Source organism: Ursus arctos, unplaced genomic scaffold (assembly GCF_023065955.2).
Source record: "Ursus arctos isolate Adak ecotype North America unplaced genomic scaffold, UrsArc2.0 scaffold_2, whole genome shotgun sequence".
In the NCBI taxonomy this organism is placed as follows: domain Eukaryota; kingdom Metazoa; phylum Chordata; class Mammalia; order Carnivora; family Ursidae; genus Ursus; species Ursus arctos.
Genome location: NW_026622874.1, coordinates 94860778 through 95003716, shown reverse-complemented (window position 1 = coordinate 95003716; position 142939 = coordinate 94860778). Strand labels below are relative to the sequence as shown.

General features: G+C 46.3%; 4 protein-coding genes and 2 pseudogenes across 7 annotated transcripts; 3 read left to right on the top strand and 3 right to left on the bottom strand.

Annotated features, from left to right (window-relative positions):
• Nucleotides 1-23656: 23656 nt before the first annotated feature.
• Nucleotides 23657-26121, top strand: FZD9 (frizzled class receptor 9). Its single transcript, XM_026516017.4, has one exon. It carries the CDS (start codon nucleotides 23657-23659, stop codon nucleotides 25433-25435), a length of 1779 nt encoding a protein of 592 aa, XP_026371802.1. The 3' UTR covers nucleotides 25436-26121.
• A 3575-nt stretch (nucleotides 26122-29696) lies between these two features.
• BAZ1B (bromodomain adjacent to zinc finger domain 1B) lies at nucleotides 29697-93594 on the bottom strand. 2 transcript variants are annotated; one of them, XM_026516016.4, is made up of 20 exons: nucleotides 93103-93594; nucleotides 85162-85278; nucleotides 81565-81709; nucleotides 75599-75800; nucleotides 72554-72675; nucleotides 70683-70880; nucleotides 60859-62560; nucleotides 56930-57068; nucleotides 56296-56426; nucleotides 53728-53833; nucleotides 52912-53010; nucleotides 48964-49141; nucleotides 46406-46588; nucleotides 39041-39188; nucleotides 37844-37991; nucleotides 35955-36070; nucleotides 33519-33664; nucleotides 32277-32380; nucleotides 31591-31959; nucleotides 29697-31078 (listed from the first exon to the last, which is right to left on the bottom strand). In XM_026516016.4, the coding sequence occupies exons 1-19, from the start codon at nucleotides 93207-93209 to the stop codon at nucleotides 31602-31604; spliced, it is 4449 nt and encodes a 1482-aa protein (XP_026371801.1). In that variant the 5' UTR covers nucleotides 93210-93594; the 3' UTR covers nucleotides 29697-31078; nucleotides 31591-31601. The 2 variants fall into 2 exon arrangements, with proteins under 2 accessions (XP_026371801.1, XP_057170865.1); XM_057314882.1 differs by having other exon boundaries at nucleotides 29697-31959.
• On the top strand, nucleotides 83363-83563 carry LOC113268015 (U4 spliceosomal RNA; annotated as a pseudogene).
• A 7344-nt stretch (nucleotides 93595-100938) lies between the features above and the next one.
• On the bottom strand, nucleotides 100939-118930 carry BCL7B (BAF chromatin remodeling complex subunit BCL7B). Of its 3 annotated transcripts, none has more exons than XM_026516015.4 (6): nucleotides 118682-118930; nucleotides 115910-115985; nucleotides 105629-105725; nucleotides 103300-103470; nucleotides 102452-102531; nucleotides 100939-102193 (listed from the first exon to the last, which is right to left on the bottom strand). In XM_026516015.4, the coding sequence occupies exons 1-6, from the start codon at nucleotides 118771-118773 to the stop codon at nucleotides 102179-102181; spliced, it is 531 nt and encodes a 176-aa protein (XP_026371800.1). In that variant the 5' UTR covers nucleotides 118774-118930; the 3' UTR covers nucleotides 100939-102178. The 3 variants fall into 3 exon arrangements, with proteins under 3 accessions (XP_026371800.1, XP_026371797.1, XP_026371798.1); XM_026516012.4 differs by having other exon boundaries at nucleotides 100939-102178; XM_026516013.4 differs by lacking the exon at nucleotides 118682-118930 and adding an exon at nucleotides 118160-118474 and having other exon boundaries at nucleotides 100939-102178.
• Nucleotides 118772-123823, top strand: LOC130544238 (60S ribosomal protein L30-like; annotated as a pseudogene).
• An 8615-nt stretch (nucleotides 123824-132438) lies between these two features.
• On the bottom strand, nucleotides 132439-140271 carry TBL2 (transducin beta like 2). Its single transcript, XM_026516011.4, has 7 exons — nucleotides 140031-140271; nucleotides 138490-138620; nucleotides 138069-138253; nucleotides 137443-137594; nucleotides 136978-137104; nucleotides 136477-136629; nucleotides 132439-136244 (listed from the first exon to the last, which is right to left on the bottom strand). The coding sequence occupies exons 1-7, from the start codon at nucleotides 140158-140160 to the stop codon at nucleotides 135782-135784; spliced, it is 1341 nt and encodes a 446-aa protein (XP_026371796.1). The 5' UTR covers nucleotides 140161-140271; the 3' UTR covers nucleotides 132439-135781.
• Nucleotides 140272-142939: the final 2668 nt, after the last annotated feature.

Sequence of the window (142939 nt, the reverse complement as noted above, 5' to 3'; positions counted from 1 at the left end):
TCTTTTAGCACTGCTTATTGTTTTTGAAGATTTTATTCATTTATTTATTTGAGAGAGAAATTGAGAGCGCAAGCAGGGAGGGAGCGTCAGAGGGAGGGGGAGAAGCAGGATCCTCACTGAGCAGGGAGCCCAATGTGGGGCTTGATCCCAAGACCATGAGATCACAACCCAAGCCAAAGCCAGACGCTTAGCTGACTGAGCCACCCAGGCCTTTAGTACTGCTTATAAGGCAGGTCTGCTAGCAACCAATTGCCTCCATTTTTGTTTATTTGGGAAAGTCTTTTTTTGTTTTGTTTTGTTTTGATTTTTGAAAGATAACTTTGCTATTCTGAATATAAGCTTCTTGGCCGAGAGTTTTTTCTTTGAGAATTTTGAATATGTTACCCCAGCACCTTCTGGCCCCATGTTTTCAGATGAAAAGTCATCTATTACTCTTATTGATGTTCCCTTTTACGTGACAGGCTGTTCTCCACTTTCTCCTGTCTTTGACTTTCAGCATTTCTACTGTGATGTGTCTACGTATGAGTCTGCTTGTGTGTATACCATCTGGAGTTTGTTGAGATTCCTGGATGGGTAGATTAATGTTTTTTTTTTCAATTTAGGAAGATCTCAGCCATTATTTCTTTGAATATTTTTTCTGCTCATTTCTCTCTCCTCTTTTTTTTCTGGTACTCCCATTATACGTATGTTGGTGTGTCAAGTGATGTCCCACATTTCTCTGAGGAGGTGTTCATTTTTATTCCTTCTTTTTTAATCTCTGTTCTTCAAACAGCATACCCTCTATCAATCTATCTTGGATTTTACTGATTCTTTTTTCAACCAGTTCAAGTCTACTGTTCTGTCTCTTTAGGGAATTTTTTCATTTTAATTAGTATACTTTGTAACTCCAAAATTCCCGTTTGATTCCCTGTGTCATTTCTGTCTCTATTGATACGCTCTATTTGATGCAACTGTATCATCACATCTTCCTTTGCTTCTTTTGTCATGGTTTCCTTTAGTTTTGTGGATATATTTCTAATGGCTGCTTTGAGGGTTTCGTCTATTAGATCCAATACCTTTCTCATAAGCAGTTTCTGTTACCCAATTTTTTTTCCCTGATATGTGAGTCATGCTTTCCTCTTTCTTGAATGTCTCATATTTTTTTTCTTGGAGGCTGGATAATTGTAGATTATAGACATTAGATTTTAGATAATACACTGTCAGAACTCAGGATGGTCCCCCTCCCCTGGGGCTTGTTATTGTTATTTGCCTATGTATTTGTGCAGTGGCTGAATGGATTCTTTGTTCCGTCCTTTCTCATTCTCAGTGTATAGACTCTGATGTGGCTTCTAAGGGGCTGCAACCATGGGTATGCCCACAATCACCCTGGAAGGACAGTGGTTTTGGCGGGATTCTCTTTGACCGTCTCTTTCCCTGACTGCACCCATCTATTAAGCTCCACTGATTGCTGGCTAATTATTATTTTCCACAATGTGTTATGGCATAAATTGTTCCCAGACTGATCCAAACAAATTTGGGCTCATTCAAAGGGATAGTTCTGAGGTCAATGTTTGAGATTTGTTCTGACCCCAGAAGGGCTCTTTCCAGGTATCTCTTTCCCTGATTCTCTCTGACCAACTAGCCAGCCTACAGTTTAGCCTAACTACTAATTAGGGAATTACTAATTCCCTTTCAACTACATTTTACCACAACCTCCACTGTCTTTTAGAGCACTCTAGGCTTGAACTTCTTTATACTAAGTGAAGTCAGTTCCTTTGGGAAGAGATTGGCAGCCCTCTGTTCCACGGTCTGCCTCTTCCTCTAGGTAAAACCTCCGGGTCATGACTCTGGAGCCAGGGATAGGGACAGGGCGTGCTTCTCTCTGATAGATAGCTCTGCTTTAGGAGCTGAGTGCTTAGGAAAGAGGAAGGGCAGTAACCTCAGGTCTTCCTGGGTTTTCTCTCCCACGATGGAACCTCTGCCTTACAAGCCAAGGGAAGGGGATTGGGACCTAGAATTCTCAGTGGTATCCTGCTCATGGCAGAATGGGGGCTGGGCAGAAGGGAGCCCAAACCAATGCCTCAGCAACAGATAGCTGGAGGTGGGCTTAGAAATGCTGGTGTCCTGGCCCTTCTGGGAAGATAGCCCTCTCACTGGGAGCTGGAGGGAGAAGGACTTTGGTGTTCTGGGCTACACTGGTCTGGAGTGGAATTACCATCTTGATGAGCTGGAGGTGGGGGTGGGGTGGTCTAAGTTCAAACACCATAGGCTCTCACTGTCCTCACCAACTTTTAGGAGATTTTCTTGAATAAATATTTCTTCATTTGTTATATGCCTTTAGGACCATTTCCGTCCATTTGCTGTGATGAGTAAAGTCCCCCTCCCACTCCCAGTGGACAAGCAGTGTGTGAGGGAGAACTGTTCTTTTGCTGTTTTAAGCCCCTGAGAATAGGGAGTTTTGTTACCACAGCAGATCTAGCTTCATGGTTCTCAAACTTGAGCATACACTGGAATCACCCAGAAGGCTTACTAAAATAGAGTGTCTTACCTCCTGAGTTTCTGATTTAGCATATCCGGGTTGGTGACAGAGAATTCACATTTCTAATAAGTTCCCAGGTAAAGGTGACCCAGGACTCACACTTTAAGAGCTACTGCTCCAGCCATCCTTTCCAAAATGTGGGGGTAAATAATAGTACAGTGGTACTGACCTCGTTAGAGTATTGTAGGGATTATTGTCTTAACATCTGTAAGTCATTTAGAATAGTGTCTGGCACACAGGCAGCCTTAGTACTATTATTACTATGTCCCAAGGTTTTCTTAATAAAAAGATACTCTCAGGTGTTTAAATTTTAATACTCTTTGGCCTTTTACTGAAATAGCCCAGATGACTAGACTTCCCAGGATTTTCAGCTGTCTCTTTTTATTCCTTCTTGATCCACTCATAGCTCACACCGATCGCTAGGAAAGGCAGTCACCCCGGCAGGATTGTTAACTAGACAGCATAACCTTACCTACCTGCCGCGGTCGGCATGCTCACCCCTACAGCACTGAAAGCAGCCCCGTTCCTCACCATGCACAAAGGGGCTTAGGCTTTGTGACTGTGGTTCCCCTCTATTCCCATCAGGACGGGGCTCGGTGTTCTCCTTTTTGATGAACCCAGTACAAGAGCCCAAAGTGGTGCTGAGATTTTTTTCCTTGTGAACAGATTATGCAAAAAAGAAAGACAAGGGGCACCTGGGTGGCACACTCATTAAGCGTCTGCCTTCGGCTCAGGGTGTGATCCCAGCTTTCTGGGATTGAGCCCCACATCAGGCTTCTCCACTAGGAGCCCACGTCTTCCTCTCCTACTCCCCCTGCTTGTGTTCCCTCTCTCGCTGGCTGTCTCTCTCTGTCAAAAATAAAATAAATAAAATCTTTAAAAAAAAGAAAAGAAAAGAAAGACAAGAACTACGCTGTGTCAGGGAGAAGGGGGTGTACCTGGTTTCTGCTGTGCTTCTTCACCCTTCTTCCAGCTGCACGAGGCATCGGGAGGTTCACCTAGGAGGCTGTGGTCCAAGAGGAAAAGGCAAGAGCAGGTCCCTTTGAACTCCTAAGAGGGAAAGAATAAATGATGGCACTCTGTACTTTGATGCCCAATACTGGTCCTGTACCACTAACTCATTTCATCCTCCCAATGGCAAAGCCAGTAGCACTATTGCCCTCACTTTACAGTTCGGGGAACTAAAGCACAGAGAGGTTAGGTGTTTTGTCCAAGGCCACACAGCTAGTTAAGAGAGCCAAGATTCAAACCCAGATGGTTCTAGAGTCTCTGCCGTCAACCCTGCCACCGAATCCCTGGAATGTAAGCGCCATGCGGACAGGACTGTGGACAAGCACCCGTTCTGTCTTACCCACTGCTGTCGCCCCAGCCCCGGAGGGCTGCCTTACCTACAGGAGATACTTCATAAACATCTGTAGAATGAACGAGCAAATTCCCTGTTTGGAGCGGGTGAGCAGAGACTTTGAATATGTGCTCATCAAGTACTGTTTGGACAAAGAGGCTCAGAGAAGAGCGACTCTTCTGAGGTCTCGTAGGGCGTGGTGTGGGCAGAACCACTGCCCTGGTCTAATTAGATGAATTAAGTGCCTGCAAGTCTCTGCCAAAGCAAGAACCTGGGGCAGGGCGGGGTTCTGCCGGCCGGAGGCCGCCCCAGGGAGGCAGTGCCCGGCCAGGGTCGGGGGAGGGCGCCCTGCCTGCCCCTCTCCTCCTGGACATCATGAGAGACAAACACTGAAGGCAGCTCTGCAGTGATACTGAGCTTGGACATAAGGGAGGATGTGGGGTTTTCCACCATGACCTAGACCGTGGGCTGTGGCCAGACCCAGGTTCAAATCCCAGACCCAGGGATTCTGCTGTCTGGGAGAGTTCATTATTCAGACTGATGGATGTGTGAGTAGTTCAAGCAGGCCCTTAGCCCTGTGGGCTCCTCCCAGACCTGGCCCTAGGGCCTCAGCCCCCAGAAAGCTGCCTGTCCCCACCCCAGGCAGGAGCGGATTTCCCAGAGAGAGGCTGGGACGCTGGTAGGGTGTGATCTTGCCTCAAATAGGTCACTTTTCCAGCCGGTCACTTTTTCCCGCTGTTGCTGACCCAGAGACAGCTGGCAAACGGGCTTGCCCGAGGAGAGGAGGTGGAAGGGAGGGCAGCGAGCAGCCAGCCCCCCCCCCCCTGCCCTGCCTTCCACCTCCCAGTGGAAGGGATAGTTCTGAGTCCAGAACTCCTCCAGTCCTGTGCTGTGGTGGTCCCTGGGCTGCCGGCAGAGACAGAGGGCCCGAGTCCGTGGGGACCTTGCTTAAAATGCACTCCTGGCCCTGCTCCCGAGAGTCCAGGACCCGGCATCTCCATTGTGAGGAGCTCCCCAAATTACTCTGATGCAGGCCTCACACTGTTCTTTGGGGCACACTGGCCAAGGAATCTCACCCCAGCATCAAACCTGGTTCTGGGTCACCCTAAGTTCCTCCTTCCCATTCTTTTTCTCCATTTCAGGGGAGGCCCTGAGGGTATAGCAGGAGCTGACTCGGGATTTTCTGCTGACATACTGCACCCCCAGCCCTGACCTTTACTCCCCACCCACTACCCACCTCTGACTCTTTCCCCAACTTGACTTGGCCGAGGATTTGTACTCTCCCCTCTGCAGCTGGCCTGAGCCAGCCCAAAAGGCAGAAGTCTTGGCCTGGTGGACGGAGCTGCAGGGGACCCACCCAGCAGCTCCGTCTGGCACCCCCTGCCCCTCCCCCCCCCCCCCCCCGTGGAGATGAGGGGCAGGCAATGAGCCTGGTGCCCGGCAGGGAGGAGGAGGTGGAAACTTTGTCCTGATGGTCAAATGAGGCATGACCAGAGGGCGGGGCCTGGGGGTGGAGGGGTTGGCCGGGCCAGCTCTGTTCCATGCACAAGCATGTGCACGATGCCATGTGGCTATTTTTACTCCTGCCAAGGAAATAGCGTGATTTATGGGAGGCCTGGTCCCCTTCAGGGCTGTGTTATAAATACACCTGGCCCCACACTCTTGTTCACTTGGAGAGGAAGCTCAGGCCCTGTCCTGTGTGGCCTCTCTCCTGCCTCCCTCCCGGCCTCCCTGGGTCGTGTCCACACATGGCCTTCTTGGGGTATCCTCCCTCCCCCCCACCCCATGGTGGCTCAGCTCTCAGTCATCAGGGCCTCAGTATGAGTGCGTTTATCCAATGCTTTCAGGCATGAGAGCTGTCTGGAAGCTGGCTCTGATGGGCAGAAGAAGAGAGAGGCTTTGAATTTGGGGTTCACACTGCCGTCAAGGGCCAGTCCAGGTAATAGGAAGGAGAGAGAGGCCAGGCAGGAGGCAGGAAGGCCTAAGAAAAACTCTGCCCCTCCTCCAAAATGTACCCCTTTGACCAGAGCCCCTTCCCACAAAGTAGCGGGCAAGACAAAGAAGGTTCCTGGGGCGCCTGGGTGGCTCAGCCGTTAAGCGTCTGCCTTCAGCTCAGGTCATGATCCCAGGGTCCTGGGATCGAGCCCCTCATCGGGCTCCCTGCTCGGCGGGAAGCCTGCTTCTCCCTCTCACACTCCCCTTGCTTGTGTTCCCTCTCTCGCTGTCTCTGTCTGTCAAATAAATAAATAAAATCTTTAAAAAAAAAAATAAGACAGAGAAAGTTCCCGAATACCTGCACTGAGGGGCCTCCGTGGGCCTTGACTCGTCCCGGAAAGATCCCACCTCAGGAAGGCCAGCTGGGCTGTTCCACGTGTCAGCTACACGGGCCTGGGCAAGTCCCTCAATTTCTCTGACCCCCAAGTTTTTCTTCGGAAACGAGTGCATACGTCCTGGGTTGACATGTGCGAGATTCAGGCCAGGCCAGATGGACAGGGAGATAATCAGGGCAGGCAGCCGGGGTCTGGCATCATCGTCTTCCCCTGAGAAGCCCTGGCCACGGGGACATGGGAGCAGCACTGACCGGGGGATCGCACCTCCGCTCTGCCGGGGGGAAGGCAGGGCTCCTTCCCTGTGTGCACGGTTCCCTTGCTCCCGGGAGGACACCGTCCAGTCACTTCGGAGAAGTCCGTGTCCAAACCTGGCTGAGCAAGGGCGGCCTGGGTCCCATCACAGACACTAGGAGCTACAAGGGCCCCTGGGGTCACCTAAGAGTGCCAGTCAGCTGTTGCCACAACGGTGCTGCCCGACAAGCCACTGAAAACCCAGAAGCTCGAAGCCACGAACATTTCTCTCCTGCTCATCCTGCCGGGACGCTGCACTTGGCTCCAGCTTGGGTCCAGGACTGCTCCACGCATCTCTCACCCTCCGCGGACAGGTGCACCCACTGGGCCATGTGCTTCCCGTAGCCGGGTCAGCAGTCGGGGGCAGCCCGGTCACACAAGCCTGCTTCCGAGCTCTGCTCGCCTCCTCTCTGTATCCCATTGGCCACAGCCAGTCTTGGCCAAGGCCACCCTAAATGGGGTGGGAGGCTCACTCCTCCCGGGGACTAACTTTGCGATCTGCCCTGGATGAGGGGAGGGCATCCTGGACATACTCTGGGGCAAGCACAGGGAGAAGGGACAGATGTTGCAACCTCCCCGCGCCCCAGCTCCTTCCAGAGCCTTCGGGCTTCCGTCTTGAAGGTGGGAGGTGGAGGGAACTGCTTAGCTATTCCTGTGCTCTGCTCTTCTGCAGTTCTGAACCTTGTCCCGGGACAGGCCCTGCGAAGAGGAGAAGAAGACAGGAGGGGCTGTCAGACACCCAACCCTACAACTGTGCCATCTTGAAAAGGAATGAAGTTTAATGCCAGTACCTTCCACTGTCACTGACCAAGGTCCGGGCTTGGAGAATGACACTGGACTGTAGAGTTTCTGATGAGGAAAATAATCCAGACAAGAGGAAGGAGGGCCGGGGCTGGGGGGGGGGGTGGTCCTCCACTCCCTGTACCTGGGAATTGTGGGAAAGGAAGTGACTGCAGCCTGTGTCCCCACCTGGGCTTCCAGATAGATGGAGAGGGGCTCTCTCGCCCTGTTGCCCATTGGGACCACGAAGGAAACCCTTCGGGCCGAGCCACATCAAAGCGGACACAGTGGCCAGCGTGGTGAGGCAGGAGAAGCCTGGACACGGAGCTCTCCAAGGCCCTCCAAGTGGGTCCTGTGGCGAGTCCCGGGCTAGAAGCCAGCCGTCAGCTCCAGGGATGGCTGTGGTGGGCAAGGGCACGGCCCTGGGCAAGTAGGACCTGGACCCTTCACGCCTCGCTCCCTGTGTGTCCCGGCCGCCCTCTCTGAGAGCGGGGAGGCCTGTGGATACCCCCTGCCCATCCCCACACACTGCTACTACTGGCACCAACATCCCCCAGAAGAGGTCAGAGCAGTTCACTCTCTTGCTTAACGTTTGTGGCCTGCCCCTTACCCATGGGGCAGGAGTCCACTCCACGGCCTTCCCTGACTCTCTAGCCCCCTACGCCCACAGCTGGCTCCAGCCATGCCAAAGCTGGCAGAGACCTCAGGTTGTGCCTTGATATCCTTCCTCCCCTTTTTCCGTGGCATTTGAACCCCTGAGTTTTAGCTGGACATGTGGCCACCCAGAATAATCTCTTGGCTGTCCTTGTGGCTAGGATGGTTACAAACCAAATTCTGGCCAACAGGTTATAAACAGTGTCACCTGTCAGCTTCTGAAAGCCTTCCTTTAAAACACTGACGTGTGTATTTTCCCCCCTTCTTCTTCACCTCTTTCTCCATGCCATTGCCTGGAATGCGGGTGCAATGGCTGGGACTCTAACTGCCATTTTGGGCCAAGAGGTCAAAACCCACATTCCAGGAATGTGTGGTGAGCTGGCAAGAGCCTGGTCCCTGAAGAATTCATGGAGCCAAGCCACCATGTCAGCCCTGACTGCCTCCCTCCGGACTTTTCCATGAGAAGGGGGGCAGGGAGCGGGGCGAGAAGCTTCTATCTTGTTGAAGCCACTGCGTTTCTATCACTGTCGCTAACACATTGAACTTTTCACTGTTTCCAGAATGGGCCACATTCTTCCACACCTCCAGGTCTTTGTACCTGCTCATGTCTTTTCCCGCATTTTCCTGTCCCCCCTACCAGCCAACAGCCTGAGAAATTCCCATTTACCTTTAAAAACTCACCCCAGACATCATCTTCCCTATGACGAAATCTAAAACTACTCTGATTTTAGGTGACTAATGAGCCAATTCTTCTCTTTCTACTTGCATTTTATTCTTAAACTCTCACAAAGTTAGCTGCTCCCAGTTGTGGGTTCCCCCACCGGGCCCACCTCCGCCTCAGTGCCCTCCGTACACCTGTCTCTCCAGCCCAAAAGCACACTCCTCGGCAACTTAGACTTTTTGTCTTTACCCTCCTGGTCCTTCACGAAGCGTGATTCATCCGTGGGGTCTGGTGGGTGTCTGCAGGGCTGGGCTGATTCTGAGTCCCAATCCAGCCCTTTCTGTCATTCTGTCCCCCTCACACCCACCCCGGGCTGGCAAGAGGGTGACAAGATGGTGAGGGTCAGCCCAAGCCAAAGGCAGGCCAGGGGGCCACACACCTGGGCTGTGCCAGGAGCACTACTGGGCGGTGGGTGGTCCGCTCTGTGGCACAGAGGTGGGGGCTTCAGCCCAGGGCTGTGGGGATGGGCCCAGGGGTCAGTCAGGGCTGCGGAAGGGAGGAAAAGGGCGCGCCAGGGAAGTGTAGATCCCCCCACACTGCCCGGCCCTGGCAGACAGTCCAGACATTATCGCACCAGCCATGGAAGGACCTGAGACTAGCTCGCTTCTGCTCCCAGCTCTCTGGGACACTGACGTACAGGGGACCCTCTCTGGAGCCAGCCTCATTCCTCGCAGGGACGTTGTCAGAGTGCTGGGCCCCTCTTGGACGGAGCTCCCCTGCCTCCTCCTGTCCCTGTGCTCAAAGAGCCAGTGACCCCACTTGGAGGGACTGGTCCCTGCACCGAGGGGAGAGGAGGGCCAGGCCATGGATGGTGGACACCCTGCCCGGCCTCAGAGCCACACATCTTGAGAACAGACAGAGCCCCAACTCCAGACTGAACTCTGCTCTCTGACTGTGTCCGCATGGGACCATGCGGAAGTCGGGATGTCAGAGAAGATCTCTATCTGTCCCTAAAAGTTCTTTGTTGTCCGGTTCTTACAGAGAAAGGAGCTGGGCAGACAAACCACATCCAATAAGGGGGTGTGATTACCACGAACAGAATGATTCAGGATATTCCCTGGACTGGCCGATGAACTGGGCGGTGGCAAGCCAAGGTATGCCTGGGTTTCTAAGCACAAAGCCCCAGCAGATGTGATGTCACCCCCTACAGTGAGGACAGAGCAGAGGCAGCGGGCGGGGGTGGGGGGGGCAGACAGGAAGGAAGCCTGTTCCAGCCCCAGTTGGAGTGGTCACACAGGGGGATGCCAGAGCTCAGGGGGCAGGTCCTTGACGGGGAAAACAGTGCTGCCCTGTCTGCACTCGGAGAGTAACGGGGAAGTTGAGGCACACCCACAATGTGCAGGTCAAGGTCAGAGAACCAGATGCCTTTTCTGAGGGCTCTAGAATGTAAGCTCCACATGGGCAGGGACACTGTCACTTGTCTGTTTCCCCCACCTTGGCCCTCCTGGAGAGCCTCCCAGATGCCCCCAGGGGGAGCTGGCCATGCCTCCCCCACCCGTAAGTAACCCCCACCATGGCATCAGACATGTTTTGCCATTGGATATACTGCTTTTAAGAGAAGATACGTAAAGGAAGGCAGGTTTTGGGGCTGGAGGTGCTGGAGAAAATGCAAAGGATCCTGTCAGAACGGGCCCCTCCCTGCCGGCTGGGAAGTGGGTGCTGCCTGCCCGGCCTTCTCCACGGGGATCTTGCGGGAGCAGGCAGAAGACAGGGAGGGGACAAATGCCAGGGGCCACGTTGTGGCCCCCACTCACACCTGCAGGGCAGGGTGGGCTCAGCCTGACCCGGAGGGGGGATGGGGCCCTAGAGGATGTGGAGGGCCTTGCTCCCTCCCCTCACAGTATGGACAAAAGAACCAGGACAACTGGGGTGCAGGCCCAGAGTCTCCTACCCCCCCATGGAAGGAGCTGAAGGGACTTGTCCAGGTCAGGCAGACTGGCAAGGGGCATGAGGCCCTCCAGGCACCAGCCCCTCCTGAGCCCTTTCTGCAGCTGGAGGCCATTTCCTTCCCCAAGATCACAGCACCCTCCCCCCCAGGTGACACAGCTGGGACGGGAGCCCAGGGACTGCCATCCACCCCAGAACCTTTCCGCCCATCAGCTGCTGTGTCCCGTGCCTGGGAACCCCTGCCTGGGGTCCCTGGCTCCTTGCTTCCTCTCTGGGGGCAGCCCTGGGACCAGGGGGGCAAAGGGAGGGACTGGAGGCCCAAACCTTCTGTGGTTCCTCTTCTCTCATGGGCCAACAAAACTCGGGGTGGGGGGGGAGGCTCTGCCTTCCATTCGCCCCTGTAACCACACAGCAGCTATGGCCATGGGGTTGGGGTGGGGGGAAAAGAAAACCCCAACACCCCGCTTTCCACCCCAGGCCCCAACTTCTCTGTATTTGTTTATTTACCTTGGAAAAGGCCCCACGGCCCAGGCAGGAAATGGGCCAATTTCAGGAGGCTCGGCCGGACTGGGGAACAAGGAGCCACATTGTGCTCCATGCCCGGCTGCTCCCCACCCTGGGCCTGCCGCGGGAGCCCGGAGAGGGGGATCTGCGTGGGGGCCCGGCAGGAAGGAGGCGTGGGGCCGAGGGGCTGCCAGTGCTCTGAGCCAGCCGTCCATGAAAGGGCTTCTGTGCGGGGGCGGGACTGGGGGCTGCCGCGTCCCCACCCCTCCTGGGAGTGATGAGGCAAGGATGCAGGGCATGGGGAGGCCCCTCGCTACGGCCTAGGACCCTCCTGGCACCCACCTGCCAGCTCAGCTCGGAGGGGAGAAACCCAGGAGCTGCCTGGCCGTGGTCCCCACCCCCCATCTCTTCCTGGGCAGATGCCACCCTTCACTGGGGGGATGTCCTGCCCTCAGCCTCCCCACCCTGGTCCCAACTCCTGCCAGGCAGCTGGCCCAACCTCAGGTCTCCCTGTGGAGGAGACGGTGGGCCGGAGAGTCCTGTGGTCAGAGCCCTGCCCTGGCTGATGAGGGCCAAGCCGATGTGGAGCTTGATGTCACCACGGGGGCACTCAGGGAGGGCTGGCCCTTCCGCAACTCTGGACTCTTCCGTACCAGCAGGCTGTGTCCATACAGGCCATTCATTCATTCATTCATTCATTCATCTAACACGTGGCTCCCTGTCCGTAGCCGCATACTCCCTTCTCTATTCCTGCAGCCCTGACTGAGACAGTGGTCCCTCCCCAGGGTCCCAGAGAGCTACCAGGAGACACAGATCTGAGTGTGACACCCCATCTCTAGGGGTCTTCTTCAGAGACTTCCTACTACTTTCCCCACTGTGCTCAGGCCCCAGCACACCAATGATGGGGTGTGGGGGGCCATGGGGGGTCAGGGGTGAGATGGACTTCTCCTACCCAGCACTCAGGGCAGCTTTGGGATGGACATGTCCTTCCAGCTGGAAGAGAGTCTGAGGTGCCTCAGAATCGGGATGAAGACCTGGAACATGGGACGGCCCCTCCCACCCCCACTCAGGACTCTGAGGTGGCTCTGTGCCCCCACCCCTGCTGCCCTCACAGCCCCATGCCACCCGGTGTGTGTGTGTTTTTCTGCGTTCATCTCTGACTGGATCATCAGCCCCACCGGCCGGGACCAGGTCTGTCTCCACCGCGTGTCCGCAGAGGTGGGCCAGAGTAGGCGCTCAACAAACGTGCATGGGATGAAGGAAGCAGGAAGGGAAGGGAGGAACGAAGGAAATGACCAGAATATGAGGAGAGATCATCTGCCTCCAGAGGGGTGGGCTCGATATTGTAAAGGGGTCCATTTTCCCAAAATCAATCTAGAACTTCAATAAATGAATCTCTAAATCCAATAGGATTATTTATGGAAGTAGACGACAGGGTTTGTCTAGAAGACAAAACAAGGAAGAAGAGCCAAGACGATGATCCATAGAAAGAACAAAGACGAGGAACTGCCCTTCCAGCTATGAAAGCAAAGGCCACGTTCACAATCATGAAAACCAATGGGCCCCGCACATTCGCTGTGCTTGCAGCCGCCACTGGGGGCACAGCCATTTCCAGCTAAGGAAACTGAGGCACAAAGGAGTGAGGGCACTGGCTCAGGGCTCCCCCGGTGTGCCCCAGGCCCCGTTCTAAACGCTCAGATCTGATATTTTAGTCCTTATGACAATCCACGCAGCGGTACCGTTATCCGCACCGTGTGAAATGCTGGGCCGTGGTTACAAAGGAGGCCGACTGAGCTTTGAAAGGGTCCAAGACCCATCACGTGAGAAAAAGCTACAGAATGATACATTCTGTATCACTGAAAGGAGACACAGGAAATGCGTGTGAGGGATGTGAGCGCACGGAAGTTTCTGGAAACAAACAAAACGAGACCCAAGGTGTCATCTCTGCAGAGGGGAAAGGGATGGGGACTTTAGGATTTGACTTCCTATACTTCATGCACCCTTTTCCTTCTTAAGTGGTAAAATAAAACCCAGAGAAACGTGCATAAAATATAAGCGTCCCCACAGAAACTCGTTATCAAAAGAGCATCCGTGTGACAGCACCCAGGCAAGGGAGCGACGCGGTCAGACCCGCAGCAACCGCCTGCCCTTCCCAAACCTGACCAACTCCCGGTCCCCCCTGACTGCCACATCCTCCCAACCGACTAGGACATTAACCTCTTTACTTTTCAGTAACATTTATCATGAACAGCGATTTACTTTTGCCTGTTTCCAAGTTTTGTCTAAACAAGCGGTACGCATCCTGCTGGGCCGGGCTTCTTTCAGCCTTGTGATTAAAAGAGTCACCACGTCGGTGTGTGACGCTCATCTCTTTCATGGGGCGCCACCCTGGTGACCTGTCACCTGCCAACGGCCCCACGTCCTCATGCCATCCCCCTGGGGGGTGGATTTCCACCTAGGAATTTGGGGCGGGGGGGCGGGGACACAAACACTCTCTCTATAAGCAAGCCCCAAACTGGAGACAACCCAAATGTCCATGAACAGGAGAACACAGCGACTACGCCGGGTCCGTCCAACGGAGCCCCCCTCGGCAACAAGAGTGAACAAATCACAGAGCCTCACAGCCGCGCAGAGCCGTGGCGCAGACACCACGCCGAGCGCGAGCAGCCGGGCACAAAGAGCAAATACAGGACGGCTCCATTTATACACCGGTCGAGAGCAGGTGCGGCCAAGCGGGGAGGCTGGCAGTGAGAACGGCGACGCGTCCGGCTGCAGGGGGATGTGAGGCAGCCCTCGGGGGTAACAGGCCTGCTCCGTGTCGTGAGCCGGGTGGTGGTCACGTGGCCACATTCGCTTTGTTCCTAATTGGTCAAGCTGGACACACAAGACCTGTGCATTTTAACATAAATTCTATCGCAATAAGGAAAAAACTATCTGCATATGTATTACTCTAATTACAATGGGGCGCCTGGGCGGCTCTGTCGGTTGAGCTTCCTGACTCTTGATTTTGGCTGAGGCCGTGATCTTGGGGCGGTGGGATAGGCCCTGCTTGCCGCGGGCTCTGCGCTCAGCGGGGAGTCGCTGGAGAGTCTCCCTCTACCCCTCCTCCCATTTCCGTGCTCTCTCTCGTAAATGAATAAATCTTTAAGAAAAAGTACTATCAGTAAACAAAAGCAGCCTAATTTTATTCACTTGTAAGAAGGTCCCTGAGCCCACATCTCAGGTCTGGATGGACACACTGCCAGCTGCCCTCAGGGGACCCTCCAGGGAGGGGGAAGGGAGCACCTGAAGATTTTCACCTTCTTGTCAAAGTTTTTATCTATCTATCTATCTATCTATCTATCTATCTATCTATCTATCTATCTATCAGGAATGTCCACATCCAACGTGGGGCTCGAATTCATGACACCGAGATCAAGAGTCACACGCTCCAGGGCACCTGGGTGGCACAGCGGTTAAGCATCTGCCTTTGGCTCAGGGCGTGATCCTGGCGTTATGGGATCGAGCCCCACATCAGGCTCTTCCGCTATGAGCCTGCTTCTTCCTCTCCAACTCCCCCTGCTTGCGTTCCCTCTCTCGCTGGCTGTCTCTCTGTCGAATAAATAAATAAAATCTTAAAAAAAAAAAAAAAAGAGTCACACGCCCCACCCACAGACCGAGCCAGCCAGGCACCCCAGTCCACTTTTTATTATAAACTCATGTCTAAAATTTGCACAAAGCATAATGCTAGTTTTTTTTTAATGTGTATGATTATAAATTATGTATATTTCTTTCTCTTTAAAAAGAGTGAATCAGAAAGCAATAGTGACGAAGAGTCCACTGTCAGCAGAGGGATTGTCCTGAGCAAAGATGCAGCCCCAGCCCAGGGGTTGGGGTGAGTGTTTGGGGGCCCACCAGGGGCATGAGGGCTGGGACCCTGGGCTCCATGAATGGGAGGCAGGCTCCAGTTAGGAAGCTGAGCACTGAGCCCAGGGCAAGGCCTTGTTCACTAGGCTGGGCCTTTTGGGTCTCACCCTACAGAAAGTGGGAGCCAGTGAAGACGTGGGAGCAGAGTAGATGTGGTAGGTCACAAAGATCTAGTCTGTCCTTGAGGGAGGCCACTGGGGGTCAGGAGACAGGGGAGGGGCCCCCCCAGCGTGGGTGGACTCAGGGAGATTTCTCACCTGCAGGGGCCCGGGGAAGGCCTGCAGGGTTCTCCTGGGCAGACTCTCCCTCCTTCCCAGGAGAAAGTTCTCTTTGCCCAGGCACAAGAGAGAAAGAAGGGACTCCTTCCAGGCAGGGAGAGGCAGACAGAAGCTCCTGCCGGTGTGTATGGCCCCACCATGACGACCAGGGCAGCACGAAGCCGGGCCAGTCCACACCCAGGGCCACCTTACCCGTCAGGCCCCATGGGTGCCACGCACTTCTGAGGACCTTCCAACATGCTTTCTTTTAAAAACAGAACTGAAAAACCTTGCCGGTCAAAAAGTGTTTTCATACAGAATACTAATATATTCATCTTTCTACTAATGTAGCTGTCAAATATAATTTCTAATATTGTTTTTACTGGAGGAAGGGGCCCGGGAAGGCCAAAGCGTGTGTCACATGCAGCCGTGATGGCAACGGAGACAACACTTTGCAGCCCAGACTGTAACTGAGCTTGGCCCCGGGCTGTGCGCATGGGGGAGCCGTCCCAGCAGCCCCAGAGCACTGGCATGACTGCCCAGGGACGACGCACAGATTACCTAAGATGACAGCTGCCGGGCACAGTTTGGATCCAGGCCCCCAAATCCAGAAACTGTGTTCTGAACCGTCCTGCGACATGGCCACACGGGGCCTGGAGGCCTCAAAGATACCCTTGTGCTTTGCCCTGGGTTGGTGCCCGCACAGGCCCCAGGAGAAGACCTATGGGAAGGGGGGCGCCTATCCTTCACGTGGCATCACCCTCCCCTTTGCCTCTCCCCAGCACACACCGGGGAAGGGCCGGGACCGGGCAAGAGCCAGGGGGGACCGGGTGGAGGGACGTACTCCCTGCCTGCACTGCAGCCCTTCGTGGGAGTGACACGAGGACGGGGCCTGTCCGGTGGGTTGACCTAAGGCAGAGAGGTAAGGCTGGGCGCAGGCGAGTATAGGCCCGAGGCCCAGCTAAGCACTCAGCCTCAGTCCCCTCATCTGTCAAATGGGGCCAACAAGGTCATGGGTATGAAAGGGCCTCCCAGGACACAGGGAGTTTTGGGATCGTAATCCAAAAGCACTGGAGCCTGGAAGGGGAGGCGATCTGGGCCGTGAAGAGGTGGGGGCTGTGGGGGGGGCCTGGGGGTGATGTCCACACCTTTTCCTCCACACGTCCACCCCTGGCTGAGGGAGGACATGGTCTGGAGTGGCTAAAGGTCACGCCTCTGCATCTGACAGGCCTTGTTAGGCTTCTGCCCTCACAGCTAGTATGGCCTAGAGCCAGGCTCCTGCGTGGGCCGCAGGCCGGGCTGGGGCGGGGCAGGAGAAGGGCTCCAGAACATACTCGGGGACCATCCAGCCTGGAACCTCCCCAGGCAGGAGCCGCGGAGGGGGGAGGTGAGCCCTTGGCTGGGGCTCGATTGCCCAGCAGGCATGTGACTTGCCCCAGGAGAAGCCCCAGAGGGTCCCCCTCACCCGCCAGCAGACAGCAGCCTAGAGAGGCTGGGGAGTGTGAGGCCTGCCGCCTCCCGGACCCGAGACCCCTGGCTGCTTGGGACAGGGTGGCAGAGGCGGCAGGGGCCAGGCTGGGGCCTCCTTCCTCCCCGCTCGGCAGCTGAGGTTACTTTTTTCCCCTCCGCTGCTGCTGAATTTCCCTTCGAGTTGGATAAATACGCAGCAGGTTCCAACGTCAACGAAACAGGAGCTCAAGCTGCCGCACAAAAGCCGCTTTCAGTAGCAGCAGGCGCCTCCGGCCCCGTCCTGGCCGCAGGGCGGCTGCAGCAGCCCCAGCCCGGCGAGGGGCTGGACACGGGGGGGGGGGGGGGGGGGGGGCTCCCTGGAGGTAGGGCGCCCCTTTGCCGCCCCTCCACCGCACTCACAGATGCCATGCCCCTTCCCGGCAGCAACCCCAGAGTTGCTCACAGAAAGGGCCTGCTTCCTGCTGGTAGCTCTGCAACCCTCTGCCTCAAATACCTTCCTCCTTCCCTTGGCCTGGAGAAAGCGCCTCCCCCTTCAGCACTCACACGCGTGTCACCTCCTTGCCTCCTGGCCTGCCCCCAGCAGAGCCCACGCTTGTCCTTTGCCCCTGTAGCGCTCCGCACAGACCGAGTAATGCGCACCCTCCCCTAAAACCATCAGCCTCCCCATTGCCCGAGGGTAAATCGGGCTTTCCAGCCTCTGCTAGGACCCCAACCCCCCCCACACCCCGCAGGCTGCCTCCTTTTTCCCTCCGTAGTTTTTGCAAAGGCTGTGCCCTCTGTCTAGAACACCCTTCCTTCTCTTCTCCCTGGCCTCCCACTTGGCTTTGAGACCCAGTTCGAGCATCACCTTCCGACACCCACCCCGAGGCCTCCTGTAACCAGATGTCAGGGAGCGTTATTCTGTCCATGACTGACTCCCGCCTCCCATGAGAGCAGGTGCCCAGTCTGGCTCGTCCTGTGTCCCCAGCATCTGGCCCCGTCTGTGCTGTGTGCGCAAAGGAGGTGCTCAGTGAAGGTTTGCTACCAAAAATTCCTATGATCACGTTAACATTCCACTTATACAAACTAAATGCCAACTACACTCTATTGACCGCAGTCCAGCAGGGGGCGGGGGGGGGGAGAAGGTACAAGACAACTTTTGGGGGTGAAGAATATACTCACTAGTATTATTTTTCAATCCTGGCACTGTTGCTTGCCCTTAGGTCAGTAGCTGGAACTCTCTCTGGGCCCATTTCCTCACCTAAAAATTCAAATAAATAACTACCAGTTAGTAAGGTGTTAAGAGGACTACATACAATGTAAATTAATACTTAACAAATGATACCTATCTTTAAGCTCAGTTTGCACTATACTGGCCAGTTATTGTATATACCAGGTACGTATGTACCAGTTATTAATATTTTAATGTGTTATTTCCCAGTAAGACACTTGCATTTGAACCAGAAGATAGTCATTATCTGCACTGATTGTGGTGATGATTTCACAAGTATAGCCATATGTCAAAACTCATCAAATTGCACACTTTTTTTACTTTTTTTTTAAAGATTTTATTTATTCATTCGGCAGAGATAGAGACAGCCAGCGAGAGAGGGAACACAAGCAGGGGGAGTGGGAGAGGAAGAAGCAGGCTCATAGCGGAGGAGCCTGATGTGGGGCTCGATCCCAGAACACCGGGATCACGCCCTGAGCTGAAGGCAGATGCTTAACCGCTGTGCCACCCAGGCGCCCCAGCACGCTTTAAATATGTGAATCGTGCATCAATAATGTACCTCAGTGATGCTATTAAAAAATTCACACACCCATTGATCCATCAAGTTCTCAGACTCTGTGCTACAAAAATAAAAGCACGGGGGCGCCTGGGTGGCTCAGTCGTTAAGCATCTGCCTTCGGCTCAGGGCGTGATCCCGGCGTTCTGGGATCGAGCCCCGCATGAGGCTCCTCCGCTAGGAGCCTGCTTCTTCCTCTCCCACTCCCCCTGCTTGTGTTCCCTCTCTCGCTGGCTGTCTCTCTCTGTCAAATGAATAAATAAAATCTTTAAAAAACAAAAAATAAAAATAAAAGCACAAGTTATATTCAGGAGTTGACAAACATTTTCTGTGAAGAGCCAAATAGTAAAAGTTTTCCATTTTGTGGCCCATATAGTCTCGCTCACAGCTACTCACCTCTGTCTTTGTAGCTCAAAGACCATAGACTCCATGTCAACCAGCGAGCATGGTTTTGTTCCAATAAAACTTTATTTAGAAAAACAGGCAGCGGGCTAGATTTGGCCTGTGGACCACAGTTTGCAGACCCTGAACGTAAGACACATATACTCATGGATCTGTGTGGTAATAGACATCGTTAATAGAAACCACCTGAATGTCTATCTAAAGGGGAATAGCTGAATAACGTACAATAAGTCCACACGGTGGGAATCAGAGTGACAATTAAAAGAATGGGTTAGATCCTGTGTGTTGACATGGAAAGACATTCATGACAGATTTTTTGTTTCAACCATTTTATTATGAGAATTTAAAAATATATGGAAAAATATATATATGGAGATGTTGAACCAAATTTATAGTGAGTGCCTGAACACTCACCACACAGATGCTACCGTTAACATTTTGCTACTCTTATTTTGATCATCTAGCCATCCGTCTACCCATGATAGATTTTTAGGTGAGAGAAATGAAGTGTAAGATGTACAATATTGGGGTGCCTGGGTGGCTCAGTGAACTGAGTGCCTGACTCTTGATTTCGGCTCAGGTCATGATCTCAGGGTCGTGAGATGAAGCCTGCTGATGGGCTCTGCACTCGGGCGTGAAGCCCGCTTGAGATTCTCTTTCTCCCTCTACCCCTCCCCCCAACCCCGTTCTCCCATTCTTTCTCTCAAAAAAAAAAAAAAAAGTACAATATTAATTCCATTTTAGTAAAACAGAAAGCAGGAAAAGATTGTACTGTGTGTATGTTTGCTAAGTCTAGGAGAAAGTATCAAGACAGGTGCCTGAACTCTTTTTTTTAAAGATTTTTTTTTATCTAGCAGAGAGAGAGAGAGCACTCACGCGCGCACAAGCAGGGGGAGCAGCAGAGGGAGAGGGAGAAGCAGACTCCCCGCTGAGCAGGGAGCCTGATCCCCAGACTCTGGGATCAGGACCTGAGCGGATGGCAGACGTTAAGTGACTGAGCCTCCCAGGCGCCCAAGAGCTGCCTGAACTCAGTGCTGATTCCCTGAGGGCGGGGTTTGTAGGGGGAGGAGGACATAATCATCTTATTTCTCTCCTCACCTCTAATGCTGATTAGTTGTGAACATTGGAAATGCCCTAACAAGGAATTTTAAAAATTCTTCTTTAGTAAGAATGGAACAGTCTCATCCAGCCCTTGACAGCGCGGGCAAGGGAAATGGAGTGAGAACCAGGGTTCAAATTTTGGGGAGGTGAGCCCATTCCTGGAGGGCCCCCCACACCAGCACATCAGCCAGTCCTGCCCCGTGCACGAGGGGGGGGGGGTGGAGGGTACACACACAGGAACAACCAGGCCCCTGCATGTCCCTGCAGATGCTCAGTTACCTCGCCCCTGCCTCCCAGTCCCAGCACACCCACCTCCTCTGCCCAGACTGGTGTCGCTCCACACCTGCCCCGGCCGGAGCAGGTGCGCCCGTGTACCTGCCAGGTCGTCCCGCACCAGCGACAGCCCTCCTACAGGATGTCCTGGGCACCTGGAGAAGGTACGGGCTGAGCCTGCTTACCTCTGTGCTCCAGTGTCCAATCACTACCCTTCCTCATCCTCAGGCCCCCCTGGCATTCAGGCTCTTTCAGGAAGATCTACAGCCCCCTCCTCATCACAGCATGTTTTTCATTCAACAAACATTTATGGAAGCTTGCTCTAGGCCAGGCGCCCAAGACACCCAGGGGCTTCGAGGCTTGTGGGGAAGACAGGCACAGGTGTGGGGGCCATAGGGCACAGAGGCGAGCACCAAGGCCATCTGGAGGTGTGGGGGGGTCATCCTAGAGGAGGCAGTATCAGACCCAAGTGAGGGCAGGGCAGCAAGTGTCCAGTGGGGGTGACATGTGGCCATAGGGAGGATGTGGTAAGAAGGGCCTCTGGGAGTGCAAGCCAGGGAGACAAGAGGAGTGTGGGGGATGAGAGGGCGTGTGCAGGGCCCCCAGGAAGGGAGGCCTCTCCGGGGAGGAGCTGAGAGGGGGGACCTACTACCACCTCACCCCTGTCTCCGGCCCCTCTGCCCAGTGAAGCAGGAATGGGGGGTGGGCACTGATGGTAATCCCCCTCCTCCCGGTTCATCGTCTCCCTTTCAGAGAGCCCTGGGGTATTGTTCTGCCTTTGTAAAGACGGAGATCGAGTGACAAAGCCGGGTGGGTGGGCAGGCGGCCCAAGAGGCCTCCTCTCCAGGCAGCATCTGCATGGGGGAGGGGCCCTTCCACACCCCCCACCTCTGGCTTCCCAGGAGCAGCCGTTGCCATGGTGACAGGCCTGGCATCCCCCAGCTCCTGGGGCACCCTCCCCACCACCACTGACAGAGGAAGGGCCCCCAGACTCCTCTCCGCCCTGCTGGGGGGCAGGGGCACAAAAACCCTGGCTCCCGGGCCCAGTGGGGGTAGTGGGAAGCCTCCATTGCCTTCAGCCTCCGCACTGGCTGCCAGCAGCAGGGGCTCCTCTGGAGGCCCCACCTCCTACGGACACCATGACGTGTGGCCCCCGCTATGGTTCATGCACCTATGTGTCCACGGGGCCAGACGCACAGAGAAATAAACCGGCCCCATGGTCCATGAAAAGGCGGGCTGGGGTGCGTGGTGCGGGGACTGTCTGCGGTCCTTCCCAGGAGCCTGAGTTTCACCCTCGGCAATGGGAAGCTGACGCTGCCATTCTGGGAACTGTTATCCCTGACCAGGTGGTCAAGGGCGGGTCCTTTTTTGCAAGACACCCAACTGCCTGGGGAAGATCAGGATCTTGCAGCCATACCCCTCGCAGCTCAGGTGGGCCGAGTGTGGACAAGTGCCCGATCTTGCAGGGCCTCTCGGAGAGCGTGAGGCTGGGTGCCTGCCCACGGCAGAGCATGCCGCTTTCCTTCTCCCTTCCCTGCCTGGGGACGGAGGGTGGGGGGGGAGTGGGGGGAGAGCTGAGCGCAGCATCCTGAGTCCCCACCACGGGGCAGGTGCCCTTCCTCTGGTGGTGACGGGCAGCCTCATGCTGGGAAAGAGCCTAGAGTCCCACCCTGCCCCTGTCGAGCTGTGTAATCTGAGCAAATATCTTGAGTTTTCTGTGCCTCAGTCTCTCTTCTGGAAAATAATTACAGAATTCCTTTTGCAGAACTGTTATGAGGGTTGGAAAGGTCACGGAGGGAAGTGCCTGGCCCAGGGCCCCGTGGCTCATGGGAGGTTCTCGGTCCATCTCCTAAATCCCCTGCAGGGCTGGCCTCTCTCTCTCTCTCAGCCCCTCATGCTCTAAGCACCCTGAGCAGCCGCTAGGGCGTCTGGACCTGTGGAGTCTGGGTCTTCCAGGTGCCCCTTCCAGGGGTGAGGGCAGATGTGAGGAGGGTATGAGGTGGACTCCTAAAGTATCCGTGGGATGTCGCTGTGCACAGTGCCTGGGCTCTGCAGGCACAGGAAGGAGAATGGGGCTCTCCAGGGGCTGTTGGGGTGGTGGCTGCAGGCTCCCTGGCCAGAGAGGACTCCCCAGGGAAAGCCCTGCGCCCAGGGAGCTCAGGAGAGAGGAGGGGAGGGGCAGAGAGAGGGGGACACTGGGGTGTCAAAATGAAATCCTCCAAATATTGTATGATTTCACTTATATGTGGAATCTGAACACAAAACAAAACTCACAGATACAGAGGACAGATTGGGAGGGGCGGGCAAAATGGGTGAAGAGGGCCAAGAGATACAAACTTCCAGTGATAAGATAAATAAGTCCAGGGGACTCCGTGTACAATTGCTGGCTACAGTCAGTAATGCCGTATTGCACGCTTGAAAGTTGCTGAAAGAGTGAAACTTGAAAGTTCTCATCACAAATGAAAACAAATGTGTAGGGTGATAGACCGTGATGAGACTTACCTGGTGATTATTTCCCGGCGTAAACAAACACCGAATCACGCTGTACACCTGAAACTAATGTTAGATGTCAATGATACTTGTATTTAAAAAGCCGAGTCCTGGGGCACCTGGCTGGATCAATTGGTGGGGCCCGCAACTCTTGATCTGGGCGGTGGGAGTTCGAGACCCACCTTGAGATCACGTAAAAATAAAAAATATAAAAATCTTTCAAAATAAAGATAGATAGATAGATAGATAGATAGATAGATAGATAGATAGATAGATGATAGATAAAATGTCGGTTCTACAGGAAAGGAAACCGAGGTTGAGGGAGCATACAAAATCGCATACAACTGGTGAAGTCGCAGGCTGCACTTGAACTGGCACTGAGTAGGGGGCCGAGGCTTCTCAACGCCTCAGAAATGGAGGCCTCAGAAATGGTCTGCCGCCTGGGGTGAAGAGAGGCGACCCGGGATGAAGGGCAGGAGAAACTTCCGTCTCTCTTGTCGCGGGGAGAGTGGGGCAGCAGGGGAAGGGGAAGCACCGAGCGCGCGGGCCCCGGGCGCACCTGCACCCGGCACCGCCGGATCGTACCCACGCGGGTGCCGCGGTGCAACGGTGAGCCGCGGCGCCTTTAAAGCCCGGCGGGAGGGCGTGCCCGGCGCGCGGAGGGCCCGCCCCTGGGCGTATCCTCCCGGCGCCCCGCCCCGAGGTTTGTAGCGGCGGCCCCGGGAGGCGGCGCCCGCTCTGGCTCCGCGGCCGCTCGAGTGGCAGCGGTGTTGGCGGCTCGGCTGGCTCGGCGTCTCCTCTCCCTCGGGCGGCTTCCCAGCGCGCTGCCGGGGCGCCCGGACGCACGCGGGCGGCTCGGCGATGGCCCGCGCCCCGCGACGTGGCGGGCGGGCACGGGGGCGCCGGACGGCGCGGCCCCAGTGAGCCGGGGCCGCCCTCCAGCCCTCGGCCGGGGCCGCCCGGGATGGCCGTGCCGCCGCTCCGCCGCGCGCTGCTGCTGTGGCAGCTGCTGGCGGCGGGCGGCGCGGCGCTAGAGATCGGCCGTTTCGACCCGGAGCGAGGGCGCGGGCCGGCGCCCTGCCAGGCGGTGGAGATCCCCATGTGCCGCGGCATCGGCTACAACCTGACCCGCATGCCCAACCTGCTGGGCCACACGTCGCAGGGCGAGGCGGCCGCGGAGCTGGCCGAGTTCGCGCCGCTCGTGCAGTACGGCTGCCACAGCCACCTGCGCTTCTTCCTGTGCTCGCTGTACGCGCCCATGTGCACCGACCAGGTCTCGACGCCCATCCCTGCCTGCCGGCCCATGTGCGAACAGGCGCGCCTCCGCTGCGCGCCCATAATGGAGCAGTTCAACTTCGGCTGGCCGGACTCGCTGGACTGCGCCCGGCTGCCCACGCGCAACGACCCGCACGCGCTCTGCATGGAGGCGCCCGAGAACGCCACGGCCGGCCCCGCCGAGCCCCACAAGGGCCTGGGCATGCTGCCCGTGGCGCCCCGGCCCGCGCGGCCCCCCAGCGACCCCGCCTCGGGCCCGGGCGGCGTCGGCGGCACCTGCGAGAACCCGGAGAAGTTCCAGTACGTGGAGAAGAGCCGCTCGTGCGCGCCGCGCTGCGGGCCCGGCGTCGAGGTGTTCTGGTCGCGGCGCGACAAGGACTTCGCGCTTGTCTGGATGGCCGTGTGGTCGGCGCTGTGCTTCTTCTCCACGGCCTTCACCGTGCTCACCTTCCTGCTGGAGCCCCACCGCTTCCAGTACCCCGAGCGCCCCATCATCTTCCTGTCCATGTGCTACAACGTCTACTCACTGGCCTTCCTCATCCGCGCCGTGGCGGGCGCCCAGAGCGTGGCCTGCGACCAGGAGGCGGGCGCGCTCTACGTGATCCAGGAGGGGCTGGAGAACACGGGCTGCACCCTCGTCTTCCTGCTGCTCTACTACTTCGGCATGGCCAGCTCGCTGTGGTGGGTGGTGCTGACCCTCACCTGGTTCCTGGCAGCCGGCAAGAAGTGGGGCCACGAGGCCATCGAGGCCCATGGCAGCTACTTTCACATGGCGGCCTGGGGCCTACCCGCCCTCAAGACCATCGTCATCCTGACTTTGCGCAAGGTGGCCGGGGACGAGCTCACCGGGCTCTGCTACGTGGCCAGCATGGATGCGGCTGCGCTGACGGGCTTCGTGCTGGTGCCCCTCTCCTGCTACCTGGTGCTGGGCACCAGCTTCCTCCTGACCGGCTTCGTGGCCCTCTTCCACATCCGCAAGATCATGAAGACCGGCGGCACCAACACAGAGAAGCTGGAGAAGCTCATGGTCAAGATTGGGGTCTTCTCCATCCTCTACACGGTGCCTGCCACCTGCGTCATCGTGTGCTACGTCTATGAACGCCTCAACATGGACTTCTGGCGCCTTCGGGCAACAGAGCAGCCCTGCTCGGCAGCCACCATGCCCGGGGGCCGGAGGGACTGCTCGCTACCAGGGGGCTCGGTGCCCACCGTGGCTGTCTTTATGCTCAAAATCTTCATGTCGCTGGTGGTCGGCATCACCAGCGGAGTCTGGGTGTGGAGCTCCAAGACTTTCCAGACCTGGCAGAGCCTGTGCCACCGCAAGATGGCAGCTGGTCGGGCCCGGGCAAAGGCCTGCCGGGCTCCCGGGGGCTACGGCCGTGGCACGCACTGCCACTACAAGGCCCCCACCGTGGTCTTGCACATGACTAAGACGGACCCTTCTCTGGAGAACCCCACGCACCTCTAGGGACACAGGCCTGCGCGGGGCGGCTGTTGCCCCCTCCTGGCCCCCCCTCCGGAGGAGACAGCTGACTAGCAGCTGCCCAGCTGTCAAGGTCAGGCAAGTGAGTGCGAGGGGCCGAGGACCAGGGCGGGGAGACTCTCCTGCCACCCTAGATTGCCGGGACCCAGTGAGGCTCACTCCCCTGTGGCCTAGTGCAGGGGGTGGGCCTGGCCAGGTCCCCACGGGGACCTGGGAGAGCATGTGGCGAGGAGGAGGGGCAGAAGGGGGCGTGGTCCAGCAGGGAGTTTATTTAATGGTGTAATTTATTGTTGAGTTTCTCTGGAAGCTGTGACTGGAATAAACCCCCCGTGTGGCACCACTGAGTCCTCTGTGGGCCGGGAAGGGGAAGGTAGGAGGGTGAGGGCCCTGCGGGAGTCTCCGTGGTGGGCAGAGCTGGGTGGGTGCTGGCCTCATGCGCCAGGCCCCGTTCTGTGGCTCCCCAACCGGTCAGGAGGGCGTCCCTGTGGAGCACCTGTTTCTGCAGAAGTCCCCACGCACACGCGTGCGTGTGTGTGTGTGTGTGTGTGTGTTTTTCCCCTCTCGCCTGTCTTTGCTCCTTTGCCTGAATCCTGAGTTCCTGCTTCGCAAAGTGTGCCTGGGATGCCTGCCGGGCCACTCTGGGAATCCCCTGGGAGGACACCTGTGGCCTTGGGGACTCTAGCCTGCCGGGGGGGGGGGGGTGTTGTGGATAGGGCTGCTTTCTTCACTCTTGTGGGAAATTAGGGCATCCACCTGTCTCCAAGTTCCCCTCGGAGGCTCAGAACCTGGTCTCAGGTAGGCGTGTCCCACTGTCCCTTCCCCGGGGCCTGAGGGCTGAGGCTGCAGTGACTGTCCTCGTTGCCTGCCAGGATTGCTGGTGTGCACCTCACTCCCTGGGGTCCTAGTCAGGGCACCCCAGCCCCTCCCCTCATCTCTCTGGGTGGAGTGGAGATGGGGCCGGAGTGGTATGTGGGCATCTTGGCAGTGCAGACGGGAGATGGGGAGCCCTGGAGTCTAGTGGGCACTGGGCCCCCAGTTCCGAAGGCTGCGGAAAGATTTGAGGTGCAGAGAGCTGCTGTGAGAAATGGGGCAGGTGCAGGGGAGCGCGCATGGCTGCTCCAGGGCACATTGCACACTCGTGTGTCAGGGGACAGGAAAAGGTATGTGTCTATCTGTGTGCCGGGGAAGCCCAAGGCCGCAGGACCCTGCGCCATCTCGGCCCACTGTAAGGAGTGCGTGGCCATCCCACGGGGACCCCCATCAGCTTGGGGCGGAGGGGGGTCAGACCCCAGAGCCCCATCTTGGCGTCTGCTTTGGCCGCTGTGACTTCAGCCAGGTGAGGGTCTTCGTCACTGTCCCTGGGCGCATGAGACAGAGCCAGCACTCAGTGTCACTGCCAGGAGGCCCCAAGGGTCCAGGCTCACCTGCAAGGACGACTGCTTCCTGTCAGGAGTAGGGCTGAGTTCCCAAAGCCAGGGCTCTCAGGCTGGAGCTCTTCACCCTGCACCAACCACCAGTCTCAGCGGGGCAAGACAGACACCAACTGAAGATCAAACAGGCGGTGTCAAATTCCCATCGGGAGTTGAGGAGAGTTAAGGGCTGTCCCTCCCTGCAAGGACTGGCCCTGACCCCCAGGGGAACCCTGCAGCCTCGGCACCTGTGCTTATGCATTTCCTGCACAGCCCTTCCCCCACCACCCCATACCTAAAGACTTCCCCCTCACGGAGCACACAGGAAGGCCTCCGGCCTTTTTTAATCAGTGAAGCCAAGTGACCCTGACACCTTGGTGAGGGTCCTTGCCTGAGAGACAGATTACGCTCATTGAAGGTGACAGGGGCCCAGGTTGGAAGAGGGAGGGTGGTAATAGTGGCTGCATTGAGCTGGGCTTGCTGGCCGGGTCTGCGGGGAGCCAAGCTGAAGCTGCTGAGGACCTGCACCAGGGCAGGGGCGGCGGGAGCAAAAGGAGAGGATTCTGGAGACCAGGGAAGAGAAAGGCAGGTGACATGTGTATGGGCAGAGGGCGGAGGAGACGCTGAGCATCAGGACTGGCACAAGTCCACCGCTGTCCCTTGTCAGTCAGTGGCCAGGAGGGGTGGCACTCAGCTAGGTCCAGCCCAGCAGAAACAAGATTTGGGCTTCCAGAACAACAGGGAGGAGGGAAGGGACAGGTGGGCAGTGAGGGGCTCTGCCAGCCGCTTCTCAGCACTGGGGGACAGCAGAAAAAGTCCCAGACCCTGAAGGAGAAGGAAGAAGGAAACATCTATTAGAGAACTTTTATAGCGGCTTCCGTTTGATTCTTCTCCCCATTTTACAGACAGGGGAAGTGCGGAGAGCTTGGCTGGCTGGATATCACGCGGCCAGGCAGGCCGTCTGCGGCCTCCGGAGCCTCTGTGACTCCCACCACACCACGGATTCCATCCCAATGGCAGGTGTTTAGAACCTAGGGCGGTTTTGTCCAGAGAAACCCCTCCCACAGTGGGGCCTCCCCCGCCCTCAGCCCCCAAAAGGAAATTCCAGAACCCAGGGGAAGTGCCTCAGAAACCAACACCTGCTGGCCTGTGCACGGGGTGCCCCGGGCCCCTCCCAGCCACAGCCCTGGCAGCACAATCTGTGTGCACACGTCCTCAGGGCTATGCCCATCCAGCCGGCTGAGCTTGTGTGGCACGTCCTAGGTAAGGGGACTTAGCCCTGAGCTCGGTATTCGTTCCAAGGAAAACAGTTCAAAGTTCACAGGAGTCAGCAGCGGTGATCTTGACTGGGGTCAGACTGAGGAGGTCCCGGGGGGGTCAGTAGCTGCTCTCCCCACCTCTCAGCCGCACCCCAGTGTTAGGGGTCTGGCACGGGGAGCCATGGAATGCGTACACTCTCTTCCTGCCCGGCTTGAGTTTCTCAGTGTCCTGCTTGAGGATGCCCTGGCTCCCTGGCAATCCAGACCCCACCTCACTGCCACCCCTGACAAATTTCCACAGCCTCCCCAGAGACATGGTCTAAGAAGGCAGCACAGGCAGGATGAGGGGGAGAGGTCCGTTGAATCCCAGGAGAAGAGCCTCAGACCCCTGTCCTCAGGAAAGTTTTTTGGTTTGTTTGGTTTTTTTTAAGGATTATTTATTTATTTGACAGAGAGACAGCCAACAAGAGAGGGAACAGAAGCAGGGGGAGTGGGAGAGAAAGAAGCAGGCTCTCAGCAGAGGAGCCTGATGCGGGGCTCGATCCCAGAACGCCGGGATCACGCCCTGAGCTGAAGGCAGACTCTTAACGACTGAGCCACCCAGGCGCCCCAGGAGTCAGCCAAAGTCAGGTAGCTCCCCGAAGGTCACACCCTTGGCAGGGAGCAATGGGCTGATGGTTTAACAGGACCAGGATGCATGCCCTAGATGAGAAGACATGGCCCCACGGGCACCATCCTCAGGTACCCTGAGACCCACTGGGGAACGACTTCACAGAGGTGGCCGGGCCTGTGTCTGGCTGTGACTGCGTAGGAAATGCTCGAAGGTCACACAGCTCCCTTTCCCAGAGCCAGAGTGCTGGCCACCCTGGAGCTGACCTTGGGGCAGGCAGCCTCCCCCCCGCCCCAGGACTGAAACTCCCCCAGTGCTCGGGCCAGGCCTGGCTCCAGGCCCACACTCAGCAACGCCATAGAGCAGCTGGGGCAGAACCTGCACCCAGAGCTCCGGGTTCTCCTGATTTCTTCCCACTTTACTCACCGCCATCCTGGGTTCGGGTGGTCCAGGAGCTGGAGTTCCACCTCTTGGTAGATGGGACCACACAGTGGGCTCTGCAACACCTCTGAACTCGGTAAGCAGGCTGCCACCGGGCAGTGACCTACTCAGACCACTCTGACTTTAAAAACTCTCAGCATAAACACCAATGACGACGTAAGTAAGATTGGCTATGTGGTAGAATTGAAGCACAGGACATGGGAATTCATTGTTTTCACTCTTTGTGTTTAGGTTTGAAATTTTCCTTGAGGTGTTGTAAAAGTCAGGAGTTGCCCCAAAATTAACTCCTCAAGCACTATACAAATTCCCACAGTGAAGCCTTTGAGAGTTATTTTCCCTGAATTCCTAGAATTCTAATGAAAGTTGCGGGGGGCTAGGGACAAGGCCAGAAGAAGCTTTGAAGGTCACGCTTCAGAGGTCCTCTCGCTCCCGCAGAACTGCCTCCAAAAGTCAGCAGGACCAGCACTCGGGACTCTGCACGATCCACCCCCATCCCCAAGAGCACAAAGAAAGATTCACCAGAACTGTTTCTTCTTTATAAACACAAGTACATAATGTTTATTTGAAATTCCAATTTATTACAAGTTTACCCTTTAATGGGGCCCTTCCTCCTTAAAGACAATTAAAAAAAAACAACAACAACAACAAACAGTTCAGGTGTCACTGAAGTGGGAACACAAGATTCTCACTGTGAACAAGAACAGACTGGCTCTAGGGTAAGAGGCAGGGCACGGTGTTGGTGGCTGGGATTATGGAACTGGAGCGTCAGTGCGAAGCCCGAACCTGGGGGAGAAGGGACAGTAAACCTATCCAGCAGCCACTGGAGCAAATCCCCCCAGTCTCTGGGCCAGGCAGGCGGGGTGAGACACGGACCACACCTTGAAGTTCCGTATTAAGAGGCTTTATTCTCAAGTTCTAGGAGCTGTAATCCCCTCGGTGGACATGTTCTCCCTTAACTTAAATAGGTACAGAAGAGCTGAGGTGCTCACATTTTCTAAATTCAAAGCTGATAGAAAAGAAAATTAAACCCTGTTTTGCATTTTTATCAAAATCTGCCATAAAAGGGAAAGAAGACTACGAAGTTCTGCCTAACTAGAACTACTATTGCCAGACTCCTTGCAGAAGGGGCCGTCTGAGCCCCTCCTCCGCCCCCCGCCACCGCCCCTCACGCAACCCTACAAGACTCAGCTTCTCGGGGAGCTCCAAGGAGGGAGGAGGAGGGGGGGGCTGGAGATGGACGAGGCAGAAACGGCCACCAGGGCAGGCAGAGGGACATCCCCATCCCCGCCAGGTCCCACCGCTTGCCCTGCTGAGCCTCCAACCCCGCTTCTCTGAAGGCGAGAGGATGGGCTGGGGGAGGAGACGGGGCAAAGTAGAGCAAACACGTTATCATATAAACTGTACTGTACATGTGCCAAAGCAAGATGACAGAAATATTTTACAAGATGTTCTTTATACAATAGCACTGCTGAAACAAGCAACTTTTAATAACTAGAAAAGTCAATTTAAAAAAAATTAAACATTTAAATTCTTCCTGCTTTTCTTCTGCTCCCCTAAGAGCTTGTGTCTGGTATGTGGGTGGGCTGGGCTCCAACACCCCTCTGGCCAGATCCATCCAAGTAAAGGTTATATGCATGATTATAAGCAGGACTCCAGTCTCTAGTGAAGTGCCTTATGTTCTTTGTGGGTTTTTTAGGTTTTTTTTTTTTTTTTCAGTTTTTTTGTTTTTTATTTTGAAGGGGTGAGGTGGGACAGGAGGGGAGAGAGCTGTCACAAAGAAGGGGAGGGGTATTCAGGAATGGCTCCAGGACAAGTCCCTTTACTCTGCCAAGAGCAACTCAAAAGAGCACAAGTGTCTCATGATGCTGGTGAATACAGAATGCGGTATGGCACTCACTGCTACTGTCACCTGAGGGAGGGAGGGAGAGACAGAGGATGGGCTTCAAGAAACAAGACTGTGTGTAAATGGAGATTAAAAAATCAACACCGCCTCCCCAAATTGGCCTGATTACCCCTGATCCTTCCATGTAATACAGTAATCCCTCCCCTGGAGACCAGAGGCTTGGCACTGTCGTGGTGGCCAACACAGGAGGGGCCATAAGGAAAGAAGAAAGTTAAAGGATATGGGCCCACGAGAAAGCTGTACCCTTGGCCTCTCCCTGGAAACTCTCAGCAGGGCTAAGGCCGCCTACCGCCCACGGCATCTCTGGGCAGAGACCACCAGCCCAAGAGTAGGCTCTCCAAAGAGCTCTGCCTGCTTAGGGCCCTCTGGAGAGTTGGGCAAGGCAGCACAAGCTTGGGATGACGGGCATTTCTGGACTCCCTGTGATCTCCTCCCTTCCACATTCTTCTCCATCTCCCTCTCCTGCTCCCTCCCACCCTCCCCGGCTCTCTCCGTTCCCCCCACCTCGGCTCCCTTACCAGGGCCCTGCCTATTTCTTCTGCCTTCGTCCCCTGGACTGTCCAACGGGCTCTGACTCACTGTCCCCTTCATCTTCAGCAAGCCGATCGGAAAACTTCTTGCGTTTCCTGCGGACATATGGGTGGCCAGGAAGGTGTTTATGCAACAGAGCCACCAGACACTGTTCTGTCTTCACCATGCAGTTCAGCACATGGCTGCCTCGGCAGTTGTAAAGCTCCGCATTGGTAAACACTTGCTTCATGTCGGTAAGAAACTCCTGCACAGAGCGGTAGCTCCCACAGGAACATTTGTTCTCCATTGTCTGGAAGTCCATGGGGTGCGTGATGACATCATAATAATCCTCAGCCTCATCTCTGGTCACGGGCTCCCTGTGGAGAAGACCAAATGGAAATCTTGAGCACGGCCTCGAGGAGGAGACAGAAACCTTGTTCTCGGACCACCATTCCCAGAACGCCCACCCCTGCCGACATCAGCCAGCTGACAGGCAGAGAAGAGGTGTGTTCACCTTGGACTAAGTGCTGTCTCTACTGGTCTGGGAAGGAAGTCCCCCCACCCTCAGACATGTCCTAAAGGAAGGATCAGGGTCGTCCTAACCTCTGCTCGGCGCACCCCCCGCCAGCTGTCTGCAAGCTCTGAGCACCCACAAGGCCAGTCCTGCTCCCCTGTGCCTGAGAACACAGCCCACCTGAAGGGCCAGCTAAAGCGGTACTTCACAATCTTGTGGAGGATCTCTTCACACTTCTGCAACTCTAGGCTTTGCCTCCGGGAGCTCCGCTTGGTCTGAAGTACCTGGCACCAAAGAAAGAGACATGTTATTACAGGTCCAAGAGAAGAGTGGACAGAACAAGAAAAGGGGGAAAAAAAAAAAGAATTCCACCATTTTCTTGGAGTAGAGACAGTCAAAGTCATCTGACATTCAAGTCAGGGAGCGTGCTCAGCCAGGGGGCAGGCATCTTCCCATCAGCCCACTGGCCTCCTCCCTGGTGGACGCTGATCAAAGCAGCAGAGGGCAGGCAGCAGTTGCCCTGTTACAGCGGTCCTGCTACAGGTCGGCGAGAGAGGCCACTGTCACCAGCACACTGGTGAGAGCCGATGGACCTGGGATTACGTGCACACCGTGGAAGGATATAAACAAGCAACCGTGTAGACCCAGACGGGTTACGGGGACCACCGGCAGCCAATTCTGTGGGGTTGGGAGCTCTGAGGTAAGAAAAGCAAGAGGTACAATTCCTCTCCCAGGCCCTCCTGCCGCAAGCATGTGGGAGCTAAGTGGCTGAAGAGGAAAGGGTGGGCGTCCCCTCCAGGGAGCCATCGCTGCTGTGACTCACAGTGGCCAGAGCCCCAGACTTGAAGGGTTAGTTACGGCTGGGCCAGCAGAAGGATCTCGCAAATGCCCTCGAGCTCCCTAATGGCTTGCTTTATGCGCCCCCAACCCCAATTTGCTCTGCCAAAATCAGTACGTTTTCAAGAGCCTCTTATTGTTCTTTTAAAGCGCAAGTGAAATCTAAAGTAAAACCACTAAAATTACATTGGTTGAGGAGCAGAGGGGAGGGTAACGCCCCTCCCACAGCAACTGTGGGCAAAAGACCCAAGAGTGACTGAGGCGCCAACATTGCTGACATTCCCACAATGGAGACCCAGCCCCTCTGAGCCACTGGAGACACATGGATACTATTTTAAAATCCTTAACAAGTAACGGGCTGCCTATTAACTTGAGGAGACGAAGTTTGCAGGCTACAGCAGGGGAATGCCGGACATAGCTGCTCCTGGGGGGCCTGCGGCCTCTGTCTGCCCACAGGCCCACCCATCTGCTCCATCAGCCTCCGAAAGGAGGGGGGAGGGGCCCCCACCTGTTGCCTGATGGATTCCTAACGCTGGAGTGGGGGCTGAGAAACGACCGGTACAGGGAGGAGGGGAAATCACTCACCAGCTCTTCAACCTCCGCATCGTCCACAGGTGGCGCCTTCGGCCGAGACTTCCTGGCGGGATGCGGCTTCTTACCTGGCCGGCGTCCGGGCCTCGCTGCAGGGGGGATGACACCCTGCTTGCCCCGGACAGTCTTTCGAGGTCTCACTGAAATAGAAAATATGGATTCAGAGCTGAACAATGGAGGATGAAGGGAGCATGCCTATGGGATGGGGAGAGCATCTGGTCGAGCAGAACAACAGCTCCCTTTGGTCATTAAGGCGCTCTTGCTCTTTCTCTCCTGCCCTACCTGACAAGACACTTTAAAGGTAGAGAAGCAGATGAATGGATACCTTTCATCAACTGCCAAAGACCTTCTAAGAATCTCTTTGGAAAGCCAGTTCCTTCAGAACGGCTACTCTCTGTCCCCACTCTGTTCACAGCTACTCCCAGGAACGAGGCCTCTGAAGGAGTCAATGGCAAGCTGACTCACTCAGGAGGAGAGGCCGTTTGCTAACAGGTCTGCCTGGAATTCTCAAACCCCAAGCTTGGCCTCTGAGTGTGTGTCCTTACATGTGAGGTGGAATATGACTGTAGGACAGTTCTCGCCTCCTGGTTCCTTGAGTAATCCTACGCTCGCCACCACAGTCTTCTGAAAGAAAAGCTGATACCCACTTGAAGTCTTCCTCAGTGAATCCACTTTAAGGCTTGCCCCAGTCCTGCTTTCTTGCATTTCTGAAAACCACAAGCAATGGCCCAGGACACTTCCATAAGAGCCCTGCCCAGGACCCCCAAAGGGAAAATAACGAATACAAAGTCCCCAAGGTGACCTGTGTCTCTGACAACAGGTGCTCGATGTCAGACAAACCAACGTTTCTCAATACGTCCTCAGGGAGCAATGCTCCGTTAGAATTAGCTCAAAGCTTCTCCACTGAACACATTTTCCCTTCAAAGTAGAGAGGTGACACATGGACAGAGACGGGTATACACAGCCAGGGACACAAAGAATCAATAAACAATGTTTCATATTCTACTTCTAGACCCTGATAACCCTTCACTGGCTATTTTAAGGTCTCTAAGCTCAAGACCAGGCTTGGAAGAGAGAAGAAACTGACACTAAGGATGAAACTCAAAATGCTACAGACAGCCACCAACCCAGGGCCTTGAGTTGGGAACTAGGGAACACATCTTCGGTGGCCTAAAAGGTGGAACAGACAAAGGGCTCTGAGGTACCAGTACTTCCCAGACCCCTTTGGCAGATAAGACCCTAGAAACCTGGAGAGAACAATTTTTTGGAAAGAAAACAGTAACTCACAAGTGGAAAGCATCTACCACTCTGAAAATACACAAAATGAGTATACTGTCACATTCAGAATCTATTCCCTGACAACCCTGCGTCCCAGTCACACTCTCCAGCTACCTGACGAAGTCTCTTCAGAATCTGGGGTTAAGGGACTACTTGTCTCCTGACCCTGGACAACTGGATAATCATGTTAGTGAACAAACAAAAGGAGCCCTGTAGGAATGAGAGAAATTAAGGTGTCCCAAATGAGAGCCCTTTAAGATTGGGCAGACGGGGACAGGGATGCACACCCAAACCCCTCAGGTTTTAGTGGCACCATTGCTGTGAGACTGGTCATGCCAAGCATCTTCTCAGACTCCTTATACCGAAGTCCAAACTCTCAGAGTGCTATGATCTTGGGAACTGTACCATCTCTTCAAAAGCTCATCAAAATCTGGATCTGTGGTCTCTTTTCTAACCTACAAGGAAGGGTATATTTTGCAAAGGAGGAGGCTATAAAAGGCTAGACTTCAGGGCTTTAGGTTTAACCATGAAAATGACTCACAATGAACGGCCGTTAGAGAGTGAGAATCAATGAGGTTAAGTGCAAAGGAAGACCCCTCCCCCACCCCCCCACTGGCATCTAGTGAGAAACAGACCTGAACCTTCCCAACAACCACCCTAAGCCATGAAAAAAACTAGTCTTCTCTTTTAAAATTAGCAAAGCTAGATCCTTGCACACTATGACGAGAAAATCACCATGACTGGAGGACAAATCATTTCTCTGAAAGCAGCACTGCAGCAGAGGCCAAAACCACTGTTAGGAGAGGACAGCGGGCCTAGGCCTTCCTCACCCGTGGTCCCCACGTCCCCACAGACTAAAGAGGCTTGAGCCAGCAGACTCTTCATAACATACTTGGGGCCCTGAATTCCACTAATTCTCAGACCAAATATTCTTAAGACCAAGCCATCCAACCTCCCACTAGGAAGGTGGTTACATGGCACCTTGAAAATCCCTTTAAAACCATGGCAGTGGAGTCACCCCACAGCCACAACATGTGCAAGAAAAAAGATGGCCTGATGGCAAGGCTGGGTGGGTGGCTCCTGCCCACCCAGTCTTCCCAAGTCACGTTGGAAAGCTGTGAGGTCAACTATGAAGGCAAACTGAATACTTACGTCGCAGACCAGCCACCTCATAATCCTCCTCTTCCTCTTCCTCTTCCTCTTCTTCCTCCTCTTCATCACTTTCATCATCTTCACTGTCCTCAGAGGCAGACTCTTCGGTATAATTCCTGTGGGGAGGGAAACATGTAGGGAACGTGGTTCTAGGCCAAAGTGGTCGTAAGAAAGGATGAAGTCCCACGGGGATCCTCTTCACAGACCGGGCAGATTTGATGAGAGGGGAGAGAACCTGAATCGAGGCCGAGACACGGGCAACAGCATGGAAGCCTAAGCTTCAGCAGCAGGCCGCCTCCACAAGGCCCCAAATGCTATGGATAAGATACCAACTGCAACAGAGATCGAGACCAAAATACAACCCATCTCTCCTCACATAAAACAATACAAAACCTATTCCTTTTGTCTCACAAAATCACCCACAGAATGTAACATTTCAGATATCGTTCCCAACTCTGGGGTGGACTGAAAGGACAAACAACTCAGACAGGTGTCACTGCACCTTGATAGCCCCGCTCCAGGAGTGAAACAGCTTGCAGATGACCGTAATAGCAAAGCAATGGTAATCCCAGCTCTGAACAGCTGGTGCAAAGCTCCGCCATTTCAGGGTAGCGTGCCTTACTTGGCTCCAAGTGCCGCTGGAGCAGAGTGAGAAATAACAACTGAGAAATGCTGTTAGATGGGGTCAGGGTCAAATAGCTCTGCCCTCTCAGAGACCAAGACAGAGCGCCTACAAGCTGCCCTCTCACAACCTCAAACCGCAATGTGGAAAACAATGGCATTAACTTGGCAGACATTGGGCATCTCCTCTTTGCAAGGCCGTATTGGGATCAGGGTGAAGAACAAAGTACCACCCCCGCCGCCAGGGCACTAACAGTCTCACGGGAAGACGGTCACATGTAAGACTAACCATGGAGGCAAGACACACCGAAAGACTGAGACTGGACGCTCGACTGGAACAGAGAGAGGAAGAATTAATCCTAAGAATATAAAAACATTTCAAAAAACCAGTGAAATTTTACGTAGGCCGTAAGCAGTTCCCTCAGTTCTGGAGAGAGGGAATATTCCCGGCGAGGACAAAAGCCCAGCAGGCAAGGATATCCAGTGAACAGCCTGCACTGAGCACACGACATGGGAATAAAGGCTCATAAAAACATAGACTGGTATTGTAGAAGAGTCTCAAAAACCAGGCCAGGTAGTTTGGATTTTATTCTATAGGCAATAGAAAGATGGAAGTTTCAGGATAGTGACACAAGCTTATCTTTACGCCTTACATAAACCGTTCTGGTAGCCCCACCAAAGCTGGACAAATAGGAGGGGAAAAGACATGAGGTAAGGAGTTGAGAAGCCACTGAAGGAGCCCGGAAGAGAGACAGAGGAGGGCCAACTGACAGCAGGGACCATGGACAGTGGGTAGCAGGAGACTGACTTGTGAGATGTCCGGACACAGAACTGACGTAAATGAACAGAGCATGGAAGCTGAGGGAGAGGAGGATGTCCAAGGTGACCCCAGAGTTCTAATCGTGATAAAGAAGGAAAACAACAGGTATGGGTAAGGAAGGCCATGAGTTTCAGGACTTTGAGCAGGGGACAGTTGAGGAAGTAATTAAGAAGGGGGAAAGTAGAAGCACAGGGAGATAAACTGTTATCTGAGAAGAAGCTATGATCCAGAAGATACAGAACATGTCTGGTAGTGAAAACCAGGAATGTCAACATCAAGCTAAAATGAAATCAAAGCCCTGTGAGCTCCTACTGTAATAACGCCAATGATCAGGATCCATACGCAAAAGATGAACTTAAAACTCCTTAGAATCCTTTCTTTTGAATAACTAAAGCTTAATTACAACAGCCATTTCATTTATTTGTTTTTGAGAGAAGAAAATTCTCACCTGCCACGGGAGTTGCGCCTGGCAGTCGCAGGCTGGCAAGCAGGGCACTGCCACTCGCCGTCTGGGACCTCGTAGAGGGCTGGCCTCAGACAGAACAGGTGGAAGGCTTTATTACATTCATCACACAAGATCAGTTTGTCATCCTCACCTGCAAGGAGATAAACTTGTTTAGCATTGTTGGGAGCACGGCAACAGTCAGCGAGCTGTAGCAAACAAGCCACTCACCCTCGATTAACACCATTGGGGAGCAAACAGTCTAGCATAGTGTTATCACGTTTTTAAAAAAATGTCATTTCTGAAAAGGAATGTAGCATAAACTAGGCTACTGTTAATATAAGAATCAGGTCTTCTGACCTATATCCCCAAATTCAGCTCAGCCTAGGACAGGACAGTTAGAACATTTACAAAGTAGCAGCAAAAACCAAGTCATAGCAGGAAAGGTCTCTGTTCATCTCCTGCTAAGAAATGAATCCCCCATGAAGTATTACATTTCCTGCCCATCCTCTTCCTCGACCCCCAACGCTTCCCAACTCCTATCTGATATGGTTCTCTTAAACCAGTGTCAAAAATGCATGGAACCGACCTGACATGGTCACTTCCCTCTCCAACCTTCATTCTGAAACAGTGTTTAGAGCAACTGATAAGATTTTTCAGAGGTCTTTCTAACCTTGGGAATTAAATCCTAATCCACTTCACAAAGTAACCTTAGCCACTGAGAAGTCAATCGCTCGAGGGCTATTAGTCAGGAAGTTCCTTTTACACGGGCTCTGAAAGCTGTGACCATTAAAAAGTCCCAAATGCCTTGCTCTGTAGGACTCAGTGGCAGTGGGCCCAAACTGGAGTATTCTTCCCAGTGTGCAAATACTGCCCTCTGCTGGTAGACGTCTTATTTCACGTATGACTAAAAACTCCGAGATGATAAAAGAGATTTAAAATTTTACGTTAATTTGTTCCCTGTAGAAAATTTAGAATTGGAGATAAACTGCTCTTACACTCAAACCTGAGGAACAAAGGGCTTTCTCTGATTTACTGTCATGTTATTTCAAAGAGTAGCATTTTACAGACCTCCAGAAGGTAAAATCTCTCCCACTATACTTCAAAGTCGTGTGCACAGAATTCTTCAGGGAGGAAACTATCTTTGGAATGGAAGTCCTAGTCCCTATTACATTCAGATAGGCAACACTCATCTAAATATACCTTTCTTTCGACAAACTTTGCATCGAGCATTTTCTGCTGACATATCCCACTTGATACAGGCATCGAGCATCCCAAGTAGAACATGCATTCTGGAAAAAGTCTGAGCTTCACGGATTGCTGTCTTCCATTTTTCCAGAGCAGATGCAACCTAAACAGAGACCAAACCAGGTCAGCATTGCTACGATGACCTTAAGGGCATGACATGCAGATTTTTCACATAATACTGACAGTGTGCACTGAGAGCACTAGGAACAGGAGAAGAGGCAAGAGAATGCTGAGTACACTCACCTCCTAGAGCTTCTCCACCCTCACCCATTTATTTTACAGCAGAAATCAAGGCTCTGAAGAGTGAAAAAACTTGCCAAAGGTTACACAAAGAATTGAGGCAGGGGTGGGGGGTGATCAGAGACCCGTCTCCTCCAGTGAAATCCACTTAAAGATTCAGTATCATTTAAAGGCGGGTACACCTGTGGAAATGCTAGTGTGCGAACATGTCCTGAGCTAACACCACCTTGGTTAACATGATGACGGGTCTCTGCATCATGTGCCACAAACCCAGATTACAGGGCCTGGAAATTACAGTAAACACTATCTATAAAGCATTCGACAACACTTAAAAATATTAAGTACTGATACGAAGCATTCCTCTTGATTTTATCACCAAGTTTTAACTAAGTGAAAATTTCAGAGGGCCAGGGCTTAGGCTGACTTCTTTCTGGGCAGTTACTCTCAGCATAATAGACACTGCCTCCTCCCATCAACAGAAAAAGCAAGTTAATTCAGAATCACCCAGGGAAAACACAGTTAGGATGGGGGAAAATATAATCAGGAATTTCAATGATAAAGCACAACCCTCACTCCTATAAAATAGACATTCTAAGGAAAAACAGAAATGCCACTTTAGGATAATTCATTTATTTGTATTACTGGTTCATTAGTCAAAAGGTGTTTTTTAGGGGCGCCTGGGTGGCGCAGTCGTTGGGTGTCTGCCTTCGGCTCAGGGCGTGATCCCAGCGTTCTGGGATCGAGCCCCACATCAGGCTCCTCCGCTGGGAGCCTGCTTCTTCCTCTCCCACTCCCCCTGCCTGTGTTCCCTCTCTCGCTGGCTATCTCTCTCTGTCAAATAAATAAATAAAATCTTTAAAAAAAAAGGTGTTTTTTTAGGTCTTCGAAGTATTTCTTGCCTAAATGATTAGGTAAGCATCTGCACAGACAGATGCCTCCACGGGGGTTATCACTCTCATGCAGGCAGAAAACACCACAGAAGGGGCGCCTGGGTGGCTCAGTAGGTTAGGCGTCTGCCTTCAGCTCGGGTCATGATCCCGGGGTCCTGGGATTGAGTCCTATGTCGGGCTCCTTGCTCAGTGGGGAGCCTGCTTCTCCCTCTGCCTGCCACTTCCCCTGTTTGTGCTCTGTCTCTCTCTCTCCCTCTCTGACGAATGAATAAATAAAATCCTTTAAAAAAAAAAAAAAGGAAGAAAACAAACCACCACAGAGATGAGCAAGGTAAAGCTCAGGCCCTCCTTACAGCAGAAGCTGCGAGCTGAGAGATGAGGTCATCCCACCATCATCTACCCTGTGGGGGCCAGATGCCTTAACCCCATCGTGTGTGCGCTGAAGTCCAGGCAGCCGCGCGCTGCTCTTACAAGCTGGCTGGCTCCAGCTAGCTGACAGTATGGCTGCTGCATTGCCCTGCCCCGCCCCAGGCAAAGGCGTCTATTTGAGGTGATCGTCTTCCTCCCAAAGGAAGGGCTAGTTATTCTGGAAGGCCACAGGCTGCAAAACAGAGCTGCCAAGGAACAACGACAGTTGAGCTACTTCTGAAGCTGTGGTGTGAGGGTTGAGAGAGGGGAACAAAGGCTGCCCTTTCTCTTTCTTATGGAAACAGAGAACACAGAGAGCCCTGTATGCGTAAATTCATAAATAACAAGACCACGTAATATAAACACAACAAAAATGAGAGGCTGCTAAAGCCCTAGTGGAATCTGGCCCATTTCTTACTCCAACCTCCACCGCAGCTATTTCAACATCTGCCCTCGAGATGCTGCACAGCCGCCTCCCTCCACGCGCAGAGCAACTCCGTCCACTGTGAGGAGCACAACCACGGCTTGCCTCGCTGGCCTCTCCCGCGGGGCCGTGGAGAGCTGACACCTAGAACCACACAGGCCCTCTTACTGCGCTAACAACCCACATCCCGTCAATGGAATATAAATTCAAGAATTTTAGGTTCAGTCCCTAAAGAGTGCCTACTGTGAACAGGCAGACAACGGCTAAAATGGGCTTTGCTCTCCTCTAGTGGACACTCGGACGCACACAGTAGTCAGGAAAAAGTCCTATCAGCAGACAGTACTGCCTTTTCCTCACTTCCTGTAAACTGTAAGATCTGAGCACTCAACAGGGCGTAGAGCCTCATTAAAAAACAAAAACCAAAAACAAACACCAATGTGGGGCGCCTGGCGGCTCAGTAGGTTAAGCGTCCAACTCTTGGTTTCAGCTCAGGTCATGACCTCAGGGTCATGATATGGAGCTCAAGTCAGGCTCAAAGAGTCTGCTTGAGATTCTCTCCCCCCGCCCCTCCCTTTACACTCACACACTCTCTCCCTCTCACAAATAAATAAATCTTTAAAAATCCCTGAAAGATTTTAGAAATAAGCTTTCTTAACCTCATTTTAATACAGATTTATTGATATAATTTATATGTTAACAAGTTCACCTTGTAAAGAAAACGATGGTTTTACATATATTTGCAGAGCTGCACAACTCTCAACGTAATCTTAATCAGAACATTTTCATCACCCCAAAAAGAAACCTTGCACCCTAGCAGTCACTCCCCATTCCCCACCCTAACCTACCTACCACTTCCCCAGCCCTAGGCAACCACTAATCTACTCTTGGTCAAGAGATTTTCTTCTTCTGGACATTTCATATAACGTGCGACTTTTTGTGACTGCCTTCTTGGAGCTTAATTTTTCCAGGGCCATCCACATCGTAGCATGTAATATTACTTTATTCCATTTTAATTGCTATTTTTTCATTGTATGAATCACATTTTGTTTATCCATCGGTTGATGGACATCTGGGTTGTTTCCATTTTTTGGCTATCATAAATAAGACTGCTATATGAACATTTGTGCACATTTGTATACCCTTCATTTATTATTTTTGCCCAAAGTTTCAGAACAATTTGGGACCAGGTCTCCTTCACACCTCCAGATCCCCAATACCAATACTCTTAACATTAGAGAAACTGGACAATCACTAGCATCCTGTTAAATCCACTGACTATCCACCTAGACCAGCCTAGATTCCAGCCTCTAATCTGAGGGCAAAACATCAGGCACTCAAGATTTGAAAGACCATCCTGGTTTCCTACCACTGGAAAAAAATTCCAAACAGTCCAGCACATTAAAACGTTTAAAAACCCCACACCATATTCAAAGACACTGGGTTTGATTTTTAAAGACACAGTTTTTAGGAAAAGATGAACAGTGGTAACTAAGTTTTGACATTCAACACTGGTGGTATCCGGTAAAATCCTGTGTCTTAAAATGCTACTGGGAGGATAAACACATTATTCTAATGAAAAATTCAAATTCTCTACATGGTTAGATAAAGGCGGTCCATAGGCAGAAGTAGATGTAACAGAATCAAAGGGAAGCCAGCTTATATGCAAAGTTGCCACGAACATCTTTACTAACAGTAAAAAACCAATATTCTATCTTGCAAGGATAGGACAAGGCTTCCGACCATATTCTTCCACAAAAGAACATTTAAAATGGAAAAACAGATAATCAGGTTGTCAGGACACATGCATCCAAAGTAAACAGAGAGCCTAAACAGAACCCAGGATTTTGCCAAATTATACAAGGTCTTTCCCACTTAATGCAAAAGAAATGAAATAAACATTAAATATTTGAAATCATCTGGACTATTACAAAAGGGGATTCAAGAAACAATCTACTTTTATAAGTAAGGAAACCGAAACCCATATTAAAGACTGATATTAGGTAACTCACACAACCACCTGGTGCCAGCTGAAAAACGCTGGCCTGGGCTAAGTGGAAACCTTCAAAGCAAAGGACAGTGGAAAATTTCAGAGCTGTGGCAAAGTTGACCTTTGGTCGGGAACTGCAGGCAGGGCATAATGCCATTTTAATGGAGAACATTGCTGAACTACTTAGTAGGCAACCTAATTGATTTTCCAAGAAACTCTTCCATGCTTTCCATTTGTGTACTATGTGTCTGGGCCCCAAGGTTAAATCTGCACAGTGCTCAGATTTTCCTCCCCAATCAAACTAAGAATGAAGTCGCATAGGACAAGCTAAAAAGAGGTTACTTTGCTATGGGGAGGAGTACTAAAAAAGAACTTAACGAGAATTCTACAGCCACTACTTCCCAACAAGACGAAAATGTTACTGGTAAAGAAATGTCAAGGAAAGATCACATCAAGAACGAGACTCTCTGGACAGAGTTAAAAACAAAACCCATGCAGTATTTGGCAAGGCTAAAAAACTGATGCCTAATGAGAAGAGACTTAGCAGAGAAGACTATAAACTAATGTCTTAGACTTTATCTGGAAGGTGACGTGCATGCTATGCAGCCATTACAAGGAGCACACAGGAAGTGAGAACCCAATCGCACGAAGATACATAATGACATGTGTCCAGTCTCTGATCTTCGGCATGAACTAACAGGCCTTGATCTAACCAAATCTCAATTCTCCGCTCCACTTAACCTCCCACCCAGAAGGATTCTCCTTTCATCATGCATCACACTGGCCTCGGGAAGAAACAGGGGGAACATGACAACGCTGTACAAACACCTGAGGAGCTTTAGAGGGTAAACTCATACCGTGTAAACGCAGAGGACAAAACAAGGAGCAGCTGTCCATGAGGAGAAAGCTAATTTCAGTTCCGTCCGACCAGGCCTCTGCCCCCTTCCATGACTGCATTAACTTCTACCTACTCTTCAAACCCCTGCTGACACATCTGCTCCTCTGGGGAGTTTTCCCTACTTTGCCCTAGGTGTCCCTCACAGGTAGGCTGAGTCCTATGCTTTCTCGTCAGGACCTGGCACTCCACCACAACCCACCGTCCCACTCCCAAAGGGACTCCTGGAGGGCAAGGACTTCCGGCTTCTACTCATCACTACAACTTCCAGACTCACCACAGGACTGCCCAAGACAAGTCTTTACCAGCTGGCTGTGAAAGAAAGTAAGGAAGGGAGAGAGAGAAATCAAACACAAAGGGAAGTATTCTATGGGATAATGCCTGCGACCTCTCCCTTAATGTAGTGGTTTCAAATTCTTTTCTAAGTAATCTTAAGCAGAAAGCTAATAGACAAACAGAAAAAAAATGGAGCTAATTATTCTAATAAAGACAAACCAGAGATGACATAACATTCATCAGTAAGGAATTAAGGCGCTGAGAAAACACGGTATCATGGAGATCTGTATAGACTAAAAGCGGGGAGACAAGACAGAATATGTTGACGGATAAGAGACTGCAGAACAGGACACAGATGATTCCATTCTGTAAAATTTCAATAAAGCTATCTTTGTGTGCATACAGAAAACACCAAACTACTGAAGAGTGATGTTCCTGGGGAGCAAAATTAGGATGAGAGTTGTTTCGTATTTTACTTACCTCTCACACTGGATTTACTTACAATAAGCATGTTACTTTTGAAACTTAAAAACCAGAAAACTGGACATCCACATGCAAAAAACTGAACTTAGACCTTTAGTCTACAAATATTAATTCAAAATGGATCAAAGATTTAAATGTAAAAGCTAAAATTCTAAGACCTGTGGAAGAAAACAGAGGGGAAGGACACTGGATTTATGCCGCTAAATTTGGCAATGATCTCCTGGATGTGACACCGAAAGCAGAAGCAACAGAAGAAAAAACAGGTAAGGTGAACTCCATCGAAGTGGAAAACTGTGCATCGAAGGATAGCATCAACAGAATGAAAAGGCAGCTCACAAGATGGGAGAATATATTTGCAAATCATACATCTGATGAAGGATTAATACCCAGAACATACAAAGAACCCACATAATTCAACGACAAAAACCAATCCAATTAAAAGACAGATAAAGGACTCCAAGACACATTTCTCCAAAGAAGACAAATGGCCAACAAGCACATTGTTCATCACTAATTATTAGGGAAATGCAAATCAAAACCATGAGCTATCACTTCACACCCACCAGGATGACTGCAATCACAGAAACAGAATATAACAGGCATTGGCAAGGATGTGGAAAAATGAGAACCCTGTGCACCACTGGTGGGCGTCTTAAATGGTGCAGTTGCTGTGGAAAATATGGCAGTTCTTGAAGAAGTGAAACAGAATCACTAGATGATGCAGCAATTCTACTTCTAGGTATATAGTCAAAAGAACTAAAAGAACTGGAACAGACAGTTGTACACCCGTGTTTCCAGCAGCATTACTGGACACGAGGGCCATCTGGCTGCAATCTGTCACCCCACTGTTCTCCAGGGATGACTCTGGCTGGCATGGCTGGCTAGTGGCTGTCTCCTTCCTCCTGAGGTCGTGCGCCTGGCCACAAAGGACAACCTTCTCCAACAGATCACGACCGTCCTTTGGTCAAGGGTACACAGCAGGACACCCCCGATAAAGGCTCCACACAAGCTCTCAAGGTCCATAGCAGCTTGTCCACAATAGCCAAAAGGTGGAAGTGACCCAAGTGTGCATCACCGGATGAATACAGAATGTGCTATATACACAGAATGGAATATGACTCAGTCTTAAAGGGAAATTCTGGCACATAACACAACACAGATGAGCTTTGAAGACATTATGCTAAGTTAAATAAACCAGTCACAAAAGGACATATATTTTGATTCCACTTCTATGTAACAGCACTCATAGTAGTTGAATCCACAGACACAGAAAGAAAATGGGGGTTGCCAGGGGTCGAGGGGGCAGCGAAATGGGTAATGTAGTCTTTGGTGGGCATAGTTTCAGTTTGGGAAATGAGAAGGTTCTGGAGATGGATGGTGGTGACAGGTGCACAACACAGAACTTAACAACACAGAACATAAAAATGGTTAAGAATGTTCTTTATATGTATTTTACCACCATTTTTAACAATCTAAAAACCACTACCACCTTTTAAAAAGCAAGCAGCCCTGGTAAAAAGGGATGGGGGCACTCTGAGACATTACCCAGCTGTGCTCCGCAGACCAGTCTGAAAACCACATTTCGTAGAAGTGAGAAAAATGGAACACTGGCCCAGGGAACAGTGCTTTACAGGAGGTAAAAGCACCAGATTAGACTATTTTAAAATCAGATCCACTCTGTTACAGTCATGAAATGGTATCTTCATGAACAGAATACCTTTGCTTCCTCTGCCAGTTTCTTCTCTTCGTCCACCTCTTCTGTCTTCGCCGAATCTTCGCTTTGGAGTTTTCTTCTCTTTTGCTTGGGAGCCATGAAGCCTTGAAGAAACTTCTTTATGACACTGGCTTGTAGGGCAATCACACACTCACCAAAATCCTTCAATTTCTCTAACGAGATCACCTACAGGAAATGACAGAAACAACAGAATGAATGAAAGGCCAAGATGACAGACTATCCTCCCCTCCTCAGACCCCGAACTCTGGTCATCTCTGTGTACTACTCTTACTTGTTGTGGGTTTTGGTGGGAAGCTAAGTTTAAGCATGTTCAGTGGCAGCTCCCCACCAGTTTCAGTGTCACTGGGAAAGTTTATCCAAAAGCAACTTCACTGGGGGCTTCCTGGGGGTAAAGGCCTTTTACTGAAGCTAACCCCTCTCCACATATGGCAGTAAAATTCTGTATTTACTCAATGCATGTTGTCTGCTTTAAAAAAAAAAAAAGAGAGAGAGAGAGACACTATCCTTGACTAAATTCAAATTAATCTGGGCCCGAAATAGGTCACACAACATGAATTTACCTTGGCCCTCAGTTCAATGGGTGGTTTATACACTTAAAAGCAGCTGATTACCTCCATATCCCCAGCAAAAGCACTCACAGGACGCTGAAACTTGCTCTACTTAATTAAGGAAGTTAGGGAGCTCATTCATTCACTCAGCAACTGAGTGCCTCCTATGTGCAAACCACAGTCTCAGGGCAAAGAAAAACTGAGAAGGAAAATAAACATTTACTGACCCACTAGCTTACAAACTATAAGCCAAGTAATACACTTTTCCATACTTAGTGTCGTTTAAGCCTCACATGTATTTTATGGATAAGGACAGAAGCTAAATCACTTTGATCCAAGCCCACTCTCGAGTGAACGCTACCTTCTCAGTCATGTAAAACATGTCAATTTAAAAAAATACCATTTTATAACTACAAAGAGAAACAAAGAATGATGATAACCCAATATTAGCAAGGTGTGAGCCTAGGTCTGGCACAAAGTAGGCAACTGAGAAATATTTGCTAAATAAAAAATACTGTATTTGAAAATGGCAAAATACTTAAGTGTTGAATAATTCTTTAAAAAATCATTAGAACAATAAAGATATTTAAATCCTTTTTCCCACAAAATGTGGGGTTATGAATTTATAACCAGACCAGTTAAAAAAAGTCTGGGGGCGCCTGGCTGGCTCAGTTGGTAGAGCACGCGTCTCTGGATCTCAGGATTGTGAGTTTGGGCCCCACAGTGGGTACTGAGATTACTTTACAAAAAAATAAAAATAAAAAATAAAAAAGGAGAAAGCTACATATGTAAGATGCATATATAATATGCTAATTCTAATAGCAAAGAAATAGAAATAAAAAAGTCTGACAGTAAAAGATTTACCCTATCAACTCCATGCGTTATTTTATGTACCCCAAAGTGATGTAAAGACTGTAGGAAATGGAATGTACTTATAAAGTGAGAAAAAAGATGCAACTGCTAAAAAAACAAAACAAACAAAAAAACCACATGACTAATACACACGCTGTAACGCATATGAATAATTTGAAAAGACCCACAATTACTAGTATCTTTGGAGTTACATGGACTTTATTATTTAAAATCAGTAAAAAGCATTTTAGTATTTTCTGATGGAAGTATCTAAACCTATCTCAATGGAACATGGGGTACCCTGAATTGGTTCATCTACACCATGTGAAGGTCCTCCCGAGCAGTTAAGTGACAGGAGTCTGAACAGGCCTTGAGATGTACCCAATTACCAGCATGAGTGCCACCCAACGTTAAGCATAACCCTACTGAGCTTATCAGTATAAAGGATGGACAAAAGAGGGATACACAAACAAGTTTCAGACCTTAAAGCAGAGGCATCAATCACATGAGAATGTTAAATTATAAATATGTTAAATAATGTTTCAGGACTGTGACTTCAGGACCAGTTTTCATTCAACTTAATAGAAAAGCACTTTTTGGGGCGCCTGGCTGGCTCAGTCAGTGGAGTGTACGACTCTTGTTCTCGGGATTGGGGGTCTGAGCCCTAACCTGGATACAGAGATTACTTAAAAATAAAATCTGAGGGGCACCTGGGTGGCTCAGTCGATTAAGTGTCTGACTTCAGCTCAGGTCATGATCTCAGGATCCTGGCATCAGCCCTGCACTGGGCTCCCTGATCAGCGGGAAGTCTGCTTCTCCCTCTCCCTTGCCCCTCCCCCTCCGGCTCATGCTCTCTAATAAATAAATAAAATCTTTAAAAAACTAAATAAAATAAAATCTAAAAAAAAAAAAACCAAAACAGAAAAGCTCTTTTTGAACAAAGGATCTAAGCCAATGATTAGATTTTTCTGGGTATCGAAGGAAAAATATCAAATGTGCATGGAGAATTTTTGGTTCCATAGGTCTTTCAAAACAAACCCACACATGATTTCCAGGGTCATCTGGGGGACGTCAAGAACAATGATCCCAAACTGAGTTTCCATGAGTAACATATCTAAGGGTGTTTACTTATGTTCTTACCCGAGCTTCAAATTCTGATGTTTCTTCCACATAACCAAGTCCCCCCTTTTGTAACCTTGTTGCAACTTCAATGAGATCACTACGAAGAAAGTTTAACAGTTCCTGGTTGCCATCACAGGATTTTAGACCCAAATTTGGCTTCCGGGCCAGATGAATAGAATGAATGATGTCCTGGTACCTAGAAAAGTACGGGGCAGTGGAGAGGAAATAAAGAAACTCTGAATGACAGGTCTCATTTCTAGAAGAGTTACTCAGATCTTCACCCCTTCTCAGTGCTATCTTCAGTGTGGTGTTTCTTGTACAAATTTTCAAATTTGTCTTACTCTTGATTCATATGAAAAACCACACTTCTTTTTTTTTGGTATTTGATAATCCCAGTCCAGTACTTGAAGTGTCCTGCTTTACCTAGCTTTCATTCATGGTTCCTGGTCTGCATTTTTTTTTTTTTTAACCTTTTTACCACTTCTTGGGGTTTTATCTGCAGAAATTCTTTGAGGCCTGGTTTGAAGTTGTGCTCCTCCAGAGACAATGTGCACTTGCTTATGTCAGCTACCAGGAAATGCTACCAACCTGAAAAAACTTTTAATTACCTGCCTGGAATGCCTCAGAACATAGTAAAAACGTGAAACACGGCTGAAACTCTACACAGGGACCTTCGAGTTCACTCTCACACTAAAGATTAACCCACTGAAGTCCCCGCAATAGACTCTGGCAAGACCATAAGCTTCACTGCTGGCTTCTTACAACAAAATGAAAACTAGAGCTCAAGATCATCTCAGGTGAAGTATACTAAGTTCCCATTTCATTCTTAATAAGCATTTTTAATAGTATTACTTTCCTCTGAATACAACTTCATTGTGTCCCACTGATTTTCTTAAAAAGGATTTCCCTTTCCTTGCTTTCTAGAATTCCCTTTTTTTTTCTTCTTTGATGTTATCTAGGAATATATTTAATTGACTGTCAGTTAAGATCTATTTGGACATCTTAAGGAATTTGTTTCTAATTTTATCGCAATCTGATCAGAGAACGTATCCGGAAAATCTCCATTTTTAAAATCTGTTCAGATTGCTTTTGTGGCTAAGTATATGATTAACTTTTATAAATGTTCAATGGAGAGAACAAAAAACTTTACTTCTCTGTTTCCAAATGGCCTAGGATCATTTTGTTTTTAAATTCCTTTTTTTATTGAGGGGGTGCGTGGGTGGCTCAGTCAGTTAAGAGTTTGCTTGCAGGGGTACCCGGGTGGCTCAGTCGGGTAAGCGTCTGCCTTCGGTTCAGGTCATGATCCCAGTGTCCTGAGATCAAGCCCCAAGTCGGGCTCTCTGCTCAGTGGAGAGCCTGCTTCTCCCTCTCCCTCTCACTCTGCCTGCTGCTCTGCCTACTTGTGCTCTGCCAAATACATAAATAAATTTTTTTTTAAGATTTTATTTATTTATTTGACAGAGAGAGAGAGAGACAGCCAGTGAGAGAGAGAACACAAACAGGGGAGTGAGAGAGAAAGAAGCAGGCTCCCAGCAGAGGAGCCTGATGAGGGGCTCGATCCCAGGACTCTGGGATCACGCCATGAGCCGAAGACAGACGCTTAACGACTGAACCACCCAGGCGCCTCAATAATTAAAATCTTAAAAAAAAAAAAAAAAAAAAAAGTCTCCCTTCAGCTCAGGTCATGATCCCGGAGTCCCAGGATCAAGCCCTGTATCGGGCTCCCTGCTCAGTGGACAGTCTGCTTCTCCCTCTCTCTGGCCCTCACCCTACTCAAGTCTGCTTCTCCCTCTGCTCCTTACCCTGCTTGTGCTCTCTCTCAAATAAATAAAATCTTTTTTTAAAAAATCCTTTTTTTATTGAGATGAATAACTGAGTGCACACCCTGTAATTTATATCCTTCATTACTTATTTTCCTGTAAAGAGCATATATGTTTGTTTTATAATGTGAACTTCAAACGGTCTGTGATACATTACCCTATCCCCTTGGCTACCCTAAAGGAAATCCAAATAACCACCACCAAGAGAACAGATAAATAAATTAAAGTAGAATTACAAAGATTACACAAATTCCCAGAATAGTATACAAAAAGGAAAATGACAGAGTTCGGTTACAAAAATCATGGATGGAACCTGAAACCATCATATCGTACATCAACTATACTTCAATTAAACACAAAACAAAACGTGGATGGCTCTTCAGTAAAATAACGTAAGGAACACAAAGTCTCAAAGATTACATATGCTTGACAGCTTTTAAAAAGTTCAAAACCAACAAAACAAGATACGTGTTTGGGTTTTTTTCAATGCTCAAAAAAAAACAAAAAAAGTTTTACGTTTTGTTTTTAACCCTAAAATCAAATATTTTAACCAAACAGAAGGAACATCATAGAACCGTATTCCTTTGTGGTTGGGTGTATTGACATTTCCCCTTGTCTTTCTTAATTTAATTTGCCTGTTCATATCAATATCAAGACACCATGATTCTGAATACAATTTTAATTAATTTATGCATTAAGTAGTAGACTAAAACTAGTATCATGTACCCATCCGTCATCACTCACAAGTCTGGAAAAGTTGCGGTTGTGTACTGAATGATACATTTCTTCTTTCTTCAATCAAACCCAAATTCAACCATGAAAGCATGCAGTCAGATACTAAAGGTGGCCTTAAGCCAAAACCTTGCCCTGGCTTTGACAGGAGCAATGGCTAGAACAGGAAGGACACTAGCAAATCTAGATGTAGACAGTATTTGTTTTGGAGGCTTTTTAAGATACAATCCACATAACATTAAACTCACCATTTTAAAGCATACATTTGTAGTGGTTTTTATGTTGTGGAACCAACAAAACCATCTAATTCCAAAACTTTCATCACCCCAGGAAGAAACCCCATACCTGTGAGCAGTCACTCCCAATTCTCCCTCCCCTTCCCCCAGCCCCTGGAAATCACAAATCTACTTTCTGTCCCTGTGGATTTGCCTATTCTGAACATTTTACATAAATGGAATCATACTGGGGACACCTGGGTGGCTCAATCAGTTAAGCGTCTGCCTTTGGCTCAGGTCATGATCCCAGGGTCCTGGGACTGAGCCCCGCATTGGGCTCCCTGCTCAGTGGGGAGCCTGCTTCTCCCTCTCCCCTTGCCCCCTGAACCACTCCCCCCACTCATGTGCGCTCTCTCTCTCGCTCTGCATTCTCTCAAATAAATAATAAAAACAAACAAATAAATAAATAGAATCATACAATATGGGCCTTTTGTCTAGCTTCTTTGATTCAGGCTATTTTTTAGTTTTAGCCCTGTTACAGCTATAGCAATAGCATGTATCAGTACTTTGTTCCTTTTTGTGGCTGAACTTATGCATATGCCACATTTTGTTTTATCCATCAGCTGACAGACATTTAGGTTGTTTTCATTTTCTGGCTATTTCAAATACTGACAATACTTCTGAATACCAACTGCTCTGGAACTGCCCTTGCAAGGCTGCCTAACTACGTACAATGAGGATCTCAGTTCAGTGCATGACACACATTAATCAATGAACAATCCTACTATGCTGTATATACGTGGTTTAAAAACATGCTTTTCCAGGGATGCCTGGGTGGCTCAGTCGGTTAATCGTCTGCCTTTGGCTCGGGTCATGGTCCCAGGGTCCTGGAATCGAGTCCCGCATCGGGCTCCCTGCTCAGTGAAGAGCCTGCTTCTCCCTCTCCCTCTGCATCTCCCCCTGCTTGTGCTCTCTGACAAAAAAATAAAATCTTAAAAACAAACAAACAAAAACGACAACACGCTTTTCCAAATAAGCATGAGTCCAGAAAATACCAAGCAATAAGAGCATAAAAGGGTTACAGACACTTTCTTAAAATTTACTTTTATCTCTTTTATGGATAAACAAAAAAACCCCTAAGATATTTACAATATCTAATGCTGAAAAGAAGCTGTGAAGAGCAAGATGAAAATCCTTACTTCTTCTCAAGTCTCTCTTTAAGTTGACTTTCTCTTATTCCCTGAGGGTGAAGGCAGTTCAGCAACTCATCCAGTTCCTTCTGACTATCACATAAAAACCTGCAAGGAGCAACACAGAATCAGTAACTCTGAAAAATAACCAAATACTATGAAAGGAATCTAGGATTGTTGGTGGAAGTTGGGAGAACACAATTCCAAACTTGCTCTCAAGTAGAACAAATAATTTACTACTTTCACAAAGCCTAATGTTAACTTTATCCTAGAATACCGGAGCCAATGTTTCCTACTAAAATACGAGACAAATTTTATAAAGTTAATTGACACACCTGTCCATACACCTTGAAAGAGTAAACCTGTATCCAAAAATAAAAGGTCATTAAACCAAAAGCAATCACAGGCAAAACAGTTAATGCAATCACAAAATAAAAGGGACCCTCTCAAAACCTAGTTCCCTGCCTAAAAGAGAACTGATACAAAAAGCAGATCGATGGCTATCTATACAATTTATATTCTTTAATTAATAAAGATGAAAATCCTAAATCTATTCCCAGACTGGAAAGCACTTACAACACAATGTAATATCTATTCCAGAACATATACAACATTACATTATAACGGGGAAATAAAATTCCAAAGCTTAAAACAAATATATTCTTATCAAAAAAAATCAAGCCTGCTTTTAAAGCAATGAGTTTACATATCCAAGAAATCAAAGTCATACAAAATGATCATAACGATAATCACTGGTGTCACTATATTAAATATTTTCTTAACATGAAAAAGGAAAAAGAGCAACCCGATGAATGCTCACATTACCATAGATTCTGGCCTTGTTTGGGTATGGTGGTCTCTACGGCAACTTCTGCTGCTGGTCCAGGTTGTGTGTTCACGCTTGCATTTTTGCCTAGGTTTGCTTTCTTACCTAAAAAAAATGTAAACATTAGGTTAATACAGTAAATACCCAATACCAAGTTTCAAACCTAAGCAGGACACAGTGCCAAAGCCAACAACTAGTAACACAGATGCTGCCTATTAAATACATCCAGTGTACAACAGGTGCTAATTTCTCTTAAATAGCTTACACACAGCACGTTATTTGAGATACTTGCTCTCTATACTGCTAAACAGTTGCACAGTTCAAAGTTTAGAGTATCACAAATTAGAATGGAGCAGGATGACTGAATAACTCCACATCAAAGCAAATAATCCATTTACTCTTTGTACGTGAGGCTTAGCACAAAGGCATTTGTAGTGAAGTAGGGACAAGTGAAACATATAAACTACTACAAACTTTTGAAGCCTGGAGGCTTCAAAATGTCAAACACGACGAACTTTTTCCTGAGCCAGCTCCTATATACTACTAGGACATGAATAAAGATAGATCTTAAGCCAATCTCTGAGGCCTCACCTAACACTATAATTGGTTCTGTCCCCAGCTCCCATTCTCTACCCTTAACCTGTCGTACTTTCCCTGCACTACAAACACATCACCCTATTAGTCTTCTGAGTCAGGTGATTTTGAAGAGACCCCCACCATGCTGGAATGAGAGAACATGAAGCAACAATAACCACCAGGATGCACTAGGAGTGAAGGGATGGAATGCCCCTCTTCTCTTGGGAGCTAACCTATGGAGACCTGATTTCTCCATAAAGGACACCCATTAAGCTTCTGAAAAACATCATAAAATCAGTCTCTCCTCCTGCTGGAAACTCTGCCCCAGGTCTAAAGATCCTGACTGTACTTTTACTGCTCTCAAATATAACTGCCCTCACGTGGGTATTTACAAAGTCTACCAAAACTAGATTTTTCAACTAAAGTGCTACAATCTAACAGTTAATATTATTAACACAGTATGAAAAGGCCTTAACTGTGAAACTTTGAGCTATATATTAATTTCCTTATTTAAACTTTGTGGGTTTTAAGTTTGGGTTAGGCATTTCTCTAAAATGAAGGAAAACCGCCTTTAAAAAAATTTCCTAAAGAAACATATCTAATATTTGAGAAGCAATTTTCATTAGGTCACAACAAGTAGAGCTAGAAGGAGCTTACAGATCATTTAACCCAGTGGTTCTCCACAGGGAGCCAGGCTGCCTCCCAGGGGACATGTGGCAATGTCTGGAGACACATCTGGTTGTCACTACTAGCATCTAGTCCACTGAGGCCAGGGATGCTAACTATCCTATAATGCACAGGACAACCCCCAACTATAAAGAGTTATCTGAGTGGCTCAGTCACTTAAGTGTCCAACTCTTGATTTTGGCTCAAGTCATGATCCCAGGATCGTGGGATCAAGCCCTGCGTCGGGTTCCTTGCTGGGCGTGGAACCTACTTGTGATTCTCTCCCTCCCTCTACCCCTCCTCAACCCTTAAAAAAAAAAAAAAAAAAAAGAATGATCTGACCCAAAATGTCAATAATGCTGAGGTTGAGGAAACCTGACCTTTTTTTTTTTCATTAAAAAAATTTTTCCTTTCTTGAAATATTACACATATAAATGTTGCAAATGTTACACATAATGTATGTCCAATGTATATATCCCTCAAGAAAAAATATATATACACATTTCTAAAAGTATACTTGTGTATTTATTTTACAACTCAAACACACCCATGTAACCAGAACCCAGAACAAGAAAAAGAACATCAGTGCCCGTTTATACCCTTTCTCAGCCACTTACTTTTAGTTAGTTATCTGCTGTGTTTCCTCCTCACTAGAACTTTAATTAAATGACATTCAGGACCTTATCTGTCTCGTTTGCTATCTTGTAGCACAAGATGTGAAAAACTGGTTGGCACACATGAGATGCTCCCTACATACTGAATAAATAAATTCTGGAAGTGGAGGAAGAAGATGTGTAACTGTCTTCTTAGTCTTTTACCTCAATTCCAGCCATTAAGGTACCTACAGAGATACTTCCAAGGAACAAAGTTTGAAGACTACTCGTATAAAATCGAATACCCAGGGGCACCTGGGTGGCTCAAATGGTTAAGCATCTGCCTTCGGCTCAGGTCACGATCTCAAGGTCCTGGGATCGAGCCCCACGCTGGGCTCCCTGCTCAGCCGGAAGCCTGTTTCTCTCTACCCACTCCTGTGCTCACTCGCTCTCTCAAATAAATAAAATCTTAAAAAAAAGGAAAAGAATTAATACCCAAATATCCTAATATTCAAGCTCTATCTTTTCACAATACACCTGGAACAAAGCTAATAATCAAATATTAGTTTCCTTCCTTCCTTCAATGATTTCACATCCTCCCACCTCACTCAAATACATCTTACCTAAGGAGACAATAAAGAAACTTTGCAAATGGAAAAAGTGACCAAGGAAAGACAGTCCTTAATAATGATCCTACTTGAGCAGGGTAAAAGAACTGACAGATATACATACTACGGGGACAGTAATCCTCATCAGAAGAGTCCGCACGGTCTTTGCGGTGATTGAATCGATAGTCGATGCTGTCATGTACCCAGCCTTTTTCAATGAACAATCCTGGAACTTCATCTGAGAAGAGCCAGTACCTATAAATCACAACCACATGTTAATAAAATAATGACAGATCATGAGCACGGGATGACTACTATTGGGGGAGATGATTACAGAATATCACTGAACGTTCAGACCGATACAAATGATAAAGTAAGGCACAGAATACCAGCATTTTTGAAATCTGAGATTGCTTCATATCTGTAATTTTTATAACTTCCAATATTTCTCTACTTCAGGTTCCACATAATGTACACATGTAAAATATATTACCCTTTCTAATGACCTCTATTTGGACTACGTTTCACCTACCATAATTTAGGCTTCATATTTGTGGTATCCTCAAGAACAGGACTGTGTCTTATTTAACTTTGTAACTCTAGCATGTCACACAGAAAGCATTCAATGTGTGATGAGCAATTGTTTCCAAGATCCATAAACAGACCAGCTTGTCTATTCTAAGTACTCTAGAGAGTTTCATAACTAGGAACAATATAATAACCCTAAAAGATGACAAAAATTAAGTCTAATAACTTACCTGTTATGGTTTCGATCTGTACCAATAGGAGTCCTACGCATGACTAGCTTTGCCTTGGCAATTCCTTCCTGGAAAGCCTTCTCAGCGGCTGCTTTGTGCTTTCGTATTCGTTCTTCTTCAGCTTCGCGCTCTAGTTTCACTGGTAAAGATGAAAAGAATCAACTAGATTTTTTTTTCTGATAAATTGTATTCTTACAAGTTAAATATGATATGGAATAGAAAGTATAAAGGAGATTTCTATCAAACCTTAGTTTTCTTCTCCTAATTCTGATCTGTTATAAGAAATGACATGCCGTAAAGCAGTAATTTTTCTTTCTCTCTTTTTTTAAAGATTTGAGAGAGAGCCTGAGCTGGGGTGGGGGGAGAGAATCTGAAGCAGACTCTGCGCTGAGCAGAGCCCAATGTGGGACTCAATCTCATGGCTGTGAAATCATTACCTGAGATCACGACCTGAGACGAAACCAAGAGCCAGCTTCTCAACCAACTGAGCCACCCAGGGGCCCCTGGAAGGCAGCAACTTCTACCTGGTTCTCCTATGTCCTTTGAATTCTGGTCATGCCGCAGCCATCAACTCAATGCAAATTCTTTTCTCTCCAAAATTTGACTTATTAATTTTAATAATTAAATTAGATTCGTTTTATTAATAGTTTAAAGTGGAACATTAAAACAGTCCTTAAGGGGCACCTGGGTGACTCAGTCAGTTGAGCGTCTGCCTTTGGCTCACGTCATGATCCTGGGGTCCTGGGACTGGCCTGTGTCGGGCTCCCTGCTCAGCAAGGAGTCTGCTTCTCCCTCTCCCCCACAACTCCCCACTCATGCTCGCACTCTGCTCTCTCAAATAAAATCTTTTAAGAAAATTGAAATAAAAAAATAAAACAGTCCTTAAATGGAATCCTTAAATGGATCCTCAAAATGATCAGAATGAATAAAACCAAAAGAGCTATTTCAAAATAAAACCTATTTCAGTCCCGAGGAATCTGACTGTAATTCAGCTTATTAGCCTTGGTGACAAGAAAAAAGAATGAGCGAGCAAAGGCAGGAAAGCAGTTGTACATAAAGGCAATCACTACATACTGAATACCATTTGGGGAATTATTCAAGTTACTACTGTTAAGGATTAAAAAAAAAAAAAAAGTTTTGGGGCGCCTGGGTGGCTCAGTCAGTTAAGCATCCGACTCTTGGTTTCAGCTCAGGTTATGATCTCAGGGCCGTGGGATCGAGCCCCATATCGAGTCTCTGTGCTTGAGAGTCTCTCTCTCCCTCTGCCCCTGCTTGTGTGATCTAAAATAAATAAAATCTTAAAAAAAAAGTTTTAATCAACTTATTTCTGATCATTCATTATATGGATTTATTTCATCCAGACAGAAATTTCTCTCAACAACAGAAACAGCCCAGTAATCTTGCCTTTTAAGTTTTTCTAGAACTGTAACAAATTTTGAAACATAACACTACTATTTACAAGGCAAGAATGTGTAACACTGATCTTCTACTGATGAGAACATCTGCATTATAGTGAGAATCTGTAAAATACATCAGTCTAAAAATGTTACTTTAAAAAATTAAGACAGGGGCGCCTGGGTGGCTCAGTTGTTAAGCGTCTGCCTTTGGCTCAGGGCGTGATCCTGGACTTCTGGGATCGAGCCCCGCATCAGGCTCCTCCACTGGGAGCCTGCTTCTTCCTCTCCCACTTCCCCTGTTTGTGTTCCCTCTCTCACTGGCTGTCTCTGTCAAATAAATAAATAAAATCTTTAAAAAAAAAATTAAGACAAATCTCATTTATTTAAAATCAACATGATACTCGTCACCTTTAACAAAGTTTGCTCTCCTGAATGGAACTGTATGTTTGCAACAGTGATCACAGCAGAAATCAGTACAAAGCTAAACAATACAAACAGTAATGGCCAAATCATAATCAAAGAAAAGTTCTTTCTCTTATAGCTACAAACAAACAAAAAACCACCTAGGGCATGTCATCAAAAGAAGACCAAACTTGGTTCCAGAGGTTACAGCACTGAACTAGATACTAACGACCTAAACTGAACTTGGCTAAATATTAACATTCTTTGTCCCTTATTTCTCTGTATCAGTAACACATTGCCTTTCCTTTGTCCTATGTTAAGATAAATACAACCAGAGGAACACTTCAGAAACTCAAGGAGAAGTCATTACATTTCAGGTAAAACACAGCTGAAGTGTGACATATACACAAAGCTAATCTACATGCTATTTAACTTGGAATGTAATATACGGTCTTTAACACCGAAAAGTACTTATATACAAAGGCATAGTGTACATATATCTACGTGAAGACATTTCAGTGGCCTTGGTAGTGTAAACTAGAATCTGTATTAAAAGATATATTGCATATTCATGAAAGAACTGCTGAAAGTTATTTCTAGGTATCTAGGGTCCAACTTTGACAAATAAATGGTTTTTACCATCTTCACTTCGTAAGCTGGAAATGTTGATAAGGTCAGAAACTATAGCAGTGATCGAAATAGTTTAAAGACCAATAAACCTAGCAGGTTTACTGTGGGTAACAGCAACCCTGAAACTAGTTTGCATACATTGTAAGACTGATCAAATAAGTAAATATTGGTATTGATGGGTGCTAGGGTTCTCATGATGCAAGAAAGGAGATACAAATATAGAATGAGGGACAGCAAGCGGAACCCTTGAGAGGTATTCAGACATAAAAGGAAATGAGGTCCTGACACATGCTACAACATGGATGAACCGTGAAAACATGCTTAGTGAAAGCAGACAGACACAAAAGACCACGCATTTATTATGATTCCATTTATATGATATGTCAGAACAAGCAAATCTAGATGGACAGGGTAGTGATCACTAAAGAATATAGAGGGTTTGTTTTTAAGAAAATGAGTAGGTTCTAAAATTATGATGAAAGTTGCACATATCTGTGAATATATTAAAATGCAATGTTATATGTTATATGTTATAAATAGACAAGTTATATGGTATCAGTGAACTATTAAATTAACTATTTAATTGAGCTGTTTAAAAAATGTTCAGATTTGGGGCGCCTGGGTGGCACAGTCGGTCAAGTATCCAACTCTTGGTTTTGGCTCAGGTCGTGATCTCAGGGTTGTGAGATCAAGCCCCACAATGGGCTCTGCGCTCGGGACGGAGTCTGAGTTTCTTTCTCCCTTTCTCTCTGCCCCTCCCTCTACACTCTCTCTCTTTCTCAATTAAAAAAAAAAAAAAGTTCAGATTTGATGGTACTTTCAAAGCCCCAAATTTCTACATTCTTACATCGTGATAAGGGAAAGATTAATATTTGAGTTGGCAACTGTGCTGGGTGTTTCAAATACCCTGTCAGTCAATCGTTACAACAACCTTAATGAGCACAGAAGGACACTAAGGCACAGGTAAGTAACTTGCCCAAAAGATTACAGCTAAGACAAAGGTAGGGTTTGAAACTAGGCCAGGGGGCGCCTGGGTAGCTCAGTCATTAAGCATCTGCCTTCGGCTCAGGTCATGATCCCAGCGTTCTGGCTCCCTGCTCAGCGGGAAGCCTGCTTCTCCCTCTCCCACTCCCCCTGCTTGTTTCCTCTCCCGCTGCCTCTCTGTCAAATAAATAAATAAAATCTTAAGAAAAAAAAAGAAAAGAAAAGAAACCAGGCCAGCAATTCCCAAGTCCTGTATTCTTTCCACTATGTCTATTTGTGATTTTGGTCCTTCACTAAATCCAGAGAAGATGCCACCATCATTAATCCAAGTCAAACCATCATTAGCTGCAGAAGGCCAGGCTGTACACTCCCACTAGAGTATTACACACCCAGTGGGGTCTGGGCAACCACACACCGAAATAACTGAAGAGTTAAGACAAACAGAGCCTCTACCATTACCTTGGCAACTTCCTTCCTTCTACTAGCTTCCCTTCTGCTCTCAACAAAAGATTTTACCTTTCATCTCTCTCTCCTGGAGTTCACGCTCTTTCTTGGCCTGGATGGCGAGCAGTCGCCTGCTCTTCACGGCACTGATCATGTCTTCAGCTCCCAAGTCTACCTGGGGCTCAAACTTCACCACCTCTTTCTTCCTATCAGGTTTGCCTAGCCCATTCTCCTCTTTTCCATTTTCCTTGTTTCTGGCTTCCATTTCTTTTCTTTTCTGTTTCTCTGCTCTCTTCTTATCATTCTCTTCCTTCAGTACAGCAAGCCGTTCTTTCCACAGCTCTGCAGACATCTGCTGTCTGGTTTCCATGTGGTCCTGCACTGAGTATGTCATGAGGATGCGGTGGCAGAGTGCTGTCAAGATCTGGAGTTTCTCTTCTGACGTTAATTCAAAAAATTCCGAGGTCTCCAGCTTCTCTAGGAACTCATCTTGTACCTCATTGTCCTCAAATGGTGCTGAATCTTTATTGTCATCTGCGTCGGAGCCCTCACTTTCCTCCTGAACGTCAGATCTGCGCAAGCAGAGCCGCACCAGCTCTGAAACAGAATGGAGAGTCAGCGGGATTTCTGACAGCTTCATTCCCAATTCACCATAGTCCTCCGCTATTTCGTCCTGTAATAAGGTCTGTAAGAGGATGACCAACACTCTATTCAGGTATAAAAAGCCGCCTTTTTCTGCACTCAAGGCTTCCATGAGGGACACAGCAGTAATGGGATACTGAGCATCTGGTAAGAGTAGCCCAGAGTAACAGCTCAAGAACTCCACCACCATGGCCACATCCCCAAAGAGTGTGTTGGGCAGCCCTTCAGGGGTATCCACCAATCTAAATGCTGGAAGGCTTTTGCCAGTTAACTCTTGGTCCTCGTACCTCTTCTGTTTCTCTAGTTTCTCAAGCATTTCTTTCTCTCTCCGCTCCTTGGCTTTCTCCTTCAACTTTTCTTTCAGCTCCTCTCGTTTCTTTTTCAAATATTCTTTGCGTTGCTCCTCAGACATAGAGGCCCACCGCTTTTTGTGCTCTAGAAGCTCAAAGCGTTTTTGAACAATACTTCGCAGCTCTTCTGGGAGACGAGCTCTATCCTCGCTGGAGAGAAGACGAGCTGTTTTGGAGATAACACAGGACAGGGCACTTTTCTTGTCCTCCCTGTCTTTGTTTTCTTTGTAGTAGGCAATAAGGTGTAGGGCAGCAGGAGGCAGATGTTTGTGGGGTTTACTAGAGGACCTGGCTGTACCCCCAGAGTTCCGTGGGGCTCGTGTCATCTTCTGAGTGCCTTTGGCCATATCCAACAAAGTCATCTGCTTCATTTTGGTTTTAGGAGTCTTCAAGCCCTTTTTGGGAGATTTGGAATTACCTGTAGATTTCTGTCCATTAAGGATGCCTTTGCTTCTGCCCTTCGCTTTCAAAGGTTTATCACTGTGCTTCCCCGATTTCTTGGCAGGTGGGCCCTTCTTAGGAATGTGAAAGTTAGCATGTAGCTTGTTGGGTGACATCATCTTCATCACTTCTTCCAAATGTTCTTCTGGAGATTTGGAATTTTTGGAGTTCTTCACTTTGAGTGGTGAGCCATTCAAGGATTTCTTTAAGTGTACATGACACCATAACTTGGGATTTAATGGGGAACTCAGAGAAGAGTTGTCTGTCTTGGATTTTTTTGAGGGCTTCCTGTCTGGGGATCCAGTATTCTTCCTCTTAGTAGAAGGGTTAAGAGTCATGTACTAGAATTTAAGAACAAGAGCAAAATTAATTTTAAAAACTAATATGAAGAAGCAATATTTAAGCATCATACAAGCCCTCTTCCCCAGCTATCCGGGTAAAGCTACATATTCATTTCTGTCCACAGACACTATGTCCCTGAAGAAACAAAGACATGAACTTTAGCTAATGTCTTGGCCACATCAATACAAAATTCTCTTGATACCCAGACTTAAAAATCTATACTCTAAAGTTAGACATTTTTGCTATGTAACTAGTTTTCTATTAATATACAGTGCTAGCAATTCTTAAAACACTTTAATGAAATCTGTGAACCCTTTCCCCAGAAGCAACACACAAAAATTACGCATACAATTTCATAGGGCATCCGTGGATCCCAGACTGAGGATATCTGATCTAGGTAACGGCAACATCTAGGGCATTAATATAATTATTCTGGATTTCTAAGCCTTTAAACCTCTGTTCCAACTGGGAGCATTATATGCTTTTAAGTAGAAAGTATACTATTTTAAGTTTTTTTTGTCTAAATGCAGAAGCGGGGGCGCCTGGGTGGCACAGCGGTTAAGCGTCTGCCTTCGGCTCAGGGCGTGATCCCGGCATTACGGGATCGAGCCCCACATCAGGCTCCTCCGCTATGAGCCTGCTTCTTCCTCTCCCACTCCCCCTGCTTGTGTTCCCTCTCTCGCTGGCTGTCTCTATCTCTGTTGAATAAATAAATAAATAAAATCTTTTAAAAAAATAAAAATAAAAAAAAATAAATGCAGAAGCGTATTTTATTAAAAATGCCACAACAGGGGCGCCTGGGTGGCGCAGCGGTTAAGCGCCTGCCTTCGGCTCAGGGCGTGATCCCGGCGTTCTGGGATCGAGCCCCACATCAGGCTCTTCAGCTATGAGCCTGCTTCTTTCTCTCCCGCTCCCCCTGCTTGTGTTCCCTCTCTCGCTGGCTGTCTCTATCTCTGTCAAATAAATAAATAAAATCTTTAAAAAAAAAAAAAAATGCCACAACAACAACAAAATCCCTGCTCACAAGCAAGGAGCCCTCCTGCCCCTGGCCCTGGTTCCTCAAACTCCCCTTTGTTCTCTCCCCACACATCAAGAGCTCATTCCCATGAATACGCTATTAACTGTAAGCCCTATTCTATATTCTCAATCTCATACACTTCTCTTTCATTGTCCCTCACATCTTTCAAATTCACTTCCTCTAGTAGCCCAACTCTACAATCGTTCAATCCTGCCAGGACCTTAAATCCATTAATTCAACCACAATTTCCCCACGCTCACGCCCTTGTCCTTTTTACCAGCAATAAATTCCAGTCCGTTGTTATAATTCGTCTTGCATAAACCTATGCTTCCCTTGTCTCTCCTGCTCTTTCATACCGAGCTACCCCTGGCCTGCACATGTTCAGCTTACCCATCACTGGAATAAAAGATAGACAGTGCATGGTCTCGCTTTAAATTCAGAACCAGGTACCTCAAATGCATCCCGAACGCCACCCAGTAATGGCATGATATTGTCCCTTAGTCCACTCATTTCCTTATTCCCCGGACACACATCTCCTGTCTCTTCAAACCTCCACCTTGTCCCCCTCAGAGAGAATTAGTTAACGGGCTAGAACCCAGTCAACTTGTCATAATACCATTGTTTCTACTGAAGCGTGTGTTTAAAAAAAACCCGAACTGCTGATTTTGGAACTTTCAAGAATGTAATTACAAAGAAAAAAGCTAAACTGCAGACTAAAATGAAATACAAACCAAGCAATGAAAAAGTAGAGCCAATTTCACAAAAATTCAAGTGAGTAGGAGGGAAACTAGATAACCTCTGGAAGATGTGATTTCTGTTACCAAAAGCAACTAAGCACAGAGGGCACTTGGGAGACTTGAACCTAACTCGAGGTTTCTGAGTGGGAAGGATGAACTTCACAGAAGCGACGTGGAATCAGCAGCTCAGCATGAGAGGACACTGCAGGCAAGGAAGCAGCTACAACTACCAAAGATGAAATCGTGAGCCCCTTGAAAAAGGCGAGGGAAGTACTACAGTGAAAGTAATCCCAGAGAGGATATGGAGGTACACCTAGGCTCTAGGCTCTTGTTGGGCATAACCAAACAGGTATGGCAAAATTTTATAAGTTGTACTGCAACGTCAAATAAGATTTAAACAGTATGGATATAATCATCAGACAAACTCACAGAACTGAGGCAGCACGAGTAGGAGAATATGGTCTGCAATAAATGAGCAGGCTACACCTAACATCCTTCTCTTTGGCGAAGTCTCTAACTTCAAAGGCCAATCTGCCTTCTAAGGACTACAGGCAATTACTGATTATTGTTCCTCCAGCCAGCTGATTTTGTTCCCCAATTATCGTCCTCAGTATTGGCTGACAAAGAGGTTTCACAGTTTACGGAATATAAACAGTATCTATCCATAACTTGGGGGATATTTTCCCAGGAAGCAGAATTTCCCATTTCAAAATGCTAAAATGAATAAGCAAAGATGACTTATGTGAGACTCTCTCCCAGTGGACAGTAATGGTAGCAATACTCCACAGAGAACAGTGTTTCAGAGATCACCCTACAAATCATAAAAGGCCCAAAGCTACCCTGGCAGAAATCAAAGGCAAATATGTGCCTTCCAAAAGTTAACCGTACTCTTCAACTAGCCTTGGAAAATCTTCAGAGTATAGAGGCTGATACTTCCAACGCTCGGGATAACAGGCTATATTTAAAGTCATTCTAAAATGAAATTTATCACTAAAAAGGAGACTAGTGTGAGACTGTGTTTCATTTTTACCATTTAAATAGGTATATTTTAATAGGGTCTATTACAAGGGCCACTTCTTAATTTACTGATTCTTTTTCTATTTAAAAGTCACTCACATTATCATAAGGTTCTTTACATTTCTTCTACTTTCTAGTTTCTTCTAGCATTATATTAGGCAGAAATGATGTAAGAAAAAGCTGGGATGGCTCAGCCACGACAGAGTCCAGCAACCTATTTTTTTTTTATAAGGTGTGTGTTTTTTTGCCAGACCACACGGCGTAATTTTTTTTCTTAAAAATGAAAGAAATTAAACTCACCCAACCCCCTCCCAACAGGCCGGCTCCCCGCGTGAGCAGTCCTTCAGTAACTGGATCATCTCAGCATAGGGCATGCTGGGCAGTCACAGCCAAATGGGAGCCGGCATGGCTGGACTCAAGGGGATCTGAAAAAGTATAAAACCACTTATGTGCTAAGGGTCTCCCCTATCCCCCATTCAGCATAAGTAATCTACTAGAGTGGTGCACAGGGAGGGAGAAAAGAATGGACACCGAAATAGCAGTACTGTATGTAGGTTTTAGGCAAAGGCCCTCCCTAAATGCTAAACAGGAACGAAATATGTATGAATGACTCAGCAACATGAAAGCCTTTAAGAAAAATAAAAGAGTATACAATTCTATACCTGGTTCCCTGTTAACTGAAACAAACCACCACCACAAATAAGGAAATCTAATAAGATAAAAATGAAGAAACTTCATTTACAGCAGCTCATTCAGATTCCAAATTTAACTTAACAGTAAGCAGCAAAAACCCTGAATTGGAAAACTTTGGCAATCTATATTCTGATTCTTACTTCACTCTTCTCATTCATGCAAGGAGCCATGGTAGGAGTTTTGAGGCAACATGCGCACAGTGGGCTGGCCTCAATCTCCAGATGTCTTTATCAGCCAACGTGCAAAATATGTTGCCATAAAATAGGTTTTAAGTGCTTTTAAAGTTAACATAATTTATTTTTAAAGTGCTTCTGTTCTAGTATCTAACTCATAAATAAAATTCAAGAGGCAATTTAAAGAAAAAATTTAAAACCATGAACACTTACTTGAAACATTAATTAGAAGAGATAAGAAACATCTTTAAAAATATATAACTAACATCACTAGTAATGAGACAAAATTACATCATGTGCCTTCTGATATAATTCACTAAGAAGAACACATCACTTCTGTGGTATTTCTACCCAAAATCCATAGCCTGAATATAATCATATGGAAATAACCACAAATTGAGAAGCATCACACAGAAATGATTGGCTTGTATTCTTTAAAAATGTCAAGGTTCTTAAAAAGACAAAGAAAAGCTGAGAGATGGCTCCAGATCAGTGATCAGTCTCCTAACAAGTCACAAAACAAGGAAACATAATACATGATACTACATTGGATCCTATTAAAACTAAAACAATATTTTTTTTGGCTAAAAGGGCATACCGGGACTTTTCAAAATTTGTGTAAGGACTACAGATAATAGTATTGTTTCAATGCTAACTTCCTGATTTTGTTAAGTGTACTACAATTATGTTAGAAAATATCCTTGTCCTTGGGGTGCCTGGGTGGCTTAGTGAGTTAAGCATCCAACTCTTGGTTTCGGCTTAGGTCATAATCTCAAGGTCATGAGATTGAGCCCCGCAATGGGCTCTGAGCTCAACTTGGAGTCTGCTTGAGATTCTCTCCCTCTCCTTCTGTCCCTCCTCCTGCTGGTGCTCTCACTCTCTCGCAAATAAATAAATAAAATCTTAAAAGAAAAAGAAAATATCCTTGTCTTTAGGAAGCATATATTCAAGTGAAAGGACATTCTCAATGGCTCAGAAAAAAATAATTTGTGTGTTTGAAAAGAGGAAATAATAAAACAATGTGGTAAATGTTAACATCTGAGGAATTCACTTGAAGGTGTACAGAAGAAATTCTTCATAGCAATTTGTCTACTTTTCTGTATGAAATTATTTCAAAATAAAGTGTTCTTAAAATGCATTAAAAAACCCTTATTAAATCAGTCCAAATTATGACAGGATTCCAAAGGTCTTAAAAAAGTATTTAGTAGTTACATCTCTATCCAAAAGCTTCCCTACCAGGATATACCCTGAAATAAGAGTTCAAACACTGTGTAACAAAACACTAGAGCTGCAATGTATTACCGAAGGGCAATGAGCCAAGATAGCAAATTCCTTGTAAATCATTCCAAGTCATTATCCCTAAACTCAACCGTCAGTTGCGTTTTTCCCAACAAATGATACTTCTTAAAGAGATGAATTCACTAATCACATACCTATTACACCTAGCTAATATTACAGAATATAAAATGAGTAAGATAGTTCTTATGTTCAAGTAATTTATGTTCTAGAGTATACAAGACCACAAATACACTCTCATCATCATATCAGGCCCTACGCAGACAACACTACAAATTCCCAATTTCTAAATAATTTCTTCTCTCCCACCTAGGATCCCCATCAGTCCTTTCCTTAAACTACTGCTCAGAACTTGCTTCCTCTCTAGGTCTCCTCTCTCTTCACAGCAGCTGCATTTGGCTCAAAACCAAATGAAATTCTATGCAAACCAAAGAGAGGATGAAGAGAGAAAAAAATGTTTTAAACTTATTGCCTTTGGGAAAGGCAGATCATATGTAATCAACTTGAATCCTCAATGCATTACTTAAAATTTCCTTTAGATGAGAAAAGAATCCAAAACAGTTTTATGGTCTACTTATCTGTGTATTTACTATATTCTGTCCTGGCTGATACCGTAAGTTCTTTTTTTTTTTTTTTAAGATTTTATTTATTTATTTGACAGAAGAGAGAGACAGCCAGCGAGAGAGGGAACACAAGCAGGGGGAGTGGGAGAGGAAGAAGCAGGCTCATGGCGGAGGAGCCTGATGTGGGGCTCGATCCCATAACGCTGGGATCACGCCCTGAGCCGAAGGCAGACGCTTAACAACTGCGCCACCCAGGCGCCCCATACCCTAAGTTCTTTAAGAAAACTATAAACAGGGGCGCCTGGGTGGCTCAATAGGTTAAGCGTCTGCCTTTGGCTCAGTTCATGATCCTGGGGTCCTGGGATCGAGTCCCACATCAGGCACCCTGCTCAGCGGGTATCCTGCTTCTCCCTCTTTCTCTGTCTCTCATGAATAAATAAATTTTAAAAATCTTAAATAAGAAAGAAAAGAAAAGAAAAGAAAAGAAAAGAAAAGAAAAGAAAAGAAAAGAAAGAAGGAAGGAAGGAAGGAAGGAAGGAAGGAAGGAAGGAAAGAAAAAGAAAGAAAGAAAGAGAGAGAGAAAGAAAGAAAGAAAGAAAGAGAAAGAAAGAAAAAAGGAAAGAAAGAAAAAGATAAGAAAGATAAGAAAGAAAAGAAAGAAAAGAAAGAAAGATCGTCTGCCTTCGGCTCAGGTCATGATCCCAGGGTCCTGAGATCAAGTCCCACATCGGGCTCCCTGCTCAGTGGGCAGTCTGCTTCTCCCTCTGCCTGCCACTTCCCCTGCTTGGGCTTTCTCTCTCACTCTCTGACAAATAAATAAATGAACTCTTAAAAAAAAAAAAAAAAAAGGAAAAGGAAAATACAAACAGGAAAAACACAACTTCTATGCAAAAATCAGGAGACAAAATCAGGGAAATGTCAAATAGTATTTAGGAATAAGAATTACTGTGTAGACTGGTATTTTACATGAGTCTCAAGTTCTCTGACTAAGCAGAATCACTGTCTTCTTACAGCACTTAAGTTCAAACAAGCTTATACTTCCTAGTCTCAATCTTAATTATAGCCAAATTCTATTAAGTTAGTATCTTAAGCCCTCATTAGAAAATTTGAGAGTAGCTGATTTCTTCAGAAACTGCTTTTCAAGACTTAAGTTCCTGGAATTCTAGTCTCTAGCTCCTACAAAAAAGTGTAGATCGGCTTTTTTGTTCTAGTAAGCCCCAAAGACCTTTTACCCATAAATAATTCATAGTCTTTTCTTTTTCTTTCTTTTAGTCTTTTTTTGTTATTCATATAGTTGAATCACTAAATTAAAATACATAAAAGCTGTAAGATTTAAAAAGAGGAAAATATTTAAGGACTCAAATGATCCAAGAGTCTAAAACTCATTCAGAGATGATTCTGTACAGGATTTTCATACAGTAATGATAATAATCTTATGTTGTAACCACTAAAAGCCATTATTACAGCTCCAAAACTATAGAGCAATAAAATGACAAAGAATTAAAACTTCCCCCCCCAGTAAATAAAAAAATTTAGGCTTACCAAGGTTCCACAGAAACTTTAGTCCTAATCTAGAAAAAGCCAATTCATTTCTATCTTTGTATGCAAATAAAAATTTAAAGAGCATAAGAAGAAAATGCTTGATCATGCTGGTCTAGAGTAAGAAAACATGCTACATGCTAAACTATGGTTGGAGAAATAAAATTATTTCCCAATATTCTTTTGTCAGCAAAACAAACCTAAAATAATTGAGGTAATTTAGTTGTATGACTCCAGATGTGCTTAGTTTTACAAAATGAAAGGGAAGGGGAAGAAACAATCATGAACTCTGACTTAGTTTTAATGGATCAGCAGCCCTGTCCCTGTCCCATTCTGTCCTAAGACCAAAATGAACTATCAGTATGCAAATCAGTAAAAACTTGCCACAAAAAGACACAAATACTCTCAAAATCTACATTAAAAAAAATCTTATTGGAGAAACCCTGAGATGAAAAAGATAATGAGAAATCTGAGGCCAATGTCTTGGCTTTTGTCATTTTACTTCCTGTTGGTTCTAATTAGACTAGCCTCAGCTTCTGCATCTGGAAAATCAGATTATACTCACACATACACATACACACACACCACACACACACCCCCCACGACTTCATAAGAAAGGTTTTGAAGATCAAATGAGCTGATTACCAAAAAAAAAAAAAAAAACAACAACAACCCAACACATTCTTAAGAGGGAAATGCTCGATTTTCTACTAATCTGTCATACAAAGTAATACTCACTTCAAGTCTTTTATCAAAGCTGCTGGTGTGTTTGATCATTTTATCTGATATACAAATTCAGTTTTTTTCTACTTATACCATACCTCATTCCAAGAAGAATCAGGCAAAAAAGTATATTTGTGTGTTCTTTTTTTAAATTATGCAAGCATAGTAAAAAATAAATCGAACTAGGGGAGACACTCAGTACCAACCCAACATCATCACCTACATAAAACAGACAGATGTGAAAATTTCCAAATCCATTTTCTGATGTAAAAGTTCAAAATCTAATCTAATTGGAGCTACCAGAGAAAACAAACTCATCTAACAGTATTCTATCTTGCTGTTCAAAAATTAAGTGACCTTACCTTGTATGGATCAAGTAAAAAGTCACTGAACTTGCTAGGGAGGGAATATTTCTTCACCAATTCGTCTTCTACCACCCATGGTGCATTTTCACCAGTACCAGCCCGTAACGCGTTATGCCGTATAAAGTATCGAAGTATCTCCTTATTTGGTGGGCGTTCTGTACGAATCAAGCTGTCTGCCGGCACATTACTGATGATCTAGGTTAACAAATATAAATACCTTACCACTGGGGTAAAAAGCAATTAACCACTGAGAACAAAGATTTATGTTCTCTCTAGAAAAATTATAATTCTCTCTATAAAATATGGCTATAAGCTAGATGAAACAAAAAGAATAATTTTCAGAGACAAAGTTAAAACACACTCCTAGGCAATTTACCAGTATGTATCAAAGTCCTAAAAAATGTGCATACCCGTTGAACCAGCAATTCATCTTTTTTTTTTTTTCAAGATTTTATTTATTTGAGAGAGGAGGCATGAGTGGGGTGGAGGGGCAGAGGGAGAGGCAGACTTCCCACTGAGCAGGCAGCCTTGTGTGGAGCCTGATCCTAGGACCATGACCTGAGCCAAAAGCAGATACTTAACCGACTGAGCCACCCAGGCACCCCTGAACCAGCAATTCCTCTTGTTAAGAATTTAGAAGTAAATGGATAGTCATCATCAACTGCTTATAAAAGGGGGGAAAAAACCAAAAAAACAGAAGGGAAAACTACATAAAGGTACATCAGTAACGGAATCATTTTTAAAATTAAAATACATCCATATAATGAATGTAACCATTATATACATTATAATTATATGTAATATACTGCATGTAAGATATACAACCATACACTATATTGCCTATAATATACACAACCACAGGGGAAAAACATTTCTTAATCAGGACAAATTTATCCGAATCATCTAGGGTGCTATTAAAATGCAGATGCTTGGGCCCCAAACTTACTGAATCAGAAGTATCTCTGGCAGTACACCCTGGGAATCTACATTTTTAATAAACTTCCCCGGTGACTATCATACACGCTACAACCTGAAAATACTGTTTTGGAAAAAATTTAATGACATCACCGATGTTTACCACATAGTAAATGAAAAAAGCAAGTTATAAAATAATATGTATAGAATACTCCTATTTTTAAAAGTCACTTAAAAGCTAACCACCCGGGGCACCTGGGTGGCTCAGTCAGTTAAGCATTCGATTCTTGGTTTCAGCTCAGGTCGTGATCTCAGGGTCATGAAATTGAGCCCCATGTCGGGCTCTGAGCTCAGCAAAGAGTCGGCTTGGGACTCTCTCTCCCTCTTCCTCTGTGCCCCCCAAATCCCCCCTTTCTAAAATAAATAAATCTTAAAAAAAAAAAAAGCTGTATCATGACTCTGGATGTATTAAAAAAATATAAACCTTAGAATCAATAAAACAAAGCACTAAGTCATTTTTAAAGGTATTTACTGTTTTAGATTAGTAGCTTCACAGATTCCTTGTAAAAGCACTGATTAGAACTGACTCAGTTTCTGAGTTTAAGTATATTACAAATTGCTTTATTTTTAACTGTGAAGAGCTATTACCTGGGGAAAGTCCTTAACTGCTGGGAACTGATTCTTATTTTTCAAACTGAGTTTAAAGCTCAAATGCAAATTATTCTTATACCCTAATAATTCATATTAAAAGAAAAAAAGCATGCTATCTCCTAGGTAAAAAATACAATTTAAGGTCATAATTACAAAGACTAGAAAACCCCTCAGAATTTGTTGTAAAAACACATTCATCACATTTTTTTTTTTTTGCACACTGTCTCCGAGAAAACTAGCCCTATATTTTCTGAAGTAACATTCACTACATGTAAAAGGTTTAATATAAGGTGCCAACTAACCTTATCTTCATTTTGTAATTTCACATCATATTTGTGAGGCAGAAATTTTGGTGGAGCCCATTTCCTTTCTCCTTTTTTTAATGAAGTAGGGAGTTTTCGTGGAGATCTACGTGCTCTGTCATCTAGTCAAATCAATAGAAAATTAGTGAAAAAAAACAAGTCTTTAATTTCATCCATTCATTCAATACTAATAATCTTAATGAACGCTGCACTAAGCACTGAGTGATGGGGGATAAAGATGAATCATAAAGTCCTTACCTTAGGCGGATACAGTCTATTGAGTCTACAAAAATTACAATACCCTGTGATAAACTACTGTAACAGAGATTGGCACAGAAAAATACTGTGAGAAGAGAGAGAAGTAATGTCTAACTTGGTCTGGAAGACAGGCAAAGGAAAGGGCCTAGAAAGAGTAAGACTTGTTGAGAGACTGTAAGCAATGAAATGAGGGACTATGATCTATAGTAAAAACTTCAAACCAAAGAGGTAAATAGGGGCCAAATTATAAATAACATTGTATTCCATTTATTACTATTATCTTTTAAAGTAGGCTCCATGTCCAATGTGGGGCTTGAACTCACAACCCTAAGATCAAGAGTCACTTGCTCTACCGACTAAGGCAGCCAGGTGTCCCAACACTGAATGCCATTTAAAGAGACTGGAATGTGTCTCATGGGCACCAAGGGAACAAAGGATTTCCCGTCCAGCTAACTAGATATATGCTGTGAAAGAGCCCTAGTATGAAAAAATTAAAAGAAAGAAACACTTTCAGCAGTTAAAAAACGAATGAAAAGGGCAACTGAGACTGAAGATCAGGAATCACAAGATATAGCACTGAACATCTGAATTAATGTAACTGGAAGGGAGGTTGAAAGAGCCAAGCAGCATTTAGAAGACAGACTTGGTAACCAACTAGATGTGGAAATGCTAACAGTTTCCAAGTTTTCCACCTTAAGGACCAAGATGAGGGGGTCATTCACTGAGTAAGAGAATGCTGAAAGAAGAGCAGGACAAATTCTTATTGACGTGCCTTGGGAAGATAAGATAAAGAGTAAGATGATCAATTTAGCCTTACAGGCGTTCAATTTGAACTGCCTAGGACATGCACGTGAAGACTGGGTCTAGAGTTAAGGAGTTAAGCCGACGTGGGTCTGGGAATCATCAGCATTTATACAGATGAAGAATTTAAACTGTGGTCAGAAATGAAATGTAACAATACCCTTGTATAGAAAAATAAAAAGGAGGCAGAAAAAAAATCCTATGAAAAATAATTTAATGAATGGCAGATGAAAAAGAAGGTTAAAAAAAAAAAGTAGGGGTGCCTGGTTGGCTCAGTCGGTAAAGCATGCAACTGTTGATCTCAGGGTCATGAGCTGAGTACCGTGTTAGGTACAGGAATTATTTAAAAAATAAAAAACAAACAACCCCTCACCCCAGAAAAGTAGTTGGGAAACCAAGGGAGACTATAGTATCAAATAAGCTGAAAGATAAAAGCGTGACCAACAGTGTTAAATGGAACAGAAAAGTAAAACACAAAGGAGAAATCAGTGAATTTTGCAATTAGGGGCGTCACCTACAAGCTTATTAGGAACAGTTTCAGGAATAAAGAGGCAGAAGTTATACTGTAACAGCATAAGGAATAAACTGATGGTCAGAAAGTGGAGACAACATTCTCAAGAATCTTACCTTAAATAAGTAAGACAGATATAGAATAGGATCAAGGGAAGATACGTTTAATGAATTCTTGAGCCCACCTACTACTCTTACCAACATACTAGCAGTAACATTACATCCAGTAATAACATACAGTAATTAAAACCTGAACTAAGGCACATACTCTAAAAAATAAGCCAAAGCCTAAAACCAGCAGTTCCTGGTACACAACGCTTAAGGTATAAAACTAACAGCTGTAACACATCACTGGTATTCCAACGATCCTCATTCTAGAAGAAAAGAAGTGTTAGAAGACAGATGAGCCAACACCTAACCAAAACATTTATCAACCTCAAATCTTATGAACTGTGAATCACACACATATTATAAAACTTCAGTGTCAAAAAGAAGAGAGAAACTGAAAAACAGACATTAGCATTCATAATACAGAGTAGAAAACAAAACTGATGTATCAACAATGGGGGGGTGGGTAGCAGCTACACAACCATCTCAGAAGCTTCTTTGGGACTAGATCAGGACGTCCCTCTAAAACCATCTGCCCCTATCCCAAACATCTGGAGACACAAAATAGAACAGAAGGCAGATAGAAGAACATTTTAATGTAACATTCTAACTCAAACTGACACTTAAATAATGAGGTAAAACTGTTTAATCCTCAAACAGTCACGAGGAAGGGAATCGATATACACAAACCCTTTGAGTGCTATTTTTGGAGAAAGAAGGGATCCAGTCAAATTCCTTATTTACACACACACACACACACACACACACACACACACACAGGTGAAGGCCTCAGAGCCTGAAAAGTCTCCCCAGTGAGCAAGGTCTCAGTTTCTCAACTTCCAAAACATCACTGTTAGGTCTCCAGGTCCCTAAAAATTACTTTTAGTGTCTCACAATTCCGGCAGCTCCCATTTGAGAGGGATCTGAATTATAGAACATAGATAAAAGGAAATATCTTAAAAGCACCACATTGGCTTATACTATGAAAAGAAACAGAAATTAGAATTAGCTGCTCCTACTCCAATAACCCCCCTTCCACACTTATTTCCATTATTTCCAACTTAGAGAAAAGGAAAGCAAACTTTCTTTCCCATCTCGGGTAGACAGGTATGTGCACACAGATTTCTAAGCAGCCAGAGGTAATGACTTCCCACTGGTCTTAATTGTGTAGGGAGATTTAAAACTTTTTTGGGGGGGCGGGGTGGATTTAAATCTTGATTTACTTGGTGAATATTTTGTTTTCTGAATCATAAATGAGCAAAAACATGTCTAGCTATCTACAAAACTCAATTACAAATCTAATTGCTAAAGAATTGTGTATAAAATAGAGTAGCATAACTCACTAAGAAAAGCTAGCATCATACATACTAATACTCTCTCTCCTTCCTTCATCCTCTTTTACAATTGTTTCCTTCTTCTGATGATCCTGAGCAATCTGGCTAGAATTCTCTTTGTCACTTGAGGGAGAATCACAGGCACCATCTGATTTCTTCTCAGTGGCCTCTTCATCTACTTTCTCCAAAGGATGAATCTTCACAATCCTCACCTTGAGCATTTTTTCCTTCCCAACCTATAAAGGAGACAGGAGAGAATCAAAGATAATAAAGAACCAGAAACTGAAAGATGTTTAGAATATATTATCCAATATCCATCCTACTTCACCTGACAAAAATTCACTGAAACTCTGGAGTAGCCAAGTACAGTGATTTTTTTCCAACTTTACTGGACTTCTAAATTGAAACAGGATACCTTAAAAAACAAAATAATCACCATCTAGTTCATAATTCACGCACCAATGTACTAAGGCCAAAAGGCAATCACAACACTAATGTGACATATATATAAAATATGGTTCAAGAATTTCCATTTTTAAGAAAATCAACTATACAGGAGCATCTGTATACCTTCCTACCTCAGTAGGAAGAGCACACGACTCTCGATCTCAGGGTTTTAAGTCTGAGCCCCACATTGGGTGTAGATTACTTGAAAAGAAAATCTCTGAAAAATAAATAAATAAATATCAACTGTACATATGGATATCCAATTATTCTAGAATCATCTGTTGAAAAGACGATCATTTCTTCACTTATCTTTCCACCTCTATCAAAAATCAGTAGTGGGAGGCGCCTGGGTGGCTCAGTTGGTTAAGCATCGGACTCTTGAGCTCAGCTCAGGTCTTTATCTCAGGATTTTGAGTATCAGCCCCATGTTGGGTTCCACAATGGGTGTGGAGCCTACTTAAAAAAAAAAAAATCAGTAGTGTGTGTATGGATATATGTACAAGAGTCTATTTCTGGATGCTGTTCTGTTCCACTGATCTAGTAGTCTTTATCTTTATACCAATTGCACATAATCATAATCAAAACTCAAAATCAGGTAGCATTATACCTCTAACTTTGTTGTTCTTTGTCAAAGTTCTTTTGGCTAGACATAAACCATGTCTCCATTCTTTTTATCCAATCTGGCAATTTCTACCTTTTAATTTAAATGTTTAGTTCATTTATATTAAATGTAATTACAGATACAATTAGATATAGTTGCTTTCTTTTTTCTTTTTTTTTAAGATTTCTTCATTTGAGAGAGTGTGCAGGTGGGGGGCGGGGCAGAGGGGGAAGAGAGGGAATCTCAAGCTGACTCCACACTGAGCCCAATGTGGGGCTTGATTCCAGGACCGAGATCATGACCTGAGCAGAAACCAAGAGTCGGATGCTTAACCAACTGAGCCACCCAAGTGCCCTGTTGTAGTTGCTTTCTATTCAGTTTCACGAAAACTAAAAAATTCTGCTCTTCAAAAGACACTGTTAAGAAAATGAAAACACAAACCCTAGTTGGGAGCAAAAGCAAAGCATATACCCAATAAAGAAACTGTATCCAGAATAAAAAACTCTCAAAACTCAAAAACAAGAAAACAATCCAATTTAAAAATGGACAAAGATTTGAACACTTCATCAAAAGAAATATAAATAAAAGGACAGCAACAAATACATGAGAAGATCGTCAACATTAGTTATTAAAAGGATATTTAAGAAAAAAAATCCTTTGTCAAAAGGTATGTGCATATTCAATTGTATTCAGTAATGCTGAAGTGTTTACCAAAATAGTAGTAAACCAGTAGCTCCACATTCTTGTCAAACTTGCCATTATTTTGACTTTTTCTTATTTACTAATCTGATGTGCATAAAATGTTCTTGCTGGCCTTTAATATGCTTTCCTGGATTACTAATTAGTTTGAACACTTTGTCGTATATTTATGGGCATACTTATCTCCCTAATTTTTCTCTTCCCCTTGGTCAAACTTTTCCTTTTTCACCTTGCAGATGTGTACAGCACATTTTCCTTTTGCCACTCCAAATCGCTCTTCATTCTTCTCTACCTTACTCTGTGCTTATACAGGCTGATCTTGGTGGCATACACCAAACGGCTCCCTTGACTTTTAGATTTTAGTGAGTTCAGCCCATAGGAAGCAAGAGCAAAAAATCAGATGGTGGAAGAAAAGTTATGTTGGGATATTTATTCCCCTGACTATCTCCCTAGGAAACTGGTTACTTCTTACTATCGAAGTACCCTTCTACAACTACATTACTCTCTTCTAGGTCCCATACCCACTCCTTCCCTTGTTTCTTTGGGGTTTAGAAGTGGTAGTCTCTCTACTGTTGATAGCAATTGGGTACTTAGCCTTTCCTTGTTAGTTTTCCATAACCTAAGTCACACTGTTGTCTGTTGTCTATAGTCCCTGTATTAAATTCAATTCAACTACACCATTTGAATATGCCATCTCCTTCCTGCCAGGACTCTAATGTAAAGTATGTGATTAAAACCCACAGACAGGGGCGCCTGGGTGGCTCAGTCGTTAAGCGTCTGCCTTCAGCTCAGGGAGTGATCCTGGCGTTCTGGGATGGAGCCCCACATCAGGCTCCTCTGCTGGGAGCCTGCTTCTTCCTCTCCCACTCCCCCTACCTGTGTTCCCTCTCTCGCTGGCTGTCTCTCTCTCTCTGTCAAATAAATAAATAAAATCTTTTAAAAATAAATAAATAAAATAAAATAAAACCCACAGACATTACAAATATAAAAAGAACTAGCTAGGAGCTCCAGGGAGTCAAAGTAAATTAGGGAAAAGAACAAGAACTTTAGAACCACATAAAGAGCCAACAGTTTGAATCCCTGTCCCATCATTTACTAGCTACCGTTGGACTACCTGAGCCATTCCCCTCCCTCTTTTCTCTTGCCAGGCTGCCTTTTCTGAGGCTTTAAAATAAGGCGGGGGGGGGGGGGGGGGGCGGGGGGGACGCGTGCTGGGTGGCTCAGTTGGTTAAGTGTCTGCCTTCAGCTCAGGTCATGATCTCAGGGTCCTGGGATTGAGCCCCACATCTGACTCCCTGCTCAGCAGGGAGCCTGCTTTTCCCTCTCCCTCTGCCCCTCCCCACAGCTTATGCTCTCTCTTGCGCTCTCTCAAATAAATAAATAAAATCTTAAAAAAAAAAAAAAGGCAATACTCATTTTCTCATACTGAAGGATGGTTATATAGACATATTCCAGCCAATAACATGTAAAGATAAGGGTGGGGGGTGAGTATACACTTCTGGTAAAGATTTTCTTACAATGCTTAGGTAAGCGTTTTCTTACTCTGAATATAGTCACAAGTTCACAACCAAGAGGCAACAAAGCTAAGGACAAAACCCACACCCTGAGAAGAGCAGAGCAGAATGATACGAAGTATAGGTCCTTGACAGTATAATCCAGCCTCTATGCCACACTTGGTACTACCTACATCTAAGACTTCTATGTGAGATAATCAAATGTCTTCATTGCTTAAGCCAATCCTACTCAAACTGTTGTCCCCAGAGTGTTATCATCACACCCTGGAGATGCTCAGAACTGTATATTTTAGGCCCTACTGTTGACCTTCTGAAGCAAACTGTCAGGGAATGGTGCCCGAGAATGTATATTCAGAAGTCTTCCAAGTGATTTTATTCAGGCTAAAGTTTGAGAAGTACTGGACACTGCTAGTCAGCTATTTCATTACATACAGCTGAAACCACTCTTTAACTAAAACATTTCAATCCGGGGATGCCTGGGTGGCTCGGTCGGTTAAGTGGCTGCCTTTGGCTCAGGTCATGATCCCAGGGTCCTGGGATGGAGTCCCGCATGGGGGTCCCTACTTAGAGGGAAGTCTGCTTCTCCCTCTGCCTGCCGCTTTCCCTGCTTGTGCTCTCTCCGACAAATAAATAAATAAAATATTTTTTAAAATATCAATCTGAACAAGATACATTTTTCAAGATTTTTTTTAATGATTTTTTATTATATTATGTTAGTCACCATACAGTACATCCCCGGTTTCCAATGTAAGGCTCGATGATTCATTAGTTGTGTATAACACCCAGTGCACCATGCAATACGTGCCTTCCTTACTACCCATCACCGGTCCATCCCATTCCCCCACCCCCCTCCCCTCTGAAGTCCTCAGTTTGTTTCTCATAGTCCATAGTCTCTCATGTTTCATTCCCCCTTCTGATTACCCCCCCTTTCTTTATCCCTTTCTTCCCCTACCGATCATCCTAGTTCTTATGTTCCATAGATGAGAGAAATCATATGATAGTTGTCTTTCTCTGCTTGACTTATTTCACTTAGCATTATCTCCTCCAGTGCCGTCCATGTTGCAGCAAATGTTGAGAACTCGTTCTTTCTGATAGCTGCGTAATATTCCATTGTATATATGGACCACAACTTCTTAATCCAGTCATCAAGATTTTTTTTTTGAGTGATCTCTACACCCGATGTGGGGCTTGAACTCATAGCCCCAAGATCAAGAGTCACATGCTCCACCAACCGAGCCAGCCAGAAGCCCCTAACAAGCTATTTAAATATTTGAGCCTGGAATGCACCCAGTGTTTATAGTAGCAATGTCCACAACAGCCAAACTATGGAAAAAGCCCAGATGTCCACTGACAGATGAATGGATAAAGATGTTGTGTGTACACACACACACACACACACACACACACACACACGCACGCTGGAGTATTACTCGGCCATCAAAAAGAATGGAATCTTGCCATTTGCAACGACAGGGATCTAAGTAGAGGATATCATGCTAAGTGAAATGAGTTGTCAAAGACAAATATCATATATTTCACTCATATGTGGAATTTAAGAAACAAAACAGATGAACATAGGGGAAGGGAAGGAAAAATAAGACAAAATCAGAGAGGCAGACAAACCATAGGAGACTCTTAACTATAGGAAACAAACTGAAGGTTGACAGAGGGAAGATGGGTGGGGAGGATGGGGTAATTGGATGATGGGCATTGAGGAGGGCACATGATGTAATGAGCACTGGGTGTTATAAGCAACTGATGAATCACTAAACTACCTCTGAAACTAATAATACAACATATGTTAATTGAATTTAAATAAAAAAGAAAAATAATAAATTAAAAAAAATACATATTTGGGCCTGTTTACCACATCTTCTGTACAAATTCTGCAAGACATTATGGCAAAGCAATCAGCCCAGTGTCCAGTACATACAGATATTTAACAAATATTAGTTCCCTTCCTCCTGAATCTTACCTTAAGCTTTCAAAGGATTATATAGGGATTGCTTTAGTGTCAGGTTTTCACTTTAATCATAGTTACTCTTAAGCTATCTGGGCTAGAAAATTAAAAAAGCAAATCTTTTTTTTTTTTTTTTAACTAAAAAAAAAAATCAACTCATTATTGTAGTGAAATGACATCCTTTGCTTGTTGGTACCACATATGTGGATTAAACATTACCTGAAAGTCTTTGTAACAAAGTATGAAAAATTACACAACCAAAAAAAGCCAAGATAGCACAGTTACCAAAAAGAGATAGAACAGGGCAAACAAGGATGCAATGGTACACAGTATAACAATTATCATAATACTTTTCTAAAGATTTTATTTATTTGTGAGAGAGAGCATGCAAGCGACACAGAGTGCACACGCAGGGGGGAATGGCAGAGGGCCAAAGGGAGAGGGACAAGCAGACTCCCCACTGAACAGGGAGCTGGACGCGGGGCTCAATCCCAGAACCCTGGGATCATGACCTGAGCCAAAGGCAGATGCTTAACCGACTGAGCCACCCAGGTGCCCCAATAATTACCATAATACTAACATAATATATAACATTCCCAACAATGAATATAGTTCTAAAATTTGGTCCTTACAATATCTGATCCTAAGTAAAGCAGACTTCAAATATAACACAATTTTAGACATGGAACTACACTCTGTAATCTATGCTGGAAGTTCTAATCTCGATGTATGGTTAGTGAGTCAAATTGTACAAAAAAAAAAAAAAAATAGGGGCTTACCTCAAAATCACACTCTTCTCCCACAGCATATTTGGTCATGATCTCCAACCAAGCAGTATCTACTAATTTCTCTAAAGAGGCTGTGTTATGGTGAACCATCTCCAGAACAAGTTTCTCGTACCAGGCAGGGAACTCCTCCTTCAAACTAAACAAACATGTTATTAGTTACCAAGAAAATGCAGAAAAAACCTATCTAGAGAATTAATTCAGGTTAGTGCAAACATTTCTTTAGCAAATACAAGAAGGCACTGGGGAATACAAAACTTAAAAACCATGTGGCACACAGGACAAAGAAGGAACTGTTAAAAAGCTCTGTCAGATGGGCCTATCCAGGTTAATTTTCTCAACTGGAAAATAAAATTAATGGGCACATCAACAGTAAGGCTGAACATTTTTCCATTTGTTTGTACAGCAGACTTCCCTTTTTAGGTGTGAATAATTTACTCATATCCTTTATCCTTTTTTTTTGTTAGAAGCCCATAACTTGACTCTATTTGTGTTAGATCTCAGTCAATAAAATTCTTTCCTATGCATTCATTCATTTAGGTCTCACAATACCTTGTGAGGTATCTAGAATTTTCACTTTGTGAATAAGGGAAATAAATCAGGAAGGGTTAACATGTTGGAACCATAACTTGAACCCCAAGCCCTTGCAAAAGTAAAACAAAAGTACTACTTTTCACTTATTAAACTAACAAAGAATTTTAATTAACATACCCAACATGAACAAATGAAGAGCGCAACGTGGCATTCATGCACTGCTGACAGCCTATTAGGTTTACTACCATAATATTCCCAGGCACTCTGTACTGTTTATAACTAAAAATGTTCCTCCAACTGACCGCTAGCCTTAAAATCTCTTATCATACAGCCTTACAATTTACCTACGGAGTTATCTGCTATTCCCCAGTCCAATCAATAAGCTTCCAGTCTCTCTGCCTTTGTTAAGGCTGTTACCTTTGTCCTCTCCCTACCATCCTCCCTCCCAGCTTAATCCGTCCCAAGATGTCCTCAGACTTCTTAACTTCATGAGGCCTTCTCCCAGGCCCTATAAATGCACATTCTCCATCACTCCCAGTCACTAGACTTAAAACTTCATTGCCCATGGTTACTTCTGGGGAGTGAGGTTGGCCAGTGATGTTCAGAGCCTTATATTAACTCTGTATTGCTTAGATTCTTGTAACAAGTATGCATTACTTCTATAAATGGAAAGAAAGTGACTTCTACTTTGAATAAAAATTGTAAAACCATACTTTTTTAGCAATCCCTCCCATCACACCCTATATTCTATTCGTTATCAAATCACATAAAACATGCCCCAACTGTGTTCTTCAGAACTTCCCTCTGCTGTAACGTCTTCTAAGGTCAAATAAGTTTGAAACCCACAAGGTTAAACCAAACCAGTTTCTCTACTGGAGGTCTTCTAAAAATCTTTAATATGCTAATGTGTATTATGACTTCTCAAGAAGAAAGTTTGTAGAGCTCTTCTAAAATAGGGCCAAAAACCCTCTTTTCAGGAAGGATTAGAGAATCCATCTCATTATTTCTAGTCCCAATAATGCCATGACTCTCTACCTGAATTCTAGCCTAGCTAGCCTACATCAACTTCCCATCTGCTCTTCCATCTCTAACTCATCCTACACACTGTTTCCAGACTAATCACAAAGCCTAACTCCAATCCTGTTTCTCTCCTGTTCAAAAATTATTGCTGTCCTCCTACTCTTCACTGAATAAATGCAAATGTCTCATCCTGTCTTCTATAATTTGATACAAACTATCTTTTCAAGTGTCACCTCCCAGCTTTGCGCAGTGGCAGTATCGTAGCCAATGAGGTTTATCCGAGGCGCGATTATTGCTAATTGAAAACTTTTCTCAAGTGTCACCTTCCTCATGAAGCCCCATGAAGTTTTCCCTAACAACTCCAGGTTGGTCTCTCGCCTCTAAATTCCCACTGTCTCTTTGTATGTAGGAAAGCGATTTTATCTACCCTTTGAAACGGAATTCTCTTATTTATTCCTAACGGTTTTTCACTTGATTCTCTTTGGGTTTTTCTGGTACATAATCATATTACAAGTAACAATAACTGACTTCCTCCTTAGTACTCTTCATACTCTTTGTGGTGGGTTAATGATTACCATCTTTTTATTTACAATGAATTTTCACACATACATCTTTTTGTCTCAAGAAGACACCCAGAAAAGGTAGTATTATCTCTATTTGCAAAGAGCAAACAGTAAGTGCTTATATAGTGCAGAGGATCTAGCCACTATAACCAATTCCAGAATAAGTCAAATATCAGACCTGCCCTCAAGAAGTCTACAAGCTACTACTGAGGGTTGGCAACAGCCCATAGGCCAAACTCAGCCTACCACTAGTTTTTGTAAATAAAATCTTTTATTTACAGCCATTCACATTCATTTACTTTTACCTATGGCTGTTTTCACTGTACAATGTCAGAGATGAATAGCTGAGACAGAAATCATGTGGCCCACAAACCCTAAATATTTACTAACTGGCACTTTACAGAAAAAGGCTAGCTAACCCCTAGTCTAGTACACTAAACAAAACATATACATAAAGTACGCTAATCCAAAATGGAACAATGTAAGCAACCAAGCAAAGAAGAAAACAGGCACCAGGTTAACAGACTCAACTAATTATTAGTCAGTGATGGAGCCATTACTAGAACCAGGTCTCAACTGAACCTAGTGCGATCACACCAGCAAAAGAGAACAGTATCAGATTACTCAATTGTATGTACTCTGCTCATCTGCTTTCAAGAGAAGTCAATGAAAAATCCACAGAAAAAGCTTCTATTCCCAATTCCTAAAAGAGTTCTGTTTTGTTATTACCCCTGGTGTCCAGGTACCTTTTGCATGCTCCTACTGCCCAAATTCTGAGTGTTTTCTTTGAGAAAATACCCAGATGAGTAGGTACTTTGAACACAGATTTTTAAAGACACCTCATTCAACCACCCCACTTAGATAAACTGTCTTCGAACTGTGTATTTATTTTTGATAGCTACTGTAAAGACTGTCCTAATTTCAAATGACCACAAAATTACAAAAAAACTTTCTAATTTGCTGCCTCCATACCCCTTCTAGATTATTATCAACTTCCTTGCTCAGAACCACAAGTCCAGGGACCCCTGGGTGGCTTAGCTGGTTAAGTGTCTGACTCCTGATTTCGGCTCAGGTCATAACCTCAGGCTCTGCGCTGAGCATGGAGCCTGCTTAAGATTCTCTCCTTCTCCCTCTGTCCCTCCACACCTCTCATATGTGTGCTCACACTCTCTCTAAAAAACAAAACAACAAAAAATCACATTTCCAGAGTATTTTCAAGGTAAAAGTATAGAGCAAGAATACTCAAAAGCCTCGTAAATACCTAAATAAGTGTACACAACTATATAATCCACATACTTTGTTACCAGCAAAATGCCACTAGGCAAACGCACTAACACACCAACACATTATACTAATGTAATGTATTCCAATGTATGCCCATAAATTTAAATATAAATACTGTTTTACTGTTAATATTCCCCCTTTCCTAATAATATGAAGATGGTGCTAGAAGGGCAATGCTTCCATTACTTACAGTTCAGCAACTTCCTGTTCCTCCTCCCAGGCCTCCTTGTGTGTTAGTTGACTGCTTCCAGTACTCTTACATGTCCAAATGCGCTCACTGTATCTTTCCAGGCGGGCCTCATACTCTCTGTTAGCAGCGGCTCAGGAAAACAATATTCAAGCAACAGAGACAACTTACCCATATCCATAAAATACTTTATAACACACACACCAAAAAACTACAGCATCTTTTCTATAATGTACAGCAGAAAAAGCTAAAATTGAAATCAGTTTTCAAGTGGCAAATCCAAACAAAATGATTAAAGCTAAAGAATGACTAAAATGGTTTGTCATGTTTTTGTTTTACAAATAAAATATTAATATTTCAGGGGCACCTGGATGGCTCAGCTGGTGGAGCATGAGACTCCTGACCTTGGGGTTGTTGGTTCAAGCCCCACACTGGGTGCAGAAATTACTTAAAAATAAAGTTTTTTATAAAATTAATATTTTGTTATAAATATGATTTCTTCAAATCACCTGTTTCAGGAAGACTCCCACGACGCTGAAAATTTCTAAGGAAAAATAAAGGTAAATTAAACACAAGTCATAAGGAATAAGAATTTAAGGTATGTGGAATTGTTACACAACTCAGATGGTAAGCAAGCTTAAGAATCTACTCCATGGAAAGATGAGAGGACTACCCCAGTCTCATAGGCAGTCTGTAATAACCCTGTTTACTAGAAGACTTTCAATCTACCTCAGAAACACCTACTGATCCTTAGAGTTTAAAAAATAAATTCCATAAAGCCCTAAAAACTATTTTGATACCATATTTACCCAGTCTTTATGTTGTCTCCAATAATACCAACTCACAAGTCATTTACCAGACAATGGTCTTTGTAAGGCAGATGGAGGAAGAGAACGTCCCATTAGATAGTGCCATATAAATGGTAACTTTCCACACCCCATCCCAACTAGAATTCACTACCAGCCAGCCACATTCAAATTCAAACGACAAGTAACTAATTTGCTTTATGCACAACAACAGATGCTACCCAAGAAAATAAACTGACACCACAACTAGAGAATTAGCTGCCAATCTCTGTACTTTCCAAGTGACACTTTTTATAGTAGTTGAAATAAAAGTATTTAAACAGCTCGTCTGTAATATTACCTTACAACTAAACAAGTAATTCATTTTTAACATATGGATATTCTTTGTTTTCCAGGATTAATAATCAGTGAAAAGACAGGGACAAATCCATAGGTAATCCAAAAACAGTAGTTTTAGCCAATAGTGTAAGCAGCTTCCCTTACTGTATCTTTCTCTGGATCTGCCGAAAACAAAACAGTAAGTCTATTTTCCTCATGGGGGGATGGTGCTAATATTTAAATGACTAAACAAAAAAGGAGTACCAGGGGCGCCTGGGTGGCGCAGTCGTTAAGCGTCTGCCTTCGGCTCAGGGCGTGATCCCGGCATTCTGGGATCGAGCCCCACATCAGGCTCCTCCACTAGAAGCCTGCTTCTTCCTCTCCCACTCCCCCTGCTTGTGTTCCCTCTCTCGCTGGCTGTCTCTCTCTGTCAAATAAATAAATAAAATCTTAAAAAAAAAAAAAAAAAAAAAGGAGTACCAGCAAAAACCAGAGGCAAGCTTCCATATAAAATTATGTAAATTCAATCTCACTGAAAATTTATAAAAATTTACAGAGAGAAAAGGAAACAGCATGGTTTCCAAAGCGACATTATCGTAACTAACCAACAAGATAAATTTGTTTTCTGGTTTTGTCTGTTTGCACTGGGGAAGGGGAGGTAAAATAATGACAGAAAGAATCAATAAGTAGATTTAAACATTCAAAAGCCTGATAACAGTCTAACACAGTATAACTTATATTGAAGAAATTCACTGTGTAATCAGAGAGAATGTGAGATAAACAAACATGTCCTAAAGAAAGAATTTTCGTTTTTGTTATTAGCTGTTATTTTTTAAAGTAGGAATAATGTGCCCAGTCATCCTCCTTTGATCTACGTGTTATCACCCAGATGCCTCAATGATACCTCCAATCCAACTTTTTCTAAACTAAACTCTTATTACCCCTTCCCTCCCTCCTAAGCTTGCTCCTTAACAGTTACTCCCAATGCCACTGAAAGGTCCTAATGTCCAAGTCAGAAACCAGGGGAATCCTCCTCAGTTCTTCAGTCCCTAATTGCAACCACGTATCTCTTGCTCAGTTCAGTCCGTCCCCTTCCAAACAAAGCCATTATTCAAATTCAGCCTCTGATCCTCACTTCTCAGCTAGCCAAAACATTTTTAAACATTCTAATTGGCCTCACTGGTAATCCTTCTCTGGTCCTTTATGCTTCTCACCCAAACATCTTTCTTCTCAATCTTATTTGTTTTTAAACCCAGTTCTTCTTCTTACTTTAAAATCTCATTTGCCCTCAGGCCCCTGAAATGCAAATATGCTCACACTGGGAAGCAATCCTCTGGCTCCCACAGTACTGAAAATCACTCCACCAATCAAGATTTTGTTGAGCAAGTTCCATGATTTTTATTCTTTTAAGAAGAAAAAGGGGGGGCGCCTGGATGGCACAGCGGTTAAGCGCCTGCCTTCGGCTCAGGGCGTGATCCCAGCGTTCTGGGATCGAGCCCCACGTCAGGCTCCTCCGCTATGAGCCTGCTTCTTCCTCTCCCACTCCCCCTGCTTGTGTTCCCTCTCTCGCTGGCTGTCTCTATCTCTGTCAAATAAATAAATAAAGTCTTTAAAAAAAAAAAAAAAAAGAAGAAAAAGGGGAGAAACTTTTTTCCTCCAACAATACATATTAAAATATCAATTTTTTTTTTACTGATCATGCTTTTGCAAACAATAAAAGTTCCCTCTACCCTGATACATATCTTTCTCACCCTCCTTTGAAAAATCACTATCAGTAGAGCATTCTCATTCTGGGTGACCGCATCCATTTCCATAAGCTCAATTACTATCTATATGCTAGTAATTTCTATCACCAGCTCAAGTCTCCTCTCTGAACTTCAGGCCCCTATAATACACTAGCAATACAGACACCTCCATTTGGATATCCCCAGCAATGCAACAGGAGAACATCCAAACTAAATACTTCCTACCCTCCCCACCCATTCCCAGTCAAAACAAAAACAAAAAAGAAAAAAAAAAACCAAAAAAACAAAAAAAAACTAGACCCTCTTCCAGCGTTCTCTGTTATCTGAGAATGACCCACTAACCAAATGACGACCAAAACGTTATCCCTGATTCCTCCCCAATCACTAAATCCTGTCAAATCTACCTATTTCTGAAATCTACTGTACTTCTCTCCTCAAGGGCTAGTAAATTTGTTCAGACCCCCATACTTGTTGCCTAGTTTACTTAATAACGGCTTCACTAGTTTAGCTGCCACTAGTCTCTAGGCTGCAGATCCATTCTCAACACTGCAGCCACAGTGAACTTCCTAGGAGCCTGCTTCCATCCTCCTTGAATTTGTGAACAGCCTCCCATAAACTTAAGGAAAAGTCTAAACTCTTCAGCCTATCTCCCAAGGACCTATGTGGTCCAGCCCCACTAAGCAGCTCTGTCTCCATTCCCACTCCTTCACTCCAGCTATAGAAAACTTCCCATTTTAAAAATTCAAGAACCTTCAAATTCACAAACTCTTCAAAAAGCATAGCCCTCCACTCTTCATCTAACTACATTCTGATCATACTTTAGGTCTCAACTTAGAAATAACCTTCCCCAGAAAACAGTCCCTGAAACCTGAAATATGGTAGATTGTATTCTCGTTTCCATACAGTCACCTCCATTCCATAAAAGGACTCTACTTCTCCACCCTCTGCCCTGTGGCTCGCAATGTCTCAGAGTAATGCCTATCCCCTCCCGACTGCTGTTAGGCTAGCCACGTGACTTGCTTTGACCAACAGATGGGAACGGATAGGACAGATGCCACCACCCAAAAGCTTAAAAAGCCATCATGGTAGCCTCCAGGTCTTTTGGCCACTAGGAAAGCACATTAGAGACAGGGACTGCTCCTTTAGACGGGGTCCTGGAATAAGAAAAAATGTGTCTGTCCTTTTTTTCACCTGTCTTCCTTTTTTTCAAATGTGACCACTAGAAAAACCAATCACACGTGGTTCACATTATATTTCTTTTTTAAAAGATTTTATTTATTTTTCAGAGAGGGAGAACGTGCATGCACAAACAGGGGAAGAAGCAGGCTCTCCACTGGGCAAGGAGCCCAATGCGGCACTCGATCCCAGGACCCTGGGATCATGACCTGAGCTGAAGGCAGACACTTAACCGACCAAGCCACCCAGGCATCCCTTTTTTTTTTTTTTAAAGATTTTATTTATTTATTTGGCACATTATATTTCTATTGGACAGCACTATTTACCTAATAAGATTTACATCTAGGAATGAATGAATGCCCTCTAACAATACATGAAATTTTTAATTGACTAGTCATCTAAGATTAATCTCAAAAGTTCAAAACTAAAATTCCTACAACCCCAACATTGAGTATTTTTAAGTTTCTGTAACTCTGTTCTGATTATTACTTTGACTTACGTTAAGAGAAAAAGCGAAAAAAGTCAAAATCAAGAGAAAAAAAGCCCATTACAAGGATATTCAGTCAGCTGTCTCTAAATCCTATTTCAGATTTTAGGTTACCAAAATAAGTCACTTACTCTCAAGTAACTACTCAGAGCAAACGCCAATTGAGGTTTTTATGTTCCAGCCACTGTTGCACATATAATTGCAGACAAAATGTCAAAGCAATTCTCCAAAGGTTGTGTAAGTTATAAATGACAAGATATTCTCAAATCCTATATATCTCCTTATGCATCTACTTTTTGCTGAGTTCAAGAGCTACCTCCTTACCACAATATGCTGTTTCTTTGTTCTCTTTAGCCTTGTAAGGATTGTTTCTTTCAATAAAGTACTTGATAGCCTGAAAGGAAGTGGCCCAGAAAAGTATGGAGGTTAAATAAGCATAACTATAACCCTAAGAGTTCTATGGGAAATGACAAAGCACCAACTCAAGATTTGTTTTTTATCCTCTTTTCTGTCTTTGCAACAGTCTATCATCAAGTTAAAAGCAATTCTCATTTAGTGTAACTTCTTTAAAGAAATTAAATTATAAAAATCAACAGAAGAACTCACTATTCCAACATCCAATAAAATCCTGGCTTGCAACTACAATTTAACTCCAACTCTTAAAACATGCTCTTGTCACTCCTCGCACTGCCAGATTAACTGCGTCCTAACAGCCCCTCCTCATCACATCATTTAAAAGCTCTCTTATATTGAGACTACAAAGGTTATGAAGTAGTTGCTTCTAAGCTTTACGGAGGAGAATAAAGCACTACAACAAAAACATTAACCTACAGCAGGCTGCTTATAGCTTCTGTTCCTCCTCAAAACCCATCTTGACTTAGCCACTATGATTATCCTATCGCTGGATAATCACATCAAGAATTGATTCTGATAAAGTTAATCATTCCAAGGAAGATCTAGTGTATTGCCTTAGTACTAACCTAGGAAGTAATGTACCATAGATTCAAAGCTATAATACAATAAACATAATCGTTAATATATAAAATCCAGGCATTAAATGTGTGCATCATTCCCAACTACCACTGTAAGTTTAATGAGGAGGTACAATAATGCCTTCAAGAACATACCAACACTCAAAGCTTTAAGTTAATAAAATATTTCACTATATGCTACTGCATATACATGCAATCAAAAGGTAGATGTTAGGACAAGATTAAAGTATCAAATTCTATTAAAAACAGAATTGTAAATATAAATTAAGAAGAGGAAATAACATACTTCAAATGCAGTTAACCAACCACATACCTGTTCTCTATGAAGTCGTTAAGAGCCTAATAAATATGCCAACCTGTCAACCACACAGTACAACTGTTTAAACCATCCTCAAAGTGCTTCCACTTGTAGAAATTCCCAAGGAAGCAATTTCTCCCTCAATATGCAACGCAATTTAAGAACTCCTTTGTTTAAAAGGGTTCTAAATACCGGTATGGGAAATTTTTTAAATGAAGACTTTTTTTAAAATACCTAACATTTAAAAAGTTTCAGGTTTCAATTTTCAACTGTCATCGTTAACAGAATCTCCTCAAATATATCATTATATTTCAATGATTTCAGTAAATGATACAAAGAGGCCTGGGCTGCCAGTTCTAAATTAACTATCTATAGCCATTTTTTTCCTGGCTCAATACCTATCACAGACTTGGAACTTGTCTCTGTTGGGTGTTTCTTCTACTACACTAGAACCAGACATGAAAAATAAACATCTGACAATATTAGTGAGTACCCATCGAGTGCTCAAAAAATGGTATTTAAATAACATTTGAAAAGGATATGGCAGATCCCCACAGTAATTTTTTTTACCCCACTGACGTTTTTAAATATCTCAAAAAACAAAAGTAAAAAAGTAGGACACTGTTAGAATAATGCTGTATTCAGTGGAATTGGAGTACTTCTCCAAAGCTTTCCAAAAGTCCTAACAGGACAAGAAAAAGAACCAGATTACTACCTGAACCCCTCCCTGAAATGCACCTTACCTCACACCACAAACTGACACAGAAGTTGCCTTCTTTTCCGGATTTACTTACGTGATAGGGTAGAAAAGCACTGCATTCTACCCCTGACTTTCATCATTTCAGTGTTTGACCTTTAACAAGTCAACCTCAACCCTGTGGGCCCACTTGGCAGACAACGCAGGAGAACCTGACCATCCCCAAGATCCATTTCAGCTACAAGATGCTGTAGCTCTCTCTCCAAGAGCCTTCCTACAGCACAGGCTCACTTTCCAGGTCCCTTTGTATGTAAACACCCAAATCCACAAACTGCATCGAACAAGATGAAAATGAGGTTATCTTGTAAAAGATTATATTAAAGATCAAAGAGAAATGAAATCAAATGACATCGCTCACATAGGCACTTCCTTCCATACGGAAGCAAGCAAGCAAACAGACACTAAGAAATCCAGTTCTTCCAAAGGAAAAGGGCTGATGAAACTCAATAATATAATGGCCTTCAGTCTTGAAGCTTTCCATACACTAAAGAAGGCATGATTCAGAAATCTACTTCTTTTTTACACTTAAGCTTCAAAAAGGACTCATCTGGCATCCATATAAGAAAAAAGTAAATAAAGTCATACAACTAAAAGACTCTGAGCTTGTGCAAGGAAACTTAAACGATGATTAGAAAAGAGGATGCGTCTTCTTTAAAAGTCTCCTAGTCCTAAAACACAACATAAAAACTTTAAGTATGCCTTCGTATTTTTTAAATGTTCACTGAAAAACAAATACCGATCTCCTCCTAAATCGTCAGCATTTCAAACCTGCGCGTGCCGGGGAAGGCAGGCATCAGCTCCTCCAAGATAACTTTTTCTTCCCCTTCCCCTAAGTCTGGAAATTCGTTCTTGGTTACGTGCCTCACGATCTTGTCAGTTCATCACCAGCCTCAAGTCTCCTCTCGGGAGTAGAGAAACACAAGAGCCCCCGCGGAGATCCGGGTAAAACGCACAAAAAAATCTTGCACAAGCCGGATCACGAGGCCGCGTGGGTACAATTTCAAAAACTTAAGTTGAAGGTTTTAATTTAAAAAGAAAGAAAAAGCAGCAAAGGGAAAGCCCTCTCCCGTTCGTACTTCGGGCCTAAAGCCACCCGGGGGCAGGGGGCCGCTCCTCGAAAGCGAGGCCCGGGGACAAAGTGCGGAGCCGGGGAAAGGATGGTGGGCGCGGGGCTCCGGGCCGGCCCGCGCCCCCACCCCGCGGAACGGCGGGCTCGAGCTCCGGCTCGGGATGCAGGCCCGCCGGCGTCCGGCGCGCTGACAGCTGCCACAGGCGCGGGCTGCGCGGCCCGCCCGGCCCCGGCGAGCCCCCGGCCCACCCCGCCCCACCCCGCGGGCGGCCTGGCGGCCAGGCTGGAAAGGATACTCCCGGGTGCGGAAGGCCTCCTGAGTGTGCGCGATGGTGAAGAGAGGCTCTTCGCCGGGAAGCGGCTTCACCAGCGGGAAGGGCTTGCGGCCCAGAAGCGGCGCCATCGCGGCGGTGGCAGCGGCGGAGGCGGCGGCCCGGAAGGTGGCGGCTCCTCGGAGAGCCCGCGGCGCAACACTAGGCCCCGCGGCCCGGAGCGAGCGCCTGGCTCCCGGGGGTGGGGTGGGGGAGGGGAGGGGTGAGAGGGCGGCGCGAACTCGGCTCCCTCAGTGCTGGCGCGGACGCGCGAGGGCCATGCAACGGGACGCAAGGACACGGAACTCCCACGCACACCGCTGCGCCGCCCCGCAGCCTCCGGCCCAACCTTCGCTACGGGTCCCTGCGTTCGGCGGTCACGACTCCTCCTCAGCTGCACCGGAGGAAATTATTGAAAAATGGCGGGAGATTCCCCTCCTCCCCCCCGCCCGGCCAGCGCACACACTAACTTGCTCCCCTGTGGCGCCGGTGGCGAATGCTCCAATAGGCGGAGAGCTGATCAGCGCTCACAGTCTATTGGCTCAGGGGAGCCGCCGCTCTACGCTTGGGTCCCGCCCCCTTTCCCGGCCGCGTAGTTGGGTTGCAGCGCACTAGAGGGCAGTATGAAGAGGTGAAAGGTCACGTTATGTAAGCGCTGGTGACAGGCCTGCGGGCCTCCAGCGGCGGAGTTGAAAATGGGGGACTGCGGGGGACCGAAAGGCTTGGAATTCAAAGAGGTCAGGCCAGAGAAGCCCCTTAACATATACACACACTGCGCCATCTGTCACCGACGGCGACACCGACATCCGGGCACCACTGTCCGTGTGGTGCGCCGGAGGGGGAGGGGGAGCGCGCGGCCAGGGGCTTTGTCTTTCCACTTGTGCTCCGCCCCCTCCTTAAAGGCGCAGCGCTCGGCCACGCCCGGGGATGCGCGGGTGGGGCGGAAGGGAGGAGGGGTTGGCGGGAAGAAACCCAAGACCTAATCCACGCGAAGGTTCGACTGAAGGACAGCTGGAACCTCAGCATTGCTCACCCCAAAGTTAACTTCTTCTGGAAGAGAAAGTGGTTGAGACCTGGATGTTAGTATGATGTTTGTTTTTAGCGGCTTGGTGGAAAAGATAATAGAGAAGCTTCTTTGGAAAAATGTATTAAATGGCGTACCTATTAAAGATACATCCATTAATTCAAGTAGCCTTTGCTGGCACCTCCAGTGTTCAGGGCTCGTACTGGGAGCTTCAGAGGGAAAAAAGTAAGAGCCTGCCCTGAAAAAATAAGAGGCCCAAGTAAGGATAGTCCTGTGATGAGTGCTGTACAAAGGGCACTGGTAGGAAGACAGCACTAATGGCCTGGAGAGTGAGGACAGTCCAGCTGCTTCTCCAAGCCGACTACACCCACATGGTCCACAGTGTGTTTGGCTATCCAGTACACCCAAAACACACTCATTCATAATTCTCTCCCTGTTAAATCGTCCCCCTTGGTCCAAAGATCTTCACGGACCTCAGAATGTACCTTCCCAGCCTGTTCTTGAGCAGGGCTAGACTGCGAGGTGTCCCTGAAAGCCGTGGTGTGTGCCAGTGCCAGGCCCTTTTCTCCCATTTCTTCTCATCTTGAGGTAAGAAGTATCCCCCCAAGTAAAACCTAAGTTCCAGGTCAGATGCCATAGTTACGGAGCCTCCTCTGATCACCTAGCAGAGAAGGGAGGGCATCCTCCTGTGGTAGCCATTTCTTCTCGGAGGATTAGGAGCACCCTCAGAGGACAGGGCATTTGAGTTGATTGTGAAAAGATAAGTAGCACTTCACTAGGCAGAGAAATGAGAGACGAACGTTCTAGGCAGAAGGAGCAGCAGGGTCAACTCGGTAAATTCGGGACAACATACCCAAATCTTCGGGGGTGTTGAGGTGGAAAATATCAAGAGATGAGAGTGGCAAAGGAAGGGAGTGTCCCGGTCACAGCCTGTGATGCTTGGAGTGACCCCTTAGAAGGAACCGTAGTAGTTTGTGGCAGGGATACCAAGGGACCCAAAAGTAATAAAGTCAAGGGAGAAAGATGGACAGATTTGAGAGGCACAGACTAGGTGACTGACTAATGGGATGGACATTTGCAGGACCAGATACCTAACAGCTGACTACACACAGAGTAAGGACTCCAAAAACAGAAAAAAACACATTTTGGGAAAATTCGGTATTTCAAAAAAAGCTCCTCATTTCACATGAGAATAGGGGCCATAATCATTTCAGCACTTGGGGCCACAAGAACCACCTGGGTTCTTAGGCTAGAACCCAGTCCTGGTGTTGGTAAAGCAGAGATCTAAAATGGGAGAATTGGGGGTACCTAGCTGGCTCAGTTGGTAGAGCATGCAACTCTTGATCTCAGAGTCACGAGTTCAAGCCCCACATTGGGCGTAGAGCTTACTTAAAAAAATAATAAATAAAAATTTTTCAAAAAGAAAGAAAAGAAGTGGAACAAAGTTATTGTAACTATCGGTTTCCTGCTCTAATATTTTCGTTGACTCCTGTTGCAGACAAAACTCTTCCGAGTTTACTCTTCCTGTTCAGTCTTCAAGCTCTTGACCCAGCAAGCCCCCAAGTGGACTACTTCCTTCTCATTCCCAGAATTCATTAGCTTTATTCCTACCCATTGCCGGAAATGTACTTTTTTCTCCTCTGGGCATCTAAATCCCACACTTCCTAATGCCTTTTCCCAACTGTTGCAGCCCACATCTGCTTTCACTAAACTCTCAAGGTTTTTTTAAAATCATAATTGTAGCAAAATTCGTTGTTCAATGTGTTTTCTTTCCCAATGTTTGAATAAACGAGTTAATAAAAAAGGGCAGAGATTAAAATGTGTAGTTTCCAGGTATCTGCACCAAAGCTTCTACTGCTCCAGGTCAGCTATGGGTACTTAGCTGCAGGAATAAGACTATCTAGAGAAGTATAGCACATTTCCCTACGCGGATCTCCACTGGGTAGTTTTAGGACATGAGCTCAGTCAGCAGGATATTTCTGTGGTCTGTGTCATGTGGACCTGTGCCCTGCCACACACCCCGCCTTCATTGATGCAGACACAAACCCTTGCTCAGACGGTTCCAGCTGGTCTTTTCCTCCCTGTCCTGTTGGATCCTCAAACTCAAAACATCCCAAACCCACAGTCTCACCATCTTCCTTCCCTCCATCATCTGCTTTATCTGGATGGTTTTCATTTCTATTAGTGCCCCACTCACAACCTCACAGGTTCAGGCTTGACCTCTCTTAAGCTCCAAAGCCACAGGGTCAACCAGATAATGTCAATTCTACCTGCCTAAAATCTTGAACCATCCCTTTCCTGCCATCCCCACAACATCCTACTTCAGGCCTTTATTATTTCTGGCCAAAACTATAATGACTTTCTTCTTTTAAAATGTTTTGATTTTTTTTTAAGTAGGATCTACGCACAACATTGGGCTTGAACTCACCACCCTGAGATCAAGAATCACATGCTCCACTGACTGAGCCAGCCAGGTGCCCCTCTTTTTAAAATGTTTTAAACTACATTGAAGTTATATCTTTATAACGGTAAAATGAACGTAGTTCCCAAAAGGAAACATATAAATGTACTTTGAACAACAAGAACAAATAGTTTTACAAAAAGCAGCCGTGGGGCACTCTCCCCCATGCACTTCCTGCTCCCTCAAGCATCCATTTTCAAATTGTTAAGCTGCGTTAAAATTGGTAAAAGGTAACTTCATTTAAAATGGAATCAGGAGGCCAGAAGGGGGAGCTCTCACAACTTACGACTGGTAAATTGCAAACCCAACAGGAAGAAGCCCATACGTTACTACTACCCCAGCAAGAGGAAGAAAGCTTTCCTCCTCCCCCAGCAACAGCCCAGCCAATGAGAGAGTCAGCACTCAGCCAATGAGAAGCCACTACACTTCCAACTCCCAGTTTCCACCAATGGACTTGTTTATAACAGCCTTCCCAACTTCTCCCTTTCCTCTATAAAGGAGGTTTCCTCTGCTTTGTTCTGTAGACCTGCCTATGGTTTTGCTATGAGCTGTGTATTCTGAATTGCAATTTTCTATTCCTGAATAAACCCATTTTTGCTGGTAAAATAAAGAGCAGTTTTATTTTTAAGGTTAACAGCTATTTCCGCTAATATTTACCTTCAAATTTCTAAACATATATGTTGCTATTTTTTGGCTTCTCAGTTTTAGTATTAGCTGCTGACTTTTCTTGAATGGAAGATGAGGACATAACCTTCTTACATCCCCCACAAACACCACGCACACGATCATATTCCCAAAATAATTATTGCAATCGGTTCAATCACTATTCACTGTATAACTTATGATTATGTATTATTCCGGTGATGCATGTGGTGGGCTGCTCACATTTCCTTCCTTCTTTTGTTTTCACTGGTTTGCTTCAGCCTGTTTTTCAATTCATTTTTTATGTACCTGTCACCAGTCCATCCCTAAACTGACAGAACTCTATCTAGTCTCCTCTCAATACATGGAAACCTACGTGTTCCAATTGTGCCCCACCTGCTCTTTCCCCTCCATGGCATTTTGCACACTGCAATCACTCCCCTGCTCTTGGCTTTCAATGGTTGTCTCCCTAAAGCCAACAGAGTAAAACCAAACTCTTTGGCCGGGACTTTAAAGCCCACCAAGATCTGTCCTCCGTCTTTCTACTACTTCCCTTGAACCCTCTACTCCAGTAAACTAGGTTTATCAAGGTTTCTAACCAACTGAGCCACCCAGGCACACAGGTTTATCTAGGTTTCTAAATACATTCCCCACTAAAAGGATCCAGAGCTCCTGGGAAAAAGGACTGGGGCTGGCAAAGTTCAAAGTGAGTTAGGAACATTGTGCCTGAAAGTAAGGAAGTGCTCAAATAGTGACGGGGACATGTCAAAAGGCCACAAGAGGGGCGCCTGGGTAGCGCAGTCGTTAAAGCGTCTGCCTTCGGCTCAGGGCGTGATCCCGGCGTTCCGGGATCGAGTCCCACATCGGGCTCCTCTGCTGGGAGCCTGCTTCTTCCTCTCTCACTCGCCTGCTGTGTTCCCTCTCTCGCTGGCTGTCTCTCTGTCACATAAATAAATAAAATCTTAAAAAAAAAAAAAAAGGCCACAAGAGCCAGCAGGAAGGGATTCTAACTGGCTGAATCTGGGACAATTTGAACATTTGAAAAAAATGACAGCAACAGATTGTTAACACGTTGAATGTAAGGGGAAACCATGAGCCTGTAGTAATATTCAGAAAGAAAGGGAGGGAGGGAGGAAGAGAGAGAGAGAAGTGGAGAGAAGGGAAATCTGTTATCTACAGAAGGCTGCCAATGAATGAATGTAGAAAGATTTAGAAAACTCACCATTTTGCAAACTCCAGTGAAGTAACTGATTCAGAAATAGATCATCAATGGATACTAAAATCACTGGTCTAAGTGAATGGTCTAAGATTATCACCCCCACACACACAGATTATTTATGTAAAAGCGCCCTGAAGGTGGGAAGGTCTGGCAGACACCTTAGCCAAATGATCAATCTCGGCATTACCAAAAATGAGACAAGAGGACAACCTTTCTCTTGATACAGGCAATGAAATATATGTATCGCCTCTGTAGTATTCTAACCAAAAAGCATTTCACCTGAAATCCTTAGAAAATAGATAAATCCAGTTTGTGGGACATTCTACAAACAACTGCCTGGACCCTTCGAAAATATTAATGACACGAGAGACACTTATCCATCCACCTCCAAAAGAAGGTTCTAAAAGGAGACTAGGGGCGTCTGGGTGGCTCAGTTAAGCGTCCAACTCTTGGTTTTGGCTCAGGTTATGATCTCAGGGTCTTGGGATGGAGACCAGCATCTGGCTCCACACTCAACAGGGAGTCTGCTTGTCCCTCTCCCTCTCCGTCTGACCCTCCCCCTGCTCATGCTCTCTAAAATAAAATCTTTAAAAATGTATAAATAGGGGCACCTGGTTGGCTCAGTTTGTTAAGCATATGCCTTTGGCTCAGGTCATGATCTCAGGGTCCTGGGATCGAGCCCCATATTGGGCTCCCTGCTCAGCAGGGAGTCTGCTTCTCCCTCTCACTCTGCTGCTCCTCCTGCTTGTGCACTCACTCTATCAAATAAATAAATAAAATCTTATAAATGAATGAATGAATTTGAGAACTAGATGCAATGAATGGATTGGATCCTGGGTCTGGGGATGGGGGCTAAAAGGAACTACGACTATTATTGGGACAGTTGGGGCAATTTAAAGATGTTCATATTAAATACTATTATTGTAACATTGTTAAATTTCTTGGGTATGATGGTGATACTCTGGTCATGTTGAGGAATGTCCTTGTTCTTAGGATACACACGCTCAAGTATTCAAGGCTAAAGTGTCAGAAAAACAGCCATCTACTTTCAAATAATTCACCCATCCACTCACCCACCCCCCAAAAAGAAAGAAAAAAACGTGTATTGAGATCCAAATGTTAATAATCGGTGAATCTAGATGAAGGGTAGACATAGTTTATTGAACTATCTTTTTCAGCTCTCTGTAGTTTTGAAGTGTCTCAAAAAGTTGGGAGAAAATAGTAACCCAATTCCCTGGTTACTCCCTACACTTGACACCGTGCTTCGCTGTCTCCAATTGTTTGCCCGTGCTAACCTGCCCCAAGTGGTCTCTCCTTATAACCAGAGAACATTTTCAAGGCCCAGCCTCGATTGCTACCTCATCTGTAAGCCTTCTGTGATCTCAAAGCCTCCAGGTTTTTCTCTGGACCCTCCCAGTCCTCTACCTTCTCTGCCCACTGTGGCACCTACTCCTGTCTATCTTCTCTACCTCACCAGACCGTAAGATCCTGAAAGGCAGACACCTGTCTACCAGTTGTACTTTACACAGAGAAGCCAGAATACACTTGCAACAAATATTTGTAAAATCAATGCCGTTTTCCAAGATGACCAAGAACCGAGGCATGGAAATCTGCTCCCATGCCTTCAACTTTTCCATACTCCAAAGTTCTCCTGTGCAAAATCTATCGAGCTCTGTTGATCTTCTTTTGTGCTTATTCATATTCAATGAATTTAGTTGGCGGGCTCATATCTATTTTTCTTAACAATTCAAATGTGCATATGCATTGGGCCTGCTGATACCCAGACGCAGTTTTCTTAATTATTTGTAACTGGTGGTCATTGCTCTATGCTTCCTCTTCTCTTTTTCTTCTCTAACCCTTACCCTATCAAGATTCTAGGATGCTTTTGGAGATTACTAGCCTGGTTTCTTACAATATTAACCAGAAGTGGTGCTAAACAGTCAACAAGAGAAGAGGATGGTTTCTGTTACATCTTTTTCATCATCCCACATGCTCCTCCATGGGCTCCACTCCAGCACCTACTACACTATGCTTTAGGACATTCTACGTAGAGGTCTACTCCCTCGCCAGACTGACTGTCTCCTGAGGGACAGGATTCCTGGTCTCTGTGTGATGACTGCACAATATTGTGAATGTACTTAGTGCCACTGAGCTGTATTACTTTTAAGTGGTTAAGATGGTAAATTTTAGCTTATATGCATTTTACCACAATATAAAAAAGTAAAAAAGAAAAAACATTCACGAATGCCTCCTAAGGACCTGGAGCCACAGCAAACACACATTGGCTGAATTCACTGTACACAGGAACAGAAATATAAATCAGACTACATGACAACTTCGAAGGGGGTCTCCAAATCATTTATATCAGAAAATCCCTTTGTGGGAGTAAGACAATTGGCAGGCAGTCAGCCACCACACCCCACTAGCCCCTGCCCCCACGACCTTCAAGAATGAAGCACTCAAATACCAACAAGACGTATTTCAAATAGTTTAATTTTAAAAATATTCTATTCAGTGCTAAAATATGTCTTCACTCACTGTTGCCCATTTCCATTTTCTTAAACTTTTTTGAACAAAAAATAAAATCACAAAGTTCAATTAAACATGCAGATTTCAAAGAAGAGGGAACTTTCTAGAAAGTCTGAGCTGAAGGAGTACTGTGGGGGATGGGTACTGTTGTCAGAACCTCAAATCCTTGCTGGGGCAGTCTGCGGCAGGAGCGGGGGTGCTGGAATGAAATGTACAGGTGAGAACAGGGAAAGCTCTGGGGTGCGTGTGTGTGCGTGCGTGTGCGTGTGTGTGCGTGTGTGTGTGTGTGCGTGTGTGCGTGCGTGTGTGTGCGTGTGTGTGTGTGCGTGTGTGTGTGCGTGTGTGCGTGCGTGTGTGTGCGTGTGTGTGTGCGTGTGTGTGTGCGTGTGCGCGCGTGTGTGTGCGTGTGTGTGTGTGCGTGTGCGTGTGTGTGTGCGTGTGTGTGTGTTGGGGGAAGAGGATGGTTGCAGCAGGGGACAAAGGACTGTCAGCAGCTGGAGAGCCCACGAGAGGCAGGATAACCTCAGGAATGGGCAGAAGTGCCAGGACAGCAGGAAACCTATACAGACTTTTCTGCCCTTGTGTAGAGAAGAGCCCTTCCCTTCCCTCCAAAGTCTTTACCAGGCCTTCTCCACCAGCAGCTTACAGGCCCCTAGCCGGATGGGAAAATTCATGAATCTACAGTCTCCATTCAAGTTCAAGTAAGCTAGGCACTCTCTTCTCCAGAGGGTGCCTTCCACATCTCTTTCCTCCTGTAGAAGTGCCAGCAGCTCAGTCCAGAGGTTCTGGAGCAGAGACTGCTTGCTACCTGGAGGTGACAGATGAACCCTGCCATGGCTGATACTCCAGCCTACTTGGGGTGCAATAAAGACATGGCTGCTCTTCTTCTCAGGAGCAACCAGACACAGGTTCCAGGGACGGGAAGATGATGCTACAGCCCCAAGTCCTATGTCCAACCTTCCAGCCCAGAGGGCTCCTATGTGCAGGCTCTGGACCCCAATGCTTGCCCTTACCCCAGCAACAAAGCACGGCCAGAACCAGAATGCAATAAATAGAGGCAGGGGGCCAGGAGGCGAAGGGCGCCAGGACAGTGCTAGCTCTCTGATGCTGTCTGCGGCACTGTGGGCTGGTCCACACAGAAGCGTTTCAGGGGTGGGGCACCGGAGTCTTCCTCTTCCTCAGCAACCTAGGAGCAGTCAGACTACGAAATTATAATAGGGCCCCCCCTCCCCCATCTCTACCAGAACCTCCCATCCACCCTAATTACAACCCAGAAGCCCACCTGCAACCTTCTTGAAGATAAACAAACTTCTTCCCCTACCTTATAACCTGGAGACACCAGTTTCCCTTACTGACTTCCCACCCTATGTTCAAGGCTATAAGGTCCAATTCACAGCAAGAGTCCCCCCTCCCCCATTTTTTTTTTTTAGAAACTGGGAAACCCAAAGTGGTTCCTTACCTGTGTCTCTAGTGGAACAGGTTCTTCCTTCGTGAGGGTGGGAGGTTCATCAGCAACTTCTGAGGCAGGCAGGGAGGGCTCTGAAAAAGCAGCAAGGTCAGGGACGCCTAGGGGGCTCAGTGGGTTAAGCATCCGACTCTTGATTTCAGCTCAGGTCGTGACCTCAAGGTCGTGAGATCGAGCTTTATGTCAAGCTCCATGTGGAGCCTGCTTAAGACTCTCTGTCTCCCTCTACCCGCCCCTCTTAAATTTTTTTTTTTTTTAAAAAGGCAGCAAGATCAGTATAACTGCACGGCCTCCTGAGGCAGGCGACTCCTGTGGAATCGGACTCAAGCTGGGGGAACTTCTCTAGGAGCTCTGTGGAGGCACACTGGTGAGGGGCAACACTGGCTGGAGAATCAATATATGTTATCAGAAGAAATGTGCAGGATACAATGCAAAGAACATAATTTCTGAAGTCAGAGGCATGAAACTGGAGACATCCGGTTCCACCAGTAACTAGCTATTCGATCTGGACAAGCAATTTAACTTTTCTAAGACTCCACTTCCTCATCTGTACAATGGAGAGAACATCTGCTATTTCACAGGGTTTTGGAGAGAATTATACCAGGCACCGAAGATGAAAAGTGCCTTCCACAGAGCCTGGCGCTGGATTATGTTGCTTGCTTTCTCCTTTCATTCTGTGAGAGGGGAAAACACAACCCTTCCCCAAAAAAGCCCAAACTGTTAACAAATGGCTCAAGGTTGTCAGGCCAGAGCCACCTTCTCTAACCTCTTCCTCTAAAGAAAACAAACTTCAAGAGTACAGGCCCCTCCAAGATGCTCGTCCTGGGTCAACTGCGACTCACCCTCGAGGATCTCCTGGCCCAGAGTGGGGGGCTGGGAGTCATCTGTGCGGAAGTCAGAGGTGTGTGCTGGGCTCAGGGACTCACTCTGCTGGGGGCTGGGGCTTGAGTTGGTGCTGCTGTCCACCTTGAGTTGATAGACATCAGATACAGAACTCTGGTTGCTGTTTTCATCTGAAAACCAAACATGACAAAGGCAACAGCTGAGAGTAGTAATGTTTCTTGAGAGTAACTCGGTACAGAGCCAAGCGCCTGGTGTCTCCTTAGGCAGCCATGGGCACAACCAAATCAATGATCGCTGCTCGGATGTCCCCTGAGCCAAAGGCAAACAAACAAAGGTAGGGCAAATGATCAGCAGTCTAAGTTGATTAATTTAAACGTTTTCCATTTCACAACATATACTCTAAGGACCAGATGCAGCCAGAAATCTTTAAGTTTATGTAACATTTATATTTCAGGAAGGTCAGGATAGGCTTTTTTCCCACCGACCATAGTTTGGACCTGTTATTTTCTGACTGTCCAGTGGAAGGGAGTGAGGTAGCTGTGCCTCTCAACCTTTCTCACAACACAGGACGTGGAGAAAATGCTAAAATCTGCCCGGCCTTCTTGGCGATCTCAAGGAGGGCGGTGGTATCTGGAGGTGCTCACACAGGTCCTTCAGCGGCCCAGGCTCCACCTAACTGCCTCAAGGACCCAGAAATTCGCACCTGGGAAAGTGTGTCTGAAGGCTGCAAGTCGCCACCTAAGTTAAACCTAAGTTTGGACTCTCAGGAGTCCAAACTCCTTCCTCTCCCTCACCCAAAGCAGCTGGGTGACCCATCCTACTGCTCTGACATCGCTTTTGTTCACTCCTTCCTCTCCTGCCACCTCAGGGCAGGCCTCCTCCTCTCTGGCCTCCTGCAACAGCCCTCCGACTGTCCTCCCACCTGTACTTCACACCATCACCGGAGCGATCACTCTAAATCCTTCCGTGGTTCTCTGCTGCCCTAAGGAGACAATTCAAACTCCAGGGCTTCCCTGGGGCAGACACAGATGGCCCTACCACAACCTACAAAATCTTTCCTGATCTCTGGGCTCACTGCCCACTGATCTTCCACACGCAAGCCTTGGCTCCAGTCGCGCAGACTCACGCACAGGTGTCTGGTAGGACTCGTTCTTTCCAGTCTTCCTGGAAAGCCCCGATACAGACCACTATTCAGCTCTAGCATCACCTCCTCCGTGCAGCCCTGTGTCCCAGGCTCCCCTGGGTGGAAATGACCACCTTCTCTATTACACTCCTGTTGTATCCTACGCACACCTACACTCATTATTTTATACACCAATTTCCTTCCATTACACTCTGTGCAGGCAGGTTTTGTGGCTTACTTGTCCTGGGATCTCCAGTACGGTACACAGCAGGAGTTCATTAAATGTTCACTGAATGAAAGAGAGGGGGTGATGGCCAGACTGAGGAAATGGAGCCTCATGTCTCCCAGAGCTTTGCGATTATCAGACACCCCACACATAGCTAGAAAACTGTTCCCTTGTATTCCCCTTCCTCTATCATACTCACTGACCTTGGGGGGCTGGGGGAGAGGTGGGGAGGGGATACATGCACGCTCCCAGTCTTGTTCCAAAGGGATAATCATAAGCCCTTTCTAGTCTTCAGTACTCCAAAGACCGGGACCTTCTACACTAAAATGGAAGCAGCATTCTACTATAAAAAGAATAAAGCTCTGTCACTTTTGAGCTTAGGCAAATACTTCTTCTCTGAGCATCGGCTTCCTTCGACAGGGCTGATGATTACTGCCTGCTTTACATCACAGGCTGAGGTAAGGATAAAAACAAGAAGCTCAAGTTCAAGTCCTTCTGAGCAGCAGCCACCACGCAGGTATGAAGGTAGTACTGGGACTGCAGTGCCGACACAGGCAGGACATTTACTGAAGACTGATTCAGGGAGGTGGAACTTTGCTAAAAGTGGGCAGAAGAGGCCCCAGCCTTGGGAGGCCTACTCTAAGGCTCTATCATCAGAAATCATACCATCTAAAGAAAAGAGCTTCTGATCCAGAAAGCCAGGACCTAACATGGGGTCTGTCACTTCCTGGTTATGCACCTTGAGTTACAGAGCTTCAGCTCTCTGAGCCTCAGTTTCCCTAAATGGAAAATGAAGCTCCGATCATCTATCTTGCAGGGCTGTTGTGAGGTTTAAATGAAAAGACTTGATGTAAAGTTCCAGCAAGACACCAGCAGAACAGCAGGCACTGAAGTGACACGTGAAACTATTCTTCTCGTTATTAACAGGTCCATCTAAGTGCTGCTTTTCCTGCAAGGAAGACATATGGATGCAACTCACCCTGGAATTCAAGAAGGAGAGAGGAATTGGCTGAGGCATCAGAGGGAAAGCCATTAGGTTCCCGGGCTGCTGAACTGTTCGATTTTGACTTTTCTTTCTAGAAAAGGAAAAAAAGAGGAATATGACAGAGCCAAGCAGGAGACCCACAGAGAGGGAGAAGGGTGTTATGTGAGACACCACAGAGGTCTGGATTAGGACCGAACAGGAACAACGACAACAGTGTGAGAATCCAGGACCCAAGAAACAACAGAATTCTGGACAAGGTGTCCCCAAGCCTCAGTGTCTCTTCTCTATCTTGTAAAATGGACCCTGACGGCTAATATCATGACTCAGAAGTGAGAGGCAAATACACAGGCTTCCACTAGAGCTCCCTGTGGTTCTCTTCTGCTTTCCGTCCTGAGCAGAATGCTCTATCCCACCCTCCCCTACATGGATGGAAGAGAAATACAGAGTACTCATTTAAGAAGGATTCCTGTTTTGGTAGCACAGCAGGAAAAAGGGGAAAAATGGGCCTCTGATTGGAGCCAGGAAGGAGTCGCTTTATATGTAATGTGAGCAGTGACAGGACAAAGGGGCCCTGCTAGCTTGATACTGACCATCCATTCAGAATGGTCACCCCATGTCTACCTCTGCCTATAACATCATTTCCTTCAAGCAGGATGTAGGTCAAACGCGTGAGGAAACACAGTGCGAAGGTTAGCACTAGCTTGCAAGAAATGAGCCCAAAGGAAGGAAAATAAATCCATCCAAACATTTCCAGATGACAGCATCCCAACAGCCAAACGTTTAAATCTGGGTAATCTCAAGTTTACTAATTTATAGTTTTTATACACGTCTATTTATTATACATGCATTTAATTTTCATTAATAACTCTCAATCCTCTCTCTTCAATGAATCAACTGCACACATTCATGTACTGATTTCTCTTCATTTTTTTCATATGCAGACATGATTTAATGCAATTACACTTCACATTTAACCACAGAAGCTACATAAACACGGTTTTTAAAAATTTATTTATTTAGAGAGAGAGAGCATGCGCTTGAGCAGGGGGAGGAGCAGGGTGAGAGGGAGAGAGAATCCCAAGCAGACACCGCACTGAGCAGCAGAGCCCAGGGTAGGGTTCCAACCCACGACGCTGCGATCATGACCTGAGTGGAAATCGAGTTGGACACCCAACCAACTGAGCCACCCAGGCGCCCCCACAGAAAACTTTCAAATGTACACTGCATGGACTTTGTGCCGATCTACTCTCATCAGTGATGTCCCACTCTCTTGGATCCTTCCCACTTCTTCTTCAGCAATTTGATCATTTCCCATTTTCCTAATCTAGCAGGTCTATACTAATACCTTAGTAGATGGCACTCTACCATGGACCACTGGAGGGCAGATAACTGAGGGGCCTCAGCAAACACTGTGAGAAGCCCTTGGGAGACAAAGGAAGCTGGGACCCGGGCGGGGAGAATCTGAATTAGGAAAGGGTCAGAGGCTTACATGTGAGAAATGGGTTGGGGTGGGGAGGCGCTTTCTACCAGTGCCCCCCAACTCCTCATTCACATGCCCAAGAGATTTACCTGCCTGACCTTTGGCCCTTGTGGGTAATGGCACCACTAGAGCCAGGACTGGATAAAAAAATCAAGGGTGGCTCCAGAGCTGCCCTAACCTTCACCCACCAGCTCCCTGGGGCTGGCAGTGACAAGGAAGTATGGCGGCTCCCAGACAGAAGTAGCACCTGCAAGACTGGGACTAGGGATTTCCCCGGGAGGGAGGAGAAGAGGGAGGGGGGGCAAGGGAAAGGCTGAATCCTGAAGCTCACCCAATGACCTAAATCCACAGAGAGGAAGGAAAACCACAGCCTGGGCTTACGTCCTCCCTCAGTTACATCCTGCTAGCCAAGGCAGCTCAGAGTCCCCAGGGAATAAAAAATGAGTGCACAGAAAAAACTAGCCAGACACTGGAAGAAACAAGCACCATTAAAGACAATAAATTGAATAAGCTATACCAGAAGAAGGAGACTAAGAGGACACAGAATTTAGATGAAACATGAGTCTCAGGGTGCCTGGGTGGCTCAGTTGGTTGAGTGTCCGAGTCTTGATTTTGGCTCAGGTCACGACCTCCCGGTGATGAGATTGAGCCCCCCTTTGGGCTCAGGGCTGAGCACGGAGCCTGCTTAGGATTCTTTCTCTCCCTCTCCCTCTGTCCTTCTCTCCCCCACCCCTGCCCCTCTTGTGTGTGGTGTTCTCTCTCCCTAAAAAGAAAAAAGAAAAAGAAAAAGAAGAAGAGAAGGAAAAAAGAAAAAGAAAATGATTAAAAAAAAAAAAAAGGCAGAGGTAAGTCTCCTCAGAAAGATAAGGATACTGGACAGTTGTTTTGAAGACCCACCAATTGAAGAAATTTGGTATGAACAATGTAATTGTTGAAAATAAAAATTAAGTGAATGAGTCGAGTAGCAGAAATAGATACCGCTGAAAACGAGCAAAAACTGGGTTGAAAAATCAGAATACGTGAGAAAAGAATGAAGAGATGAAACAAATAAGAAAAGGAAAAATAAAGAAGCTAGATAGGAACATCACAGGATATTAGTACAGAAGTCCTAGGAGAGCAAAGACAGGGAAGACATTCTAGAAGTTTCCCGGAATACAAGAGGACCACCTAGAAAGAATCAAGAAGAATTAGGCTGACACTAGATTGTTCAATAGCAACACCAGAAGCACAACAATTGAGTAATAATTTCCAAATGCTGAAAGAAAACCTAGAATTTCAGATGGAGGTAAAATCATCAGTTAAACATAAAAATGAAACAAAAGTATTTTCAAGAGTAAAAAGATACTTTCAGAAGTTTTCTCCACAAAAGCTCTCTTTGACAAAACACTCTTAAAGGATATATTGCAACAAGAAAAGAAATGAATCTAGGAGAAGGCACTAATAAATAAGTGAAAAGAGCATGTAATCGGTAACATTCACGCTGTCTAAGCAATGACTAAAACAAGGAACATCTGTAAAAACTGAAATATCTGAACTGAATATCTGATCTGAAATTCCAGTCAAAACTAAGGACAGGGTAGGGATGGAAGTGTCAGAGGGGTGAAGGAGAAGTGGTTAAAATGTGTTATGGGTGTTACCAAGTTCCAAGGGTAAATGCAGATTTTGATAAAACTTTATGCATTGACAGGGAAGAATAGTTAGGTATGTCTTATTAAGCTAGAGATAGGCAATAGAAAAATGAAAACAGAATGCAGAACTTGCAAATCAACGAGAAAAACTGGCCTAGCCATCATGAGGCAAAGGGAGAAAAAAAGAGCGCATTATGGCAAAAATCCTTGTCCATATTAATAGAATTTTTAGATGGTCACACTTCCCTAGCCTTCCTGACCACTAGATGTCATAAAGCTATTACAAACACACATAGTAAGTACATATGTCCTGAGGCAATTTCTAGGAGATTCTTATGAAAATTCTATCTGCCCATCCTTCTACTCCTCTGCTACTTAGAGCCTAAATGTGTAGAATGAATGGCTGGATCTTGACTTTAGAATACAAGGTGAAAACTGGAGCAGAGGAATGGGGAGTTACTTAACAGGTACAGAGTTTAGTTTTGCAAGATGAAGAAGCCTAGAGATTGACTGCACAAGGTGAATGTACTTAATACCACTAAACTGTACACTGAAACATAAAAATAAAAAAAATACACTGTACACTTAAAAAATGGTTAAGATGGTAAACTTTATGGTATGTTAAACTAAAATTAATAGTCATTACTCTCTAACAAAGTTAAAAAAAAAAAAAAGGGGGGGGGAGTAGAAAGGTTGGAAGAAACCTGGGCCCCTGGGGACTTACGCAGCAGAACCACACCAGTCCTGGACTACATGCTTTTGAGGACTAAGAGTAAAATAAACTTCTTAAAACCATTGCTATTTTGAGTTTTCTGTCACCCACAGCGAAACCTAATGCTAACACATCCAACAACAGCAACAGAAAAAAATGAAACGGGTGACAAAAAAGAATTTCAAGACACACTAATTAAAAGTAAATCAAAAGGAGACAGGGTAGAAATTGTAATATCAAACAAAATTGAATGTGAGAAGTTTGGGCTATAAGTGACAAAGGAGGACATTATATACTGGTAGAACGAATGACAGGCCAAGATGACATAATAATAATGGCGTAATCAGATAAATACGTCATAAATACATACTTCGTAACAAGGGACTCATCCGCTATGAAGACGCAAACATCAACAACCTCACACACCCTTCTCAGAAACGTAACAGGACATACAAAAAATGAGCAAAGTTACAGAAGATTTGGATAACATAATAAACGCTTCATTGTTTAATTTCATGCCTAGAGAGCACGTTTGGTTTAATCACAAGTGAATGGCCCAAAAATCAATCACGCACCAGACCAGATCACAAAAAAAGCCCCAATAATCCCAAAGAACTAATATCCTACCAATTCAATAAAATCAGTACAATTTTAAAAGACAGTTAAAAAATAATCTCATATACCGAGAAATTAAAAATCATTCTATTAGTGCTCACTTTGGCAGCACATATACTGAAAAAAAAATCATTCTATTAAATAAACTTTGGATTAAAGAAGAAACCAAAGAGGAACTTACGAAAAACTTAAAACTGAGTTACACCATACATGACATTCTGACATTCGTATATGTCAAAATTTGGGAGAAGACTAAAGTGAAATGGATTTTAAACTAATCTCTACACCCAATGTGGGCCTCCAACTCACGACCCTGAGATCAAAAGTCACATGCTCTACAGAGTGAGCTAACTGGGTGCCCCAAAAGCAAAATGTATTTTTTAAAAAAGAAGGGGTGCCCATCTGGCTCAGTCGGAGGAGCGAGTGAGTCTTGATCCTGGGGTTGTGAGTTCAAGCCCTACGTGGGGCGTAGAGATTACTTAAATAAATAAAACTTTAAAAAAATACAAAAAAGGGCTCAGTTGGTTAAGCGTGTGCCTTCAGCTCAGGTCATGATCCCAGGGTCCTGGGATTGTGCCCCGCATCGGGCTCCTTGCTCAGCGGGGAGCCTGCTTCTTCCTCTCCCTACTTGTGCTCTTTCTCTCTGTCAAATAAATAAGTAAAATCTTTTAAAAAGGAAGGAAGGAAGGGAGGGAGGGAGGGAGGGAGGGAGGGGTAAAAAAAAAAAAAACAAACCCCAAAACACGAAAAAAAACAAAAAAACCCTAGAAAAAAAGAGCTAACTTCAATACAAGGAGCTAGTAAAAGAACAACAGAGTAAACCCAATAAAACAAAAAAGTAAATTATAAAAGCAAAAACTAATGAAATAGAGAACAAACCAAACAAAAAAAAGATCAACAGAAATTACAACATTTTTATTTATTTATTTTTAAGATTCTATTTATTTATTTGACAGACAGAGAGAGAGAGATGACGCACGCACACACAAGCAGAGGGAGAATCAGGCAGAGGGAGAGTCGGAGAAGCAAGGAGCCCAATGCTGGGCTTGATTCCAGGACCCTGGGATCATGACCTGAGCTGAAGGCAGACGCATAACTGACTGAGCCACCCAGGTGCCCATAACATTTTTAAAATAAACACTTCATTGATTTTCTTTTTTTAAAGATTTTATTTATTTATTTGACAGAGAGAGAGACAGCCAGCGAGAGAGGGAACAGAAGCAGGGGGAGTGGGAGAGGAAGAAGCAGGCTCCCCGCGGAGCGGGGAGCCTGATATGGGGCTCAATCCCAGGACGCTGGGATCACGCCCTAGGCCGAAGGCAGATGCTTAAGGACTGAGCCACCAAGGTGCCCCTAAACAATCACTTAAGGAGAGACAATAAACCAGATCATATTATGGAAAAAACACAAATAGCATGTGGGAAAGGTAAAATAATTACCAATATACAGAGACTTTAAAGTACATAAGAATATCACGAATAACTACATACCAACACGTGAAAACTCTGATCAGTGTTCAGGGTATTGCTGGCATCTGAACAGGCCAATTAATTCCTCATTATACAGGACTGAGTCATGCACTGCCAAAAGTTTAGCATTACTGGCCAACCAAAAAGTGCCCTGCCTCATTTCTAAACACAACTGGGAAAATGAAGAAAGGGGAGGACCTAGCACTGAACCCTATTAAAGAACCAACGGCCTATCTGTAATGGATAAATTTCTAGGAAATATATAAAATGCAACATAAGTACCCAAAAAAGAGAAAACCTAAATGCATCAATCACCATTAAAGCTACGATGATGATAATCAACATCTCTCCACCAAAGGTCCAGAAAGTACTAAAGGTGACTTCTACCAAACCTTCTCATTTTATACCAGTTGTTCTAGAAATCAAAAGAGGGGAAATTGCCTAAACTGTTTTAGGAGGCGAATGTAATCTTAATACCATAACAAGGTAAAGGTAGAATAAAAAAAATTATAGACCAATTTCACTCATGAACCAGATGCAAATACCTTAAATGAAATATCTGTGAATTAAACACTAGATTCTATGGGGGGAAAAAGAAACCATACCCAAGTAGAATTTCTCTTAGGCATGAAAGAATGTAAAAGTTTCAATATCAGAAACTTTATTAATATAATTCACCATATTAATACACTACAGATTAGAAAGGAAAATCGCATGAACATTTCAGTACATGCAGGAAAGGCAGCTGGATAAAGTCCAACATCTACTCATAAATTTTAATGAATCTTAGAAAACTAAAAAGAGAAGGGACTTTTTATTTTGATAAAGGCTATCTTTCCAAAAACTTACAGCAAGAGAGAAAATTCATCCTACTTAATATTAAATCTATAATTTAGTATAAATTATATATAAATTAATATAATTTAATATACTATTATAAATAAAAGCCACTCTGGCCCAGGAGGAAATAAACAACAAAACAGAATGGAGAACTCAAAAACAGATCTAGGTACGAATACGGCACACGGCAGAGATGACATCACAAATCAGAAGAGAGAGGACAGGTTATTTAGTAAATAGTAATACAGCAAACAGCTCTCTGTATGACAGAAAACTAAAATTAGATTCCTTACTCCAAATACAAAACATAACAGGAGATGGAGATGTTCTTTAGGACCATGCAGTGGAGAATAATTTTGAAACAAGACTCAAAAAGCAAAACCCTTAAGAAAAAACTGATTAATTTGACACACAAAAAAATTAAAGGCTTATTACTGACAAAGTTATCGGACAGGCGACATGTCAAAGGTATCTGCAAGGTACAAATCTTACCAGAGTTTTCTGTATCTAGGATATCAACGAATCCATGCAAGTCAGAAAGGTAAAGACAGGAAACCCAATACAAAAATATGCAAAAGAAATCAGAGAAGAGGATATTTAAATGGATAAAAAGGAGATCTGAATAGGGGCGCCTGGGTGGCAGAGCCAAGCGTCTGCCTTTGGCTCAGGGCGTGATCCCAAGGTCCTGGGATCGAGCCCCACGTCGGACTCCCTGCTCCGCTGGGAGCCTGCTTCTTCCTCTCCCACTCCCCCTGCTTGTGTTCCCTTTCTCGCTGGCTGTCTCTGTCAAATAAATAAATTAAATCTTAAAAAAAAAAAAAAAAAAAGCAGATCCGAATGGAAACCTGAAGAAATGAAATCACCCACCTCACAAGCAATCAGGGAAATGTAAAATAAACAGAGATCTAGCAGACTGGCAGGACTGATAGGATCAAATGCTGGTGAAGTTGTAGAAATGGGAAGCCCCTGGCACTCCTGGGGAAGTGTACTAACTACACTGGCGCAGCTCTTCTGGGGAGAGATCGGGCAGCAGCTGTTTTTTTATTTTGATTTTTTAAGATTTTATTTATTTATTTGAGAGAGAGAGCGCGCACAACTGGTATGTACACCCTTAATAGCAATCCCACTCCTGGGGATCTGCCCCACAAGTCATCCAGAAAAATAGTTTACGGGATGTCCACTGCAGTCATCTGTGCTCCCAAAAAACTGGAGGCAACACACGGAAACAGACCCATATTCAGACACTTGAAATATGACAAAGGTGGCTCTACAGAGCGGGAGGAAAAGAACAGTCTTTTCAATAAGTGGTGCTAGGACAAATGCACATCCAGGTGGAAAAAAATGAAACGGGGCCCCTACTTCACAATACACAAAAATCAATGCCAGGTGTGTTTGTTATAAACGGGAACTGAATATTGTAGAAGACTATACGGAAGATTACCTTTGTGGCCTCAAAGAAGGAAAAGATTTTAAGATATTTAAAAGTACTACTATCAGGAAAAAGATTAATTATTTTGTCTACATTAAAACTAACAACTTCTGTGACTCAAGGCAGCCTAAAGGAAGTACAAAGGCAAGCCGTGGACTGGAAAAAGGTTTGGACAGTATATAATCAATAAAGGATTTGTGTCTAGAACACTGAGAATTCCTATTAAGTCATAAGGAAAAAACAATCAAATGGATTAAAGAGGCACTTCCTGAAACAGGAAATCTGAGAGGTTCAATCCTACACATTGAAAAGGTGCTCAATCTTGTTAGTGATCAGATACTAAGTCACCAAATTAAAATCACGAGACGTCTTTACATATAAGTAACAATACCAACTGCAGATGAGGATTCAGAGCTATGAGAACTCTCCTCTTTCTGGTGGGAATACAGACTGGTATAATCACTTTGAGAAACAGTTTAGCATTAGCTACTATAGGTCAACATATGCATACTCTAAGACCCAGCGATTCCACTCCTAGGAACACATCCTAGGAAAAACCACGCATTTGCTGGCCCATATACTAAATAAGAACATTCACATGAGCGTTGTTCCTATTACCCCAAACTGGGAATAACCCAAGTATCCACCTACAGGACGATTAGAGAGGTAAATCATGGTACAGGCCTATAATAAAATTCCATACAGCAAGGAAAAGGGACAAATGGCTCCAAAGACAGCATGGATGAATTTTACAAACATAATACTGAGCAAAAAAAGCAAGACACACAAAAATTGATACTTTATGATGCTGTTTATATAAACAGTTAAAAGTGTTAACAAGTTAAAAGTTAAAAGTTTTTACAAGTGAGTAGAGAAGTGATAAGAGAAGAAAAGTAGGAGAGAGACTTCCTTTGGCAAGGGAGGGAAAGCTGGGAAGAGTCAAACAGAGGTCGCTAGGGAAGCTGGGAATGATCTTTTTTGACCCGGGTGGTTTTTACAAGGGTACTAGCTTTATGTTTCCTCATTATGCCATACATTTATGTTTTATATACTTTTCTGTATGTGTTTTATATGTGAGCTTTTTGAAAACAATTATGGAAAAAAGGTGGAGAATCTGGGTGTTCATCACTCAGGGAAGGTGTAGATAAATGTGGTCACTGCATATAAGAGAATACAATGCAAGAATCAAAGGTAGTAACTCTATTGACAATTACAGAAACGTGGGCAGTTTTCAAAAACAAGGCTGAACAAAAGAAAAGAAACAAGTTTTTAGCACAATGTTCTATAAATTTTAAAATACAAACATGATACAATGCTATGTATTTTTCTTTCCTTCTCTTTTTTAAATATTTATTTATTCATTTTAGAGAGAGAGAGAAAGAGAGGGAGAGTGACAGCGCATGAGCAGGAGGGGCAGAAGGAAAGGGAGACAAAATCTGAAGCAGATTCCACACTGAGTGCAGAGCCCAACGTGGGGCTCAATCTCACAACCCTGAGATCAGGACCAGAACCGAAACCAAGAGTTGTACGCTCAACTGACTGCACCACCCATGTGCCCCAATGCTATGTATTTTTCAAGAATACACAGCTATCCACATAAACCCATGGAAGAGGAATTAGAAAAGTATATATACATATAAAATACATATAATACACTATAGTAGATAGCTACTCAGATAAGAGCAGGAGTTAGCAAACTTTTTCTTACAGGGCCAAATAAGAAATATTTTAGGCTTTGCAGGTATTTAGGTCTTATGGCAACTACTCAACTCTGCCACTGTAACTCAAAAGCAGACATAGACAATAAGGAATCCAATGGGCATGGCTGTGTTCCAATAAAACCATATCGACAACCACAAGGAGCAGGCCTGAGCTGTGGTTCACCAAGCCTTAGAAAAAAGGAATGGGTTAAGAAAAGGGAATAAAGGGGGGAAATAATAAAGTAAGAGAGGCTTTGCATGGATCAACCACACAGAGCGCCTTAACGTACTTTCAACTCAATTTTGGGAAATAAATTCCTTTATAATTAAGAGACTATCAAGGAAAGAACAAAAGGAAGTAAACAGTACCTTTTTGTTGTTTTGATTTTCTTCCACACTTACCTCCTTGCTGTCTGTCACAGGAACCCATTTAAATATCCTAAGGGAAGTGTCACCCACAGTCACCCACTTTTTCTCCCTGAAAGAAAAGTAAACCGATAAATAATGAAACAGATTTTTTTGTTCATAATGTGATTTTCTACTTCCCAGCAGACCATTCCTTCAATCTTCTAAAAAATTTTTAAATTTAAATTTATTATTTCAGTCATGTCTATACTCAAAGTGGGGCTCAAATGCACAACCCCGACATCAAGAGTCACATGCTCTCCGAACTGAGCCAGCCAGGTGCCCCAAGCTCCTTCAATCTTAAACGCCTTCTATACTTCCTTTCCATCAAATTATACCCATACCTTACCTTGCAAAATCATCTCTTCCAGAAACACTTCACTACCAAATTCCTTTGGTTCTGAACCTTCTACTTGCCTTCTCTCAGTGTACCAAAGCCCTTTTTACCTCACAGACTACACCCATATTGAGTACCAGCACACTTTCACACTGAGGTATCTACCTGGCATTACTTCTTATTTTTCAAAAATTAATTCAATTGCACTGATATTTATAAAACCCTACTATACAAAGCCTTACAGGAGATAAAGAATGTATAAGATATGGTCCTATATAGGAGCACAAAGCAATAAAAAACTAAGGACATCACTGTGACACATGGAAGTGATGAAGTTGAGAAGGCTGAAAGACAGTAAGACTGGGCTATAGCATAGAAAGAGAATTCTTAGGACTCCTGTGTAACTCTATGTTGAAACATGATTCCATTTAGAAATAATCGCAGGTGCAGGACAGGATGCTTCCAAGTCTTACACTAGTTTTTGAAAGAGGTTATGACTGAGCCACGCAAAGACTGCTTTAAGGTTTTATCTTACAGAGAAACTTACTTTTGAGATAAGCCTTAAAAAAATTAAGCCTAAAAAAAATTGCCCCCATTTGGGGAAATGCAAGTGACATTCTTGAATGAGGACCAGATTATGGACAAGCAGAGTTGGGGAGCCGGAAGTATGACTTTTGAATGTCTAAATGTGAGGTTACAAAAAAGCAAAAAAAGTAACTGTTGTGACTGCTGATATTGATGATGCTGTTCAGCAAACAGAAAGAATCAACTACAAACTTAGGAAACTGAAATTAATTCCTGGACAGACCACCCCACGTCCTCATATATTCAACAAATACTATACATGACCCTATGCTAGACCCTGGGCACACAGGCAGCAAGATGTACAGTCCCTAGCTTCACAGAGCCTCGCTCCAATTGGAAACAGACATCAAACAACTCATTTCATAGTCACCTAATCATTAGGTTTAACCAGATCAAACTGCCACTTCTGTTAAGTTAAAAAGTCAAATGTAGTAAATGTCTTATGATTCAATCTAATACAATTGTGGAAAGTTCTATGAAGGGGAACTGATTTAAATTAGGGATCCTGAAAGGTGTCCCTCAAGAAAGCAATTTTTATGCAGAGCTAGGAGTTAACTAGGCAAGAAGGAAGAGAGGGTAGAGGATGTCAGGCAGCATGTGGCTCCAGCTGAAAAACGACCAGCATCCCCCAGAAAGAGGGCAGTTTGAGACAGTCTGGTGAGGCAGCAAGGACCATCTTTGGTCTCTAACCTAAGAGCAAGAAGAGGTCACTGAATCATTGTTTCTATAGCAGGGGAGTGCTATGATAAGATTCACACTTGAGAAAAATGAAATCACACTGAGTGCAATGTGATGAATGGACTGCGAAATGGAGCAAGAGTTGAAGCAAGCTAGGAGTTCCAGGTGAGAGACGATGGTCATCTGGCCTAGGCTGCTGGGGGGGGGGGGGAGGGGGGAGGGGGGCGGTGGGCAGAGGGCAGAGATGGTCAGAAGAGAAAGGCATGGTGATTCTTAGGTTTCACAACAAAACCCTAGAGGATTAGATTTGGAGGGGGCAAAAAATCATTATTTAACTAATATTTAGGAGTCCCAACTACATATAAAACTCTTATATACAACGAGATAAGGAACTTGTTGGGAGCTAACCCCTACGTGGGCTTTAAAACTATTACTAGTAGTCAGCCAGAGAAAAGGATTCAAGAAGTTGAAGCAAACAGTTGGCTGTTAAACTTTAATGTGATCATGATTGGAGTTCCTGATACAAAATAGGCAGTCAACCGGCCCTGCAATGAACATTACACAAGCCGTTTCCAAATAAGGGTAGGTCTCGACTCTTTCACCAAAAACTCGCAGCACCAAAAGAAAAAAAAAAAAAAAAAGCCTACCCAGTTGGTTCCGTGTGGGCCAGTACTGCGGGAAAGAGAGGGGTTTTCATTCCGATGACCACGCCTGCTCTCGTGACAAGTAGGTTTAGCGAGAAGCTCTCCCCGAGCTTAAAACGAGTTAACACGTAGAGCGCTCTGTCTGGCCAGCGGGAAACCCCCAGAGATTGTTGGCTATTATACCGGGCAGTTCAGAACGCGAAAGTCTCCTGAAGCCCGCCGCGGGGTCCGGCGTGCCAGGCAGGGCCTGCAGCCCCAGCGCTGCCGGAAGCCATCAGCCCCTTCGGGAGACGCGCGGCTCTCGGGCAGGTGGGCGGGCCCGCGAGCCGGGCGACCCCCTGATTGGTGGCAGCCGGCGCGCCCTCTGACCTCACGCCGACGCGAGCTACACCCTCCTCCCGCCGTCTCCCGCTCCCCCCTCCCCCCAAGCGCCTGCCGGTCGGCTCCCACCCAGCCAGCCAGTCCCGCGCTCCTCTGGGCCCTGGGCCGGCGACCCCGCCGGCACCCTCGGGCCCGGCCCCTCACCATTTCCGCACTTTCTCGATGGCCGCCATCACCTTCTTGATGTCGTCCTTCGCCCGGCTGCGGGTCTCGGCCCGGACCGACCGGCCCGACATGGCGGCAGCGGGAGCGGCGGGGGCCGGGGCACTGCTCCCAAGACACGGGGAATCGCGCGCCTCACGCGCCGCCGCCCGCCCACCGCAGCAGCGTCACCGCGGCCGTCGCCCCCTCCGTGCGCGCGTGCGCGAGGAAGCGCGCGCACCCGCCCGCCTCTTGGGGCTCGAGGCCTCAGCGCGCCTGCGCGCCCCGCCCCGGGCGGCCCTCCCTGGGCGCCCCGGGACTCCCCTCGGCCGCAAGCTGGCCGGGGTGCGCGGCGGGCGGGCGGCACGTGCTGCGGACAAGGCGAGGTGCGAGGCGCTCCCAGTGGGGTCTCTGGTTCTCGGGGTTTGAAGGTTGGCACCTTTGTCCTCTGGCAGTGGTTGCGGCCTTTACCTATGTTTTATGCACTTGACCCTAACGGGTGCGGGGTTCTGCTGCCTCTCGTCTCCAGCGCCCTCGCTTTCCAGGTAATACTGCCGTGCTGTAACCACAGAATTTCACACCTTTCTCCAGTATGCCTTCCGAACTTTGCACACACCTGTTCCCTAGCTGGAATTCTCCGATCGCTTTACCTGGTGAACTGACCACTTACTCTTCTGACATCCAGATCCAACTCAGAGAAGCCTTCCCCTGATATCCTCGGGTTCCACTGAGCACTCTACAGCACTGTGTGATTTAATTCCGCAATCGTTAACTGGGTGGTGCCTGTGTTGTACAAGGCTATGGGGTCAACGCTGAGGACACAATCTGGGTTTTTGCCTTCAAAGAGCTTCCAGTTTAGAAGAACACGCAGACCAGAAAACAGGCCTTTAAAATGCCATTTTATAAATGATAGGCTAAAGTAAGTTCCGGGTGCTGTGACAGCCCTAATCCAAATGAGGGGTGTCCAGAGGCTTCTGGGAAAATATAACCTTGAAGCTGACCTCTGAAAATAGGGTACATGTAAGGCCTGTGTCCACACATCGTAGAACGTGCTCAATAAATGTTTGGGTGAATGTTTAATTTTGAGCGCAGCTCACTTGCTCTCCCCCTCCCCACAGGCATTTATTGATGCCTGAAGTATTTAGTGAGGATCATATAGTAACTGCCTCAGGAGATATAAAGGAGGCAGGTGACAGTTTGCAATGATTAATTGGTTACTAGTGGTTACTTCTCTCGCCTCTAGAGAAACTTCCTTCTGTGTGCCCCAGAGAAATGCCTAGCTAACTCTGAACTTGACACAGCCTCTGACTATGTTCAGGCTTTCATGACTTGCTAACATGACGATTTGACAAGCATATGCTGTCTTGCTAATGAGAGGCCCCGGGAATAGCATCTGCCTGACTGAGGACTGGAAGAGCTGAACCAGCATGTGGAGGGAAGGGATGATTCTAGAACGAATGGGATCAAAGGTGGCACGTCTGTTTCTCAGGCCCAACTGATCCAAAATAAGTGTAAGTACTGCCTGAGCACCTGTTATATGCCCTACAGCATATAGGACAGTGTGTGATGCCAAGATGAGTAAGACACACTCCTTGCCCTTGCGGTGAGGGTAAGAAAAGCAGGAGGAAAAGAAAACACAAGGCAGAACATAGTAAGTGTCACGAAAGAGGCCAGCTCTCTAGGATTCTCCCAGTTCTGTTCACAGATCTCCCTGGTGTAAGCACACAGCTCAACAACACCTGACAGTTATATCTAGCTTCTCTCTCACTCTTGTCTAAGTGCTGGCCAGCCTCCCCACTGAGGTTTCTTGCCTACAGCTTCTCTTTACTTCACTGCTCCTTCCAGCAGTGCTCCTTCCAGCAGGTCGCTAGCATCCTACACCCATCTCTCCTCCAGCCCACCCTGCTAGTCAGCCACCATCCTCAGGCCATTCCCTGCCCTGAACACCCAACGAGCTCCCTGTTCTCTGCCACATTTGTCCTAGCCATATTCCCCACCTCATCTCTAATGGAGCTCTCTGCATAAGAGAGAATTATCAAAGTGGGCACCTACCAACAACTCCCCACAGGCCACACAAATGCCCTCTGTTGACATCCTTTTCTTTTAAAGAACTCTACCCTTTGCTGTCTCTGAAAACATCCAGTAAAGATCCTGCCTCAGGGCCTTTGTACTGCAGTCCCCTTTACCTGAAACACCCATCCCATATATAGTTCATGGCTCCCTCTCTCACATCTTTCAGATCTTTAGTCAAATGTTATCTTCTCAATGCAGCCTTTCCTAACCGCCTACCAAAGAATGTAGTATCCATCCCTCCACTCACTATTCCCCTTCCACAATTTATTTGTCTCCAGAGCATTCATCACCCCCTGAAATAATATTTTTCTTATCTCTCTTGTTTATTATCTATCCTCTTTTCAGGAGTTCTGAGAAGGTACAACATGGTCTGTTTCATTTTGTTCAATGATTGTCCCTATGCGACTCTTGATCTCAGGGTTGTGAGTTTGAGCCCTATGTTGGGTACAGAGAGTACTTAAAAATAAAATCTTAAAAAAATAATAATAAAATAAAACAGAAGCTGGTATTCAGTAGGTGCTCATTACATATTTGTTGAATGAATGCCCAACCTCAATGCATCTTCTTCCATGAAGCCTTCGTCAGATCACTCTGAGCAGGAAGAAGGATGCCTCCCTTCCCTGAACCCCCACAGGACCCCGAACACAGTCTGCATTACACTCAGGGGCAGGGATTGCCAGGGCAGTCAAGAGAAGCCACCCTGAGGACCACATGACACTGGGTATATGTCCTCATGTTTCTGTAGATCCTATGTTAAACCACAACTGGAAGTTCTTGTACTTGTTCATTTGTTCCTTATGATCTGCTAGCCCCTGAAGTGCTGTGAGGGCTGGGACCCTGTGGTCAAGTTCACCATTACATCCCCAATGCCTAGCATGACACTTAGCACAGGGAAGGTACTTACTAAAGACAGATTGGAAGAATGAATGAATTAATTAATGAATGAACGCCATTCTTCCCTGCAGGGCCCACATCAGCTGTGCTCTCCCTCCCTGCCCTGTCCGCATGACCTGTAGAGCACCCAGATTTCTCTTTCAGAGCGACATAGCCCCACTGCAGTGCTCAGCCTCCCTCAACCAGCACATGTGCCCAAGGCCCAGCACACCTGTGATAACCACAGCTCTTATTTATTTTTTAAAGATTTATTTATTTATTTTAGAGAGTGAATGAGAGAGAGAGAGCAGGGGAAGGGGAAGGGGCAGAGGGAGAGGGAGAGAATCCCAAGCAGACTCTCTGCTAAGCATGGAGCCCAACGCGGGGCTCAATCCCATGACCCTGAGACCATGACCCGAGTGAAACCAAGAGTCGGACACTCAACCACCACCCAGGTGCCCCGACCACAGCTCTTCTAAAATCCTTTCTGTGGCTCCCCATTGCTTCAGTTCAAACTCACACTGTAGTATTGCCCAGGTCCCCCAGTATGACCCTGGTCAGGGAAAAGAAGGCCAGGAGACAGAAACCAGGGTCAGAATGCCAGCTTGGCCACATATTTGTGGCATAGCATAGGTCACCTAACCACTCTGAATCCCAGTTTCGTTTTGCTTTTTGTTTTATTTTTCTATGAAATGAGTTCACCATCAATGGCCCTGTACCTCACAGGGTTGTACTGAGGATCTGATGAGGTGGGGAGTGGGTGAGATTTGTAAACTACAAAGTGCCTTGCAGGCAGAAATTCTTTTTTGGTTTCCGGTGCCACTGCTCCTGCCTGTACTCAGTTCCAGCCAAACAAGACCCGCTCCCTGTTCCCCACTCACCACCCTCCTTTTGAAATACCCATCTTTCTTTTAATATTTTTCAAAGATTTTATTTATTTATTTGACACAGAGAGAGAACACAAGCAGGAGGAGAAGCGGAGGGAGAGGGAGAAGCAGGCTCCCCGCTGAGCAGGGAGCCCGATGTGGGGGACTCGATCCCAGGACCCTGGGATCATGACCTGAGCCAAAGGCAGACACTTACCTGACTGAGTCACCCAGATGCCCCAAACTACCCATCTTTCAAGACTCCACCTCCTCCACAGTTGTTCCCAAAGCATGTAACCCCACCCTTAATCAGACCCCCAGAGCACCGAATTCGCCCCTGTCAGCCCTCTCTTTTTATTTTACCTCCTGAAAAGCTGAGATCCTCACCGGGCTGCCTCAGTGGACGACAGGGCCCAAGGAACCTGGTGATGCTTGTTGGTTCCAGCCTAGAACCCTGGGTGTTCCTCTCCCACACTGGTAACTGCGAAAACCTGTTTGAAGACAAGCCTCGAGGAGAAAGAGCCTGAACTATGCTGGAGTTCCTCTCTCTTCCCTCCTTCTTGGTTGTGTCAGAAGCCCTGTTGAGAGAGAAGACAGAGGACCAGGATCAGGGTCGTCTTTCTGTGAAAGGCACTTTGGAGCTGTGCTCCTTTATAAGGCCGCAGAGGCCCAAGAACCAGTCCTAAGGAGTAAGGGAAACCTATAGGGGGTTGTGAAGGACTCTCTGTGTCTTTGCAAGCAGGGACAGGAAACTTTTTGGAATTCTTTGAGAGCTCGTATGGGCTAAAAATGGAAGGTTGAATGAGGACTTCAAAACATTCACAGGCGGTGGGTCTCTCATGCATTGCTAATGAGCAGTGACAGGAAGTGACAAACAAGGAAACAGCCAGCAGTGAAGAGCTGTGCATTGTAGGAGCTCTCTCCTTTCTTGCTCCTGGCCATCTTGGTGGCTGCTCTTGGTGGCGGCCCTCCCTGACCTAAGGAAGGCAGCCAAAAAGAAGATGAAAAAGTCGCTGGAGTCAATCCACTCTAGGCTCCAACTCATTATGGAAAGTGGAACATACACGCTGGGGTACGAGCAGACTCTGAAAACGATTGGACATGGCAAAACAGAGCTAGTCATCCTTGCCAAAAACTGCCCAGCCTTGAGGAGATCTGAACTAGAATGCTACGCCATGTTGGCCAAAACGTGGTCCGTCACTACTACAGTGACAATAATATTGAATTGGGCACAGCTTGTGGGAAATACTACAGAGAATGCACACTGGCCATCACTGACCCAGGTGATTCTGCTATCATTAGAATCATGCCAGAACAGACTGGTGAAAAGTAAATCACACAAAATTTCGCTTTAGTGAAACTGACCAGAGCTTCTTGGGGAAAAAAAAGAATACAGCTAGTGAGGGCTCCTCAGAGGCAGAGAGAGCCCAGTGCTGCCCCAACTATGAGGACCCACCCGGCCACCAAGAAGCTTGTTAAAAAGGCAGATCCCTGAGCCCCGTCCCCAAGGTGCTGTTTTTGGTTTTGGGGTTTTGTTTTTTTTATGTCCCTAAGGTTTTATCTCCATAGTTCAGTGGTCCAGCTTGGGCACATGTATTTTATTTTCATTATATTTATCTTAATATACAATACTTCCACGTATACAATACACAATACTTAATATACGATACTTCCACGCTGGAAGATTAAAAGGGTACGATGATGTTAGTACTTCTGAAGCTGGGTAATGGGCACACAGGGGCTCATGATACTGTTCTCCCTACTTTCATTATATTCTGAAACTTTCTATAATAAAACCCTTCTCAAGGTATGCAGTGAAGTTCAAAGGTTAAACCAATAAAACAAACCCTTCCCTTTTTCCCTCCCCAGTCCTGCAGTCACCATGTGCCTCCACTGTCTCACCTTCCAGAATAAGTGTAACATTAGGTGGTTTATTTGAGATGTTTCTTGCTTCTTGTGGTAGGCCTGTATTGCTATAAACTTCCCTCTTAGAACCACTTTTGTTGCATCCCAAAGATTTTGGACTGTTGTGTTTTCATTTTCATTTGTCTCCATGTATTTTTTATTTCCTCTTTGATTTCTTGGTTGACCCATTCACTGTTTTGTAGCATATTATTTAACCTCCATGAATTTATGTTTTTTCCAGATTTTTTCTTCTGATTGATTTCTGGTTTCCTAGCATTGTGGTCAGAAAAGATTCATGGAAATGGGATAGACCGGTGATGGGTAGTAAGGAGGGCACGTATTGCATGGTGCACTGGGTGTTATACGCAACTAATGAATCATCGAACTTTACATCAGAAACCGGGGATGTACTGTATGGTGACTAACATAATATAATAAAAAACCATTAAAAAAAGAAAAAGAAAAGATTCATGGAATGACTGTTGATCTTCTAGAATTTGTTGAGACTTGTTTTGTGGCCTCCTATGTGATCTCTTCTGGAGAATATTTCATGTGCACTAGAAATGTATATTCTGCTGTTCTAAAGTGGAATTTTCTGAATATATCTGTTAAATCCAACTGGTTCAATGTGTCAGTCAAAGCTACTGTTTCCTCGATTTTCTGTTTGAATGATCTGTCCATGGAGGTAAGTGGGGTGTTAAAGTCCCATAAGTGCACTGTCTTGTAGAGCAGAAGTCTGACACTGGGCGAAGATCAAAGTACATTCCTTCCTAGAGACTCTAAAGGAGATCTGTTTCCTCTCTTTTTCCAGCTTCTAGAAGCTGCCCACTTTCCTTGGTTTATGGCTCCTTCCTCCATCTTCAAACCCAGCAACATCGGATTGAGTCATTTTCAAGCTGCTGTCTCTCTGATTCCCTCTTCTGCCTCATTCTTCCACTTTTAGGGATGTTATATCCCTGTGATTACAGTGAGCCCACCAAGATAATCCAGGATAATCTCCCTATTTTAAAGTCAGTTGATTAGAGACTTTAATGCCATCTGCTACTTTAATTCCCCTTGGCATGTGTCCCTACAAAATTCTTATGTTGAAATCCTTCACCTCTTCACCATCCCCATCATGGTGTTGGGAGGACGGGTCTTGGGGAGGTGCTTAGGTCATGAAGGTGGAGCCCTCCTGAATGGTATTTGTGCCCTTAATTTAATTTAATTTAATTTAATTAATTTAATTTATTTGAGAGAGAGAGAGCCGACTAAGAGAGCACAAGCAGAGGGAGCAGGCACCCCCCTCCCCCAACTGAGCCAGGAGCCTGACGCAGGGCTCTATCCCAGGACGCTGAGATCAAGACGCTTAACTGACTGAGCCCCCCAGGCACCCCCTTTTTTTTGCTGGGGGGGGCATGTCTTTTTTAAAAGATAATCTTATGAGTAGCCCAGTTTGGAAGTCAGGTTGGGCCCCGGCTCAGAAAGAATACTCAAGTTTGAGTAGGGAGCTCTGACCCAGTTTCATTATTTATTTATATATTCTCCTTACATAAAAAAAACAAGCAAACAAAAATATCCTTTGAGATTTGTAACCTAAGCACGTACAGCTGGGCCCGCCTTCTCCCCACAGCCACAGAAAGGAAACATCTCCTATACGCCACACACAGTTCATAGAAGGCTCAGCAACTATGTGTGGAAAAAATGAGAGAAGAAGAAAAAGGGAAGGAGGGAGAGAGGGAGGGAGGGAGGGAGCTCTCCTTACCATCCTCCTGACACTGGGTCTGCCCAGTTTTCCATCTGCCTCCCTGAGTGACCTGTTCTCTTTTCTCCAGCTTCTGTTGTTACTTCCACTCACCTGTAGAAATAGGACACACCCTCAGGCAGGGCATTGGCGTAAGGAATAATGGAGCTATTTCTGGAGTCGCTAACAAACCCCAAATATCATAACAAAAGTTGCCCCTTTTGTTCTAAACACTTAGAAAATGACATGGGTTATGGGAGCTGGGTGTCAGAGCCACGATAGAAGACCAAAGTATATTACGCCTTATTATAAATCACAACAGAGAAATAACTGAAGAGAGATGCTGGCTGTTGTCTTTATAATAAAGCAATGTGAAAATAAATAAAGACAATGTCATTAAAAATGGTGTCGGGAAGCCCTGAAGGGACAGCTCTCAATGCACTGCCATTCAGCCCCAAATAGCAGGAAGCTTACTTCGCATAGCCCAGCAGGAAGTCTCCTTGCCCAGCCCAGCGAATGTACTCAACCAATGAAAACCCGTCACTACCCTAAGCTCTTGTCAACAGCCCCTCCCAACTTCTTTCCTTCCTCCATAAAAGTAAGACCCTTTTCATTCTATCCTAAGTAATCAGGACAGGCTAGCTGAAATAACAAACAACCCCACTCGTTCTATGCCTTTTAACGCAATATGAATTTATTTCTTGCTCATGGTCACAATACAATGCTAGGGTCAGGGAGGACCCACCCCACAGAGTTGTTCAGGGGCCCAGGTTCCCTCCATCTACAGCCTCAGCGGTCTCCGGTGAATCCTCTGCTCCCAGCTAGCAGGGAAGAGAAGACAGCACACGGAGAACCCCAGGAGGGTTTCTAGAGGTAGTCCCAGACTCAACAGATCGCTTCTGCACACATTCCAGGACTCATCACATGGTGTCACCTAGTTGCAAGAGAGGCTGGAAATTGTCTCACCTTGTAGGAGAAAGAGGAGAAGCATGATGTTGTGAGCAACAGCAATCTCTCCCACAGCGGACAAATTCGGGGTGTGGCACATCGAGAAATTCGCATTTGCCCTGGGCTGTAGCCATATGTAGGGCAGAGGCCACCTCATTAAGGCACTCGGAGATCAGAAACCAGTCATCATCACAATAACATCATCGGCATTTCTTTCACTTTGGGTTTGTTGTGATGGTCGCTGTTTCTCCCCCCTCGGGGCTCTGCAAACCACTGAAACCTGCCGGACTGTCAAACCCACCAGCTCTATGGGGATGGTTGTCTATGTCCCAGCCTGACCATCATTTTACATCCTGTAAATGCCAAGGCTGAGAACTTAGCACTCATTTAAGATCTGATCAAGTAGCTGGATCTGAAAGACACAATAGCAAATGAGAAGGGAGACCTTTTAGTGGACAGAGGGAAAAGTGATGGTGCAGTCCAGCAGGCACCAGGGGGTGGGTTGCTGAATCTTGCCACATCACACATCACCCTGGCCTCTGGTGTTTTGTCGCTGATGAGGAACGGGTCCCCCACCCTTGCTCCCATCAGCTGATTCAGAATCAATACAGGAGGAGACAGTGGTGGTGGGTTCCAGGGATCCCAGAAAGTCTTAGAGAGACCAGCGGAGCAAGCAGGTATTCGGGGTCTGGTGGATTGCAGCTACCCCCACCCCACCCTTCCTGCATGGCCATGAAGTCTCCTTGGTAGCCAGTGCCTTGAGTTCAAGTTGTCTGGACGTGAAGGAGGTGAACTGAAATCCTGGGAGGTGCCCAGGGTGGCTACAGCCTCCAAACTCCGGGGTTTGGCCTTCCAGTGCTGGAGCTTTAATGATCTCCTCACTAGGAGCAATTAGCCCCTGGGAGAATCACACTCCGGTGTGAACTCACAAGACATTGTCATCCCAGAAAGTAAGGGAATGATTTCTACTGGCAGCACAGTTGCACGGTGGAGGGGGTAAGTGGAGGCCATGGTGGGCTCATTAACTGTTGAGCACTAAGCGTATGTGTTCATTATCATGTTGGCCAACAGACGTGAAGTGCCAACTACTGCTCTTGCACGGGTGCGCTAAGACTCCGAAGACTACAGAGTCCCTGCCCTCAAGGGACTTGCCTCGGGATGGCAAGGTCAGAGGCATGGGGGTGGGGTGGGGAGGAGTGACACCAAGAACAAGCTCGAACTCCAGATTCTGTCTCAGGGATGAATTCTTGTCACTTAACCTCAACAAACCCGTTTGTCCATCTGCAACATGGGAATCACTGCTACCTCACGAGAGCTGCTGTGAAATGAATGAGGAAATGGATGTAATGAGAGGTTATTGTGAATACTTGCAATGTATCATGTGATGGTCTTACTGGTTTTGTAAAAGCACACATTCGTTGTAGGAAACAGACAACACAGGACTAAAACTTTATGCACCTTTCTGCCGGATATTAGCCTCTGAAACATGCATTTACCAGAGTAGCTAAAATTAGGAAAACACATCCATACACAAGACACAGTCCTGGGCTTCAAGTATCACAGAAAGATCAGCAGACGAAGTAGCTGGTTTTCTGGATGCTGAGTGGCTGGGCGCAGGCAGTGGGAAGACCCCAGGGCCCCTGGGAAAGTGGTCAGAAGGAGTGTGGGGCTGAGGTGAAGAGGAGGAAAGGAGGAGTCCCTGGGATGTAACAGCAAGCCATGAGGATGAGAACTCCATCTGAATCTCTCCGTGTATTGTGTGGCTTAAAAACCTACAAGCCAAGCTCTATTCCTGACCTCCTCTTATAGCAGCCTCAGGCTCTGGGAGTTTGAAGGATGTGCCTCCAACCCGAGGCTGGTTCAAGGCTTCTGTACCTCTGGGTCAAGTATGGGAAAGGCCCCTTCTGAAGGGAGGTATCCAGAACAAGCACCCAAGTGGGTGCTCAGGGATCCTGAGGCCCTGGAGGCAACTGGGGAAGGTTCCAGGGAGGTGGAAGTTCTTTAATTCGGCTGACTGGCCCTCTGTTAGGCTGTGAGAATGCCCAGATCAATCAGACATGTCCTCCTGCCCTCCAGACAATCCGAACACAATGTAGGGCATAGACAGAGGAAAGTTAAGGCTTGTGAAAACAATGAGGGGCCATTAAGTTAGTCTGAGGTAATGGGAGGAGAGCAGTCTCCAAAGACAACTCCTGAGGGAGTTGAGGTCATGGCCCATGCGGCCAGGGACAAGAGCTGGAGGATTTCCTGGGCCAAGCCGGGAATGGGATAGCCCGAGAGGGCCCCTGGCTGGTTCACTGCAGCGTTTCCTCTGCTGAGCACAAGCAAGAAAACACTCACCTGCAGAACGGGCCACGCGCTCAGGCAAGGCAGCGTTGTACGAAGCATATTCTAAACCAAGGCAGAAGAGCACAGCCAGTGCCTCCCACGCTCTGGTAGCGGAATTACCTGAGAGCTGGTAAAGAACACAGAGGCCCAGGCCTGCCCAAGCAGGACGGGACCTGGGACTCTGTATTCGTACCCAGGTCACCTGCCACAGCTTGAGAACCAAGAACATGAGCTCTGGACACGGACTCTGTGGATTTGAATCACAGCTCAGCCACGCACCTCCTCGGCGACTCCGGCAATTCATTGCTGGTGATATGGAAATTCTAAGAGTACGTAAGTCAGAGCTGCCGGGAGGGTGGAGTGAGTTGTTACCGGCACAGCACTGAGAACGGTGTCTGGACTAGGAGTTGCACTCTGGGAATGGTACCCATTTTTCTCTGGCCTTTTTCAGCTGTGGCAGAAAGGTGCCACCAGAGAAGCCAAAAAAATTAAAGGAAGGGATTAGAGGGTAAAACAGGATATTTGATACATTTAACTGAGATTTTTACCAAAACAAACAGAAAATCCTACTTGATTAGCTAGCCTACGCTACCAGCCAGTGAGCAGTTTGAGAAGCTGAGTGCCCATGTTGCAAAGACAGCATCCACAAGAGGAAAAGCTCAGCCCCCCATGACTTCCGGTCAGCTTGATCCTGGGGCGTGATGGAGGAATGATGGTGTGAATGGCTTCCATACAGGTGTCCTGGCTGCAGCTGCTCTGTGGGATACTTGGAGGAACTTAAAAGTTCTGGAGAGGCAGTAATCAGGCTACAGATACAGGTTAATATGCAGGGCTGTTTCCACATATCCCGAACTTCTAGAAGAACTCTGAGACATACTTGGCTATACCCTTCGAACTCACAATACTCACTGTATTTCATTTCTGATGGGTTAAGAAGAGCTTGGCTTAAAAGGGGGGGTAATCAGAAGGGGGAATGAAACATGAGAGACTATGGACTATGAGAAACAAACTGAGGGCTACAGAGGGGAGGGGGGTGGGGGAATGGGATAGACCGGTGATGGGTAGTAAGGAGGGCACATATTGCATGGTGCACTGGGTGTTATACACAACTAATGAATCATCGAGCCTTACATCGAAAACCGGGGATGTACTGTATGGTGACTAACATAATATAATAAAAAATCATTATCAAAAAAAAAAAAAAAAAGAAGAGCTTGGCTTAGGTTAGTGAACTTGAAACTGCAGGCAAAAACCAGGTGTGGTTAAAAAGGTAATGTGTTAGATGTGGGCCAAGAGGACTCCTTCTAGGGGACTTGTCCTGGCCTCCTCCGGCTATGTCCCTCTGCACGAGGCACAGGATTTGCAGGACCAGGGAAATGGGGACACCCAGAGCTTGTGTCCCCATCTCACCCACCAGACAAGTTCAGGTACCCATCTTAGACCTTGGAATCTCTGTCCAAAATGACCCAAGCCTGCTTCCAAGGCCTACAGGAGGAGCCTCTGCCCCGGGGCCATTTTCACAAAGATGGTGCACACCCTAAGGCCCAAGTGCCGGGTGGCCAAGGGATGGTGGTTTGCAGCAATATGAGGCTACTTGGGAGGTGTGTGCTGGGGTTGCCCTTGCAACATGGGAAAGAACCAGATGGGAAGAGAAGGGAAGAGGCCTAGACCACAGGATGGCCATCTGTGACACCACACTGTAGCACAGACCAGACTCTGAGAATTGTAAATTCAAACTTGGCCTTCCAGAATGTTATGTCATGGTTAGAGGATGGAACGAATCTGGGCTCACCTTGATTTTTTAACTTTGAAATATTAAGACATGGCATGTGGATCTCCATTTGTATTCTTGCCTCTGGCTTTTACAAATGTTGGGGATGTGCCTGATGGCTAAAGATATGTACCAGATGGGCCTCAACTGAAATATTGGAGCGTGCCATTTATCATGTGCCTCAGGCAACTTACTTGCATTCTCTAATAATACTGATGTTAAGGCCTTTCCATCGCAAGTAAGAATATCCCAATTCAAACAGACTTAATCATCAATCAGAATTTATTGGTTCTTGTGACTGACAAGTCCAATGGCAGACACCTCAGGTGTGTCTGGGTCCGCCAGCCTCACCAGCATCCTCAGCACGTGGTCTGGGCTTTCCGGCATTAGCTTCTTTCTTGGGCAGGACTACCTGCCGTAATAAGCCTACATCCGACTTACTAAGCAATCCAGGCAGAAAATTAAAGATATCACTTTTCTAAAGATCTGGCAAAGTGCAGGGACCTGACGATTGGTTATGTGCCCACCATGGAGGTTGTCTCAGTCTCTCTCCTCTAAGCCATATGGATTAACAGTCAGGGAAGTGTCGTTCACCAAATAAAAATTAAGATGAGGTTGCTGGGAGAATGGCTGAGGCAAAAACAACTGTGGGTTGGAGGGGATTACATGCTTAGTACTCAAGTTAGCTGCTACTAATGTGATCGAGAGAACACGGATGGACTCACACCCGGAGAGCATGAGGACTGGAAAGTGGAAACCACACTCATTTTCCAGCCACCCCGAACTCTGGAATCGGAGAAATGGAGTCTTGGAAATGCGCTGACAAGCTTAGAAGACACACTGGAATTGCGGGTAAGAACGCCTTCGGTTGCTGCGGCCAATCCTGCAATGCCAACCCGTGCCCACCAGTGCGCCTCTGCCTCAAGAGCTGGGTGTGAAACCAAGCCATGCTCGCCAAGAAGACTCCTCTGCAATTGTGTCGAGAAGTACATGAACCCCCAAATTATTAAGTTTCTAGATCTGTGGCCAATTTGGGGCAATGTTAGGTCTAACACTGAGATAAGCTACTACCACTGATGACTCATCACGACAGTATGTGCTTCCTGCTCACCTCCTGTCATCTCCAATTACAGGACAATCTTGAATAGGAGGATCCTTCTCACCTTGATGGAAATTGACCTAGACTATCAATAGGCCTTTAAACGTGCACTTTTGTGGTTTAAATACTGTGTTCTATTTTTGATGACTGATAAAAACAGGCTATATACCACCATTTAAAATATAACCCCAGCTTTTTATTTTGAAAAATTGCAAACCCACAGAAGTTGAGATAGTAATACTAAAATATTAATGCTGCCTTCACACGCACAGAGTTTTAATCAAAAACACACGGCGGCCTCTGCTCTATGTTAATATCTAGATACCTTCTCCATGCTGACAAGAGAAGCAGTCTCGACATCAGTGAGAGGAGCAGTGTCCTCAGGAAGTCTCTGACTTTTTTTGTAGGGCTTCACTCGTCTCATGAGACACAGCCCTGCAAGGCCCTCAGAACAGGATTTATTCCCATTTTACAGATGAGGAAACAAACTCAGAGAGAGGCCCAGTGATCTATCTGCTCAAGGTCTCAAGTCAGTAAGTGACCTGGCCAAACCTGGAGCCAAAGACTTCTTTTTTTGTTTTTTCTTTTTTTTTTTTTTTTTAAGATTTTATTTATTTATTTGACAGAGAGAGAGACAGCCAGTGAGAGAGGGAACACAAGCAGGGGGAGTGGGAGAGGAAGAAGCAGGCTCCCATCAGAAGAGCCTGATGCGGGGCTCAATCCCAGAACGCCGGGATTATGCCCTGAGCCGAAGGCAAACGCCCAAAGACTGAGCCACCCAGGCGCCCCTGGAGCCAAAGACTTCTGACTTCAGTAACTCAACATGCTACGGTCACCTGCCTCCTGGATACACAGTGAGAGTAAAGACAAAGCTAAGCCAACATGCGAAGAATGGTTTTCCTCATTCTTCTGACAACCTGAAAGCAAATATTCACCGGGACCCATGTGCATAGTGTTATTAACCAGAAGTCTGTTATCAGGAGCATAAAACCACAACGGAAACTGAGTGGGACGACGCGCACAGAGGGTATTGAAATGTCTGCGAACTGCCCCCGATTTGACTTCAATATTTATTGAGTGCTTACTCTGCGCCCCTGGTATTGCGCTTGGGAAACAGACCAAATAAGACAAAGATTCTGCCCTTGTGAAGCTCACATTTCTGTAGCTTGACGAACAACCCAGAAGCTGCCATTGAGAGATTGGTGGGCTGCATCTGGCCCATGTTAAGTGTTTTGTTTGGTCCACACAGGGCTTAAGTTTTGTCTTTTTATAATAAATCGCCAACTTCTAGCTTCTCGCAAACAAGCAACTTCTGCTGGATTCCTGAATAAGAAGTAGTGGCCACCCCTAGCCCTCACCCCAGACACCTGCCCTCTGGAGATCACTTCTGTTTCCCCCATTTCCCACCATGTGGCACCCAGGCCATGGTGGGCCCATGCGTGCATTTGCACTTTCCACTTGACATCCGGAAGCATTTCAGCGGAAACCCCTGGGGCAGGCGAATATCCAAACAAGATAATTTCACATAGCAGTAGGTAAACACAAAATAAAGTAAGCTAATGTGACAGGTGTGATAGGATTGGTGGAAAGGGCTACTTCAGCCTGGGTGGTCAGGGAGGGTCTCTCTGAAGGGTAATTGACACGGAGAACTAAATTATGACAAGCACAAGTCGGCCAAGAGAACAGAAAAAGGCTTCCAAGCACAGGGAAGGGCACGGGCACAGCTTCTGCCTGAGGCGGGACAGAACCTGGCTTGGTCAAATCGTAACAGCAAACTTGGGGTGGCTGGGAGGGCGGTAACAAGATCACAGAGGAAGGAAGAAGCCAGATTACATAGGACCCTGTAGGCCATGATGAGAATTTTGGATTTTGTCCCAAGTGCGATGGGAAGCCTTTGGAAGGTTTTTGTTTGGGAACAATGTGATCTGGTTTGCATTTTCGAAAATCACTCTATGGAGAGTGTGACTTAATGAGGCAAGAGAGGAAGCAGGGGGACCAGTGAAGAGGCTACCTTATCACAGTGCAGTAGGTGACAGTGGCTAGGACCAGGATGGTAACAGAAAAGATGGAGAGCAGCAGACTCAGGATACAATCTGGAGTCTAACTGAAAGAATTTTCTGATGGAGTAGATGGTAGGAGTGGGAGTAGGCCGGAGGGATTAATGAAAAAGGGAGTCATTAGGGATAACTCCAAGGTTGTGCCTTGTTCAAACCTTTGTGAGTTGGGGATGTCTAGGGGAGGCCCCGGTTTTAGGGACAGAGACAGCAAGAACGTGATTTCAGATGAATACATTTTGCCAAGATTCAAGTCTTTAAGATCCTCATTTCCCTTCTCCCACATCCAAGGAGTCTCAAATCCAAAACATTTGAACTTCGAAATGCCTAATGTCTTACCAACTCTATCCCTTCAACTTCAAATCCATCGCCTACGTCCTGATTTGATCCTCTCTCTTGCCTTGACTTTTACAGCAGCCATCTATAGCTATGAATTAACTAGCAAAAAGCCCTTAATAGCCACGTGTGCCTCTCTCCCACTAGCCATCATTGATGGCAGCGATCATGTCTTGTTCATATTTATCTCCAGTGCCTAGTGCTGTGCCGGGCACAGAGCAGGCACTGAAATATCTGACAAACTGAAAGGAGGTCTCCCCAAATAGGATATAACCTGGAAGAGAGGAGTCCTATCTTGGAATCCTATGATTCCTCTACCCAACTTAAAGCAGAACCAGATATAACATGTATGATCAAGTTCCAGAAACTTCACCTTCCAAGGGATGTGTTTCTTTCCTTTTAATTAGTTTCAAACTACACAGAGTCCCACTTTTACCCGGTAGTTAATAAGTGAGATTGGCCGACAGACCACATAGATTACTACTCTTTTCCACTTTTCTTCCAAATCTAGAGACTTCATGTGTGCATTCCTTCACAAAACCTTTGCAATAAGCAGCTCAAGAAAAAAATCATTCTCCATTTTACAAATAAAAAAACTGAGGCACAGAATGAATTCCTTTTCGATGGAGTTAGGAGCTTTGCCTGGATCAAGACTAGCCCTTCCCTGACACCATGCCACAGTTCTGTCACTGGAAGGTCCTCCAGGCTCCTACCCCTGCCAAGACTGCTGGTTAGTACGCAGGTGTCCCCTAGGTTTTGCCTCCACAATTACAAACTCCGTTGGGTACCAGGATGTGTTGCCACAAGGTCAAGGCCATGTCTTCTCTCTCTCCAATTTACTAATTCCCTGGAAGACAGATTCCATCCCTTGGGCCCAGGAGAAAGAGAAGCACCTTGGTCATTAGACTGGGAGGTCAAGTAAGGCCAGGAGTCACAACCAGCAAGAAGAGAGAGAGAGATCAAAGTAGGCAAGAGTAGTTTCAATGGGGAAAACGAGAGAGGAGCCACCACTGAGAAAATCAGAATACTCCTTTCAAAAGGTTTCCAGCTGGGGAGTACCTGGGAAGAAAAGTGGCAGCCATGGTGGCAGCAGCATGCCAGATCCTTCCTGCCAGACCCTCCCAGAGTCATTTCTTCAGGGCGCCCAGGCTTCTCAGAGCCTCCTGGGCCTGGGTCAGCTGCTGCTGCAGCCTCTGGCGGGTGCTCTCGTTGGAGGCCCGCTTCAGGAGGCCCTGCATTTCCTCTACCACTGCCCGGTGGCCGGGGGTGTTGTGGAAAAGCCGCACTGCCCGGTCCCCACAGGAGGCCAGAAGCCGGCCAGTGATGTCAAAGGACAAGTCAGCGATACACTCCCCATGGACCTGCTCAAAGCACTCTTCCTTCTCACCCCGCCGGGTGTTGTAGAGATGAATACTGCTGCCACTGGCCAGGGCCAAGACCTGGGCGTCAGGGGAGAGTGCCAGGCGGCACGGCATGGTGCTCGCCTCTTCAAAGCAGCCTGTCCTCAGCAAGTAGGGATCCTGCTGCTTCTTGTATTCCACATCTGTGTCCCACAGTTTCCACGTACCGTCCTTGGAGACCGAGGCCATCCTGCAGCATGGAAAATCACGGCTCTAGCCCCAACACACCCTGGGGGGGGAGGCACTGGGACGGCGTGAGGGGCTCTAGCTAGGAAGCCAACTGCACTGCCCGGCCTACTTCCTGCTGAGGGCCAGCCAGGCGTTCCACATGCTTCAGAGCTGCTGCAGAGATAGGCAAAAGGGCCCTGGTTGCCAAGAGGAGCCGAGAGCCACCGGTAAGACGTAAGAGAGGAGGCACTAACCTGCGGGAGTCATTGGAGAAAGCGAAGAAGTGGACGGCTGCAGAGTGCCCCTTCAGTTCAAAGGCTCGCACGACCTCCTGGAAGTCATTTTTTTTCCCAAAGCAGACTTCCCAAACTTTGACATCTGGGGTGAAGCCACACGAGGCCACAAACCTGCCACACAACCAGGTTCCTTTACAACTTAATTTTAAGGGTATCTCATTTCTGCCAACCCACTAAACCTCATTCCTGAGAAAGTGAATAATCTTATATGTAAACAATGCAATCTTTTAAAACCACTTTTATACACATGACTTTAGTTCATCCTCATGACCACGCTGTAATATATATAGTCCCCCCACCTAGCCTTTTAAAAACTATAGATGGAGAGAGACTAAGGACTTGGGTCTAGGCGTCCTGATTCCACACTGTATGCTCTTTCCACTATTTGAAGCTGGCTCTCTGGTCTGTACCTGGCCACAACTTCTGCCCATCCCAGATGCCAAGTCCCTCCCTCCTCACCTGCTACAGGGGGATATAGTAGCATGGGTATTGTTCATCTGGTTGGTGTTGATGGTAGACAGCACGTGACCTTTCAGATTCCAGATGAGGACAGTCGTGTCACTGGAAGCAGTCATGATGAACTTCCCTGAGAGGGGAGGAGGGTGACATGAACTGAGGTCAATGACCTGACCAAGTGTCATTGTCTAAGGAGACACTTATAAAGGCTTCTGCTGCCTCAAATATCCATGCTCCCCTCCTGGGCCAAGGGTCCCCACAGATAAGGACTTTGCTCAAGACTGTGGGTCTTACCTGCTTCCCTTGGGGACCTGCTATGGCTCCAGGACTCCAGGGGGGCCAACAGCTGGAGCCCCTTTGTCACACTAGGGCTGAGCATAATTCTCAGGCAGTGTTAACTCATTCCACAAATAATTGGGGCTATTCCTTCTAGTCTTAGGTAAGCTCCACCCTCTGAATGCCTCTTACCTGTGTCCGCAATGCCAATGTTGATGATAGGTGCCTTGTGCTTTTTAGGAAAGTCCTCTGGGTTGGCTGTGAAGGTATAGCCCCCATCCTCTCGCTTGGTCATCTTGAAGACACGAAGGGTGTCTCCATTGGCCAGCCAGACGATGAAGGCTCTAGAGACAGGTAGCAGACAAGACACTCATTTGTTTGGACACAGAGACCTATGTGTGCCAGTTCCTATGCTAGGCTCTGAGGAAAATCATGCCCCAGTCCAGCCCTGCAACTTAACTAACCCCTTGGTTCAAAACCTCTTAATACTCCTCAGAAGATATGACTCTCATAGCTTTGGCTCCTGCAGTGTCTCTCTAGAGTTTAGAAAACCATTATGATAGCTTCCAAGATGAATTTGGAGCCAGGCTTTGTTTGGTACTTCCCAAGTAGGAACACATCTTCCCCTCTCTGCTTCCTTGCTATGTAAAATGCAGAGAACTCCAGGGAGCCCCAGGCAGTGCTCAACCTATCCGGATACTCTTTCTGCCACGCCCAAGGAGATCCAAGGTCCCCCCTTGCTATCCTCATCGGGTATGGGAAAGACATAAGCCTGGGGCTGGGCACCTGCAGGCAAAGCTGAGTCCGCTGAGTCCCACCTGCAGTCGGGGCTGAAGCGCACCAGGGTGGCATGGTCCAGCTCCACATTGGCTCTCATGCTGCGATGCTCCCGCTGCAGGAAGTCCTTGGTGCTCCAGATGCGGATGGTGCGATCATCTGCACAGGTGGCCAGGTACTTGCCATTGCTGCTAAAGTCCATGCAAGATATGTTCCCACTGTGGCTCTAAGGGAAGGGTTGCAGGAAGTATGAACAGGGACCCCTTGGGCAGATGGGGTCTGTCGCCTGGATTAACGGCAAGCTGCTGATGGCCTGTGATTAGGAGGGACAGGATGGGGTATCCCCACTGATTTTGGTCAGAAGCAGAAGAGTCTGTCGTGTGCACAGAATACTAACGAGGAAAAGTCTGGGGGGGAGGGTGAGTCTCTGTATATGTGTGCTGAGCATGGGGACCCATGTACCTTCAGTGCCCCAGCCAGCAGGCGGTGAGTGAAGTTGTGCTGTTGAGGTTTCTCCTTGCGAATTCGTTGATGCTGTTTCTGCTTCTTGGATCTCGAGGACTTGTCAAGTGGCAATCCATTTGCTTTTTGGCCTGTGAGGAGGGGCCGTGTCATCTAACCATTCACTCACTCACTAAGCATTTCTGACCATCTATGACTGGGCCAGGCATGGAGTGGAGCAGCAAGAAATGACCAGATAGGGTCCCAAGCTCGAGAAGAGACAGTGATGTCAGCAAAAACAGGGGTCTGGAATCAGACTGGGTTTGGATTGTGTGATCTGAGTGATCTTGAGGAGACTGCTTGCATACAGCACCTCAGTGCAAATTAGAAAAGGCACCCTCTCTGGGCAGGCGCAGCTCAGTGGGTACATAGCACAGCCAGCCAAGTGCAGATGGTTGGCCAGACATCTGTAGGTAGGCAAGAAGGTGCACAACCAAATCTGGTGGCCCTGGCCTTGGTTACAAGTTACTTAATTGCTCTGGGCCTTGGCTGCCTTAAAGAGAAGTTATGATTACCCAACACAAGCATTAAAGGTTCACAGAACTACCAGAGAGAACGCAGGGATGAGAGGTAGGTAGTCAACACCTGTTGAGCACCAACCCTGTGCCGGGAATGGTGCCAGTCACTTTTGCATAAAATAGCTATTTTCATTGAGAATCAGGACAGGTGCAAAGCTGGCATGTGTTAAGATTACTGCAGATGCCCCTCAATTACTACAGGAAATAAATTCCTGAAGCCCATGTACACAGACCACCACAATCTGCCCTCTCCAGCCTTGTCCCCGCAGTGCTCTCCTCTCCCCTCACGTTAGAGTCCCATCAAATGCCCTTTGAGAACTGCCCGCCTCTATGCACATTGCCTTTGCCGGTGATGTTTTTCCTCCCTCCTTTGCCAAACTGACACATCTAGCCTTGAAGACCCCACACCACGTGTTTCCTACTCAGTGAAGATTTCCTTGACCCGCCCCCCCCCAAGAAAGCAGGGCTGACCACTCCCACCCGTGGGTTTCCGGTTGCTGGTACCGACCTCCTCCCTGAAACCTATTACACTCTATTTTTCACTTACATTTTCGGATGTTCTTCTTCCTTACGCGACAGCGTGCTCCCTAAAGGAAAAATCCCCCCCCCTATTGAGAACTAGTCGGAGCGCTTCCAAATGTGTGTCCGTCTCCCCTCACTCCTCCCCGCTTTCCTAAAATAACGAGCAAGTAGGGCGCTCGAGAGTTTGCAAGCGCTCTCGCAGCAACCCCGGGAAGACGCGGAGGCTGAACGGGACAGCTCCTTGGTCTCGGCCACCGAGAAAGCGGCAGCGCGGAACCCAACCTGTAACTACGGGCGCGACCACCCCGGCGAGCCGGTACCTCGTCTCGGGAAGCGAAGCTCATTTCACCAAAGGAGAAACTGAGGCCCCGGTGGTCCGCGGCACCCCTGCCGGCCCAAGCCGCACGTCGGACCACGGGGAGGTCGTCCCCACCCGTTCCGCCCCTCTCCCGCTCCACTAACCGGCTGACCGGCTGGACGTCTCCTCCTCCGCACGCAGCCACCCCCGCGCTACCGCCGCCGTCGCCATCAGGGCCAGCAGCCCGAGCAACAGCGACAGGCCCACCAGCTCCGGCATCTGCAGCAGCTCCATGTTGGCAGGGCCGCTGCCACCTCAGCCTCCGACTACGCGGGCGCCGGCACGCCTCCGCGAGGCCGCGCACGCACGCGGGGCGGGGCCTGGCCGTTGGCACATCCCGAGGGCGGGGTCTGGCCGTTGGGCACCTGGGGGCGGGGCCTGACCGTAGGAGCGTCCCGAGGGGCGGGGCTTGGCCGTTGGCCCGTCTCGCGGGGCGGGGCCTGATCTTTGGAGCGGTCGGAGGGGCGGGGCCCCTTCCAGGTTTTGGCTTTGTCTCGGAAGCTGGAGGGCAAGATCTGCAGGCTCTGCTGAGTTCTCCTCTTGAGCAATTTACTGATAATCGTTTATTAAAGGCGCTGTTCCAGCCATCACCACAGTGGATCCTTCGGAGGAGGCAAGGCGGGGATGAGATCGTCTGGATGGAACAGTGTGCGCCAAGACCAAAGACCGAAGGAAAATCAGGAGGAGGTTGCAAGGATCCAAGAGAGAGGTGGTAAGGGCCTATAGACAGGTGTGGCCTGGGGAGTGGAAAGGAACTTGAAAAGATTTTTAACGAGATATTTTTGTTTTGAAATTATAGATTCACAAGGAGTTTGGGAAAACCAACAAGAAGGTTCCCTGTACCTTCACCGGTGTACCCAGTAGTAACATCTCCTGTAGCAGCGGTATCAAAACTGGGAAATTGGCATTGATAGGGTCTACGGAGCTCTTTCAGACTTAACCAACAGGGAGATATTCTGAAAGACTGATTGATAGGGTGTGAATTCTACCTGCTTGGCTGGAAGGAGAATGTTCCCAGTACGGGGAGCAGTGCCCCGTGGGCCTCCCAGCCCTGCAACCCAGAGTGAGTTGAAACACCAGGGTCAGGGATTCCAGATTCAAAGGTTTCCATGCCCACCAGGGAACCTCTGCTGACAGTGCAGGCTCTCCGGCCTTTAGAAGGACCCTCTAAGGAGACGGGCTGCTGCAGAGACCGGGTGACAGACAGATATACCCATAAGCTCGGTGAGGACATAGATCCAGTCAGAGAGCAAATGGAGTGTGGCCTCATTTCCTTCCCTTTTGTCCTTGGGCTGGTGGGGTGGGGGTGGCATTGACTCAGCTGTGGGCAGTGTGTGGGGACAGCTGTGGGAGGGGGTGTCCGGAATATCTTGGGGATATCCTTAATTTGCTATTTAGAACTGTAGGACCAGCCATGAACCACTATATCACCTAGAGACAAAGCTGTATTTTTTTTTTTTTTAGTTATTTATTTAAGTAATCTCTACACCCTACGTGGGGTTCAAACTCACGACCCCAAGATTAAGAGTTGAATGCTCCTCCGACTGAGCCAAGCAGGTGCCTGGACAAAGCTGTACTTTTAAGAACTTCATTCCCCAAGCATTTTGCATGTGACCTTTATCGATCTGGGAGCTTTGCATTTCATTTAATCTCATACTCCCATCCCCCTGATAAGGAAACAGATGCTGTAGGAGGTGCTCATTAAGTGATTTTTCCAGAGATCACACAGGTGAAGAGTGAATGTGGGGACACATGCAGGTCTGTGACACCAATCTGTTGATGTGGGGGACAAGGAAAAGAAAGACTAGTGCTCAGTGGACAGCTCAGTCAAGGCTACAGGATTCTTCCACATCAGGAGTTTAGTTGATTTTTCTAGCGGCCTTTAAGGCCAGTGATGCTATGAAATTAAACAAATGAAAAAAAAAAATAGGCTCAGGTCAAGTGACTTACCCAAGGCCACCAAGGAAGCAAGAGATACAACTCATTGGGGTGAGTGGTAAACTGGGGTCTGCTACACTCCTAAGACCCATCCTCCTCCTACCTCGCCACTTGGTGATGAGAAGGCACGGCTCTCACCCTCGAGCGTCACAGCTGGACGGCAAGGTTAGCTTGCGGAAGGACAACCAATGACACAAAGCAGGAGTTGGGAAGGCTGGGCAGACCAGGGACGGAGCTCTGCCAATGGATCTGCGGGGGCAGTGAGACTTGGCTGTATGGGCCGTGGACCAGCATCATTGGAAATGTAAATTCTTAGACTCCATCCCAGACCTGCTGATTCAGAAACTCTGGAGTTGGGGGCCCCTGGCAATCTGTAGTTTAAAAAGTTGCATTAGCTAAGTGATTCTGACACACAGTACAGTTTAAGATCCACTGATTTAACTAACTTGAGTTCCAGACACGTGTTATTTGCAGTGTTATTTCCAAGTGTCTTCTTACGGTGGTTCTTAACCTTGGTTGTATATTGGAACCGCTTAAAAAATGCTGGTGGTCAAACCTACCACACTGAGGGCTTCTAATTCAATTGGTCTAGACTAGACCTGGTCGTGAAGATTTTTTAAAGCCCATCAAAGTTATTCAAGCGCACATTAAAGTTTGAGAGACAGCTGTCAGGGATACAGCCGACTAATTCAAGACTATATGTAGAAGGGGATGTTCCGTTGGATCCTATGAGGCCACCTGGCCAGGCCTTGGTAACAGGTACCACAGGGCAGTGGGACGTTGGCAGGAGCTGAACATGACTGTTTCCAGCTTGTGCAGGTGTCTGGTTGGTGGCACCCTTCCTGGGGATGGGGAACACAAAGAGGACCAGGTTTGAGGAGGAAGACCGTGGGCCATGGTCTCAGAAATGATGAGTTCTGGGGCACCTGGGTGGCTCAGTCGTTAAGCGTCTGCCTTTAGTCTGGGTCATGATCCTGTGGTCCTGGGATCGAGCCCCGCATCGGGCTCCGTGCTTGGCAGGGAGCCTGTTTCTCCTTTTGCCTGCTGCTCCCCCTGCTTGTGCTCTCTCTCTCAC

Excerpts from the sequence above, each read along its gene's own strand:
- FZD9 (XM_026516017.4), top strand. The coding sequence starts at position 23,657 with ATGGCCGTGCCGCCGCTCCGCCGCGCGCTGCTGCTGTGGCAGCTGCTG.
- BAZ1B (XM_057314882.1), bottom strand. The coding sequence starts at position 93,209 with ATGGCGCCGCTTCTGGGCCGCAAGCCCTTCCCGCTGGTGAAGCCGCTT. Across the intron at positions 57,069-60,858 it reads CCAGGAGAGAGAGATGAAAG|TGAAACTAGAGCGCGAAGCT; the intron begins GTAAAATCTTTT and ends CATCTTTACCAG. Across the intron at positions 56,427-56,929 it reads ACAGATCGAAACCATAACAG|GTACTGGCTCTTCTCAGATG; the intron begins GTAAGTTATTAG and ends TGTGATTTATAG.
- BCL7B (XM_026516012.4), bottom strand. The coding sequence starts at position 118,773 with ATGTCGGGCCGGTCGGTCCGGGCCGAGACCCGCAGCCGGGCGAAGGAC. Across the intron at positions 103,471-105,628 it reads TCTCCTTCTTGAATTCCAGG|ATGAAAACAGCAACCAGAGT; the intron begins GTGAGTTGCATC and ends TTTGGTTTTCAG. Across the intron at positions 102,532-103,299 it reads GGGCCAGGAGATCCTCGAGG|AGCCCTCCCTGCCTGCCTCA; the intron begins GTGAGTCGCAGT and ends CTGCTTTTTCAG.
- TBL2 (XM_026516011.4), bottom strand. The coding sequence starts at position 140,160 with ATGGAGCTGCTGCAGATGCCGGAGCTGGTGGGCCTGTCGCTGTTGCTC. Across the intron at positions 136,630-136,977 it reads ACTATATCCCCCTGTAGCAG|GTTTGTGGCCTCGTGTGGCT; the intron begins GTGAGGAGGGAG and ends GTTGTGTGGCAG. Across the intron at positions 136,245-136,476 it reads TTCTCCAATGACTCCCGCAG|GATGGCCTCGGTCTCCAAGG; the intron begins GTTAGTGCCTCC and ends TCCATGCTGCAG.